The 144,179-nt window shown below is 38.8% G+C and overlaps 2 protein-coding genes across 2 annotated transcripts; both read left to right on the top strand.

The window, feature by feature from the left end:
- The first annotated feature begins 53,776 nt into the window (after positions 1-53,776).
- Positions 53,777-128,021, top strand: LOC111904675 (uncharacterized). Its single transcript, XM_052771031.1, has 5 exons — positions 53,777-54,215; positions 56,857-57,058; positions 127,035-127,045; positions 127,292-127,335; positions 127,986-128,021. Exons 1-5 carry the CDS (start codon positions 53,777-53,779, stop codon positions 128,019-128,021), a joined length of 732 nt encoding a protein of 243 aa, XP_052626991.1.
- Positions 128,022-129,788: 1,767 nt separating this feature from the next.
- Positions 129,789-135,048, top strand: LOC111904657 (probable LRR receptor-like serine/threonine-protein kinase At1g05700). The gene is made up of 13 exons (XM_023900397.3): positions 129,789-129,945; positions 130,027-130,573; positions 130,655-131,133; positions 131,239-131,377; positions 131,467-131,538; positions 131,643-131,714; positions 131,801-131,881; positions 131,975-132,144; positions 132,236-132,474; positions 133,664-133,790; positions 133,867-133,929; positions 134,022-134,211; positions 134,476-135,048. Exons 1-13 carry the CDS (start codon positions 129,873-129,875, stop codon positions 134,852-134,854), a joined length of 2,631 nt encoding a protein of 876 aa, XP_023756165.1. The 5' UTR covers positions 129,789-129,872; the 3' UTR covers positions 134,855-135,048.
- The last annotated feature ends 9,131 nt before the right edge of the window (positions 135,049-144,179 follow it).

Raw genomic sequence — 144,179 nt, 5'->3', positions numbered from 1 at the left:
TTTAAAGGCTGATTCATAGAGTTTGCTATATCATAATTGAATTTTGTCTACGATTCTGGAATCACAACGACCTAGAAAACAAGAAGAAATTTTCAAAAAAAAATTCGTGAGACGATATGATGTCACGAGAATCGAGAAATGGAGTAACATCATCTAAAGAATTATACATATGTTTTATGTCAAAATATCTTATAGAAAGTCAACTCCTGGCTTTTAATAATGTAGAAAAAGCTTATATGAGAAGTTGCATTTTTTTTCTTTCTTGCATTGCATCTCATACCCTCTCTCTCTCTCTCTCTCTCTCTCTCGTTTTCTTCCTCTCCATCCAAAGAGGAGGTTGTCGACCACCTTGGCTGTCCTCCACCTCCACCTCCTCTCCTTGGTGTAGCATCACTCCAAACACCCCCCTCAATTTGTTGTTTCTCCTTTTCTTCATTCTGATAGCAGCCGCCCATGAAAAATGAGCCATGAAGGGCTCGCCAGAGATACTTACTGCCACCCTTTACTTACCATTTTCATCTTCCCAAACCACCACCTGAATCACCTCCTTCCACCTTTCCTTCCCTCTTTCTTCTGTGAGTACAAGAATCAATGTGCATGGACAAGGTTTGAAAACTCAAACCTTGAGTTAATATTAAAGATCAGTGTCTACTCTTAATTGATGTTCCAGTCAAGTCTGGTAATACCAGTCGAGACTTGAAGTAAAGATTCAATAAAGTACACAAGTATTAAGTGAAGAAACTATGAGTATAATCAATGTAAAGACGATAAATGAACAAGAAGAATGTTGTGAAGGGTTTTGAATTGAGATAAAAGAGAGTTAAGAGGAATATTTACTATCTTTTGAGGAACAAGTGGTGTCATTCTTGTCATTAGAATCACTCCTTGTATAGGAAAACGAGGTACATCGTACAAACAACAAAACGTTCGTAGGACTAGATAATAAATAGCTTCTGATAACTGATTATCCAACTGATACAAAAGGCTAAGTCCTATGAAACGTTATGTCACATAAAAGACAAGAAATAATAAATGCGTAAACAAACTATCAATATATCATCTTTGCTTCATCTCGAAATGGTCTTCACTTCGTACTTTGTCTCTACTTTGGAACTTGTTGACTTCGGATCTGCAATACTTATGATTTCTAGAGGTTCACTTTCAGGTTCCATCAATCTCCCCTATGTGAACTTAGAAATCTAGTAAGCTAGTTGGCTTCTTCTTGAATAAACACATAGGCTCTGTACAACCAATCTTGGACTTTAAGATACCATTGAAGTTGACTTATAAACTTGGACTTTACATGTTTTGTTGTATCTGACTTAGCTGCATTTTGATGAACTTTTGAAGAGCTTTTGAGGGGACAAGATGCTTAAAGCCCAGAAGTTCTTGACCCTGGTGAGGGGACAAGATTCTTTCGTGAGGAGTACGTTCCCCTGGTGGAAAGGGAGCATTTGGCCCAGGAGTTCTTGACTCTCAAGCAGGGTACTGAGTCTGTTACTGTGATCACCAGGATGTTTGATGAGAGGGCGATGCTTTGCCCTAAGCATGTGTCTTCCGAGCAGGCACGAATGAGTCGATATTTGAGTATTTTGAGGAGATATATCCGCGAGTTCGTGGCGAACTCGATGTACCGGACATTTGGCGAGCTTCAGGCAAATGCCCGGAAGAGGGAGATTGAGCTAGAGACTCGGTCCAGGGAGGAGGCGGAGTCTCAGGCGAGGGATCGGCGACCGGCATAGTCCCAGCCGGCTGCCAAGCAGGCTAAGCCCACTAATTCGAGATCAGGGAACCAGAAGGGCCGCACTTGTGGCAAGAGTAACAAGATTCTTGAGGGGGTGTGCAGAGCAGGGTCTTGCTACAAGTGTGGCAAGGAGGGGCACATGGCCAAGGATTACCCTAAGGGGTTTGCAGTTTGTTTTCACTGGAACCAGACCGGACACCGAAAGGCCGAGTGTCCGCAGTTATGAGGGTCAGCTCAGGGAGCTTCTTAGGGATCTGTCCCCGCTGCTGTTTGAGCGACGGAGAGTCGGCCGGTGAAGGCCGAGGCGACGAAGGCTCGCGGGAGAGCCTTCCAGTTGACATCGGAGGAGGTCCGCGCAACACCCGATTTCGTGGCTGGTATGTATTCTTTACTCTGTTTATTTTGAGATTATGGTGTTATGCTTATGTTGTGATATGCGTAGGTACATTTCTTGTGTGTTCTGTACCTGCTTTGGTGTTATTTGACTCGGTTGCGAGTCGGTCTTTTGTGTCGTTAGCCTTTAGTCAACATATCAGTATTCGTCGTGAGGCGTTGAGTCGACCTTTTCGAGTTTCCATAGCTGACAAGAGAGTAGTGTATGCCACTAATGTGATTCGAGGATGTATACTCGAGATCTTCGACGTTGAGTATCCGATTGATTTGGTCCCGATTGCCATGGGAGATGTCTGTGTCATCGTGGGCATGGAAGGTTGAGCAGATTTGGAGCGGTTATCGACTGCGAGCGACAGCTGGTGACCATATGAGAGCCTAATAGGGGAGTCCTTACGGTTTATGGCGAGGGTACTCGTTTTGGGATGGCATTTTGTTCAGCCGCGAGAGCGAGGCAGAGTCTACAACAGGGCTGTAGTGGGTATGTGGCTTATGTGGTGGATACGAGGGTAGGTGCAGAGAGACCGAGGTCGGTCGATGAGGTCCCGATAGTGCGTGAGTTCCCGGATGTTTTCCCTGAGGAGTTGTCGGGTGTGCCTCCTGAGAGGCAAGTGGAGTTCCATATCGATTTGGTTCCCGGGGCAGCGCCTATCGCCAAGGCGCCCTATCTCCTTGCACCTCCAGAGATACAGGAGTTATCCTCGCAGCTTTAGGAGCTGCTAGGAAAGGGGTTTATAAGGCCGAGTAGCTCGTCGTGGGGAGCGCTGATCCTTTTTTTCAAGAAAAAGGATGGTTCATACCGGATTTGCATTGATTACCAGGAGTTGAACAAGCTGACGGTCAAGAACCGTTACCCCTTACCGAGGATTGACAATTTGTTCGATCAGTTGCAGGGAGCGTCTTGGTTCTCCAAGATTGATTTGAGGTCTGGATATCATTAGATGAGGTTGCGTGATGAGGATATCCAGAAGACAGCGTTCAGGACTCGTTACGGGCATTACGAGTTCGTGGTGATGCCTTTCGGGCTCACCAATGCACCGGCGGCGTTCATGGATCTCATGAACAGGGTGTGCAGGCTGATGTTGGATCGTTCGGTGATCGTGTTCATTGATGATATATTGGTGTATTCGAGTTTCCAGAGAGCAGCATGGGGAGCATTTGAGGAAGATCCTCGGAGTTCTGAGATCGGAGAGGTTTTACGCCAAATTCTCCAAGTGCGATTTCTGGTTACGGGAAGTCTAGTTTCTAGGACACCTTGTCAACCAGAATGGGATATTGGTCGATCCGGCCAAGATTGAGGCAGTGATAAGTTGGGAGGTGTCGAGACCCCCTTCGGAGATCAGTAGTTTCCTAGGGTTGGCCGGATATTATCGGAGATTCATCCAGGATTTCTCCAGGATTGTTGTTCCTCTCACCCGGCTGACCCAAAAGGGCGTGGCTTTTAGTTGGGGCCTGGAGCAGTAGGCCTCATTCAAGACACTTCACCGGAGATTCTGCGAAGCCCCAGTGTTCGCCCTTCCGGAGGGAATGGAGGACTTTGTGGTATATTGTGACGTCTCGATACCGGGACTGGGTGCAGTGCTGATGCAGAGAGGGCATGTGATAGCATACGTATCGAGGTAGATGAAGCCTCATGACACGAGGTATCCTACTCACGATCTGGAGTTGGGGGCTGTGGTGTTCACCCTCACGATCTGGCATAACTATTTGTAAGGGGTTGGTTGTACCATATACACAGACCACAAGAGCTTGAAGTATTTGATGGATCAGCCCAACCTGAACATGCATCAGAGGAGATGGTTGGACATGGTAAAGGATTATGAGTGTGAGATCCTGTACCACCCGGGCAAGGCTAACGCGGTAGCCGATGCCTTCAGTCGTAGGGCAAAGAGTGCCCCTTTGCGAGATGTTTGTATGAGGTTGACAGTGATGACTCTGGTGTTGGAAACCATTCGGGAGGCCCAGGTGGAGGGCATGAGACCGGAGAACCACAAGCGAGAGCGGGTGATTGGTCAGAGATCTGAGTTCATTGCCAATAGCTGGAGGCTTATGACCTTTTAGGTCCGGATTTGGGTTCCATTTGAGGGTGGGGCACGTGCCATTATGATGGAGGAGGCGCACAGGCCGAGGTTTTCGATCCATACCGGCGCCACTAAGATGTATTTGGACCCGAAAAGAGATTATTGGTGGCCCTGTATGAACAGGGATGTGGCGTGGTTTGTAGAGAGGTGCTTGAACTGTCGTAGGGTTAAGACCAAGTACCAGTGTCCACATGGCAAGTTGCAGCCGCTTGAGGTTCCCCAGTGGAAGTGGGAACAAATTTCGATGGATTTTATCACCAAATTGCCGAGGACTGCGAGAGGCGTCGATGCAATTTGGGTGATCGTCGACCGGCTGACAAACAACGCTCATTTTCTTGCTATCAGTGAGAGCTCTTCCGCGGAGAAGCTGGCGGGGGTGTATGTGAGGGACGTTGTATCATGGCATGGTGTGCCGATCTCGATTGTGTAAGATCGAGATGTGCGTTTCATTTCCAGGTTCTGGAAGAAGTTCCATGAGGAGTTGGGTACTAGGCTGCATTTTAGTACCGCTTACCACCCACAAACGGACAGACGGAGTGAGCGGACGGTTCAAACGCTCAAGGATATGCTTTCGGAATGTGTGTTGGACTTCGGAGGGAGTTGGGACATGTATCTGCCTTTGGCTGAGTTTTCCTATAACAACAGCCACCATTCGAGCATTGGTACGCCTCCCTTTGAGTTATTGTATGGGAGGAGGTGTTGGACTCCCATTTATTGGGGAGAGGTAGGGCAGCGAGTGATGGGCAACACTGAGATAGTGCTTCAGACGACAGAGCAGATACAGTAGGTTTGACAGAGATTGCTGACGGCCCAGAGTCACTAGAAGAGTTACGCGGACAGGCATCGATCCGAGCTCGATTTTCAGGTTAGAGATTTTGTACTCCTGAAAGTGTCTCCTTTGAAAGGAGTGATCCGATTCAGGAAAAGAGGCAAGTTGGCCCCCCGCTACATTGGACCGTTCAGGGTGATCATGAGGGTGGGCAGGGTAGCATATCGATTGGAGCTACCTGCGGAGTTGAGCCAGATTCATGATACCTTCCACTTGTCTCAGCTGAGGAAGTGTATAGCCGACGAGTCGGCAATGGTGCCATTGGAGGATATCCAGGTGGATGCGGGTCTGAATTATGTTGAGAGGCCGATCGCGATCTTGGACCGGAAGCTCAAGGTTCTGAGGAACAAGGAGGTGCCACTGGTTCAGGTCCAGTGGCAGCATCAAAAGGGGTCCGAGCTGACTTGGGAGCCGGAGTCAGAAATGCGGAAGCAGCATCCGGAGTTGTTTTCGGCATGACACTTCGAGGGCGAAGTTTGGTTCTAGTGAATGAGAATTGTAACATCCCGAAATTCAGGTAAAGCTATTTAACCCTTCCATTTTGTCAACTTGTCAAGATTGGTCCCTTGAGAGAGTTCTTGTAGCAAATGAGTACGCTGGGCGTACTGGGGAGTACGCTGCGCATACTCATGCGCTTATTTTGGACGCGGACTCGCCTGGCTACGCTGGGCGTACCCAGGGTTACGTTGGGCGTAACGGGTCCAAATGCAAACCCTAAATGTTTGGCTTGTGCACTATTTAAAGGATGCTAAGGCTCATTTCTCAGCCTCCATATCAGAGAGTGAAACCCTAAGAGAGAGCCTTCCATCGTTTTTATCTTGAGTGTGTGTGTGTGTTTTGGAGCTATAAGTGTCTTGGTGTGTTAGTGAAGAAGAAGGAGAAGCGCTTGTTGAGGCTAGGGCTTGAAGTGCGTGTTTGGATCTGAGATCTACAGAGAAAGGAGCTTCATCTAGAGGTATAAAGTTCAAAAATTTCCTCTTTATTTGGTTTGATGATTGCATGGACCATTTTTAGGGTTAAAAGTCCCAAAGGTGGAGACTTTATGAGTGTAATGTACTCCGTGGACCTAGATCTGTCCCATTTCAGTGAGATTTGTGTTATAGATCCATAAAGTTTCCATCTTGGTCGTTGTTATGAGGTCATGCTTGAGTTATGAGCTTTCTAGAGTTGGGAAATGAAATGTTATGGGAGTTAGTGACTTGTCCAGCCATGCAAAGGCTTAAAGTCACCAACTTTATGGATTAAGAGGCTTAGAAATGGTCAGATCTAGAAGTTGGATGTGGGTCTTAACTGTTTAAGACCTCAAGAGCTTAGAGTCTGAAACTGTGAGTTACGTGGGGCGTAATCCTAGTACGCGCGACATAAGGGGTCGTGCACCCCGTTTCTGTGAGGACGATGGGTACGCCCAACGTACATGTTTGGTACGCGCAGTGTAACCCGGGGAGTTCACTTTTATTGACTTTTAGGGCTTGGTCATGTTTAGGGTCTTTGAGCCATGAGAGGGGTAAAATGGTCTTTTACCTTTCTGAGGGAATAGTCTAGCCTTGAGAGATGTATTGATTTAGAGTGTTTATTTCATATGATTAGGCGGAGGCTAGACACGATTTTACAGAGTTCGATATTACCGAGTTACCCGAGGTGATTCTTCTCACTATACTTTACCTAGAGTGGTAATTAGAATTATGTGACAGAGTATTTTGTATGCTTTTGCATGATGTGATTTCTATGTGATTTATGCTATGTAAGTTACAAAGTTTTTAGAGTTAGGACTGGAAGGTCCACGAAGTTAGGGCCAGGGGGCCCACAGAGTTATGGGACTGGAGAGTCCCACTGAGACACATTGGCCAGAGGATCAAATAGAGTTATAGCCTCAAGTGGCTAATATGTGCTGTGTGTGGTATTTTGGGGAACTCAGTAAGCATTTATGCTTACGGTGTTGTGTTATGTGTCTTAGGTACCAGTGAGGATCGCGGGAAGGCGCCGGCTTGATCAGTACACACATGAGGAGTTTTACATTTTATGATCTTGGGATGTGATGTTATGAACTGATTATGTGATACAATGATATTTTTATAAAAATTATGAATGAAAGTGTGTTTTTTTGAAATGTGAAAAATTATTTGAAAATTTGGGCGTTACAGATGGATTTACAATGTGATCTCGGAGCATGAAAGTTCCGAGATGGATTGTCATAGGATACTTCTGAGGTGAAAATGAAAATACTTGTACATGATATAGAGTTCGAGGTTGCACATACTTAGACTAAATATTAGAGGTAAAAGGAAGGAAGATATTAGAGGAAATATTTAACTAGATTTTGAAGTTCCAAGACAAGAAGGAACTGATCTCGGACAGGGTAAGAAATGAAAGCACATTACCATTTATGACTTGAATTCTGAGCTGAACTTTAAGGCGCATTTTGGGATGAATTCTGAGGTGAGATCGATTAAAATACCAATGTGACTAAAACATCAAAAGATCGAGTAAACTGTAAAACTTAAACTAGATGGAGAGGTTAGATAAAAAAGACATGTAAACTGATCCTATTTGTTCCGAGAGGAACGATTCCGAGATGAATAATAATTTTGACTTCGGAACTGTTTCACATATTTTCATTCGGAGTCTTGCCTGATCAACAAATTTTTCTGAGGTTTGGATCTTTTCAGAGGTTTACATTTTTACTCCCGTCGGACCATTATTTGGGAGTTCATTTTTGCATTTCGGTTATCGACATTCCTTTGGTTCAACATTATGGTTCTTCAGCAGCGGGTTTATCATACATATTCTACAGTGTTTGTTCAGTTCGTCAATACATCACCAAATCTACTCATGACCAAAAATAATATCCTCGTTTTTACGGGTAGATGCTCACATTAAGGGGGAGCGTCCGATGTTCCATTATATCTGACATATTCTCTTTCCCGGTTTCATGATTGTTTTTTATCTTTATTGAATGATCGATCAAAAATAGGTGGAGAATCATGATCATACATTCTGATTTATTATTGGATTTTTGAGTTACAGAGATTTGAAGACATATATTGATTTAGTAGTGTGATGTTGCACTGATTTTTGATCTTCACAGATCGAATTTTTGGCACTACTAGATGTTCTTCGGATTATGATTATTTATGTTCAGACTCTACATTTTGGGATGTCTCATTTGTGTTTGCATCCGGATTAGATCTTATGATTTCTCGAGTTTGGATTTGCAATATTTTGAAGACGAATATTATTTTAGTGATGTGACGTGGAACTTATTTTTGATCTTCTGATCAATTTTTTGGCATTGCTAGACCATGTCTTCGGATTCACATTATTTATCATTCAGACTTTATTTTGGATGTTTCACATTTTTAGCATGTTATTCTTCAGAGATTATTTGGTGCATTATCACTCGAGTTTAGAATATTGAAGACAGTGTGTGATTCGACATTATGCTCTTTTATTCAACAGTCGAGGGGGAGACTATGAACATGATTGGTTTTTGGGGACCGATGACATTCGAAGATTGGGATTTCATATTTTTTTTTATTCAGAGTTGGCTCCTTTGTATGTTCTTTGATGATAGAGATTTCATTGCCAGATTTTGAGATCACGACAACTTCAGCCTTTCCGAGTCACTTCAACACCAGACCTACCGGACATGCCTGGGATGTTCTGCCTTTTATCACTTCTTTACCGTCACCATTTCCGAGCATTTAGGGGGAGATTGTTGGAGCATGAAAATTCTCTACAATGATGAGTGTTTATTAGGTTAGAATATTCCATTGTATGAGAGTATATTCCCTCCACTAGTATATAAAGTGGATGTGAGGGTCAATTATATGTATATGTTCACTATATAGACTTTAGAGAGAGAGAGAGAGAGAAAGAGTTTTGGGTGGGGATTCTCCCTATCCATAAGTGTTGTTCATGTAATATTTTGTACCTCTCTATCTATCCACTATAGTTTTACTCACATGTTCTTGTTCATATTATGTTCATATGATTATCTTCATGGTAACATCATCCCGCACCAATCCATTCGACAAAATGGGAACCTACATCTTCTTCTTGGATCGGCTGTGAAGACACCTCTCACTATAGGTGTCATTTTTCGAACAAAAAGAGGAGCTCCAACCCTCCTATTGTCGAAGAAAGCACCACCAGAAAAGAGCTTCAGCCCCTCCTTCTCCTTTCTTTTTTTCATCGACTGAACAACCTCAAACACCTTCCCTCTTGTTGTTGTGTTGCTCTGATCTACCCTTTCCCCTTGCTTCATGTTTTTTGTTATATTGGACAATATGAAACGGAGAGGAGCTATTAGAGCAGCCCCTCTTACTACTAAGGTCAACGACAACAGTCAACAATCGCCGCCTACGCCTTCCTCTTTCCTTCACCGAGCAACCCGTAGAATTCCTCCATTATAGATGATTGATGTTGTTTCTTTTCTTCTTTCGGGTTGCTGCTGGCGACAGGACATCTTAAATGAGAAGGGCTCACCGGAAATGGATGGTTGCCCTCTCCCGCTCCTTGCTTTTTCATTTTCGTTCATCTACTTTCGTTCGATCATGCCTTTCTCGATTAGGTGATGATGAAGACGTTTCTCCCACCATTTGTATAGATTGAGCAAAACAATCCCATCGTTTGTACTACTTAACCTAATAAACCCTTTGTCATTATTTTTAGACCAAAAGTAACCCCATTTGTTCAGGTTGTTACAAATCATCTACATTTGTTCAAGTGTTTACAAATCAGGCCCTATTGTTTAGATTATAACCAAAACAGCCCCTTTTAATTTAATTTATTATAAAAGCATTCCCTTTTGTTTAACTTGTTATAAAAGAGTTTAGGAAGTGTTTCAAAGTTCAAGTACGATTACTCTACAATTTTCACTTAAAGCTTCACCAAAATGAACCTATATCGATATCACGCACATAATGTGAGTTTCTACAACCCCACCTTTACATTTTTCATATTTGGGGGAGAATAAATGCATGTCTATTAAAGTTTTGATGATTTTCATGTTTTATACACAAAATAGAATCATACTTTATTATTGGTCAAAATTTTATGAAATAGCAATCTAAATTGTATGATTCATCAATAAATCATATAAGTTATAGTAGAATGTAGTAAATGATATAATTATACGTTGTTGTGATATATTAGTTAATATGAATAAAAATCACAAGATTTCAAGTACATTGTTATAAAGATATAAGTATACTTGATGAATCAGAAATTGAAAGCCTTGTTGTATATATGCATGAATATGTTGAAAAAGCATGAAAAGACACTAATCATATTACCAATCAGAAATTGAAAGCCTTGTTGTATATATGCATGAATATGTTGAAAAAGCATGAAAAGACATTAATCATATTACCAAATATGCTATTCAACATAATTATGTACAAAAGTAACGTATATTACCTTAATCGGTTGATCAACGAAGATTAAACAAATACATAATAATTAATTGAAAATATACCAAAAATCAATTACTATTAGTACGCTCTCGATCAACACATAGAAATGATTTTAAATAAACGATATATTTTATTTTTATAATTATTATAAAAATATAAATTACTTTTACTATAATATGAAATCTATCATATATGATAACTTAATTGATTCTTGAATTTTAAGATTCGTTACCTAATAAATTATATATCATATCATTTATGCAACTTATCGAATATTATGGGAATTGTTGGTTTCATCTTGGTTGAAACGTGGAAAACGTTATGAAAGCAGCCGTTACGTTGCCCAAATTCCATCATAATAGACAATAGAAATTTGAAAATCCTTTAAGTCTTACAAATCTCAAATACTAAATGACTTAAATCAAAATCGTTCATAAACGTCATAGAATTATAGGTATTCAATAATATTATAACGGAAAGTTTAGGATTAGGATGCCTACATACAGTGTTAGGATCCAACACACTCGAGTTTCCCTATATGAGCTACGTGTCTTCTAAAAGCTTTATGAGTTAGGATAATTTCCTAAGCTGAATGGGCTATGTTTCTAACCATACTAAGATTGTGTGTCTTAATCCCTGGTCCTCTGTGTTATAACCGTTAATCCGTATGAAACGTGGAACGTCAGGTATAGATCAGCAACACTGATCTATACGGGTTGACATCCCACCGACATGTTGTTAACTACAACCATCTCCTACCGAGACGAGTATGGCGTTGACGTTTTGACACTATTTACTCCACGACATTGATAGAGCGTTGATGTGGAACTTTTAGCATGCCCATGTTAGTGATGTGGAAATAGCACGTCTTTTTTTATGCTGGTGCAGAGGTGTTTGTCGCAGTTCGGTTATGAGCTTATATAGATCCTGGATTTGTCTTGTTACCGTATAGAATCGATATTGGGTTTATACGGGATTTTTGTTCACTTATGCTAGTTGACTGGACACGACTTACTAACTTACATTAAATAAGTGTATTTAAGTGGGAGGAGTTTGCCCCACTGTTTAAGTGTCGGTTCCTAAATTAACTCAAATAATACTTAATTATTACCAGGACACGATTTTAAAAAGTTTATAAATTCGAAACTTATGAGTTTTTCATATAAATTGTATTGATGTTTATACAAGGTTTCAAGAGTAAAGTTGACTATTTAATGTTTTCATAATATGACCATATTTTATATAAATTGGTATTAATACTCCTAATATAAAAAACATTTTGGTCATGGGAACCGTCAAAATTTAATATAAGTCTATTTTACTTATGTGTATTTTGTCAAATTTTGTATCTTTTTTATTTGAACAAATGATATTTATAAATGAGTCTAAATACAGTTTTATAACTCGTTTATCTTCATACTTTTGATAGAAAAATACGTATTTATAAAAGCTGAGTCAACGGATAAATTTTATAAAACACTTTTGGTTATAAAAGTACTTTGTGTCAAAACATGTACAACTCATCAACAATTTTGTTGACATATCTTAATGCATGTATTCTCAGGTTTATTAGCAAGTTGGAAGAATCTGCATAGAAGACTTTCCATTGTTTTACTACATCTTAGTAAACGTCGGTTATCAGGCGTGTGTCACGATTTAGCGATAGTTATTTTCATTGTAGTTTCTATTTCGGTAATAATAGAAGATTATATATTATGACGATGTATTGTTCATTGATGAGTGGTTGGTGACTAATTCTCTTAATCTAAAAAGACTCACCAAATGATTTAAGCTCGTTTCGGGTCTCAATGTGAACTTTACTAAAAGTAAAGTTTTTGGATTTTATATAGAAAATGTTGAATTAATTCGTATGGGTAGTCTTCTAAATTGGGAACCTGACTCGCTTCCCTTTACTTATCTGATGGTTCCGGATGGCGTTAATCTGATTTAAGTCGTCGTTGGGAAACGATTATTGAAGGTTAAACAAATGGAAGGCCCAAACACTTTCTTTTGGAGGTTGGTTAACTTTGGTTAAATAAGTCTTTGGTAGTTTTACTATTACTTTCTCAATCTTAAAGCTCCTAGAACATTATTAATAAATCAGTTTATAATTTGTGGGCACCACGGTTACGAAATTAATTAAACTTTAATAGTATAAACTGAAAGTATTAATCAATTATTTTAAATAAATTATTAATTAAGAGATCTTTTTTAATTATATAAAATTATAATCGTTGATTTAAATAAGTATGTTAGCTTGTAATCTATATAAATTTTATTTTAATTGTTATTCTAATTTTATTTAATTTAATGTAATTTGAGTGATAAATTTAAATTTTGAAATTTAAAATAGATAATCAATAGAATAACGTGTAACATGACATTATCTATGAGACCTAATACGATAAAGATTATCTATGAGACCTAATAAGATAGAGATATGACAAAAGAAGAATCAACTTCTTTTATTAGAATAGAGATTGGAAAGTACAAATAGAACTTCCTGTATAGATGATGACATTAATGAAAAGAGATTAGGTGGGTTAGTTAGAAAAACCATGATTGGTCCTAAAGGCCTAAAGATTATTGGTATTTGTTGTCTTAGCATTTCTAACTTAACCTCGTTGGCTAAGTGGCCATGGAAAATAAAAATTAATTCTCATGGCCTCTCGTCTTGAGTCACTTGGGAGAATCATAATATATACCCGGTATTTATTCAAGAGAAAATTAACATTGGGAAAAACATGTTGTTTTGAAAAGACAATTGGATAGGGGTTCACTTTAAAATATAAATTTCAGAAATTGTACATGCCTAAATTAGATAAAAATTCAAAATTCCTTGATTTGTGACAAAATTGCTATAACCCATAAGACCATATGATATATGAAAAAAACTTTCATCTTTTTAATATCACCTTAGTTTTTTCTCATTTTCATTTCTCTCACCAAATGACAGAAAAATGACCATCTTTGAGTTTTTTCACTATATTTTATTTTTTTATTTTTTCAAAAAAATATATTTTATACAAATATTATATTCATTCTCTAAGCAATTAAAAACCATGAATTTTGATATTTTTTTTATAATTTTTTTAGTAGGTGTATAATTTAATAAATATAAAAAAAAAATTATGACCAATTAGAGTAGGAGCGAGAGTGTGGGATAGGCTACCCTCACTCTTGTCGCGCACTCATCTTCCCCCACTCTCGGCATGGTGTTCCAAGATGAGGGAAAACTTCTTTCACTCTTTTCCCGCTTCATACCCACCAACCTAATGGTGAAATCTCTTCGTCTTAGTTGGAGTTGGAAACATTCTTTGTGGAGATGTGTCAGAGCGAATTAAATAATCTCATGGTTGCTCTTATGGTCATAATAGGTTCTCCAACTAAATAATCTCATGGTTGCTCTTATGGTCATAATAGGTTCTCCAACTTAGAAGACTCGTGGGATTGGACCGATATCTCGCAAGGAATTTTTACGGCTCGATCTTTTCAAATTTTAGTTGAAAATGCCTTAATTTTTTAGAACCGCTGCATATTCATATATTGAAAACTTCCTAGCAAGAAACTATAAAAAGTAACCATACAATGGTTTTAAGAGCCAAACATTCCAAAGTACATCGGAGTTGGAAGCTCCATTGATTAAGCACTATACAATCAAACATATAGTTCTTCTTCACCTGCAAATCATCAAAAAGCAAACAATTATACGTAGCCGTCAGATGAACCAACATGTAGTGAAAACAATCACTTCTAAACGCCGTTTCTTGGTAGAAGGGAGACGGCTATCATCTATCCATGATAGCAACTACTTGAGGGAAGGCAATACTGGAAACGCCAAATCACACTATCTCGCGACAAGTCTCCAAAAATCTAGTGAATGAAAATGCATTATTTGACTGCATCCGGACTATCTTTAGATGGAACAATTGGCTCCCGATTAAAGTCAATTGTTTCCTTTGGAGGATTCCTGCTAGCTACAAAATCTGGTCCGAGGGCTTCTGGTGGCTTCCACTCTTGTCCTTTCTATAAGAAAAGTGACAAAGTCGATGACAATATTTTCCGGACCTTGGTGGACATGTTGTCCCTTGAAGTCGAGTTCTTTGTAGCATTCGAAGGCTAATATCCTTGTTGAAGCAGTTTTTGGAATGGTGGTTTGGCTCGGTTAGAAACAACGGATCTCTTTTTGAAAAGCTTAACTGATGATATTAAATTTTGTTTATACTCTTGGATGAAACTTACATAGGTAAAAATTAATATGCGTAATCAAAGCATGTATCGTAACTGTTGTATTGCTAGCATTTGCTCTTTAATACATTTTTTCGCCCTTCTAAAGAAAAGATAATAGTATATAATTGGTTGATTATTTTTAAGGTTATATATCTGTTTGGAAATAAAATAAAACCAAAAAAGATAATAATATATCGTTGGTTGCTTATTAAAGTTATATACTTCGAAATAATATAAAACAACAACAGGTGTCATAACTTTTTTTCAAGAATATAAATACTCTTAAAAAACATTTGTAAATATGTTTTTTTTCTTATATTTAATCAAATATTTTTTTTATTGTTTGATTATTATTAAACTTTTCTGTTTTATTATGATTTTTTATATAGATTAATCTTTTTATCTATAATTGCTTAAATTCTTTGGCCCCTCTAGTTTGGTGGCTGTGAACCGCCCCATGTATATGTATATGTCACAAATTTTAGACAATAAAACTTTTGTTATTTCTCGACAAATTTGCCGATGAAATATTTTGTTGGTAAACTTGACAAATTGTAATGAAAAAATTACCCACAGTTTTTCAACGGATTTTTCCATCAAAATTCTGAATGCCGTTGTCCAACAGATTACTCACGTAATTGGCCTGTGGAAATTACCGGGTTTGAATTTCCAATAGTGGATATTGTTAAACGTCACCATTGAATAAAGAGGTACATGCATATAGACAATACAGTTTCTCCTATGCATGAATATACACATTAATTAATAATTAGTTACTTAGGCAAATAAGGTCTTTTTAGCCAACCCCATCCGATAAACAACGACAGTTTCTTTGTGGACATCATGATTGACCGTGTAACCTGCGAGGAACATTCTTTCCCCAAACGGTCTTTATTAAGACCTTTTTAAAAATCATGTATAATGGCGTTGACTAGCTTTACTCGAGGAATACTTCATACTGATTGGGCTACACCATAATTAAACTAGTTAATCAATATATCAATCATTGTTTAAGTTTATTAGATATATTCAACGCATTTAAAAAAATCAAATAATAAGGATTTGACTAGGTCCTATGTGTTATTATAGTGCTGGACTTGATGAAAAAATTATTTTTATAGAAACTTATAAGAACATTGGGTAGAGATAACATGTTATAATATCATTTTGATATATCTTACATGACACAACTCCCATTATGTTATAACAATCAATTGAGAAAATTGTCATAATGTCATTTATAACACCCACTAATTTTCATTTCATCATTTTTTTCGAGTTTTTTTTTTGGTTAAAACAAATATATTTTTATAAAACATAACAGTTAAATAAAAAATAATATTTAAAAACTAAAATAAACATAGCATTTAAATCAGACATAACATCTAAATTTGAAAAAAAAATTACAAGACCAAAAAAATACATAATTTATTCTTCCTAAACAACGTTGTTCATTATCATTACCGTCTAAGATATAATCCACTAAATCCTCTCGAAGTTGCCTGTGTTTATCTGCGTCTTAAATGTCAACGACTCTTTGTAAATATTTTGTTGTTCCTAGTTGAAATTGATTGTGTCTAGGCTTCGTTGGGATATAGTGTGTAATATTCCGCCATTTATCTTCTACTACCATGTTCTGTAGTATCATACATGCATAATGATATATCGCAGAGTTTTTTAGTCTAATTGCCGCGTCACATGTTTAATTATATGCCACTTCATCTTTAGAACTCCAAAAGCACGTTTCATATCCTTACGTGCTCCTTCTTGTCTTCCCTTGCTTTATCTCTTTCTTAAACCAGATGTCGGAATGCCTTCACGAATATGAAATATGCATGATATATTTCATCTATAAGGTAATATCCAAACTAGTATTCGTTTCCATTCACTATCAAATGAGCATCCGGTGCCTTTCCTAACAAAAGATCGTCAAATATTTGCGTCTAATCAAGAACCTTGACGTCATTGTTGGAACCCACAACTTCGAAAAAAGCGTGTTGAATCCATAAATATTGGGAAACAACAGCATCTAAAACTAACAAAGGCGATCTGTGATGACCACTTGCATATTGTCTTTTCCTTGTTACTGGATAATTTTTTCATTTCAAGTGTGTGTAGTTAATGCTTTCAATCATTTCAGAAAACCCATGTCTTTCTTCATGTGTTCCATAAAGTTCTTTCATATCAAGCAATTCCACAAATATACGTCTCCAAATGTTTTAATAACACCTTTTGACAATTTATAAAAACTTTTCCGTGCAGTTATTTTGGACAATCTCGTATAATAATCGTCCATGGTGTCGGGTGACTCCCTCATAGCCATCAAACGAATGGCCACATCAGATTTCTCTAACGTTGTGAATTCTCGCCTACCTCTAGCGTCATATCTCAATTAGAAAAATGTATACCTAAACATGTATTAATTATGTTTTAAAAATATAGTATATTTGTATTAAATTTAGTAAATTTGTATTTATTTTGTATAAAAATATAGTAAATATGTATTAAAATTAAAAAATGTCACTGACTTTTCAAGGCGTTGGCGATCCGTAGGAACACAATCCTACTCAAATGAAATCTTCTTTTGAAATACTTCAACCCATATACACAATTATCCATAACGTAATCGCGATACAGACATTCTTGTCCTTCCTCGCTATTTCTATTCGAGATCGTACGTCTTGTTAGGAGAGGGGTTGGGTCTGGTTATAGTAGTTTGTAACACTCCAAAATTTCCAACCAATTTAAACTTTTCGAAACAACCCAGTTTCGTTAAGTTATTACAAAAATGTTTTCAATACAATTATTACCAGAGTCTTCCCAGAACCATATCATAAAAACATAAACATGAGGAGCGGTACGATCACGCCTTTGCCTTGCCACGGTCTCTTGAAGTACCTGAAACATTTAAACCACAATTGTTAGCCCGAAAGCTTAGTGAGATACCCCCAAAATACCAACCACATATACCATACACATAACATGTCATATCATAACAGAACACAGAAGAGCCATGCACTTCAGGTAAACTGTGTGACTGGTCCGCCATACCGGGCCTTCAATCCACCAGGTCCACCCTCCGAGTCTAGCCATATACATCGAGTCTAGAGTGTGATTGGTCCGCCCGCACCGGGCCTTCAATCCACCTGGTCCACTCTCTGAGTCTACAATATGACTGGTCCGCCCGCACTGGGCTTTCAATCGGCCTGGTCCACTCTCCGAGCCTCGGCACGTCTGGTCTGCCCTCTTAGGGCCTACAGCCTATCCGGACCGCTCCCTGGGCCTTCCGGATAACCGGTCCGCCCTGGGTATGTTGGCCTATAGCACAAAGCAGGACTCGCCTCAACCCAACCCTAGTCTAACAACCATGTGCACATAAACATTCAGCCGTTTAACAATTCACATCCAATCAAACTGATCTAGCAGATCACATAATATAACATCATCCTAACCAGGATACCGACCTAACCAGTCACTAGCATAGCATCATCCTATATACCAGGATACCGACCTTAACCAGGTCTCTCACATATACCATCCTAACTACCAGGATGCAATCATAGCAAGGCAATAACATAACAACGATACCCAGATTACAATCTGATAAAGGGCCGGCCTTGGTGCCGTAGACCCTGTCAATATAGTGAGGATAACTCACCTCGCAACTGCCGACTGAATAGATAAGATGACGCTGCTCCAACCTCTGACACGAACTTCACCACTGATCAATCACCAAAACACTGAACTCAATAAATACCAAAATACCCCTGGAAGACAACAAGTCAACACAAAACCATCTCTACTCGCCGAGTCACCCCGCTGACTCGTCGAGTCCCTATGCTCTGAAACTCCCATAACACGACTCAACTCGACGAGTCACCCCAAGACTCGCCGAGTCCCACAACTCTGAGTCTAATCGCACTCAACTCACTGAGTCATCCCTTGACTCACCGATTCAAAGCTCAACCAGGAAAGGTTAACACCTCACGACCAGACTCGCCGAGTCCAACGCTATCTTTAATTAACTCGCCGAGTTGTTCATCCAACTCGTTGAGTTGCTGCCTAACTTCATGCAACTCGCCGAGTACACCCATGTGACTCGCCGAGTACCACTAGCTCTTAACCCATACAGAGGCTTTCCAAGCCATACAGGGTCTCCAATCCATAGATCTACTCTTATACAAGCCATCCATCATGTAAAGGGGCAAAATTTACTTGAATCGAAGGAGATCTAAGTATAATACACTCTAGGGCTAGGGTTTGGGACTAAAAGGATTCATCAACAACTCTTGAACAGGGACTTTATGCTCTTATGGATCATCACTACTCTAGATCTGAGGTAGCAACCTCAGATCCAACCTCTAAACTCAAGATAGCACTAGCTATACTCCCAAAATCTCGCAAATGATAGATCTAGATGGATAACAGCTCAAGCAACGAATCATTACCTCAAGAGAAAACTCCAACAGAAGAATAAGACAAAACCTTGTAAAGCCCCTTGCTCCAAGCCTCTTAATCTTCAAAGATTTCTTCAACAAACACTTCTTCATGATCCAAATGCTCTCTAATTCTCTCAAATGAATATTAGGGTTTCTGGACTTCAAGGGAAAGTAAAGAGGCTGGGGAGAGGGTATTATGTTCTTTATATAGGGCTCAACCCCCGGGATTAGGGTTTTCTCCACACAGCACCAACTCGCCGAGTCCAGCCACCGACTCGCCGAGTTCGCCACTTAACATGTGACCAGAATCGCGACCCTACTCGTCGAGTCTACCCATGGACTCGCCGAGTAGACTATCCACATTTTCACTTTGAACCCTGAACTTGCACTCCTGAACTCGATATGTTACAATTCTCCCCCACTTAAATTAGGCTTCATCCTCGAAGCCTGCGACAACACAACTCCAGAAACTACTCTCGCAATGCAGCACCTAGCATTAACCAAACCAGGTTCCTCAAAACACTACCACCGAAACCCAAAACCCAACTCTTCCCCTGCGGTGTCTGGACCACTGCCTCAAGTCGGCCACCGGCCTCATCCTCGGATAACCACACTTATCAACCAAGTACCACTCCATGATACTTCACTTGTTCCAGATCTCAACAATCACTCGACTCTTACGAGGTCGATATAACCCTGAACCACTGGAATCCCGACCCGATACCACACTGCAATCATTTTCCTCATCAGACATATCTTTCACTGAATTCACTGCTGAGACTTAAGCTGCTCCCTTTCTGAGTCCAACTATATCCCTTCCATGCTGACAGGATGACACTTCCTTCAGCTTTAGAGCGACTCCCATGAGTTCTCCTCTGCAATCAAACACACATGCTGAATTGGCTCTAGCATCCTCGGGTTGGGAAAACCCGACACACTAACGACACCTCCAAACATCCCCCAGGATGAATTACCACTACATGCATAATTTCTTGTTCACACCAAATTGGGAATCCAAGGCTCCAATCTTGCATCCCTTCCGAGCCTCTTTGGCTCTACACCTTCGGAACTCCTTCCGTGACCTCAGCAGACATCCCACCTGGATGTGTTTCCACACCACCGGCGCAAACACACTGCTCAATAACCATAATTGGAACACCTCAAACATACCTCCGCGCTACTGCTTTCACTTTCGTCAACTTACACTCCCTCTCGGAGCTACATACCTTTCCCTTTCCTTATCCAAGGAAATCTACTTGGCTGCCTTGTCACTACAACAAGTGCCACAGTGCTCACCCAACACTACACCATTCCCTTATAACATAACCGCCATCCCATGCACCACACATGCTCTGCATCTGCTCGCAAGGACTCTCGAGTCCATGCACTACCTTCCACTAATCATGATCAATACTCAGGGCTAGACCTTCTGATGCTATCACATCGCAACATACTCATTGCCTCTCCTCATACAGATCTATCAACACATGCAGAGTCTTCAGCATGATTGGACCGCCTTACCAGGCCTTCAGCCAATCTGGACCACTCTCAGAACCTTCAGCATGTCTGGACCACCCTCCAGGGCCTTCACCTGTCTGGACCGTCCTCCGAGCCTTCGGCCTGAATGGTACGCCCACCGGCCTTCAGTCTATCCAGACCGCTCAAGTAGCATTCATCATCCCGAATTATCCCTCCTGGAAAATTCTCCCATTCGTACCGTTCTAGCCCTCTAGGGGCTCCAAACTCTAACTCCATCATACATACTCAATCCTGGCCTGATCCTAGGCCTTCCACAACCAATCACCCTTTTTACGAAACCCTTGGTCTGTATCCCGCCCCATTTGCCTGTCACTTGCTCAAACTAGCCTATGCTCTTGGCTAATAGAACCGTTGCTGAATCCCAACAGCTAATCAACCTCTCATGCTTGACTATTTTCCGAAGAATTTTCCAATTCTCCCCACTTAGAGCACTGACTATCAACCACCGGTTGCCATAACCGACCTCCATTAACAACCCTACACAACACATATCAACCCTGATCATCTCGGACTTGAAAGAAGCCCGACCTCCAGTTAACCACTCCTCAGACTGTAGATGCTAGCCGACATTCAGACCAAAAGCCTGAATTCCCACTAATAATCCCCATGGATGATAACCAACGAAACTCCCAATACCAAAACCCTTAACCATACCATAACCCTCAAGGAATAAACGAATACAATACCCGAAAATCACACAACGAGACTAGCATATATACAATACTCCATAATAATCACAAGGTAACAAGATATCAAGAAGGAAACATACCCGCAGCTGCATCCGGCTCTGCCCTGACCTCCTCTGTTATAAGCTGAAAAGCACGCCCCTGAGCCCTCGGGGGCTCTGCTCCACCCTGACCTCCACCCGTAATCCTCAAAGTGGCCGGTGGTAGAGCCTGCACCGGTCCTGCAGCAAGTTGTGGACAGTTGGCCCTCATATGACCAACCTGATGACATTGACAACAAATCCTCATATCCTGAATTGGGTTTGACTGACGACAATCCCTTGCATAATGCCCCTCTTTCCCGCACTTGCGGCACGCACCACCGGACCTACAAACTCCAGTGTGACCCTTCCCGCATTTCCCACAAGTGCGGCTGCTCTGATCTCCCAACCTAGAATCAACGGTCTTGGACCTTTTCAGCGCTGGCTACGACTGCACTGGAGCCTGCCTCTGCTCTCTCAACTGTAACTCAATCTCCAACTCACGCCACCGAGCGGCCTCCTGCAACTCCAGCAGGGTCTCGCACCTCTGCGTAGACACGAACTGCCTGATATCCCTCTTGAACATACTCAGATATCGGTACATATGAGCCTGCTCCGAAGCAAACTCCGGGCAAAACATCGCCGTCTCAGTGAGCATCCTGGTGATCTCCGTCACTGACTCTGAATCCTGCTTCAGCTCCAGGAACTCCTGAGCCAACCTCTCTCTCTCAACTCGTGGAACATAACGGGTGCTAAACATCTCTCGGAACTGATCCCATGAAACTGCAGCCCTCTGCGCATCCGAAAATGACCCCATGGTCAATCTCCACTAATCCTTCTCCCCAAGCCTTAACAGGTTTAGAGCGCACCTCACTCTCTGATCAGCAGGGCATGAACACATGAAGAAACTGATGGGTTTTGGTCATAAGACATCCTATGTGCTCATACAAACCCTAATGCTTGGATGTAGGTTTCTCTATTGTACATGCTTTGAATCCAAGACTATAAACCCTTATTCTAGCATATGGAAATCAATATTAACATATAATTAGGTTTAAGATATTACCTTGATTGTTATGTAGCAATAACAATCCCAATTCCTCCTTTGAATTTACTTTGGAAGGCTTAGAGTCACAAGTGTCACTCCTCTAATGGTTCACAAACACCATAAGCAAGAGGATGAAGAGGAGAGAGGATGGAGGCTGCCCAAAACATGTTCTAACCCTAGAAGAAGTCTTAGCCACGTTTTTGGGTCATAAGGGTCTTATATACAGTAAGGCTATTAGGGTTATCTAACAAGGAAACCCTAATTTGGATGCTTAAGCTCTAAGCAACCCATGGAGCCCTTTCCTTAAGGCCTTGGACGATTTCATATGGGCTTCCCCCATAGAATTTGTCCACCTTATAATAAAAGGAAATCCATGGCCCAAATTGCAATTATCTTATAATTACAATTCCAGTCCCTTAAGTTTAATTAATCTCTTTTAGTCACAAAACTAATTACCAATTAATTATTGACTAATATTAATTAAACAATATGATTTCTCCTTTAATATATTATTCCCATAATATATTAATAAATCATATTTAATCCTTTCTCTCCATAATTCATCCTATAAGTTGCTTTGGTGAAGGCAACCCAAAAGGACCATGCACCATCGAGTCAAGTACATACCAAAATAGTTATGGACTTAGACACCAATCCAACAGTCTCCCACTTGGATAAGTCTAACAACTATTATGCGTATGACTTCGGATCCCGATCTGCAATCGTAGCTTTCCAAATCCGCTGTCAACTCTGATCCTATCAGATACGCGCGTCCTTAGATAAGGGATCATATATTCCTCCATTCTAGATATCATATGAGATGATTTCAAATCATTCTCTTTGTACTATATCTCGATTTCCGATTTATGACGACTGACTAATTGAACAAATCAAATTAGCCCTAGCCTGGCCGAGCATTTACGTTTGTCATCACTAAACCATCGAGGGGCCCAAAGATATTGCTTTTATCCTACTTTGAATAAAAGGAATGGATAAACTTTGATACAATGCTCGCTTGCACTCACGCACCGAATCACACACAACAATATGTTTTATAACACCAAGTTACTAGTGCGTTTACATATTATCAATGTGCAACCGATCCGCAAGATACAACTCACACATCTCGGTTTCAAGAATATAAGATGTTATCGTCTCACCAATCACTCGTGATACAATTCATGGAGTGATCGAAGTGAGCGTGGGTTTGATCCAATGCTCAAATTCATATTCATAAGCACTCATGAACGTTGCAGCAAACATTTGCTTATGTCTAATGCACTCATGAACTTATACATGTCACACCCCAAAACCAAGAACGGCGGAAACGTTCTGGGGCGGAGGACGTCATGTATAATATCAACAACAATGTAAAGTAGTAAACAAGCAACAACATCATCCATTGCATTAATAATATAATTATTATACAAATATGTTCTGTCAAATTTTCATAAACACTAAAGCATTAATCAAAATGAAAGATAAGTCTTGAACAAGATCCATCTTCCTTTCTCCTTGCATCGGTACCTGTCTATGATGACCTGAGGATACAAGTAATTTTGAAAGCGAGTATCAGCTTTGATGCTGGTGAGATCATAAGTATTTAGTGTCTTAATTTGTATGTAAGAATTTGAAAGTCTATGTATTGCAAGAATTTGTAAGTGTATAAGAATTGTAAGTATTTGTAAGTCTATGTATTGTAAGAATTTGTAAGTGTATATGAATTGTAAGTGTTTGAAAAACCCTAGAATTCCTATGATTCCTTCTAGTATATGAAGGTGTCTTCTACCAAGACCTAACTGTTCTGTGTGTGTGTGTCTCTTGTAAGAGTATGTATTTTTCCAAAGTATAACTATCATTAACCAAAAATATAGTTTGTACATTTATGTTTAAGTGAGGTTATCACTAAAAATATGTAATGGAAAAATTAACGTAGTACTAAAACGTAGCTCTAAAAGGACTACTACCGTACTAACTACCTTAAGCCGGATTTTAGGCTAAGGCACTATGTGATAAATTGCGCCATACTATCGACTAGTAACAACGACATAATGAATTGTCGTAATAAAGAAATGACGTTTGGCACCCGCAGACCTGCAGGTCCGGCTGTAGCTAGCAGCAAGGTGTAGGATTGTCAACCCAACATAGATCTATACGCAAACTCAACGCTCCCCCTTCAAGAGACTCTGGCCGCAACTCAAGTCATGAGGTTTTAAGTCATGCTCCGATTTAAATCACAGTAATTAACGTATTCTCGTATATGAAATATAACGAACTGTTCTAGCTGTAATGTACGTGCTCTCTACCTAGCAAGTATAGTAATGTAAGCGTTCTAGTATAGTTGTATATGTTCTCGTCCTAGTATAGTTGTATATTTCTCATCCTAGTATAGTTGTATATCTTCTCGTCCTAGTATAGTTGTATATGTAATGTACAGTAATGTTCTAGAAAGTATTCACTCATGAATGAACTGACTCATTGTATGATATCGCGCTCTAGTAATGGTTCTAGTATCTTCCTGAACTACCCATATGGTAGCTTACTAGTAATCTAAGTGGTACGTATGGACGTGGATGTATACCCTTGCTACCCAAGGGCATAGGATGAACTGGAAGGACCTTTTATGACTTTATATGTACACATAATATATAACTAATATTTAAACGACCTTCGGACGAGTATCCGATATCCCACCAGACCACATCTCAAGGCGCGAAAAGGAAATAGGGTGGATAGCCTTCCTAAGTCTTTTAAACATTTTTTATATAACTATACATATAGAGGCATGCAATTTATAATATAAAAGCATAAATAAGTTTGGTAAAACATTTGAAACATAAATATTAGTTTAAGGAAAGATCGACTTGATGTCAATCTATAAAACAATTTGAAGGCATAAGTTTGATAAAACAATATAAGTATAAGGAACATTTGTTTGAAACACAGTTGTAAATAAGTTTGAAATATGATAAACAGAGTAAGAGGTACAGTGTAATAAGGAGTTTAAAACATATAAAATGTTTATAAAAATCATTTGCAGGAAACTGTTTGGTAAAACGGCTAATGAGTAGCCAAATCTTTTGAATGCTGTATATATTAATCACATGTGATTGATGTAATAAGTAATATAATCCTACTTACTAATCACATGTGATTGACATAATAAGTAGCATGATTCTACTTGTATCCCCCCCATAAAACATTTAAAATAGTTTAAAACGTTAGTTAAGGGGTATGAACTCACCTGCAGTAGGTGATTGGAATTGAACGGACTGTTATCGTATGGAAGGATCGGACAAGTGCTTGGTGTCAAGTGGAGACTTAGACACACACAGTGATCCTAATTACATATGAAGACATATGTATATAAATAATTAGAGATTAAATCACTAATTATACAAGTATAAACATTTAAACGCGAGGATAACACTTTTGGTCAAGTGCTAGGAGGCTAATGGGTTGCAACAAAGGAGTGCAATGCCCCTAATGGAAGTTTAAGGTCAAAAGACCATATTCATTGGAGTTTACGGCCCAGGGGAGTAAGCTCCTGGCCGTAAACTCTCAACCAAGGCTTGGAATGGTACTTTGAATTACTACAACCTTAGTGGGAATTGTTTCAAGGCTATACAAGTGTTTGGGCACCACATTGACTCCTTTGGGGAGTTTACGGCCCAAAGACCCTTTTCCCTTGGAGTTTACGGCCGTAAACTCCCTTGGGAGGGTGATTATGTTGCTTTCAAGTCTCTATTACAACTAGGAACAATTCTAGGCTTTGATGCTTGGCTTTAAGAGGGTTTATGGCACTAAATGGTACCATTTTATGGAGTTTACGGCCTTGGAACCTTTTGGGCCGCAAACTCCCTCACACATGGGGTTCTAAATGTTTTAGCTAGTCCATAACCCATCTAGGTACATGCCCTAATTGTCTCTTGGCTTAAGGAAGGTGTTAGGATGTCCTTTGACCCCTTTAATGGTGTTTACGGCCCAATAGTTTGTCTTGGCCGTAAACTCCTTTTTCCTTGTGATTTCTTGTGTTTGCTAGACTATAAACACTTAAAGGTACTTGTCCTAATTAAATCTTAAGCCTTAGGAAGTGTTTGAAAGGATTTTGGCACTTAAACTTGGAGTTTACGGCCTAAGGAGCTTCTTGGCCGTAAACTCCTTTCTAGAAATGATTTCTAATGGTTTTGATGGCATAAATCATGAGTTTAAGGCTTCTAGGTTTTTGCTTTAAGGCCAAGGGAACATTAGGCACTCATTTGTGCTTTCGCTTGGAGTTTACGGCCCAAGAGATGTTCCTTGGCCGTAAACTCCTAAAACTAAATGGTTTTGATTTGTTTCTAGCCTCTAATGCTCATACATAAAGTCCTTAACTAGATGCCTAACACGGAAATGGCACTAGATGGCCTTTAGGCTTGATTTTGGAGTTTACTCCCCAAGAACGTTCTTGGGCGGTAAACTCCCGGATCTCATGTTTTTGACATGTAATCTATGTTAATAAGCTTAAAACAAGTAGTATAAAAACAACTAGAGAAGTATACTCACAATCTGGGATAAAAACCCGAAGATCCGTGAGAGAGAAATTGGCTTTTCTCTAATTGGAATTCAACTAATGAACCAATTTGGTTCAGAATTCTATTTATAGTCCTGAGATTTTTGGCAGAAAATATTTCTATTCATGGAATGGATTCTAATGATCTAGGGTAATGGTATTACAGTGTTGCACAAAATCCTAGTGCATCCACTCTCCCAATAACTCCTTAGGTGTAAAACCCTAAAAACTGCCAAACTTATTCCATAAGTCTGAATTTTCACTGTAACTGCTCTACTTCTATTGGATTGAAATGGTTTGATTAGAATGGCAATTTCGGGTTGTCATAATACACCTTTTCCTTCGATAGTTCATATGTGTGTCTAAACAATTAAGACTAATTGACAAACCTCACAATTCAAATTATGGAAAGGGATACCGTAACCATAATTGAATTCGAGAATGCAATTTTACAATCACTATCTTCTTAAAATCTTTCTTAGTGAAAGCATTTCCTCACAATCATTTTCATGAAGGAGGAAATCTTATGAAATTTAGATTTAAAGCGGTGTATTTGTTCCTATCCATGTGAATTTGTTAAAACCAAGGTTTACGACAAATTCAAACTCATATGGAACAAACTTTCTTAATCTTGATTTCTTGCCTTTTTGTAGCACAGCTACCCACCATGTCTTCCAAGTAGCTAAGCATCTCACCCTTTCCTATCAATGTACCTTTCATTGATTAAGGTGCTTTGCCTTTTATGCGTTCAAAATGAGAACTCATAGAACTCTCATGCATAATTAACTCGATTGGATTGGCACAGAAACAAAATAATGTCATTACGATAGGTTGTAAACCTCAACTCATGTGCTAGTGATGATCGATAAGGTTTATTTGATTTGTTCTTGAAACCTTTCAAGACCATTAAGACTCCCACTGACTCCTTGACATATAAGATTCTCTTTGTCAATAACCATTTCTTGACAAACAAATATTCAAGAGTTAGTGTAGCTTTTATCAAAACTCTTCATAAATTGGTCCTAGTTGGTCTTTGTCTTATCTAAGACATCACAACTTACCACATTTAATGAATGTTTTAAACCTTCTTAATACTTTTCACTCATTGTCACAATCTTAACTATAAGACTTGTTTTTGGAACGAAGTATGATAGACTTCTTGATTTACCATTTCTTCAATCCTCGATTCCTCCTCTTAAACATACAATTATACTAAGACTCACTTAGAGGATCAATTGAGATATGGTTCTTAATCATTAAGACCTATCATAAAGCATAAAAGCTACTCTCCCTTCTTCTTAGAATGGAGAAACTTTTATCTTTCTGCCTTCTTGATTCTTCTTATTTGTTTTGCTATTGATTTAAACCTTTTTAATCAATTCCTAATTACACTTAATCTTGTAAGTATAATCATTTTTACTAAACCTTTAGTAAATTATGACGAATATCTTTGTTACTCTTATGGTGAACTTGATCAATACACAACTTTGTGTACTCGATCTCCTAGTCCTTCACTTGACACTTTGTCAACGAATTAGTCTAATTTCCAAATATGAATTTCTCATTCATCATGCAACCAAGTTGCGTGATTCCAAATTTCTGTCCAATTGAAATTTGGGCGATGAGAAACTCTCCTTTATTTGGTAAATTCTTGACATTTCCATAAATAACATAACTAAGAATCATATCCATTCGTTGTAGAAATATGCAAACATCAATTTTCATAATGATTTCATTGTAAGGAAATTAACAAATAAATAAATAAATAAGTCAAACAAAAATTTATTTTATTTATAAAAGCAGCGGAAAAATTTGTCCTTACAATGCAAAATCCATTGAAAACTATGTAAAAAGAAAATTTCTAACAACTCTATCATAACTATCTAAGCTCAAAATCTAATCTTCAAGTCCATGCGATCGAGATCCATCTCTTGTGATTAGATTCATCTTGCTCTCTTATCAAGCTTCCTTTCTTTTCACCGATCCTACAAACACACTCAAATGCAATCTCATCACATCATGTATTAAGAATCAATGAATAGGAACTTAATGGAGTTAAATAGTGGATTCTTACCTAAAGTAGAGCCATACGTTCTGACTCTCCCATCTCTTAGATCTCTTAGGTAATTAGGGCAACTTCGTCTCCAATGCCCCTTCTCTTGGCAATAAAAGCAAATTGACTCTTTTGGAACAACACATGGAATTACTTCAGACATCGCCTTTCTCTTATGATCAAACTTTTCGATCATTGCAATTCTTTCGTTGCCATTGTCTATATCCATAAAGCTATTGAAGGCAGATTCCTCAATCAACTTTGCTTTTCTATTGCGCCAAACCATTACTGACTCAGCAGCAATAAGAATATAGGTGAGATCTATAAGGGTCACGTCGTGGTTCATCATATAGTACTCTCTTACGAACTCACTATATGAGTTGGGAAGTGACTGAAGAACCCAATCAACAGCCATTTCCTCACAGACAACGGATCCTAACATTCTTAACCTATCAATGTGTGACTTCATCCCTAGGACGTGTGCACACACCGACTTTCCTTCTTTATGTTTACTTGCCAAAAGGGATTGAGTGATCTTGAACTTTTCAAGCCTTTGAACTTGTGGGTTAGGGAGAATAATTGGAGGAGGAGGAGGAAGTGAAGCATGATCTCTTGTTCCTCGATCGAATCGTGGAATATCATCTTCATGTGGAATGCTTGTTCCACGGGATTTGAGAAGACCATAGTTGTCAAACTTTGACATCTACAATACGGGAGAAAACGAATTCAAGTTAGTTGATTGATTGAGTCCTTAGTAAATCACCCAAATGAGATACTAAGGCTAGGACCCAACACAATATTCTACAACTCGGGAGAGGGATGCCGTAACCCTAATTGCAGAATATTTGAAGGTAAGTGAATGACGATTCACTAATTTCCACCACGAAAAACGAAAAAAGAAATTTAAGTTTTAAATCTATGAAAACTCCTAGATCCTTTGAGATTCATTGAACTTTCAATGGCATGTTTAAATCTCGATATGCCCCTCTTGTTTGTGACTGGGATGCCGAGGATCACAAAGCGGGTGTGAATAACCATGCAAACTTACATGGTACCCTCACATGTTACAGTCACCTATTCGATGTGCCGGTAAACCACACACGCTCCACCGAACTATGACAAACATTGAGTCACCCTTTGCTACCTTTGCTTAGACCCATTTAGTGTGCCGGTTAACCACACACGCTCCACTAATGTCTTCGCAAGGGCACAAAGTGTAATTTCATGGAATTGCATCAATTAACTTTTGCCTAAGTAACTAAGATTGGGAATTTTATGAAAACATTTAGTTACTTTTATAATTCATTATACTTATAATGGAAGGTTTCGTCCTATCCTACCCGTTCGGCTAACGACCCTCCACTAGTCAAGAGTGCGGTGGGTAAGAGTGGATACCCATTCAATCGCCATTTTATAGGTAATTTCCTTAAACACCCCTTATAGACCAGCTTCGTGAATGAGGCCTACTAACGGTAAGACTGACTTTTACTCATACATATATATAATGTTAGACTTTTAATGTTATATATAGTATAGGGTGCCTTTTGTACTTTTAAAATATTAGGTGGTCTAATTTAACAATTATACTTTTAATTTAATTAAATTGTAGACCTAAACTTTTATGGATTTATTAAACCTCTTTTAATTATACACCTTAATTAATTAATAAAACCATAAGGTTGTGATTTGAACTATTTCAAAATTATACTAGAGTTTTAGAATTTAACATTCCAAATTAAACTTTTAATCAACTTTTAAATTCCAAAACTTGAGGGCAAGTTTTGAAACATTTGAACACATTAGGGTTTAGAATTTAAATATACATCAAAATTAAACCATTCAATCAAAATTTAAATTCCAAAACTTGAGGACAAGTTTTGAAACCTTTTTCAAAACATTAGGCTTTTAACTATTTAAATTTCAAAACAACAAAAACTTTGGGTTCAAATTTAAACTATAAAACCTAAAGGGAAAAATATGAAACATTTCATAACAACAATGATCAAATAACAAATAATTCAAATTAAGATTTAATCACATAATTATCCATATTTGATTTATTTAATGATTTCTTGCAAAACAATTTATCAATTTACTAAAAATAATTAATCAATTATCTTATAAGGAAACAATTATCTTATTAATTGATAAATATCTTCAATTAGATCAAAAATATAGTCAAATATATCATATAATCGGATTAATATTGATCTAAAATGATAAGGTAACTATCCATAAGCAAAAACAACAAGAAATCCCGAAGTACCCTCCATTGACGAGCTGACTCGGCGAGTCAGGCTTGGACTCGGCGAGTCTGCATGGACTCGGCGAGTTCAGCCATGGACTCGGCGAGTCCAGCCTCCAGAAACCCAAAAAACGAATTTTCCAGTTATACAATGCATCAATACAATTGAAACCAAGCTAGGCTTTGATACCACTGATGGGTTTTGGTCACAAGACATCCTATGTGCTCACACAAACCCTAATGCTTGGAGCTAGGTTTCTCTATTGTACATGCTTTGAATCCAAGACTATAAACCCTTATTCTAGCATATGGAAATCAATATTAACATATAATTAGGTTTAAGATATTACCTTGATTGTTATGTAGCAATAACAATCCTAATTCCTCCTTTGAATTTACTTTGGAAGGCTTAGAGTCACAAGTGTCACTGCTCTAATGGTTCACAAACACCAGAAGCAAGAGAATGAAGAGGAAAGAGTATGGAGGCTGCCCAAAACGTGTTCTAACCCTAGAAGAAGTCTTAGCCACGTTTTTGGGTCATAAGGGTCTTATATATAGTAAGGCTATTAGGGTTATCTAACAAGGAAACCCTAATTTGGATGCTTAAGCTCTAAGCAACCCATGGAGCCCTTTCCTTAAGGCCTTGGACGATTTCATATGGGCTTCCCCCATAGAATTCGTCCACCTTATAATAAAAGGCAATCCATGGCCCAAATTGCAATTATCTTATAATTACAATTCCAGTCCCTTAAGTTTAATTAATCTCTTTTAGTCACAAAACTAATTACCAATTATTTATTGACTGATATTAATTAAACAATATGATTTCTCCTTTAATATATTATTCCCATAATATATTAATAAATAATATTTAATCCTTTCTCTCCATAATTCATCCTATCAAGTTGCTTTGGTGAAGGCAACCCAAAAGGACCATGCACCATCGGGTCAAGTACATACCAAAATAGTTATGGACTTAGACACTAATCCAACAGAAACACCCCTCCATGTCTGACAACCATCTCATAGAAACAATCGGGTCTTGAACTCCATCGAAGGTAAGGGGCTTCGTATTATCGAAGTCCCGATACTGAAAACCTCTACCGGCTCCTCCCCCTGCCGCTGCTACAGCCGCTGTAGCCGCCACGGCAGCCGTCTCTGTAAGAGCTGCATAGCGCTCATCAAAATACTCGACCATGGCGGTCTTGATCGACCCAAACAGTTCCGGCAACTCGGCCCGGAACAATGCAACAACCTCATCATGCAGGATCTCACAAATCCTACCATCCAACTCGTTTGTGCTCATCTAACCAAAAACCTCGGGCGGTACTGACACCCTGACCGCCCTCTCCTGCTCCTGATCTTGATCCGGATCTGCTCCCAGCATGCCTCGTAACCATCATACTGAAAATACCGCAAAACATCAGACGCTCTCCCAGAACCCCGGGAACCAACTCCCAACCCCATCCTAGAGGTTGTGGCTTCCTTGATACGCGTATGGGTTCTGTGCTTTCAGTAGTACGAGCCCATACTACCTTCCACACCTACCCATATTTATAACAAGTATCACCATAACACCCTAGTGATGATCATACATAACAAGCACTCAACCCTCACTCCTAGAGGAACATTGGAAATCTCATACAGAAAGAAACCCTAGGCTAGCAGGCATCATAAATCAGGCAACTCTATCATGAAATTCCTGAAGATCCATAGCCTAGTACTAGCATGCTGTTCTACCATATCTCAAAAACAAATATCTTGTATGGTATTTTGGGGTTACTTACTGGCTCCGGCTGATCGTACCTCCGCGTCCTCTTTTGCTCATTTTGAAAACCATTTTAAATTCTCTTTTGAAAACTCTCCTTGATTTCAGATTGGATTCACACGAATGTTCCTCCAATTCACTCAAACCTGGCTCTAATACCAACTTGTAACACTCCAAAATTTCCAACCAATTTAAACTTTTCAAAACAACCCAGTTTCGTTAAGTTATTACAAAAAGGTTTTCAATACAATTATTATCAGATTCTTCCCAGAACCATATCATAAAATAATAAACATGAGGAGCGGTACGATCACGCCTTTGCCTTGCCATGGTCTCCAGTACCTGAAACATTTAAACCATAACTGTAAGCCCGAAAGCATAGTGAGATACCCCCAAAATATCAACCACATATACCATACACATAACATGTCATATCATAATAGAACACAAAAGATCCATGCACTTTGGGTCTACTGTGTGACTGGTCCGCTGTACCGGGCCTTCAGTCCACCAGGTCCACCCTCCGAGTCTAGCCATATACATCGAGTCTATAATGTGATTGGTCTGCCCGCATCGGGCCTTCAATCCACCTGGTTCACTCTCTGAGTCTACAGTATGAGTGGTCCACCCGCACTGGGCCTTTAGTTGCCTTGGTCCACTCTCCGAGCCTCGGCACATCTTTTCCGCCCTCTTGGGGCCTACAACCTATCCAGACCGCTCGCTGGGCCTTCGGGATAACCGGTCCACTCTCCAAGCCTCGACACCTCTTGTCCTCCCTCTTGGGGGCTACGGCCTACCCGCCTCAACCCAACCCCAGTCCAACAACCATGTGCGCATAAACATTCAGACGTATAACAATTCGCATCCAATCAAACCGATCTAACCGATCACTAGCATAGCATCATCCTATATACTAGGATACCGATCTTAACTAGGTCTCTAACATATACCATCCTAACTACCAGGATGCAATCATAACAAGGCAATAACATAACAACGATACCCAGATTACAATTTGATAAAGGGCCGGCCTTGGTGTCGTAGACCCTGTCGATATAGCGAGGATAACTCACCTCGCAACTGTCAACTGAAGAGATAAGATCACGCAGCTCCAACCTCTGACACGAACTTCACCACTGATCAATCACCAAAACATTGAACTTAATAAATACCAAAATACCCTTGGAAGACAACAGGTCAACACAAAACTATCTCTACTCGCCGAATCACCCTGCTGACTCGTCGAGTCCCTATGCTGTGAAACTCCCATAACACGACTCATCTCGCCGAGTCCCACAACTCTGAGTCTAATCGCACTCAACTCACTGATTCATCCCTTGGCTCACCAATTCACAGCTCAACCAGGAAAGGTTAGGACCTCACGACCAGACTCGCCGAGTCTAAGAACAGACTCGCCTAGTCCAAGGCTATCTTCAATCAACTCGCCGAGTTGTTCTTCCAACTCGTCGAGTTGCTGCCTAACTTCATGTGACTCGCCAAGTACCACTAGCTCTTAACCCATACGGAGGCTTTCTAAGCCATGCAGGGTCTCCAATCCATAGATCTACTCTTATACAAGCCATCCATCATGTAAAGTGGAAAACTTTACGTGAATCCAAGGAGATCTAAGCATAATACACTCTAGGGCTAGGGTTTGGGACTAAAAGGATTCATCAACAACTCTTGAACAGGGACTTTATGCTCTTATGGATCATCACTACTCTAGATATGGGGTAGCAACCTCAGATCCAACCTCCAAACTCTAGATAGCACTAGATATACTCCCAAAAATCCCACAAATGATAGATCTAGATGGATAACCACTCAAGCAACGAATCATTACCTCAAGAGAAGACTCCAACAGAAGAATAAGTCAAAACCTTGTAAAGCCCCTTGCTTCAAGCCTCTTAATCTTCAAGGATTTCTTCAACAAACACTTCTTCAAGATCCAAATGCTCTCTAATTCTCTTAAACGAATATTATGGTTTCTGGACTTCAAGGGAGTGTAAAGAGGCTGGGGAAAGGGTATTATGTTCTTTATATAGGGCTCAACCCCCGGGATTAGGGTTTTCTCCACACAACACCAATTCGCCGAGTCCAGCCATCGACTCACCGAGTTGGCCACTTAACACACGACCAGAATCGCGACCCTACTCGCCGAATCTACCCATGGACTCGCCGAGTAGACTATCCACATTTTCACTTTGAACCCTGAACTTGCACTCCTGAACTCGGGATGTTACATAGTTTGTTGGTGCAATATTGGTATAACATAGTGATGAATATATCGTTGCTGTAATCGTCGGATGAGTCAAAAGGATCCATAATTTTTTTTCAAAAGTTTTTAAATTGTAGAGAATACAGAAAAGATAAAGAGTTGTGTGAACTGAAAAGGGTAGATATAATGTAATTATAGGTAAAAAGAGTAATAATTATTACTTTTAAAAAATTTTAGTTACCTCAAGAGGTCACAATAATGTTCCAAAAGAATTTGTTCGATCAAATTACACATTTTATGGCATCCTCTTTACAACAAGAAGTAACAACAACGAGATGGGGGGTGTAGCCCTCGTTACGACGTTGTTATGGTCGTCACCTCACATATAACGCAAGCACAATGGTATTAGATTTATGGAAATGAAAAAAATGTATTAAGATTGTGGTTATCACTACAAACTAGGATAAAATTGATGAAAATCTTTTTGTTGTGCTTTTATTTTATTAAAAAAATAAGTTTAAAATTAGTAATATTAACTAGGGAAGAACCCCGCTTTGCGGGGTTGGACACGACAAAGAAATCGTAAAAACATGAAGATTACCAAATTACACTATCACCAATGGACACCTTGGTCTCTTTGTTTTCTTTAAAACAGACTTATTTTATCTTACACACTCATTCTCAATACATTCTTGTTAACAGGTCTGTGTGAATCTTCTTCCTCTTCCTCTTCCTTTTCGTCATCTCTTAGGGGCGTTGTTGACTTTTCCTACCTGGAAAAGAGTTGAGACTCTTGATATTTAATGCAACTGTACTTCAAGAAATAGATCTCATGATTCTTCTCATTGGAGATGCTGATCTTTTAGGCATTGATGATCTTTTAAGACCACGACTTCTTTCAGCATCCATTTGATCTTCCTCCTCCACACTTGAATCCTCATCTTCGATTGAGCTCAATTCAACATATTTATGCAACGACTCCCTGAAACATGTACATGTAGAAAATACTACATAGCTAACAAGAAACGTACTTATCAGATGATGAGATTACAAAATTTCTATCCCCTCTAGTTGAGAGATTTCTTTTCCAATGCTAAGTATGCCTCGCAAACCAATAATTTGTAAAAATCTAACAAATTAAAACAAACTAAAGTGAGAAGAAAGAGGTGAAAGCTTTTCAGAAGTTGAAAAATTGGAATTGAGATACATATAATAATATGGACCTTGTCAATGTGGCTATTGTAAGGATGGATAGACTTTCATTTTAGTAAAAGATAGACTTAAAATTATCATCAATGGCACCATTAGATGGATATAGACCAAATCCTTTGTTCCAATGGCTCTATTTGATGTTGCACCCACACAATTTCAAACTTTTTCATTTATAGTTATGCTTAACTCATTAAGCTCATTAAACAAAAGAGAAACGACCTTTTACTATAGAAAAGAATATTAGACTAATAGAGCACTTTAACCTTTAGCCATTTCAACATTTTTTTAAGAAAAAGGTTCTTAATGGGAATAGAGTACCGTGGGTAGCCTATCAAATTAATAGAACAAACATAAAAAAAACCTTTTTCACCATTTTTTTAAAGTTTCCTTTTTACATCTAGGAACAGGATCTTATAGGAACTTCATCTTGTAATCAAGAAGAGACGACCAATTGGGGCGGCCTAGCAACTAGCATCTATGCGTTCTCCAGGCCATTTCCTGCAGATATCCCACAACATAGATGATAAATCTAATTAACAAAGTAAAGGACCAAAATGAGTTTATAGAAAAATGAAACTTACAAAATATATCATATTTGACCATCCGTAAAATGATCGGTAACATCTGCATACCCCCTGGGACTGGCCTCTTTCCGTATATTATTGGTTGTTTGCATGACAAACATTTTTTGAATTAAATCAAATTAATGACATAAAACAAAAAATTAGATCAAATTTGACCCACAAACAGATTTGCTGAAAAGCCACCATAAACATTTTGAAGGATGTAATTTGGGTTATGCAAGGAATAATGAGGGGTAATAATGTCAGATAAGTGCAAAGTTCAAGGAATTGACTTGTATGTGTATATAAAAAGGCAGTTTAGTGTTAATTTAAACTTTTTGAAATGCTTTGCACTGTATTATTACAAATCATATAAGTCTTCTTTAAAATTTACAATACTTTAATATAAAACTTATTTTAGATCAATTATTATTTTTTTGAAGACAATTTATGTTGAGGGTATGGTATTATAGAGACGTTACCTTTATTGAAAAAAATTAAATCAATAAGAATGAGCCAAAAGTGAATGAATTAGATGACAAACATAGATGGATTCAACATTAACACACTGCAATCTGTTGATCTTGACACCAAAATTTCTCATGGAACCTAATTGAACTCCATCTCTGATTCATATAGCTTCTTGTAATCTATCACAAGGAGCATCAACATTTTACACGTTACAAATCCTCAATTTCAAGATTTAGAGGCATAATTTCATTCAATAGAGACTCTATGTCATCCTGCCACCATTGTTCATCCCTAATCGACCGGTGGCCCTTGTAAGTTCCTAAAAGAACAAAAAACACATAAAAGAAACTAACCTCCTTCCTCTGTAATATCATATGTCCAAACAGTGATATTGTCCCTTAGAATATGTTTGTGAAGTAGTTATTGTATGTTCAGTCTCATCATCCTTTGTCATAATTATGAATCCTCAAATTCCAATGGCTTCAAACTGCCCCCTGTCACATGATGCATACACAATTTAATTAGTCATACATATAAAATTGTCACAACTAGCACTTTAGCTAGGAAATTCTATTCTCGTGTAATCATTCAACTATTGTAAAACATATACTCTAAGTAAATATCACTAGGTGCTCATTTAAATGCACCTTTCATGTTCAACAAAGAGTCTGAAACCCCTAAGAATCCCGGTTTGAGTCCATATTGCACTAGGATTTCTTTATTGGGCCTAATGGACCAATAAGCATCCAATTCAACTATCTTGGGCTTGGAAACCCTATTTGGATTCTAAATGGACCCAATTCACAAATCCATAACATTTTTGACCATTTGGGCGTAGAATGATTCATTCTAACCCTAATGGGCCTTATTGGACCATAAGTAATCCAATTAACCCTAGTAAGCCATAAATCCATTCTTTTATTCTATTTGAGTCGTGAACCATCTAATGAGCCCCTAGGGCCGAAAAGTAATCATTTGGGCCTCATGATTTCGATTAAAGACAAGTAAAGGCCCAAACTACTCCACCCCTTCTCCTAGCGCAAAAATTCTCGGCCCATGAGTAAAAAAAAGGAAATGAAATGGGGGTTGACTTTGGTGGTGCCACCTCCATATTATTCACCATGTAACAACGCAATTGTCTCTCATATTTCCATGAAAAGTCATATCACCATCTCTATTCTTCTACTTACGGCGGAGAGGTAAAACACACACACACACACACACACTCTTTCAAACACTCTCCAAACACTCTCAAAGATCATCCTCCTTCCTCTAAGATCTCGAAAATTTTCTAGAGTTCTAAGGATCTTCATCAAGTATCTTCTTTCATCTTAACATGAAAAAAACTCCTTCTTACATAGCTTTATTCCATGATCACACCTTAGAAACTTCATAAGCTCGAAAACGACTTCAACGTGTTGCTAGGACCAAAAATCTCAACCTCTCTTCTTCAAAACCGAAACATCAAAGCAAAGGTGAGTTCATACCCCCTTGTTTTCAGTTTTCACATGATTTTTGGGGGAGAATGCAAGTAAAATGTGTAGATGTATGTTTTATATGCATGTCTTGTGTGATTTCTTAGTTTATTTTGTAAAAATGTGTTAGATCTTAACCAATCTCGACATTTTAAGTAACATTGAGTAAAGAACCATGAACTAAGACACTTTATACATCATATTATCAAGTCGAAAGTGATTATATGTTTAAGATATAAAAGTTTAAAACAAAAACCTTGTTAAGTGTGGAAATTGTCAAGAAAACAAAAGATAAGGGCAAAAGATGACATTTATCTTTTTATAGGGACCAAACAGGTCCTACTTGTATAAAAAGGTGGTTTTATGTTAAAAATACTTTCCAAAGGGCCAAAAATGTGAATTTGAGCTTAATGGGCCAAATATTTGGGCCTCACGGTTTTAGGCCCAAATTTACGTAAAAATGGAAGTTTTGGGATTAAAAATGCTATTTGACCAAAGTTTGAGTCATAAATGTAAATAAACCAAATTTAGGGATGAAAATGACATTTATCTCTAAATTGGACCGAAAAATGTAACTTTTATCAAAATTGGGCCGAAAGTGTCAATTTTTACAAACAAGAGGCTGAAAATGTAATTTTCTGCAAAACTGGGCCATAAATGTCAAAATATAAATTTTTGGATTAAATCTGTGAATTTTTAAACATTTGGGACAAAACTACAAATTTTTATAAATTATGGATTAAAGGGTTATCTTTAAAAAACTTTGGGCCTTAATTGAAAATTTGAGATATATTGGCCAAGAACGTAGTTTTTACAAAAAGGGGACTTTTTATATTCAATCCGTTAAAACTCGAACTAAAACGAACAACGAAGTAATAACAAAATGATGAAATACATCGATAACAATTTTATTGGGCCTAATATTCATGTTACATGGCCAATGGGCCTTAAGGGCCCATTTAAGTGTATATTGAGTCCAATATTTTCCATGACATGTTTATTGGGCCTTGCGACCCATTTACATGTTAATTTGGGCTTGAGCTATGGGTAACATGTTTGTTGGGCCTTGGTGGTCCACTTACATGCCTATTGGGCCCAAATTACCCTCTTACATGTTATTGGGCCTTTGTGGTGCATTTACATGCTAATTGGGCTTGGACTGAAATTCACATGCTTAGTAGATCGTAACTGTACCTTTGCATAATCATTGAACTTCGTATACTTATATATGTACCTTTTGAATATAAAAACATACAACATATACGTAAACATTAAACATAGTACAAAAGGTTGAGAATCTAGTGACACATGTCGGTTGGCACCTCTTAGTGTACAATCGTAGCCTGTAGTTATAACCAAAGTTTCCTGGAGGGAGAGCGGGAGTTTGTGTATATATCTATACGGGGTGACCCCCACGCCTTAATTGTTCGCTACAGCTAGACTAGGCCTAGGGCGACAAAACCTTAAGCAAATACCGGCATTTGAAAAAAAATGTCAAGACGGGCAACCTAGTCGTTATCATGCATGGTTATAACGGCTCATATAAAGATTTAATACCAATTTAACAATTCGGAGATTAACTCTTCGATTGTGTCAATACAAAACAACTTATCTAACGATACAAGAACCTCGACATTGTTATAAATCAGAAAATATCGGATTTTCCGGGGAAATATTAATATAAGATTATCACTTACTTAGAATACAAGAAATCTAAACTACATTCATATATGTTACAACTATGAAATTCCACATGCATTTATACTTGATTTTCACATCATTTTCAGACATTTTACATAAAATTTCAGATTTTCTGGGGAAATATTAATATACGATTATCACCAGTGTTGTAAAACTCACCGAGTTGGCCGAGTACTCGTCCGACTACTCGCTACTCGGCCCCTGACCGAGGCGAGTTACAAAATCCGAGTACTCCCCGATCGGCCCCTTATTGAAGCGAACAATGTTGTAAAACTCGGGCAACTCGGTTTTTATTATGTATAATATACTTAATGATTTATTATTTAACACACACATATATGATTATTACTTCATATATATCTTAAATTATCAATAATTATTCACGAAATGGGACCATTGTGTGTTGTTTTTTTTTTTTTTTTTTTTTTTTGTTGTTGTGTATTCACATGTATCTAATTTTGTTATATATTTCATTCAACTCATGGTTTTAACTTATGATTTTTACATATATAGTTTCCCTAAAAAAATTTATATAAATGACCGAATCCGAGTACTCCCCGAGTACTCCCGAGTAATTGCTACTCGGTAGTCGGCCGAGTAGGTACCGAGTAGCGATTTCTACAACCATGATTATCACTTACTTACAATACAAGAAATCTAAACTACATTCATATATGTTACAACTATGAAATTCACACATGCATTTATACTTGATTTTTACATCATTTTTAGACATTTTACAGAAAATATCGGATTTTCTGGGGAAATATTAATATATGATTATCATTTACTTACAATACAAGAAATCTGAACTACATTCATATATGCTACAACTATGAAATTCACACATGCATTTATACTTGATTTTCACATCATTTTACAGAAAATATCAGATTTTTTTGGTTTTTACGAAAGATACAAAGACTTTTATTCAAACAAACTTATGAACTCACCAACATTATATATGTTGACCATTTTCAAAATAACTTGTATTGTCAGGTAATCGTTAAGCAGGAAGATTTTCAAGTATGTATGGATTTATTTTGTGTGACATCACTTATCGTACAATTAATACTTTGAAATTATGTAATTTATAACAATGTACTTGATGTGAACAATGTTGGTTGTCATATGTAATGCTGGTGGTGAATGTGTTATGTTTCATGTATATTCATTATGATGATAATTCAATTGTTATTCACACGAGCCCCCGAACATTTCCGCCATTTGGTTCGGGGGTGTGACAGGTTGGTATCAGAGCAATGTTTATAGTGAACTAGCATATCTAATCATACATGATATGCAACTATAAGCACAATGGGACTAAATAACTCTGAACAAAATACAAATTTCACACTTATGTGTGCATATTAGGATAATAACCTAACAATATTTAATAAAAGATTCTGGAGGAAATTGAACACCATGATTAAACCTGGGCAGTTATGTAGTCATATTAGTGATAAATATAGCCTGATCAACTATATTTATTAAGAATATGACCAACATGTGTCCTGGAGTAGTTGTAGCGGGAAATGAATCCAAAAGCCTACCTCACTCTCCAATAACTCTAGGAACCCAAAACCTAAATAATTAAAAATATACTATAGGAATAATCAAAACATGACTTATTCATATGCCCTCATGAAGTCACCATGGACGACGCTTAACAAGGAGTCCATTTTTATCAAGCCCTAGTGGCTCATGGGATGCTTGAGGAGAATCCCGAGGAAGAACAAGGGGGAGCCCCTAGCATTGGGCCCGACGAGTACACTAATACAGACTATGAGTTTGATAGGAGTGACGAAGACATGGAGGAGGATGGGGACACAAATGAAGCCCCCAACGAACCTCCTACCGATGAGGCACACCAGGACCACCCTGCTCCACCAGAGAACCCCGTTGATGAGGATCGTTCTCTGGAAGCAGAGGTTGTCACACTTCAACATCAGCTATTTGCTATGGAGGCACGAGTCGTGCAAGCTGAGCAGGAAAAGGATGAGGTCATCAAAGAGATGACCGAGATGGATCAGTTATTATCACAACATTTTGGGATATGATTTCGTTACCAACATTAGGTACTTCTAAGTATAATCAGGACCAGTAGTATCTCTTAATAGTATTAGGTTTCCCTTATGTGTACTATGCTATGTACTATCGACTCTATTTTTAAGTGATCACACTACTCATAGGGTCATCATGCTGTCAGATTTTATACTACTCCATGTACCTGATGAGTTTTGGTCATAAGACATCCTATGTGCTCATACAAACCCTATTGCTTGGATCTAGGTTTCTCTATTGTACATGCTTTGAATCCAAGACTATAAACCCTAATTCTAGCATATGGAAATTGATATTAACATATAATTAGGTTTATGATACTACCTTGATTGTTATGTAGCAATAACAATCCCAATTCCTCCTTGAATTGACTTTGGAAGGCTTAGAGGCACAAGTGTCACTCCTCTAATGGCTTACAAACACCAAGATCAAATGGAGAAGGTATAAGGAGAGAGGAGAGGTATCAGAATTCGTTTCTAGGACCTCTTGGGAAGGCATGGATGAATTCATGAGCCTTGGGGGGTCTTTATATAGGTGTAGAGATTAGGGTTTTAGTCCTTATCCTTATCTAGTTGCTTGCCCACCAAGTAACCATAAGATAAGCCTTGAAAACCCTTATCCTAGTCGAATTCTAAGGCCTTATCACCTTAAATTCGTCCAACCTATTAATAAGATAATCCTTACCTTATTTTGTAACTATCACATAATTACAATTCAGCCCCTCTAGTTTAATTAATTACACTTGATCACAAAATTAATTCTTAATTAATTATTGACCAATATTAATTAAACAAATATGATTTCTCCTTTAATATATTATTCTTATAACATATTAATAAATCATAATAACCCCTCTCTCTATTTATTTCTCCAATCAAGTTGCTTTGGTGAAGGCAACCCAAAAGGACCATGCACCATCGGGTCAAGTACATACCAAAATAGTTATGGACTTAGACACTAATCCAACAGTCTCCCACTTGGATAAGTCTAACAACTATTCTGCGTATGACTTCAGATCCCGATCTGCAATCGTAGCTTTCCAAAGCCACTGTCAACTCTGATCATAACAAATACGCGTGTCCTTAGATAAGGGATCATATATTCCTCCATTCTAGATATCATATGAGATATGATTTCAAATCATTCTCTTTGTACTATATCTCGATTTCTGATTTATGACGACTGACTAATTGAACAAATCAAATTAGCCCTAGCCCGGCCGAGCATTTACGTTTGTCATCACTAAACCATCGAGGGGCCCAAAGATATCGCTTTTATCCTACTTTGAATAAAAGGAACGGATAAACTTTGATACAATGCTTGCTTGCACTCACTCACCGAATCACACACAACAATATGTTTTATAACACCAAGTTACTAGTGCGTTTACATATTATCAATGTGCAACCGATTTGCAGGATACAACTCACACATCTCGGTTTCAAGAATATAAGATGTTATTGTCTCACCAATCACTCGTGATACAATTCATGGAGTGATCCAAGTGTGCGTGGGTTTAATCCAATGCTCAAATTCATATTCATAAGCACTCATGAACATTGCAGCAAACATTTTCTTATTTCTAATGCTCTTTAGACAATCCACACACCAATTCACGACAGTCTTCATTCATATCTACTTCCAACATATGAACGACTGTGGCCCGTTTGAATAATTTGATTATTCGTAATAAACTCAATTATTCTGGAAGTCAAAACATGCAAATGTGAAACACAAGAATAATACTAATCCCATATAGCCTCAACCCTTTGAGCATAAATAAAACACCTTTTATTTATCTCCATATCGATTACTCATTATTTGTCATTTCGGTTAATCAACTTCTTACTTGAATTACAACACTTGTCCCATGCTCCTAGCATGCACACAATGTTTACCTATGGTTCTTACTTTGTGAAATAGATCACATTGAACACATTTCCAATCATTCTCATTTCACAACTCCAAATCCTTTTTCATAAGTGAAAGAATATCAAATTCTTGCTACTTATAGAATATGCTAGATTCTAACATTCTATGCAACTATCCTTTCGTAATGTCACTGCACCAAAGTCACAAAGACTATTGCCAATGATATTACAAAGCCCTGTATCGGAGATTGTTACAAGACAATTCATTAGACGTGATGTCTCTCACTCAAAGTACATTCTTTGAACAACCTTTTGCATAGAAGTTTCTAATCTAGTCATAGATTTCTCAATATTCAATTCCCAATATGGATACATTTCCATATTTTCAAATGACAACTCATTCTTAATAGAATCTTATCTATTCGTAATGATGTCAATATGGTCCATCCGGTATGGAAACATTTCCATAATTTTCCAATACTATACTTCCAACTACTCACAAGCGACCAATCCTTGTCGAACTTTGGATTGTCCTTTGATAGTTGTTTAATTATTTTAGCCAAAATCAATTCTCGTCTTTTTTTCCTCTAAATGCGCTAGACATTTGGAAAATTTTAGAATGGTCAAACATTAAAGCATTTGCAATCGATCCTATACCCGAAGCGTATGGGACACGACGCATAATGTTTTATTTGCTATGCTCTCAAAATTCAAATTATGAGGAGGAATGCCGTAATCATAATCGAAATTTTAAGAACACACTATATACCCTTGACTAAATTTATTAACATTTCTTAACCTAAACCTTTAGATTTGAAATGAAGCATAATATTCTCTCCCTTAATTATAGCAAAACAACTTTACAACCCTTACGACTTTGCAAGGTATAACTCTTGTTTTCTATAATTAATATTGCCAACTTGCAATACGTGCCTTAGTAATCATACAATCATAACATTTATGCTCCCACTATCATGATGATTATTATAAAACATAACACTTATGCTCCCACTAGCTTCGACATATATTCATAAATATCTTAACTTTCAGAAAAACAATGCTTATTGAATTTCTTAAGTTCATGTTTCTCATACTTAGTGCTTTTATAATCTTTTATCAAGGCTTCTTGAACTTATACACCTTTGCCTTCTATATTTCAAATGTGTGTCTAAATACTTAAGACTAATTGCCAAACCTCACAATTCAAATTATGGAAAGGGATACCGTAACCATAATCGAATTCGAGAATGCAATTTTAGAATCACTATCTTCTTAAAATCTCTCTTAGTGAAAGCATTTCCTCACAATCATTTTCATGAAGGAGGAAAACTTATGACACTTAGATTTAAACGGTGTATGTGTTCCTATCTATGTGAATTTGTTAAAACTAAAGTTTACGACAAATTCAAACTCATATGGACTAAACTTTCTTAAATCTTGATTTCTTGCCTTATGGTAGCACAGCTGCCCACCATGTCTTGCAAGTAGTTAAGCAGCTCACCCTTTCCTATCAATGTACCCTTCATTGATTAAGGTGCTTTGCCTTTTATGCGTTCAAAATGAGAACTCATAGAACTCACATGCATAATTAACTCGATTGGATTGGCACAAAAACAAAATAATGTCAACACGATAGGTTGTAAACCTCAACTCGTGTGCTAGTGATGATCAATAAGGTTTATTTGATTTGTTCTTGAAACCTTTCAAGACCATTAAGACTCCCACTTACTCCTTGACATATAAGATTCTCTTGTCAATAACCATTTCTTGACAAAAAAAATCCAAGAGTTAGTGTAGCTCATATCAAAATACTTCATAAATTGGTCCTAGTTGGTCTTTGTCTTATCCAGGACATCACAACTTTCCACATTTGATGAATGTTATAAACCTTACTTTTTCACTCGATGTCACAATCTTAACTTTAAGACTTGTTATTGGAACGAAGTATTATTGACTTATTGATTTAACCATTTCTTCAATTCTTGATTCCTCTTCTTAGACATACAATTGTACTAAGACTCATTTACAGGATCAATTGAGATATGGTTCTTAATCATTAAGACCTATCATAAAGCATAAAAGGTACTCTCCCATCTCTTAGAATGGAGAAACTTTTATCTTTCTGCCTACTTGATTCTTCTTATTCGTTCTGCTATTGATCTAAACCCTTTAATCAATTCAGAATTACACTTAATCTTGTAAGTATAATCATATTTACTAAACCTTTAGTAAATCATGAGGAATATCTTTGTTACTCTTATGGTAGACTTGATCAACACGCAACTTTGTGTATTCGATCTTCAAGTCCTTCACTTGACACTTTGTCAATGAATTAGTCTAATTTCCAAATATGAAATTTCTCATTCATCGTGCAACCAAGTTGCATGATTCCAAATTTCTGTCCAATTGAAACTTGGGCGATGAGAAACTCTCCTTATTTGGTAAATTCTCGACTTTCCATAAATAACATAATAAGAATCATATCCATTTGTTGTAGAAATATGCAAACACCAATTTTCATAACAATTTCATTGCAAGGAAATAAACAAATAAATAAATAAGTCAAAAGAAAATTTATTTTATTTATAAAAGCAGCGGAAAAATTTGTCCTTACAATGTAAAATCCATTGAAAACTATGTATTTCAAAAGAAAAATTTCTAACAACTCTATCATAACTATCTAAGCTCAAAATCTAATCTTCAAGTCCATGCGATCAAGATCCATTCCTTGTGATTAGATTCATCTTGCTCTTTTACCAAGCTTCCTTTCTTTTCACTGATCCTGTAAAACATTCAAATGCAATCTTATTACATTATGTATTAAGAATTAATGAATACGAACTTAATGGAGTTAGATAGTGCATTTTACCTGAAGCGCAACCATACTCTTTGACTCTCCCATCTTCTGGACTCTTCAGGCTCTTTGGGCAGACTTGTATCCAACGCCCTTTCTTTTGGCAGTAAACGCAGTTCGGTTCTCCTAGAACATCTTCGGAAGCATGGTCGGTTGAGTTTTCCAACAAATACGCTCCATTGCTTCGCCAAATCATTTCTGATTCAGTAGCAATGAGCATGTAAGTTAGGTCAATGAGGTTGTCGTCATGATCCATCATATAATACTTTCTTTTGAACTCATTATATGATTTAGGAAGTGACTGCAAAACCCAATTTACAGCCAACTCATCTGGGAATGACACACCCAACATTATCAACCTATCAATGTGTGATTTCATTCCTAGAACGTGGGCACACACGGGTTTACCATCTTCATGTTTCATTTCCAATAGGGCCTTAGTGATATTGAACCTTTCAATTCTTCGATCTTGTGGGTTGGGAAGAACAATAGGAGGAGGAGGAGGAAGTGAAGCATGATTTCTCATTCCTCGATTGAATCGTGGAATGCTTGTTCCACGGGATTTGGGAAGACCATAGTTGACGAACTTTGACATCTACAAAACGGGAGAAAAACAAATTCAAGTTAGTTGATTGATTGAGTCCTTAGTAAATCACCCAAATGAGATACTAAGGCTAGGACCCAACACAATATTCTACAACTCGGGAGAGGGATGCTGTAACCCTAATTGCAAAATATTTGAAGGTAAGTGAATGACGATTCACTAATTTCCACCATGAAAAACGAAAAGGAAAATTAAGTTTTAAATCTATGAAAACTCCTAGATCCTTTGAGATTCATTGAACTTTCAATGGCATGTTTAAATCTTGATATGCCCCTCTTGTTTGTGAATGGGATGCCGAGGAACACAAAGCGGGTGTGAATAACCATGCAAACTTACATGGTGCCCTCACATGTTACAGTCACCTATTCGATGTGCCGATAAACCACACACGCTCCACCAAACTATGACAAACATTGAGTCACCCTTTGCTACCTTTGCTTAGAACCATTTAGTGTGCCGGTTAACCACACACGCTCCACTAACGTCTTCGCAAGGGCACAAAGTGTAATTTCATGGAATTGCATCAATTCACTTTTGCCTAAGTAACTAAGATTGGGAATTTTATGAAAACATTTAGTTACTTTTATACTTCATTATACTTATAATGGAAGGTTTCGTCCTATCCTACCCGTTCGGCTAACGACCCTCCACTAGTCAAGAGTGCGGTGGGTAAGAGTGGATACCCATTCAATCGCCATTTTATAGGCAATTTCCTTAAACACCCCTTATGGACCAGCTTCGTGAATGAGGCCTACTAACGGTAAGACTGACTTTTACTCATACATATATATAATGTTAGACTTTTAATGTTATATATAGTATAGGGTGTATTTTATACTTTCAAAATACTAGGTGGTCTAATTTAACAATTATACTTTTAATTCAATTAAATTGTAAACCTAAACTTTTATGGATTTATTAAACTTCTTTTAATTAGACACCTTAGTTAATTAATAAAACCATAACGATGTGATTTGAACTTTTTTTTAAACAGTACTAGAGTTTTAGAATTTAACATTCCTAATTAAACTTTTAATTAACTTTTAAATTCCAAAACTTGAGGGCAAGTTTTGAAACATCTCAACACATTAGGGTTTAGAATTTAAATATACATCAAAATTAAACCATTTAATCAAAATTTAAATTCCAGAACTTGAGGGCAAGTTTTGAAACCTTTTCCAAAACATTAGGGTTTTAACTATTTAAATTTCAAAACAACAAAACTTTTGGGTTCAAATTTAAACTATAAAACTTATGGGGAAAATATTAAACTTTTTATAACAACAAGGATCAAATATCAAATAATCTAAATTAACAATTAATCACATAATTATCCATATTTGATTTATTTAATGATTTCTTGCAAAACAATTTATCAATTTAGTCAAAATAATCAAACAATTATCACATAAGGAAACAATTATCTTATTAATTGATGAATATCTTCAATTAGATCAATAATATAGTCAAATATATCATAAAATTGGATTTATATTGATCTAATATGATAAGGTAACTATCCATAAGCAAAAACAGCAAGAAATCGCGAAGATATCCCCATCTGACGAGTTGACTCGTCGAGTCTGCATGGACTCGGCGAGTTCATCTATGGACTCGGCGAGTCCAGCCTCCAGAACATCAAAAATCGATTTTTTTGAACATGTAATGCATCAATAGAATTGAAACCAGTTTAGGCTCTGATACCACTGATGGGTTTTGGTCATAAGACATCCTATGTGCTCATACAAACCCTATTGCTTGGATCTAGGTTTCTCTATTGTACATGCTTTGAATCCAAGACTATAAACCCTAATTCTAGCATATGGAAATCGATATTAACATATAATTAGGTTTATGATATTACCTTGATTATAATGTAGCAATAACAATCCCAATTCCTCCTTGAATTGACTTTGGAAGGCTTAGAGTCACAAGTGTCACTCCTCTAATGGCTTACAAACACCAAGAGCAAATGGAGAAGGTATAAGGAGAGAGGAGAGGTATAAGAATTTGTTTCTAGGACCTCTTGGGAAGGCATGGACGAATTCATGAGCCTTGGGGGGGTCTTTATATAGGTGTAGAGATTAGGGTTTTAGTCCTTATCCTTATCTAGTTGCTTGCCCACCAAGTAACCATAAGATAAGCCTTGAAAACCCTTATCCTAGTCGAATTCTAAGGCCTTATCACCTTAAATTCGTCCAACCTATTAATAAGATAATCCTTACCTTATTTTGTAACTATCAGATAATTACAATTCAGCCCCTCTAGTTTAATTAATTACACTTGATCATAAAATTAATTCTTAATTAATTATTGACCAATATTAATTAAACAAATATGATTTCTCTTTAATATATTATTCTTATAACATATTAATAAATCATAATAACCTCTCTCTCTATTTATTTCTCCAATCAAGTTGCTTTGGTGAAGGCAACCCAAAAGGACAATGCACCATCGGGTCAGGTACATACCAAAATAGTTATGGACTTAGACACTAATCCAACAGTACCGTATGCCTTTTGGCAAATTTTCATGTATCAAAATAGTTAGTATTAACAAAAAATGCTTTATGTTTTGTCATGATGTTGTCATCTGCTATGTGTTTTATTTCTTGTTTTACGTAAATACGCGAAATTACTTAAATACACACTCGATACACCTAGCCTAGGCATTCCAAACTCACAAAACAATAGGCACTCAACATCTTTCCGTTCCATGACAGAAAGATGCCTCAAAGGCCCAACTACGGAAACAACACAACACCAATCCCGCTAGAAATAAAGTCGGTAGCATTCTAGGTAGCAGTGTCCGTTGCGGTCACTGCAGCACTTGCACAGATTCGCAATGGAAACAAAAGAGAAGGCAACAGACATGGAACCGGAAGCACAAATCAAGAACAAACCACGGAGCCGCACGACCATGCATCTACAAGGACTTCACCAACACCAAACATCGAACCTTTAATGGGACAGGCGGCGTAATAGCCCTAAAGCAATGGATCGAGAAAGTAGAATCCGTTTTTGAAATCTGCGAGTGTCCGAATGAGGGTAAGGTCAAGTTCGCAGCCTGCACATTCATTGATAAAGCCCTCTCCTGGTGGAATGGCTACGTAGAGGCCATGACACTCTTGGTGGGGAACGTGATGCCCTGGGAAGAGCTGAAGGAGATGATGTTGGTAGAATACTGTCCTAGAGGTGAGATTCAGAAGATGGAACAAGAGTTGTGGAACTTCACAGTTCAAAACTCCAATATCGATGCATATATATCTAGGTTTAGTGAGCTATCTATTTTGTGTCCCAGAATGATCACCTCAGAAGGGAAAAAGATTGAGAGGTTTATCTGGGGATTGACTGCACCTATCCAAGGGAATGTCATTGTGGCAAACCCTAAGACGTTTGATAGCGCCAAGAGACTGGCCAAGAAACTGTATGATCATGGCAATAAGAAGGGTGCCAAAACAATGGAAGCAGAGGTTAAGAAGGAAAAAGAGAGAAATAAAGGGAGAAACGACAAGAGAAACGGAAAACAAAACTCGGAATCATCTAAGAAGCAACAAATTGTGACTGTCCATGCTGCAACTCAAGCTACCACCACACCACACGCTCCAGCCTCATCCATGCTAAATGCTCCAAAGCAGTACTCAGGAAATCTCCCCAAGTGTAACAAATGCAACTTCTACCATCATGGGGAATGCAGAGAGATGATTTGCACATGGTGCAACCGGAAGGGCCACACAACAAAGTATAATAGGACTCAGCTTCAACAAAACCAAATGCTAAACAACAACAACAACATCAACAATAACAACAACACCAATGTTGGGGCCAGTTATACCTATTACGGATGTGGGAAAACCGGGCATTTCAAGCAAAATTGCCCCAATGCAAACGATCAGGGGGCAGAAGCGGCAGGGAGAGTGCTGACAATAGGTCAGGGTGAACTAGTGCAGGACCCAGCAGTTGTCACCGGTACTTGCTAACAACTCTTATGCATGCATATTATTTGATAGTGGGGTGGAGCGAAGCTTCGTTAGTAATAAATTCAAGTACTTGCTAAATCAACAACCCCGTAATCTCAACGAAGCCTTCACGGTGGAAATGACTAATGGGAAAACTGAAACCACCAAAGATATCTATATATGATGCACGTTAACAATAAACAACCACTATTTTCAAATAAATTTGATGTTAGTAAATATTACGAGTTTTGATGTGATCATCGAAATGGATTGGTTAAGCCCACATCATGTCGATATTATGTGTCACGAGAATGCCGTTTGCCTTCATCTTTCTAATCACGAAACCCTAATAATCTATGGACATAAACCCGGCGCAAACCTTCGACTTATCTCATTTATCAAGGCACAAAAGTGTCTACAAAAGAAAAACTATGCATTCCTTGCTCATGTGGTGGATAAAACCGAAGAGGAAACAAGCATTCGAAGCATTCTAATAGCATGTGACTTCCCGGATGTGTTTCCAGAGGAACTTCTAGGAATACCCCCAGAACAACAAATCGAATTCCGAATCGACCTAATATGTGGAGCTACTCCAATTGCCAAATCACCCTATAGGTTGGCTCCAATCGCCAAATCACCCTATATGTTGGCTCCTGTTGAGATGCAAGAATTGTCAAACCAACTAAGTGAACTCTTGAATAAAGGATTCATAAGACCAAGCTTCTCTCCATGGGGAGCTCCAGTTCTTTTTGTTAAAAAGAAAGACGGATCCTTCAGGATGTACATTGACTATAAGGAATTAAATAAGCTCACCATCAAAAACTGATACCCACTCCCACGAATCGATGATCTATTTGACCAACTTCAAACGGCTAGTTACTTTTCAAAGATAGATCCGAGATCCGGTTATCATCAACTCAACTTCCGAGATGAGGACTTTCCTAAGACTGTCTTTCGAACTCGTTACGGTCATTATGAATTCGTTGTGATGCCTTTCGGTCTAACAAATGCCCCCACTGCATTTATTGACCTCATGAATCAAGTCTTCGCCCATTCCTTGACAAATTCATGATCGTTTTCATCGATGATATCCTCGTATACTCTCGAAGCAAAGAAGAGCATAGTCATCATCTCCGATAGACCTTAGAGACCCTTTGAGCAGAAAATTTGTATGCGAAGCTCTCCAAGTGCGAGTTTTGGCTCCGCAGTTTAAATTTCTTAGGACATGTAGTCAACAAGGAAGGAATCCATGTAGATCCCTCTAAAGTCATGGCCATTGAAGGTTGGGGAATTACGACAACGCCAACAGAAATTCGCCAATTTTTGGGTCTAGCAGGGTACTACCGAAGATTCATTTAGGACTTTTCCAAGATAGCCAAACCCCTCACCACATTGACAAAAAAAGGCGTATCCTTCAACTGGATCGGGAAGCAAGAAATTGCCTTCCAAACCTTGAAGCCAGCTCTCTATAGTGCTCCAGTGCTATCCTTATCGTTGGGAACCGAAGACTTCATAGTTTACAATGATGCTTCGAATCAATGTTTTGGTTGTGTCCTTATGCAACGCGGAAAGATAATTGCTTATGCATCCAGACAACTGAAAACACATGAAGTAAATTATACCACGCATGATCTCGAACTGGGGGCGGTGGTCTTCGCCTTAAATATTTGGAGGCACTACCTATATGGTACCAAGTTCACACCACAAGAGCCTGCAGTACATTCTAAATCAAGAGGAACTAAAAATGAGGCAACGAAGATGGGTCAAGCTGTTAAATTATTATGAGTGTGAGATCAAATACCATCCAGGAAAGGCTAACGTGGTAACTAATGCCCTATGCCGAAAGGAGTATTCAAGTGGTCGTATGAAGGCCCTATCAATCACCATCCAATCGCATCTAGCCTCACAGATCAAGGAAGCCCAATTGGATGCATTGAAGCCGAAGAATGTCGCTAGTGAATCACTACATGGAATGGAGAAGGAGCTAGAAGTTAAAGACGACGGAACTCACTACTTCATGAATAGAATCTGGCTTCCGAAAGTTAGCGGATTCATAGAAGTAATCATGCATGAATCCCACAAGACGCAATATTCTATTCATCTGGGGTCAGATAAGATGTATTTGGATATCGAGCAACAATATTGCTGGCCTAACATGAAGGCAGAGATAACCACTTTCGTAGGCAAGTGTCTTACTTGCGCCAAGGTGAAAGTGGAATACCAAAATCCCTCGGTACTACTGCAACTACCAGTTATACCCGAGTGGAAATGGGAAAAGATTATTATGGACTTCGTGACCAAATTGCCAAAGATAGCCGATGGATTGGACGCTGTCTGGGTAATCGTCAATAGATTAAGAACATCCATCCATTTTGTAACAACGTAAATTTTCAAACAATTTTTCATTTTTCAACAACCAAATTTATATTTTAAACTTTCTCAAAACATATGTTCCACAGTAGTTATCAAAATAATACATATCCCAAGATCACAAATAAAATCTCCTGACTGTGTGTATGGATCACGCCGATGCCTTCCTGCGATTGTCGCTAGTACCTGAAACACATAACACCATTGATAGTTTCATTTTATTTACTTCTTTTTATAGTTTATTTTATCATATTTCATCCATAATCTAGTTAATTTTCATGCATATTTTCCTTTTTGTTATTTTATGACTATTTCGGGCACTTTCTAGTTTCGTGAGCTTTATTGCAGATTTCATGGAGACTAGTAGAGCGGGAATGTTCGGGACGTATGGAAAGCGATGGGAATTGGTGGAAAACAAGGATCTTAGCCTTGATGGGTGGTGGAGATGATGCATGGAGCGAGCTTGATGATTATTTGAAGGCTTGGAGAGAAATAAACATTTAAATTTGCAAGATGCGGGAGTGTATTCAAGCATGCATAGATTATTAATCGGGCGAGTTTACGAGCTATGAATCATTTGGAGAAGCCAAATTGGGCTTAAATTGAAGAAAACTTGAAGAAAAATGGGCTAGGAGCTGATTGGGATCGCACTGGGCCAAGTGGGCTAAGCTATGGAGGCCTAAAACCTCAAAGATGCTACATTCAGGGACCACCCGCGCAACAGCACGCGGGTCGCGCAACCTCCTGCAGGGGCAGTTTCGGAAATTCTTCTTTTGAGCTATTTGAGGAAGGTTGGTGCCCATCTTTTGGAGACTCTTGGACATCCGATTTTTGGAGATTCTCTCTGGAGTTTTGAAGACTTTTGAAGGCCAAGAACACTTGAAGAACATCATATTTTTACCTCTTGATTCTTGCTTAATGTTTGGTACAATTTTCTCTAACTTTGTTTCTTTGTGTTTACCCATGCTTGGCTAAACTAATCTTGGTTGACTTTTGGTTAATCCTTTGAACTTTTGTTGAATATTGAAGAATCCATGAGCATGTTCTTAAATCTTTATGGGAATGTTTTGTGTTTTAACATCTTATCACTACTTGTATGTTTTAGTTCATGAGTTTAAATGTGTTTGTGGTGATTAGTTGGCTAATTTCTTGATTAAGTAAAGGATCCTCAAATTAGCAAGCAACAAATGATTTTTGTGTTGTTTTTGCTTCACACAATCATAAAAACATTTCCTCCAACATGGTGGTGAAAGCATTTGACCCCTCTTGGAATTAGTGACTTTGACTAAGGAAATTGTTATGAGCTTCTCTAGCCATTTCAACAATTAAGAAAAGTCTAGGTAATCTCAAGCTCCTTGGATTACTATAGCCAAATTAAGGATTTAAATCAAAGTATTGCACCATTGGATTCTAATGATATGTTCATCAAATGTCAAAGTGAGGAAACTTTAAGTCAACCATCTCTCCCTTATTGATTTTACATCAAACTCTTATTTTTGTTGCATTTGTCTATTTAAATCATAGTTAATTCTAGTTTGTTTCAAGTATTTCAAAACACCAAAACCCCCCATTTTATTTTTATTATCATTTTACAAGTATTTTTACAAAGAGATTTTTCATAGAGTTATAAATTGAACCAATCTCCGTGGATTCGATCCCTTTACCACTATACACCATTTTAGTGTGTAATATTTAGGGTTATTATTTGTGTTGGCCTCGACAACCACCAAATTTTTGGCGCCGTTGCCGGGGATTTGTTTTGATTTAATCAGTTTGTTTCTCTATGCCTACATCTCATTGTGCAGGTACTCTAATTTAAAACCCCGAAATTAAAAAAAAAGTATGATTTGGAAATGAACACTCCTTTCACCGAAGACCAACTTTCTGAGCTAGCTCAGTTAGTTATGATGATTGAAAGTAACCAAAGTGTGCAGCCCACACCTCTTCTTTGTGATTTTTGCGCCCAAAATGGACATCATTCCGACATGTGTCCATATTTACAAGGAGAATGGGAAGAAGTGCAAGAGAAAGGAAGCTACTACCGGTCAAACCAATGGAGTTATGATCAACCTCAACATGATCAATGGTGGGACAACCACCAAGTTTGGGGAAATAACCATTACCAAAACCCATACCAAACATGGGGAAATAACCAATACCAACCAACTCCACTGTTCCAAGAACCCTATCCTTATCCTCCTCAACAAACTGAAACTCCAAGCATGTCCTTAGAGGACATTGTGAAAAGCATTGCCACTTCTACCCAAATTTTCCAGGAAACAACTCAAGCTAGCCTCAAAAGCTTAGAGCAACAAATAACACAAATTTCTCAATCATTGATTATAGTGGAATCTCAACACAAATTACCATCTGAAGAGAGCCCATGTCATAACGCATGTTGCATTCCTTTGAAAGATGAGAAAAATTTTGATGGCCCAAGAGTGTTATATGAAGAAGAGGAAGAAGAAGTAGAAGTGAAAGAGGTTGTTAAAGAAGAAGAAGAAATTGAAAAGGCTGACAATGAAACTATAGAGGAAGTGATATGGGTTAATGAAAGAGAGGTTGAGCCACCCACTACCATTGAGAAACTAACTCCATTGGTAGACCAACCACAAGAGCCAGAAGCGATAAATTTGTCGGACTTTTCAAAGGATACGTATCACAAGAAAGAAGACGCCCAACCGGTCTCCTACTCAAAAACCATGTCCAAGAGTTTAGAAAAGAAGGAAGAGTTGGTCACCTTAATGAACAAGTACAAGAAAGAATATGGTTGGATGATTGCTATTATCAAAGGTCTGAGTCCGGTATGGTTCTCCCGTAAAAACAAAGTCAAATACAAGAAAAGAGTCCCAATGGAGGTGTGGAAATTAAAAAATGTAGACATGGGGCAAATTTGCAAGGTTAATGGACATCGATTGAAGCCATTCAATGAAGGTTTTGATTCAAATGTCCAAGATGTCGTCCATTTGGACGCCCCAAAGTGTTAAAGTGAAGTTTGGAGGCGTCTCGCCAAAGACGTTAAAGAATGGCATTTTTGGAAAGCATTGTGCTTTCGTGTTTTTAATTTGAATAAATGAGTTTTGAAGATGTTTTTGGGATTCAAAAGAGTTGTGTTTGAAGAAATCAAGAGTTTCTAGGTGTTTGGGGCCTTCCAAATCAAGAACGGGTGAAAAACGAAGAAAAATGAAGCGAAAATGAAGATCAGCATCAGCGGGTTGCGCGACTCGCGTGCTGTTGCGCGGGTGGGTTGCTCGGCCAGGTGTGATGAAGCGACATTGGTCCAAGACTTAACTGCAAGGTTTGCGCGACCCGCGTGGGGACTTGCGCGACCCGCGCACTGTGCTGGGCAATTTGGGCTATTTTTGGCTATTATTTGACCATGTGTTGACCAAAGGTTTTAATGAGTTGACCTTTTGACTTTTCTTGACCAACATTGACCGAAATTGACCCTTTTTGACCCATAGATTAAAATGTTCAGCTTCTCTTCTTCTTCATTTAATCATCTTGATCTCCCACTCCATTCCTCTCATATAACCTTCCAGCAACCACCTTGCCGGAAAATTCAAGCTTGTCGAAATTCTACCGGTCGTAATTTCACGAAATCACCGCCACAGACATCTCCTATCATCCAATCCTCCGATTTAGGTCATTTTTGCCCTTACCTTAAGCATTGAGGACAATGCTTGTTCTTAAGCTTGGGGTGGGGCATTTCATTTTCCTTTTATTTTTTCATGCTTTTTTAATTAGGTTGCATAACATTTTAGTTTTAAGCTAATTTTCATTAATTTTTTTTAAATCCAAAAAGATTTTATTTTCTTCTTTTCTACTTTTATATTTTTGCATAACATTTCGCTTAGGGCATTAGCATTCATGCATTTTTGTTGTATGTTTATTCTCACCTCCTTGGATGCCATGGAACAGGTTCGTAGTTATTGTATCATTATTGGTCCAGGATCTTGTTGCTATCTCACCCATCGAACCAAGACCACGAGCTGCAGTTTGGGATTTCATACTTGGGATCAGATGCTGGTAGCTTAAAGGGGTAAGTGATCATGGCCAGGTAGTTTTCATGAAAAATTATGCATACATACTAATGACTGTAGGATATACTATAGCAATAGATGTCTTAGCCTTGCGGTCACTACCGCCGAGAGGATCACACTTGATCATGTTTGAACCGTTAGGATGAAGCACTAGTGCTTGTCCCCGAGTAGAATCCATATCCGGTTTCTTTACATGACCATATCTTTTTGCGATTTTCTTAGGATTTTAGAGAAGTCTTTTAGTCCGCATGTGGACATTTTCATTATTTTTGAAAAAAAAAATCACAAATTTGAAGAGGAGCTTACATTATATCTTTATGCTCCACACATGGTCATTTTCTCGCTTAGACCATTCGGATTATATTACTACCCTTTCGGTTCCACTTACACACTTTAGGAACCAAATTTTGATTCAAAGGGTTGTTATTACATTACCTTCAAGTATAACAAAAAAAAAACAAAAACAAAAAAAAAGCGGCAGGCAAATTCCCAGTGGCAGAAATCTGAGAAGGGTGACCGGTTCAATTATTGAACTAAATCTTCCAACATTTTGGTCACCCGGCGTTTGATATTCATTTATTTAGGTATGTTTTATTGTATATAGATCGAGTTGTTTTTCACAAATTGGTGATGTTAGGGAGACTGTCGAGTCGGATACTACGGGAGGTTTGGGCCAACACCAAGTGAACCGATTCCTACAACGGTGCCCGAGCGATTAAACCTAGTTACACATGAGAGAAACCGGCAAACGTAAGATCAGAGTGTACACTTAATGAAGAGCTCCACCCGAGCCCATCCAACTGCTTTCTCCCTACTACAGACTTTCTTCATTGTATGCATGGTCCATTGAGGCTGCGACTGCTCATCCCTCCTTACTCACCTAAAGGAGTTATCCTGGCTGTGGTTTATGGTCCCTTTGTCATCGGATGAAAAAGTAATGAGATAATAGCAAGATCAGTTCTGACCATGTTGACTAACGGTGATCAAGTTCTGCGATTCTATCCATTCTTTTTATTTTCCTTAGGATAGTTCATCCCGAGTTCATTTTAGTCTTGTCTTACTTGAGGACAAGTAAGGTTTAAGCTTGGGGTGATTTGATAGTTTCATTTTATTTACTTCTTTTTATAGTTTATTTTATCATATTTCATCCATAATCTAGTTAATTTTCATGCATATTTTCCTTTTTGTTATTTTATGACTATTTCGGGCACTTTCTAGTTTCGTGAGCTTTATTGCAGATTTCATGGAGACTAGTAGAGCGGGAATGTTCGGGACGTATGGAAAGCGATGGGAATTGGTGGAAAACAAGGATCTTAGCCTTGATGGGTGGTGGAGATGATGCATGGAGCGAGCTTGATGATTATTTGAAGGCTTGGAGAGAAATAAACATTTAAATTTGCAAGATACGGGAGTGTATTCAAGCATGCATAGATTATTAATCGGGCGAGTTTACGAGCTATGAATCATTTGGAGAAGCCAAATTGGGCTTAAATTGAAGAAAACTTGAAGAAAAATGGGCTAGGAGCTGATTGGGATCGCACTGGGCCAAGTGGGCTAAGCTATGGAGGCCTAAAACCTCAAAGATGCTACATTCAGGGACCACCCGCGCAACAGCACGCGGGTCGCGCAACCTCCTGCAGGGGCAGTTTCGGAAATTCTTCTTTTGAGCTATTTGAGGAAGGTTGGTGCCCATCTTTTGGAGACTCTTGGACATCCGATTTTTGGAGATTCTCTCTGGAGTTTTGAAGACTTTTGAAGGCCAAGAACACTTGAAGAACATCATATTTTTACCTCTTGATTCTTGCTTAATGTTTGGTACAATTTTCTCTAACTTTGTTTCTTTGTGTTTAGCCATGCTTGGCTAAACTAATCTTGGTTGACTTTTGGTTAATCCTTTGAACTTTTGTTGAATGTTGAAGAATCCATGAACATGTTCTTAAATCTTTATGGGAATGTTTTGTGTTTTAACATCTTATCACTACTTGTATGTTTTAGTTCATGAGTTTAAATGTGTTTGTGGTGATTAGTTGGCTAATTTCTTGATTAAGTAAAGGATCCTCAAATTAGCAAGCAACAAATGATTTTTGTGTTGTTTTTGCTTCACACAATCATAAAAACATTTCCTCCAACATGGTGGTGAAAGCATTTGACCCCTCTTGGAATTAGTGACTTTGACTAAGGAAATTGTTATGAGCTTCTCTAGCCATTTCAACAATTAAGAAAAGTCTAGGTAATCTCAAGCTCCTTGGATTACTATAGCCAAATTAAGGATTTAAATCAAAGTATTGCACCATTGGATTCTAATGATATGTTCATCAAATGTCAAAGTGAGGAAACTTTAAGTCAACCATCTCTCCCTTATTGATTTTACATCAAACTCTTATTTTTGTTGCATTTGTCTATTTAAATCATAGTTAATTCTAGTTTGTTTCAAGTATTTCAAAACACCAAAACCCCCCATTTTATTTTTATTATCATTTTACAAGTATTTTTACAAAGAGATTTTTCATAGAGTTATAAATTGAACCAATCTCCGTGGATTCGATCCCTTTACCACTATACACTATTTTAGTGTGTAATATTTAGGGTTATTATTTGTGTTGGCCTCGACAACCACCAACCATAATTGTAAGCATAAAAGCTTAGTGAGTTCCCCAAAATACCACTTACACACATACGCCTTTCCAGGCCATACTTTACACGACCTTCCAGTCCATGTGTATCAGGGGAATTCCGTCCCAGTCCCAGTAGACCTTCCGGTCCTACTCATATTGACCTTCCGAGCCATGACTCCCTGACCTTCGGGTCCACGTCATAATGCCTTCTGGCCCATATCATCCATAGCATACATATCACATACATAACGCATACAAAACATGCAACACATAGCATACAATATATGCATCTCATAGCATACAAGACCTTCCGGTCGCACATAAGTACCTTTCCGGGTATAGTACAGTGAGAAGACTCACTTCGGATATCTCGATAAATCTCGAACTCGGGAATCCTGCACTAACCTCCACCTAATCATATAAGGTGGTATCTCTAATCAGCATAACTTTCAAAATCAGCATAAATCTCTTCCTAAGATCTCTCAGGAGGTTAAAAGACCATTTTTGCCACTCTAATGGCGCAAGGGTCCAAACTTTGACCTAAACCCTAAAAGTCAGCAAAAGTCAACCTTCTGGCGTACGCGGTGCGTACCAGATCTGTACGTTGAGCGTACCCGGCGGCTTCAAAGAATTGGGGTACGCAGCCCCTTATGCTGCACGTATTGGGAGTACGCCCAGCGTAACTCCCAGCTTTCTCCTCCTTTTCATTTTGGTCTTAATCGGTTAAGCCACACGTCCAAATCATAGATCTGACCACTTCTAAGTCTCTTAATGCATAAAGTTGGTGACTTTAAGCCTTTGCATGGCTGAAAGAGTCACAAACACCCAAACCATTCCATAAAAAATACTTTTGGGCTCCTACTTCTAGCATGAATCCAAAGTAACAACGAAGATAGGATTTTTATGGATCAACTACCCTCAAAATACTAAAATGGGACAGATCTAGGTCCTTGGAACCCTTTTTGCTCATAAAGTCTCCACCTTTGGGACTTAACCCTAGAAATGACTCATGAACACCAAATCAATTATCAAGGGAAAGTTTTGATCTTTTTACCTCTAAATGAAACTCCTTTCTCTGTAGATCTCAGATCCAAGTCTTGATTCCAAGTCTTGATCTCCACAAGCACTTCTCCTTCTTATTCTCTAAAACAAAAAAGCAAAACAGCTCAACTCCCACACTCACTAGCTTTAGGACGTAGGAACACTCTCTTAGGGTTGATCTCTGTGACAATGGAGGCTGAGGATAAGACTATAGCATCCCATTTATAGTGTACAAAAATTAATTAGGGTTTTGAGTCTGGGCCGATTACGCCTAGCGTAGCCCAATGTACGCCCAGCGTACTCCATCGAGTCCACGTCCAAATAAAGTGCATGAGTAGGCGCATTGTACTCTTCAGTACGCCCAGCGTACTCATTTGCTTCATTATTCCTCTTAAGAGCTAAATGCGACATCTTGGAAAAGAATAAGGGTTTGAGAGCTTACCTGAAATTTCGGGATGTTGCACATTTCCTGCCAATAAAAGAATTCTACAAGATAGCAGACTCACTTCAAGATTCTGGCAATCTCTTCAGAAGGCAATGGGAATGTAGCTAGATATGAGCACTGCCTACCACCCACAGACGGATGGTCAGAGTGAGCGCACCATCCAGACACTCGAGGATATGCTCCAAGCTTGCGTGATTGACTTCAGCAAGTCATGGGATACCCACTTTCCTCTGATCGAATTCTCTTATAACAATAGTTATCACACGAGCATCAAGGTTGCTGCCTTCGAGGCACTCTATGGTCGAAAATGCAAATCGCCCCTATGTTAGGCCGGGGTGGATGACACTCAACTAGCAAAAGGGAAATCGCCAGCCAGTGCTCTTACAGGACCCGAAATCATCCGTGAGACGACCAAAAAGATGTCCAAATCAAAGTTCGACTTCAAGCATCGCGAGACCGACAGAAGACTTATGCTGACAAGTGGCGAAAGCCATTAGAATTTCAAGTCGGGGATGAGTGTGTTGTTAAAGGTCTCTCCTTGGAAGGGAATGATTCACTTTGGTAAATGAGGAAAATTGAACCCGCGATACATTGGACCGTTGAAGATTCTTGCCTGGATTGGTCCAGTGGCTTACAAGTTGCAGCTACCTGCTGAGCTCAGCAACGTACACCCGATGTTCCATGTCTCGAATCTGAAAAAGTGTCTATAAGATGAGACCCTTGACGTCCCTTTGGAAGAGATTGAGTTAAACAAGAATCTAGTGTTCGTCAAAGAACCAGTCGAGATTATGGATAGGGAAGTGAAGCGTACAAAGCAAAGTCGCATTCCGATTGTGAAGGTTCGATGGAGCGTAAACGTGGACCGGAATTCACGTGGGAACGTGAAGACCAAATGAAACAAAAGTACCCTCACTTATTCTTTCGTTCACAATCCTACTTTTCAAAAGAATTTCGGGACGAAATTCCGTCTAACGGGGGGATGATGTCACAACTAGCATTTTAGCTAGGAAATTTTGTTCTTGTGTAATCATTCAACTATTGTAAACCATATACTCTAAGTAAATATCACTAAGTGCTCATTTAAATTCACCTTTCAAGTTCAACAAAGAGTCTGAAAACCCTAAGAATCCCGGTTTGAGTCCATATTGGACTAGGATTTCCTTATTGGGCCTAATGGACCAATAGGCATCCAATTCAACTATTTTGGGCTAGGAAACCCTATTTGGATTCTCAATGGACGCAATTCACAAATCTATAACATTTTGGACCATTTGGGCCTATAATGTTTCATTCTAACCCTAATGGGCCTTATTGGGCCATAACTAATCCAATTAACCCTAGTAAGCCATAAATCCATTCTTTTATTCTATTTTGGCTGTGAACCATCTAATGAGCCCATTGGGCCGAAAAGTAATCATTTAGGCCTCATGATTTCGAGTAAATACAAGTAAAGGCCCAAACTACTCCACCCCTTCTCCTAGCCCAAAAATTATTGGCACATGAGTAAAAAAAAGGAAATGAAATGGGGGTTGACTTTGGTGGTGCCACCTCCATATTATTCACCATGTAACAAAGCAATTGTCTCTCATATTTCCATGCAAATTCAAATCACCATCTCTATTCTTCTACTTACGGCGGAGAGGTAACACACACACACACACTCTTTCAAACACTCTCAAAGATCATCCTCCTTCCTCCAAGATCTCGAAAATTTGCTAGAGTTCTAAGGATCTTCATCAAGTATTTCTAATCTTTGCTAAGTTATTGTCAAACACAAGTATCTTCTTTCGTCTTAACATGAAAAAAAACTCCTTCTTACATAGCTTTATTCCATGATCACACCTTAGAAACTTCATAAGCTCGAAAACGACTTCAAGGTGTTGCTAGGACCAAAAATCTCTACATCTCTTCTTCAAAACCGAAACATCAAAGCAAAGGTGAGTTCATACCCGCTTGTTTTCAGTTTTCACATGATTTTTGGGGGAGAATGCAAGTAAAATGTGTAGATCTATGTGTTATATGCATGTCTTGTGTGATTTCTTAGTTTATTTTGTAAAAGTGTGTTAGATCTTAACAAATCTCGACATTTTAAGTAACATTGAGTAAAGAACCATGAACTAAGACACTTTATACATCATATTATCAAGTCAAAAGTGATTATATGTTTAAGATATAAAAGTTTAAAACAAAAACCTTGTTAAGTGTGGAAATTGTCAAGAAAACAAAAGATAAGGGCAAAAGATGACATTTATATTTTTATAGGGACCAAACGGGTCCTACTTGTATAAAAAGGGGGTTTTATGTTAAAAATACTTTCCAAAGGGGCAAAAGTGTAAATTTGAGCTTAATGGGCCAAATATTTGGGCCTCACGGTTTTAGGCCCAAATTTGCGTAAAAATGGAAGTTTTGGGATTAAAAATGCTATTTGACCAAAGTTTTAGTCATAAATGTAATTAAACCAAATTTAGGGATGAAAATGACATTTATCTCTAAATTGGACCCAAAAATGTAACTTTTATCAAAATTGGGCCGAAAGTGTCAATTTTTACAAACAAGAGGCTGAAAATGTAATTTTCTGCAAAACTGGGCCATAAATGTCAAAATATAAATTTTTGGATTAAATCTGTGAATTTCTAAACATTTGGGACGAAACTACAAATTTTTATAAATTATGGATTAAAGGGTTATCTTTAGAAAACTTTGGGCCTTAATTGAAAATTTGAGATATATTGGCCAAGAACGTAGTGTTTACAAAAAGGGGACTTTTTATATTCAATCTGGTAAAACTCGAACTAAAACGAACAACGAAGTAATAACAAATGGAAGAAATAGATCGATAAGAATTTTACATGGCCAATGGGCCTTACGGCCCCATTTAAGTGTATATTGAGTCCAATATTTTCCATGACATGTTTATTGGGCCTTGCGACCCATTTACATGTTAATTTGGGCCTAAGTTATAGGTCACAGTGCACTTACATGCCTATTGGTCCCAAATTACCCTCTTACAAGTTATTGTGCCTTTATGGTCCATTTACATGCTAATTGGGCTTGGACTGAAATTCACATGCATAGTACATCGTAACTATACATTTGCATAATCATTGAACTTCGTATACTTCTATATGTACATTCTGAATATGAAAACATACAAAATACTTGTAAATGTTAAACATAGTACCAAAGGTTGAGAATCTAGTGAGACATGTCGATTGGCACCTCTGAGTGTACAAATCGTAGCCTGTAGTTATAACTAGAGTTTCCTGGAGGGAGAGCGAGATTTTGTGTATAGATATATACGGGGTGACCCCCCACGCTTTAGTTGTTCGCTACAGCTAGACTATGCCAGTATAGGGCGACAAAACCTTGAGCAAATACCGGCATTTGGAAAAAAAATGGACGGGCAACCTAGTAATTATCTTGCATGGTTATAACGGCTCATATAGAGATTTAATACAAATTTAACAATTCGGAGATTAATTCTTTGATTGTGTCAATACAAAACAACTTATCTAACGATACAAGAACCTCAACATTGTTATAAATCAGAAAAAATCGGATTTTCTGTGGAAATATTTGTATACGATTATCACTTACTTACAATACAAGAAATCTGAACTACATTCATATATGTTACAACTATGAAATTCACACATGCATTTATACTTGATTTTCACATCATTTTAAGACATTTTACAGAAAATATCGGATTTTCTAGATTTTTACGAAAGATACAAAGACTCTTATTCAAACATACTTATGAACTCACCAACATTATACATGTTGATCGTTTTCAAAATAACTTGTATTCTCAGGTAATCGTTAAGCAGGAAGATTTTCTAGTATGTATGGATTTATTTTGTGTAACATCACTCATCGTACAATTAATACTTTGAATTTATGTAATTGATAACAATGTACTTGATGTGAACAATGTTGGTTGCTATATGTAATGTTGATGGTGAATGTGTTATGTTTCATGTATATTCATTGTGATGATAATTCAATTGTTAGTCACACGAGCCCCCGAACATTTCCGCCGTCTGGTTAGGGGGTGTGACAAAAATCTAATTACTCATGTATATACGTATCATTTGTAGAGAAGTGGGTGCCCAATAATAAAGGATTGAATTATAAACTTAAAGCGTATAACAAAAATACACCATACGAAAATATAGGTTGAAGATGCATAAAAGGAATCATACCTTGATGCAGATGATACATCATTATCATTTCCACCTTTATTCAATGAGAAATAAAAAACATGACATAAGGTCATATTTGTTTATGTATCAATCAAGCTGAAAACATATGCAAGTGAAGTTTATAAATTTTACATCTTAATCTACGAAAAATTCAACTAATCTGATTTTGTTTCCGGTTGCAGCCGATGAATCTAAGAAACATTGACGTCCCACCCTACATATATCAACAATAAACACTACTAAGCAATATATATATATATATATATATATATATATATATATATATATATATATATATATGTTTATCTTTCATTTATCCATTTCCTTTGACCTAATAGAACCAAAATTAAAGTTTGAATGAAACTTTGAATACCCTAATTTGGATATATGATTAGCAGTATCGCAAATATAAAAAGGAGATGAAGTTGAATACTTAGGGAACTATCCCTCTGATTGAAATAAGTCACAGGAAAGAGTATCTGAAGTCCCAATGCATGATATAGATGCACCAACGTCTCCTGAGAACGGATTTTGCGCTATGTTCTTCTCGAGGCATCAAACTTACGTGAATGGGTATACAAAGTAAGTGGAAGTACCAAATGGATTTCTATAAGTGGATTTTTCAAGCAACGTCAATCGATTGGCTCTACTTCCCTTTCCTTCCGATCGATTGACCACTACCATCGATGTTTTCAATCGATTGCTCATATGGAGGGCTTCACCGTAGAAGATGGTAGAGGGAACCCAAGCGGGATGCATTACGTGTTGAAGAATAAGCAGACGAATATGATTTTGACGGCGAGAGTGGGCATGACCAAAGGCAACAGAGGACGGTGGAATGGACACGTAAATGTTGGGAAAGAGTTTTTGAAGAAAACGTATGAAGGGAATCCACAGGACAGCTGGGGCGATGGATTGGTGGATCGGTTGAGAGAAGGATCAGAAAGGATAGAAAGTTGTTGGATGAGATAGGCGGTGGGGGTAGATGATTTGTTGGACCAATGTAACAGGAAGTAATGGGATGTGGGAGCATACACTGACACATAGTTCTACAACTGGCACCAAACATTAACAAAAAAAAAAGAGAAACAAATTATGGTCGCAATGGAGAAGATAATGGACGGCAGTTGGCCATCATCTGCAGTGTCGATTTATAATTGGTAGCAGTGGGAGGTGGGAGATGAACATCTAAAAGGTAGCAATGATATATTATAGAACATAACACGTATCAGTTGGTGTTTCTCACAAAAGAAAACCCAAAAAAGAAAAAAAAAGACCACCAACAAAAGAAAACTCAAAACATAAAAAAAAAACTCACTAATAATAGTAAAGTACTGTTCACTGAGGAGTTAAAAATTAGTATATTATATAATAAAGTAAGTAATAAAAATATAATTATTAAATAATAAAATCAATAATGATTACGTTATAATAAAGTAAGGGTATAAAAATGAGTCAAATGATTATCAAATGATAATGATGAAAAAAATCAAGCTAGAATGATGTATGATAGGATAGGTTGATGTATATATAATACGACCCTTATAAAAATAATGTAATTTCTTGATAATAACAAGTTGATCCACGAATATGTGAACTCTTCATGTACATTTTGTATATTAAATACTTGTATCATCGTATATGGTTGTGCCACCTATGGTTTCATTCTTTATTTTTCTGATTTTTAGGCAAAATTCATGCAGATTACTTCTAAATTTCAGAGTATATGATTAAAAAACTATATATAAGATTACTTAAAACATTGTTTTGTGAAAACATCTTTTTCGTTGAAAACATCTTCTTTGTCCATGAGAGAGAATTCCCGTATCCTTAATTGTGAAAAAGGAGCTAATTTTTTAAATGGTTTAAATATATTAGGCTAATGGGCCGCGAAACCGTAGGTGAGCCACGGAATCGCGGTCCATTTGATAAACCCGCAAACGAGTTATCGAGTCAAACAACAACGAAATTGCCATTGCGTTGATGAAATTGTAGTTGAGTTGACTCATCTATGGTTTCTTTGGTTATTTTCGGATAAATGCTAATTTTTTACTAAATCATTAAGAGATTAACTTATTTTTTAACTTTTTTTTTTTTTAATATTGTTACTCGGTATGCTCCACCCAATTATAAAATAATAACATACGAAGTTGACTACGGACATTTCTCGATTCTTTTTATGGTCAATCCTGCATCATTTGATTATACCGTTGGAAAAAAAGGTTTCATTTTATACCAACTAGGAAAAGACCCGTGCTTTGCACGAGTCATTCTTTTTAGAAAAAAAAAATGAAAGGTAGAAGAATATTTTTGACGGAAATTCCAAATAATAAAAAAAAATAAAGGATAGAAGAATACGGTTGACGAAAATGATAAAGAATAAAGAAAAATGGTTGTAAAGAAGTAAAAGTGAAAGTTTAGTGGCCAAAATATCAATAAGTAAAAATAAAGTGGTAAAATTATATAAATGAAAAGTTTGTTGAAACTTTAGTGGCAAAATTATAAAGAAGTAAAACAAAATGGTCAAATTATGAAGATGAGAAGTTTCAACACTAAAATGTAGAAAAGATGTGGCGAAAGTCAGAAATAGAAAAGAATACTGTTCTTTTTGTCCACGTGCTTTAATATATATATATATATATATATATATATACATATATATATATATATATATATATATATATATATATATATATATATATATATATATATATATATATATGTAACGCCTGTGTTTCGGGCTTGCCATTTGTAGCAATGAAATAGTCTAGGTTAACCTCTGTAACCCGTTTTGAAATAATAAGATTGTATTATTTGAGTATTGTGTGTTTTGTGCTTAATTGCTTAATTATGTGGTTTGATTAATTAAGAATAAAAATAAGCGTCAAAATTTAAGTGTAAAATAAACTTAATATATTTGGTTAATGTTGTAGTAGTTGAAACGAGGTTTCCGAATATATATAGAACGCCCAAATCTGACTTCGTATGAGGAAGTTATGATTTATCGAAGTTCCGGCTTAGCGATATACAGCCTGTTTTACTCGATTTGAGATCGAGCGGTTGTTAGCCGAAGCAATCTAAATGAGAATCGAAGATCTCATTGTTGGTATTGAAACGATAAAAAGTTAGGCGAGAACGGACGTCAAACGAAGAAGTTATGAATTTATAACGAAAGTTTCTGTCCCGGCCTATTAAAAATAATTAATAAAAATAAAGTCAAAATTAGCTGACGGAGTCTAAACGAAAGTCGTAGAGCATGGTCTCACCTTTCTGTGGATATAAAGAACGTCGAAAACGGAGTTCGTATGATGAAGTTATGAATTTCCGAAGTTTATTAATCATTTTGTATTTATTTTTAATTCAAAATTCGGAAGCATTATCCGAAGGAGTCACCGATCTGATCCGAGGTACGCCCCGCGTACTCGAGTACGCCCCGCGTACTCCGAGGGATGTCGACACTCGCACTCGAGCACTTCGGATACGTAAGCAATGACGTTTTGGGCAGTACGCCCCGCGTAACGCAGTACGCCCCGCGTACTCCGAGGCTCCAGCCTCCTATAAATAGGATGCGAGGGTTCCGGGTATTTTTGCCAATTCCCTCTCGTTTTCGTGTCGAAGCTCTGTGCAAAAACCCCCGAAGCTACCCCGAAGTCCCGGTATCATACTCTAGCCCCGAGGCAAGTCCCGAGATCCCGAAGATCCCGAAAAGTGCGGTTCCCGAGTCGAAGCTCTGCCCGCGAGAAGTTCGATTTTCGAGAAGATCTTCCAGATCTGCTGTGGATTACTACTTCTATAAGCTGTAGTGCTGTCCGATCATCTTCTGATCAAGTGAGTGTGTAGTTATTTCTTCTAATACAATAATACGAAGTATTTTATATAAAAATACGTGCTATGTGTATATATTTGGTTGTGTTATGTGTGAATGAGTATTCACTCTCTTCTATCTTATAGATCTGCTTATTTCTTTATGAGATATGTGTTATTTGTGTGTGTGCCTCATCTGTTATGTGATATATGTGTTGATTAAAGCATGCTATACAGGTTTTCTTTAAACTATGTATACAAATGTATATTTTTATCTACTAATATGTTGGGTAGAACATGGGTAGACAGTTGGTGTGTAATAAACAGATGAGAGGCCTCGTTGTTGTTTGATTGAGTCATCTAGCGGAGTTTAGATGACGACCACTGGCTATTCTAGACAGTCTTGTGGAAACATTAGCAGGTTCGCCACCTGTAGGTGTTAATGAACTTGGGTGTTCATTCGCTGTACTCCATCCCCCTCATGGTTGCCTTATTTGACTTATATTGCTGAGGTACCCCCGAAGCATGTGTTGTCACCCCGATGAAATATTCTTAGACTAGGTCCCTTATGTTAGTTGTTTTAGGGACATTAAAGTGAGAATAACGGGAATGGGTAATTGGGTTATTGTTGGTTGGTGAAAATTAAATATGATATTTATTGTGGGTTGAAAACCCTATATGCTCACCAGGCTCCCAAGCCTGACCCACTCAGTTTTAAATTGTATTACAGGTAGTGGCGGAAGGGCATGAGATGGATGAACCATCAAGTTGTTTTGTTTACAAGTCTGCATATGTTTATATTTGTTATATGACTTGTAATGTATTCGTTTATGCTTATTGGTCTGTATCGGAACATGACACCCCGAGTTTTGATTATAATGAAAATACATTTCTTTTATGAAATGCTTCGGTAAACAATGTTTTATCATGTTTTGTTTTTGGGAACAAATTCCGCAACTCTTTCAAATCAAAAGGATTTACTCTGAAAATATTTAAAAGCATAAATGAAAATCGGTCTTTTCTGGCCGAGATTTTGGGGATGTCACAGTTGGTATCAGAGCATTAGTTTAAGCGAACTAGGAATTTGTAGGATTTCTAGACTTAAACTTAGAATGCTAAGTGAAGTTTTGAGATGTGTGTCTGTTGTGACTTAGACACGAGCACTAGTTTATTTTAGGAAAGTTGCCTAAAATGCTTTATGTGCTAAATGTTATATGTTGCCATATATGATATTATTTGTTCGGATCTATGGTCTGTTGCCGACCGGATCTAGAAACCTTATGTGTGTAGGATTCTAAGCGTACGTCTACGATATTAGAACTAGCATGTAAACGTTTCGGAGTGATAAGGATGATTTGAATATCTATCATGATTGAGGATCTAATTTCACCTTATTCGGTGTAGATCAAAATGGTGAGAACAAGAAGTGGAGTTGGAAATGCTGACGAAAACAGGAATCAACCACCAGTGATTGAGTCAATACCTGTCGTAGCAGCAGCACCTGAGCCAATAACCATGGCTGGTGTGCAATTGATGATTCAGACGATGTTGGATCGTCAGATGGATGAAACTAGACGGTTGCTTCAACAAAATCGTGAAGAACTGTCGATTCGTGTGGAAGAGCCTGAACTGAATGAAGGGCACTCGGAAGGTGGAAACTTCAGTGGGTCTGTTGGTCCAGCCAACCCACCGATAGTTAGGCAAGATAACCATGATGGAATGGGATGCAAGTACAAGGACCTTTTTGACTTGTAAACCATCGACCTTCAATGGAAAGGAGGATCCGATTGGGGTTATGGATTGGATCTCCGAAATGGAGTTAGCCTTTATGACATGTGGCTGTAGAGGCAAGTTGCAGACTATCTATGCCGTGCGACAATTCCGAGGTGGAGCCGTTCGTTGGTGGAACACTCTAGGGAAGACCTTAAGCCCTAGCGAGCCACTGCAATTGTCATGGGCAGAGTTCTTGGTGCAGTTCAAGCGCAAGTTCTGCTCGGCTCAAAATCTGTTGGAGTTGGAGAACAAGTTTCTGACATTGACGAAGGGTAGCATGTCAGTTGATGAATACACCAATAACTTCACCGATAAGATGGAGTTTGCCTTGCGTATCGTTCCAGACGAGCTGACAAAGGTGGATCGGTATGCGAAGGGACTTCCATGGGAGTACGAGGTGCCGGTACGTCAGGCACTTACTCTAGAGGCAGCTATCTGGGCTGCCAAGTCTGTGGAGAACATGATAAAGGGAAGAACCACCGACAAGGTTGAGGTTGGTGAGAAAAGGAAGTTTGAAGGAACATCTGGTTCCAGTAAGAAGAGTAAATTTTCGAAATTTGATTCGAAAAAGTTTGGAGGAAAAGGAGGCGAAGCGAAGTGGTGTGATAAGTGTAGGAAAAAGCACTTTGGGAAATGTAGCGAGGATGTAACCTGCTACAAGTGTGGAAAGGTTGGACATTTTGCCAATGAATGTCCGAACAACAAAATGATGTGTTTTGGGTGTAATGAAGAGGGGCATATTTTGAAAGACTGTCCGAAGAAGAAGGAGGCAGCTAGGCCCAACATTCCACCAAAGCCGAAGGCGAGAGCCTTCCAGATGACACTTGAGGCTGCGAAAGATGAAGCTGATGTCGCTTCAGGTACCTTTCTCGTAAACGAATTACCTGCTCATATATTGTTTGATTCTGGAGCCAACTACTCCTTTATTTCGCATGAGTTTGGTAGAAAGCTAGCTTTGCCTGTTGATAGACTAAATAATGCTTTATTAGTCGAAGTAGCTAGTGGCAAGTTTGTACCTGTTAGCCATCGTATGAAAAGCATCTTAATTGATCTGAATGGGAATAAGTTTCTCGAGGCGTTATTGCCTATCGAACTTAATGGTTTCGACATCGTGTTGGGAATGGATTGGCTTAGCGCCAATGATGCCGAAACTTTGTGCAAGAAGAAGATAGTTAAAGTAAACCCGCCTGGGAAAGATTCGTTTATGGTGTATGGGGACAAACGCAGAGTGAATTCTGGAATCATTTCTCTAATGAAAGCCAGAAAGTGTTTGACCAAGGGATGTACATCATATTTAGCATTCGTGATTGATGCTAAGAAAGAAAAGAAGGTGATGCAGAGTATTCCAGTGGTGTGTGATTATCCGGAAGTATTTCCCGAGGATCTTCCTGGATTACCACCTGATAGACAAGTGGAGTTCAGAATAGACTTGTTACCAGGAACCACGCCAATAGCAAAAGCACCTTATCGATTAGCACCGACGGAGATGAAGGAGCTGATGATGCAACTTCAGGAGTTATTGGACAAAGGTTTCATTAGACCTAGTTCATCGCCCTGGGGAGCTCCGGTGTTATTTGTAAAGAAGAAAGATGGAAGTATGAGAATGTGCATCGATTACAGAGAGCTGAACAAGGCAACAATAAAGAATAGATATCCGTTGCCGAGGATTGATGACCTGTTTGATCAATTGCAAGGTTCGAGCTATTTCTCGAAAATCGATCTTAGGTCAGGATATCATCAGCTGAAAGTAAGAGAGCAAGATATCGAGAAGACTGCATTCAGAACTAGATATGGACACTACGAGTTCTTGGTTATGTCGTTTGGACTAACCAATGCTCCAGCAGCGTTCATGGATTTGATGAATAGGGTTTGTAATCCTTTCCTTGATAAATCCGTGATAGTGTTCATAGACGACATTCTGATCTACTCGAAAAGCCAGGAGGAGCATGGCAGACACTTGCGAGAAGTGTTAGAAGTTTTGAAGAAGGAGAAGCTTTATGCAAAGTTCTCCAAATGTGATTTTTGGATTTGTGAGGTCCAATTCTTGGGTTACGTGGTCAACCAAGAAGGGATAATGGTTGATCCAGCGAAGATCGAAGCTGTGATGAAGTGGGAACAACCGAAAAGTCCCACGGAGATTCGAAGCGTTTTAGGATTAGCCGGATATTACCGAAGGTTTATCCAAGGTTTTTCTTCGATTGCTACTCCATTAACAGCTTTGACCCACAAAGGAGCTACTTATGCTTGGAGTGAGAAGCATAAAGAAGCATTCGAGAAGTTAAAGAAGAAGCTATGCGAGGCACCGATACTTTCTCTACCCGATGGAGTCGAAGACTTCGCTGTTTATAGCGATGCGTCTGGTGTTGGATTGGGTTGTGTTTTGACCCAAAGAGAAAAGGTGATAGCATATGCGTCTCGACAGTTGAAAGAGCATGAAAAGAATTACCCGACTCATGATTTGGAGTTGGCAGCGGTAGTTTTCGCTCTGAAAATATGGAGGCATTACCTCTATGGCACGAAGTGCAAACTTTTCACTGATCATAAGAGTCTCCAATACCTCTTTAATCAGAAAGAATTGAATATGAGGCAACAACGCTGGCTAGAATTACTTAAAGACTACGACTGCGAGATACTTTACCACCCCGGTAAAGCTAATGTTGTTGCTGATGCTCTCAGTCGGAAAGTCAATCTTGAAAGGAAGAGGCCAAGAGCGTTGAAAATTGAAGTTGTCTCGACCATTGTGGAAAGTATAAAGAAAGCTCAAGAGGAAGCTTCTGAGAAAAATGACCGAAAGGAGGAACGTTTGGGTAAAACGTTGGTGTTTGGTACTAACGGTCATGGACTGAAGGTATTCCAAGATCGTATTTGGGTACCTAAGTCAGGAGGAATTAGGGATCTTCTGATGGAAGAAGCTCACAAGACCATGTACTCGATTCATCCGGGTAGCACTAAAATGTATAGGGACCTAAAACCCTACTACTGGTGGCCGACGATGAAGCTTGATGTTGCAAAGTATGTGGCCGAGTGTGTGACTTGTGCGAGAGTCAAGACACAACATCAGAAACCTTACGGGAGTTTAGAACCTTTGCCTGTGCCTATGGGTAAGTGGGAAGACATTGCTATGGATTTTGTCACTAAACTGCCCAGAACAAAGAATGGTCACGATATGATTTGGGTGGTCGTTGATCGATTCACTAAGAGTGTGCATTTCATAGCGGCCAGGGAGAAATGGTCTATGGAAAAGCTTGCGAATTCTTACGTGAAGGAAATTGTGAGGCTTCACGGTGTTCCGTTAACGATTGTATCGGATCGTGATAGCCGTTTCACCTCAAGGTTTTGGAAAAGTCTACAAGAGGAAATGGGTACCAAGTTATGTTTAAGCACAGCTTACCATCCGCAGACTGATGGTCAGAGTGAAAGAACAATACAAACACTTGAAGATATGCTGAGAGCATGTACCTTGGAATTCCTAGGTAATTGGGATGAACATTTACCGTTGGTAGAATTTTCCTATAATAATAGTTTTCACTCGAGCATTAAGATGGCACCGTACCAAGCTTTGTATGGACAGAAGTGTCGTACGCCGTCTTGTTGGCTTGAGGCTGGGGAAAAGCAGTTTATGGGACCGGAGTTGGTTCATCAAACTGCTGAAAAGTTGAAAATAATTAGGGAAAGAATGTTAGCAGCTCAAGATCGTCAAAAGAGCTATGCTGACAAGAAGCGAAGACCGATGACTTTTGAGGTTGGAGATTCGGTTTTGCTTAAAGTCTCTCCGTGGAAGGGACTTATAAGATTTGGTAAAAGGGGAAAGTTGAGTCCAAGGTTTATTGGACCGTTTAGAGTCCTTCAGAGGATTGGGAATCAAGCTTACAAGCTCGAATTACCCGAAGAACTGAATGGAATTCACAACACCTTTCATGTGTGTTATTTGAGGAAGTTCACGGGAGAAGTTCCCGATATAATTCCAATTTTTGAATTGAGAATTGATGAGAACAAAAGGTTGATTGAAGAACCAGAGGCAATTGTTGACCGAAAGACTAAGAAGTTGCGACGCAAAATGGTTGGGTTAGTGCTTGTCCGATGGAAACACACGAATGGGCCGAATCTCACCTGGGAGACGGAGAGTGACATGTTGAGTCGCTATCCGCATTTGTTTGTTGATGTGTGATTCCGGGGACGGAATCATTCTAAGGTGGAGAGAATTGTAACGCCTGTGTTTCGGGCTTGCCATTTGTAGCAATGAAATAGTCTAGGTTAACCTCTGTAACCCGTTTTGAAATAATAAGATTGTATTATTTGAGTATTGTGTGTTTTGTGCTTAATTGCTTAATTATGTGGTTTGATTAATTAAGAATAAAAATAAGCGTCAAAATTTAAGTGTAAAATAAACTTAATATATTTGGTTAATGTTGTAGTAGTTGAAACGAGGTTTCCGAATATATATAGAACGCCCAAATCTGACTTCGTATGAGGAAGTTATGATTTATCGAAGTTCCGGCTTAGCGATATACAGCCTGTTTTACTCGATTTGAGATCGAGCGGTTGTTAGCCGAAGCAATCTAAATGAGAATCGAAGATCTCATTGTTGGTATTGAAACGATAAAAAGTTAGGCGAGAACGGACGTCAAACGAAGAAGTTATGAATTTATAACGAAAGTTTCTGTCCCGGCCTATTAAAAATAATTAATAAAAATAAAGTCAAAATTAGCTGACGGAGTCTAAACGAAAGTCGTAGAGCATGGTCTCACCTTTCCGTGGATATAAAGAACGTCGAAAACGGAGTTCGTATGATGAAGTTATGAATTTCCGAAGTTTATTAATCATTTTGTATTTATTTTTAATTCAAAATTCGGAAGCATTATCCGAAGGAGTCACCGATCTGATCCGAGGTACGCCCCGCGTACTCGAGTACGCCCCGCGTACTCCGAGGGATGTCGACACTCGCACTCGAGCACTTCGGATACGTAAGCAATGACGTTTTGGGCAGTACGCCCCGCGTAACGCAGTACGCCCCGCGTACTCCGAGGCTCCAGCCTCCTATAAATAGGATGCGAGGGTTCCGGGTATTTTTGCCAATTCCCTCTCGTTTTCGTGTCGAAGCTCTGTGCAAAAACCCCCGAAGCTACCCCGAAGTCCCGGTATCATACTCTAGCCCCGAGGCAAGTCCCGAGATCCCGAAGATCCCGAAAAGTGCGGTTCCCGAGTCGAAGCTCTGCCCGCGAGAAGTTCGATTTTCGAGAAGATCTTCCAGATCTGCTGTGGATTACTACTTCTATAAGCTGTAGTGCTGTCCGATCATCTTCTGATCAAGTGAGTGTGTAGTTATTTCTTCTAATACAATAATACGAAGTATTTTATATAAAAATACGTGCTATGTGTATATATTTGGTTGTGTTATGTGTGAATGAGTATTCACTCTCTTCTATCTTATAGATCTGCTTATTTCTTTATGAGATATGTGTTATTTGTGTGTGTGCCTCATCTGTTATGTGATATATGTGTTGATTAAAGCATGCTATACAGGTTTTCTTTAAACTATGTATACAAATGTATATTTTTATCTACTAATATGTTGGGTAGAACATGGGTAGACAGTTGGTGTGTAATAAACAGATGAGAGGCCTCATTATTGTTTGATTGAGTCATCTAGCGGAGTTTAGATGACGACCACTGGCTATTCTAGACAGTCTTGTGGAAACATTAGCAGGTTCGCCACCTGTAGGTGTTAATGAACTTGGGTGTTCATTCGCTGTACTCCATCCCCCTCATGGTTGCCTTATTTGACTTATATTGCTGAGGTACCCCCGAAGCATGTGTTGTCACCCCGATGAAATATTCTTAGACTAGGTCCCTTATGTTAGTTGTTTTAGGGACATTAAAGTGAGAATAACGGGAATGGGTAATTGGGTTATTGTTGGTTGGTGAAAATTAAATATGATATTTATTGTGGGTTGAAAACCCTATATGCTCACCAGGCTCCCAAGCCTGACCCACTCAGTTTTAAATTGTATTACAGGTAGTGGCGGAAGGGCATGAGATGGATGAACCATCAAGTTGTTTTGTTTACAAGTCTGCATATGTTTATATTTGTTATATGACTTGTAATGTATTCGTTTATGCTTATTGGTCTGTATCGGAACATGACACCCCGAGTTTTGATTATAATGAAAATACATTTCTTTTATGAAATGCTTCGGTAAACAATGTTTTATCATGTTTTGTTTTTGGGAACAAATTCCGCAACTCTTTCAAATCAAAAGGATTTACTCTGAAAATATTTAAAAGCATAAATGAAAATCGGTCTTTTCTGGCCGAGATTTTGGGGATGTCACAATATATATATATATATATATATATATATATATATATATATATATATATATATATATATATAATGAGTTTTGTTCATACCAATGACTTTCGTTACCTATAAATACATACTTACATACTATTATCTTTAATTTTATTCACAAATTTTCTCTCTATTTCATAATATTTCAATAATAATAAAAAAAGGATTCGTTTGATGATGGTGATGACGATGATAATCTCTATGATATACAAGTATTGCACGAACGTGCTACTACAACCAAATTTAGCTCCTTTATTAACCAGATATGTGGCGTTAAACAGAGATCGCAAAGAAAGGCACATACGTCTATTTCACAATTTGTTTGCGGATGATTTTGTCTACTAGCCATCTGATTTAAAAAGAAAGTTTCTTTTTGTGGAAAATGTTTTTGTTCAGATAGCCAAAGCCTTGGAAAACAGGTATTGTTTCTTTAGAATATAGTTTTTATATAATTTAAATTTATCGTTTTACGTGTTAAATACATGTAACATCCCAAAATAGTGATAAAAAATTTTATTTTTTATTTAAAAAACAGCAATAGTTTCATTCACTAAATATCACAAAGACAAACACCAAGTACAATATCAAAATATCAGAGTAAAAATATCAAAAGCACGGAAATCATGAGGGGAGGATGTTGTTCCATCACGTCGGACCCTTCCCTTTTGAACCGGAAGTACCTGAAACCATAGAAATAAATTGTAAGCACAAGACATAGTGAGTATCCCCAAAGTAACACATACCAAACAAACAACTGGCCTAGCCCTGGGGCGTGTTCCATCCAAATACACATAAATGGGCCCAAACTTAGGGTTTCTTCCAAACCATCATATACTCATTGGCCCAACCTTGGGGTCTATTTCAACCCAAATCATACCAAAATATAAGAGTCACATAACAACTCAGTGGGACGATATTGGTACCTTTGACCAACAAGCACAGGGAGAAAACTCACCTCTCACTAAAGATAACAGAATCATACACTCAAGCTCCTACTATCAGGGCTCCCCACATCAATCAAAATCCAAAACAACCCTAATTAAAATCAGGGTTTAATACGTAATTAATGGTCCAAACCATATTTATTTTACCAAGGGCAAAAGACCATGTTGCCCTTTCCAAGAATGACCCAAAATACAAGTTCCAAAATCCCTAACAACCTAAAGCCCAAAAAATGGCCCAAGTGGGTTTTCTATTAGTACGTCGAGTGTACTACTTAGTATGCCCATCGTACAACCTCTACATGGAAGGTTTACGGGGCAGCAACCCAGTACGCCCAAAGCGGATCTGCTGGGTTATCCTATGACGATATCCTCTTAACTAAGAGGAGTCCTTCTTCTACCTGATGTCTAATAAAGTGATATTTTCTGTCAATATGTCGAGATCTACCATGATCCCTCGGTTCCTTGGTCAAGGAAACTGCTCCTTCATTATCACAGAAAATTTCCATAGGCTCCTTTATGGCAGGTACAACTCCAAGGTCTTCAATGAAGTTCTTCAACCATATCGACTCCTTTGACGCTTCACTCGCTTCAATGTACTATGATTCGCACGTTGAATCAGCTAAGGTTTCTTGCTTGGAACTTTTCCAAGTCACTGCTCCTCCATTAAGAGTAAAGACCCAGCCCGACTATGAACGGTAGTTGTCCCTGTCGATCTGGAAACTGGCATCACTATACCCTTGCACCTTTAAGTCATCACTCCCTCCGAGGACTAGAAACCATTCCTTGGTCCTCCGAAGGTACTTAAGGATATTCTTGACTGCGGTCCAATGTGCTCTGCCAGGGTTCCCTTGATATCTACCGACCATGCTCAAAGCAAAGGCCACATCAGGGTGAGTACAAATCATAAGATACATGATTGAGCCAACTGCGGAAGCGTAAGGTAATCGGGTCATCTCTGCTATCTCGGCTTCGGTACTCGGACTTTGAGTCTTACTCAACTTGGCATTACTTTGTATCGGTAATTCTCCCTTCTTCGAGTTTTCCATACTATAACGTTTTAGCACCTTGTCCAAGTAAGTATTCTGACTAAGTCCTATTAGTCTCTTACTTTGCTCTCTCACTATCCTTATTCCCAAAATATAGGAAGCGTCTCCGAGGTCCTTCATAGCGAAGCACTTCCTGAGCCAGGACTTAACCTCCTGCAGAGTTGGGATGTCATTTCCTATGAGTAGTATGTCATCGACATACAAAAAGAGGAAGCTAACTATACTCTCACTGGCCTTGAAATACACACATGATTCATCTTCTCTTCGTACAAATCCAAACTGTTTGACTTTCTCATCGAAGCATAGATTCCATCTGCGAGATGTTTGCTTAAGTCCATAAATGGACTTCTCAAGCTTTCACACTCTATTGGGATGCTTCGTATCGACAAAACCCTCTGGCTGAGCCATGTAAACATCCTTAGCCAACTTCCCATTGAGGAAAGCGGTTTTGACATCCATTTGCCATATTTCATAATCATGAAATGCAGAAATGGCTAGCATCATCCTAATAGACTTTATTTTAGCAACTGGTGAGAAGGTCTCATCATAGTCAACTCCGGGAGTTTGAGTAAAGCCCTTCGCAACCAATCGTGCCTTATACATGTGCACATTCCCATCCATGTCGGTCTTCTTCTTGAAGATCCACTTGCATCCAATCGTCTTATGTCCGGGCACATGGTCAAACAAATTCCAAACTTGGTTGTCATACATGGACTGAATCTCGTTGTCCATCGTCTCTTTACATTTTGCAGACTCTGGGCCTGCCATGGCTTCCTTATAGCTGTTAGGTTCATCTAGATTTACTAGTGTACTATCACTAATATACATGTCCACTTCAGTAGTAATATGAAAACCATACAACTGGGGTTGAACTCTAACTCTTTCGGAATGTCTAAGAGGCAAGGAATTGTCAATTGGTTCAACCAGAGTTTCCTCCTCGGGTTGATCGCCAGCGTTAGAGGTTCCTTCACCATTCGACTCTAGAATCTCTTCAAGATCAATTTGCCTCCCACTGTCTCCTTGGATTATGAGTTCTCGCGCTCAGAAAACCCCTATCCTCGCAACGAAGACAACATTGTCACTCGATCTATAGAAGAGATACCCAAAGGATTTCTGCGCGTAGCCGATGAAAATACATCGCCCACTACGACGTTCGAGCTTGTCGTGAGTGTCTCATCTTACGAAAGCCTCGCAACCCCAAACCTTGATATGTGCCAACGCGGGAGCTTGCCCTGTCCACATCTCGCGAGGTGTTTTGGAAACCTTCTTTGTAGGGACTAAGTTAAGGATATGGGCGGTAGTCTCTAAGGCATACCCCCAGAATGAGATAGGTAGTGAAGCACGACTGTCACACCCCAAAACCAAGAACAGCGGAAACGTTCAGGGGTGGAGGACATCATGTGAAGTATCATAATAGTGTAAAGTAGTAAACAAGCAACAACATCATCCATTGCATTAAAAGTAAAGTTTTAATACATGTGTGTTCTTTCATTGTAATAAGACACCAAAATATGTAATCAAAATAAAAGATGAGTCTTGCCTGTGCTCCGTCTTCTCAAAACCTGGTCATCGTACCTGTCTACTAGTGACCTGAGAATACAAGTTATTTTGAAAGCGTAGATCAGCATAAAGCTGGTGAATTCATAAGTATTTAAGTGTCATTACTCTGTTTTGGAAAGTTGTTATGAATGACATGTAAAGTTTTGCCTGAAACATTTGATATAAGTGTGAAAACCCTAGAAAATCCCATATTTCCTACTAGTTTAAAAGTAGTCTTCTACCAAGACCCAAATGTTTTGAGAGTAGTCTTCTACCAAGACTTGAATGTTTTGAAAGTAGTATTCTACCAAGACTTGAATGTTTTGCTGTAAGAAAGATGGTTTTTCCCCTGTATGACTACTATTAACAATATATACTCTACCTCATCGTTTATGTGAACATATCACAAAATAAAAGTAATAGGGAAAGTATAGCCATATATAAGTATTATCCTTTTGTATTAGGATAAACACGACATCGCGACTGCCGAAAAGTATTAACCTTGAACCTCCGTAGATGTTCATTTTCCTCTATAGCTAACAGCAGGTCGTAGGAATGGTTAGTCCCGTAAAGGTACCCCTAGTATAAGTATTAATTGTAGGCATCCGTAGATGTTCATTACCCCTGTTGCTAACAGGTGGGTGCCGGAATGGTTAGTCCCGTAAAGTATCCTTTTGTACTAGGGTAGACAGAACTAATCTACACGTAAAGTATGTAATAGTATCTCATCGTATAGTATCTAGGTACAAGTATCCATGTAAAAGGATCCATGTAAGTATATCTCTTCATATAGCATTTAGTATAGACTCATGAATGAACTGACTCTGGTGTGATTCCTTGTAATAGGAATAATGTTTTGTATCCCCTAAACTATCCCTATAATAGTTTATTGGAATGTATTTGTGGTCCAAGAAGGTTTATACACCCTTGCTACTCAAGAGTGTGGGAACTGACTGAAGAATGAAAGTTGTCATATCAATACATATATATATATATATATATATATATATATATATATATGAACATAAGTGTATAGATATAGATTTGACTAAGGACATGAAAGAGGTTTTGTAAAACATTTGAGAGTTTTGAACAATAAATAACAATGACTTGATGTCATTTTATAAAGATTTTAAAAGTAATTAATTTGATAACAAACATTTTAAGACAGAAAACAATTTCATGTGTCACATTTTGAAGCATGTGAAATCAGTTGGATGAAAACACATTTATGAATTACATATGATTGATTCTATAGCATGTTGTTTTCTACCTGTATTCCCCCCCCCCCATTAAAGCATTTAAAATCATTTAAAACATTGATTAAGGGGTATGAACTCACCTGTAGATGGTGGTTTGGATGAACTGAAAGATGTAGGATTGCTAAGTGTCAAGTGAAGACTTGTACACACTCAAAGATCCTAGTTAACATATAATAACACATATATGTATCCAATTAGTCTTTAAACAACTAACTGACAATGTTAAGACATCCTAGAACATGCTAAACAGCTTATATAAGTGTTATAAGTCCTAAGGATTGCATCTAAGTTGTTGTAGCACAAAGCTATTGGGTTTAGGGTTCCAAAGAACCCCTTCCTTGAGTTTACTCCCCAAGGACCATAACACAATGATTTTACGGTCGTAAACCCTGGAGTTTATGGCCGTAATCTCCTAAGATCTTGATCCTTTGATGGTTTGAATCCTTACATGTCCCTTAGAAGTGTTTCTACTTGATGGATTAGTCCTTGGAAGAGATTAGGGCACCCTTTACCTCCTTTGAGGAGTTCACGGCCCTAAGACCAATCCCCTTAGGGTTTGCGGCTGTAATTTCTCATGGACATGGTATTTTTGTGCTTTCAAGTCCTATACACATTAAGGTATGAGTCTAGACTAGTTTCACAAGGAAAGGAAGGGACTAGGGCACACTTTTGGCCTTTAAAGAAGGGTTTACGGTCCAAGGTGTTCTTGGCCCGTAAACTCTTTGATCTTGATGTTTCCTTGTGATTTCTTAATGTTAAGACACATTATAAGCCCTATTATACTCTTAGATAGCAGCACTTACGATTTGGGATGAAAAGCTGAAGATCCTTGAGAGAGAATCGAGTTTTTCACTAATTGGAAATGGAACGAATGAATAAATATGGCTAAGGACCATATATATACCCCTTGGGGTTTTGAACGACAAACTCCATGTTTGGGTCGTAAATTCCAATTTCTTAGAGTATGAAATATTATTGTTGCAAAATAAACCATAGGACATCCCCTCTCCTGGCATCTCCTAAAGTGTTAATCACAGAATACTCAAACTTATCCCAAATAGTCTGAAAATTAACAGTAACTGTTCTGACTTCTATTGACTTGGTATGTTGTACAGAATGGAAATTTCGGGTTGTCACAACGACTCATCATGGAATGAACCATGTCCAATAGGGTTCGATTATGCCTCTCGGCCACACCGTTCAACTGTGGTGTCCTAGGTGGCGTCAATTGCGAAACTATTCCGCATTCCTTGAGATAGTCGTGGAATTCAAGACTTAGGTACTCTCCTCCTCGATCGGATCGAAGCATCTTGTTTTCCTGCCCAATTGATTCTCCACTTCTTGTTTAAACTCTTTGAACTTTTCAAAGGTTTCTAACTTGTGATTGATTAAGTAAATGTACCCATATCTACTATAATCATCGGTGAAAGTCACATGGAAGCGGTTCACGTCCCTTGTGGTGGATCTAAAGGGCCCACACACATCGGTGTGTATGAGATCCAACAAACCCTCACCCCTCTCACAAGTTCCAGTGAAAGGTGACTTGGTCATCTTTCCAAATAAACAAGACTCGCACACGTCATCGTCCCTAAGTTCGAATGACTCCAACACTCCATCCTTTTGGAGTTGGGCTATGCGTTTCTTGTTTACATGTCCAAGAAGACAATGCCACAAGCATGCTTTATCCATACTATTGGAAGAATCCACACATAATACATCATTCCCTAGGTTATCTACAACCATAAAAGTTTCATAAATTCCATTACAAGGCAATGCTTCAAAATACAAAACACCATTTAGATAAGCATAAATCGAACCATTCTCATTATTAAACGAATATCTAAATCCTTGTCTAAACAAACCATGAAATGAAATGATGTTTCTTGCGATATCTGGAGAATAGAAACAATTATTTAAATCTCAACCTAATCCATTACTAAGCGCTAGAGAATACACTCCAATCTTTGTGACAGGCGACGATCTTCTGTTCCCCATGATTAGATTTATTCTTCCACACTCCACATCCCTATCTCTTCTTAGTCCCTGCAATTCAGAACATATGTGAAAACCACATCCTGTATCAAGAACCCAAGAAATAGCATGTGATGAATCATTAGATTTAATTGTGTAAATACCTGTGAAGGACGACTTGATCTTCCCATCCTTGATGGCTTGCAGATATTCCAGACAGCTTCTCTTCCAATGCCCTATTTTGTGGCAGTGGTGGCACTCTGCCTCCTTTGGGTTTGAGTTGGGCTTGGCAGAACCAACTATGGTTCCACTAGAGGAGGTACCATCTTGGGGCTTTCCCTTGTGGTGACTCTTTGAAGGAGCCTTCCTCTTCTTGCCCTTCCCTTGCCTAATGGCGAAAACAGGAGCAGCGGGTGGAGTGGGAGTTAATGAAACAGATTTGTCCTTGAGGTTGCCCTCAGCAGTCCTAAGGAGCCCTTGGAGTTTTCTTAGGGTGACCTCTTCTTTGTTCATGTGGTAGGTCATCCTAAATTTGTTGTACCACGAGGGAAAGGAGTGAAGAATGATGTCGATTGCCAAATCTTCCCTAAAGTTAAAATTTAACTTGCGAAGACGGTCAACATACCTCTGCATCTTTTTCAAATGCGAGGTTAGGGATTCTCCACTACCCATCTTAGCGGTGATCATGTTGGCGATGATCTCATAGTGCTCTTGCCTTGCGCTTTGGTGGTACCTCTCCAGCAAATCTTGGTGCATTTCGTACGGATACATGTCCTCATAGGACTTTTGCAGTTCAAGGTTCATTGTGGCTAGCATGATTCAATGAACTTTCGTTGCATCACGCTCATGGGTCTCAAAGACGGCCATTTCTTCGGGAATAGCGATTTCCGGATTGATCTTTTCAAGCTTCTCGTCAAGGACATATTCTTTGTCCTCGTAGCAAGAAATCATGTGAATGTATCTTATCCATTCGTTGAAATTCGATCTGCCAAATGTCACCTTTTGACATAGGCTCATTAGCGAGAATGAACCAGCAGCAACGTTGTTGGAATTTGCGTTAGACATCTGCAAATAGAAAGGAACAAAGTTTGATTAGAAATGAATCCCTAATTAAACACCCAAAATGAGAAATTAGGGCTAGGATACAACAACATTATTTACATATTAAAAAAGGGATGTCGTAATCCAACATGCAAATAATTTGGAGGTAAGTGAATGACGATTCACTAGTTCTTCACCATGAAAAACATAAAAGGGTTAGGTTTTCAATGTATTGAGAATTCCTAGATTCCTTTTGTGATTCATTGAACTTTTCAATGGCATGTTTAAATCTCGATATGTCCCTATCGTTTGTGATTGGGATGCCAAAGATCACAAAGCGGGTGTGAATAACCATGCAAATGTACATGGCGCCCTTATTCTTACAGTCACCTATTCGATGTGCCGATTAACCACACACGCTCCATCGAACTATGACAAACAATGAGTCACCCTTTGCCACCTTCGCTTAGAACCAATTAGTGTGTCGGTTAACCACACACGCTCCACTAACTTCTTAGCAAGGGTGCAAAGTGTAATTTTATGGGATTGCATCAATTCACTTTTGCCTAAAGTAACTAGGATTGGGAATTTTGTAAAAATGTTTAGTTGCTTTATATAGATTCATTATACTTATTAATGAAGAGAGGATTGCCCTATCCTACCCGTTCGGCTAGCGACCCTCCACCAATCAAGGAAGCGGTGGGTAAGAGTGGATACCCATTAAATGGCCATTTTATAGGCCATAACCTTATACCCCCTTATAGATTGGCTTCGTGAATGAGGCCTACTAACGGTAAGACTAGCATTTTAGTTATATATATATATATATATATATATATATATATATATATATATATATATATATATATATATATATATATATATATATATATATATATATATATATTAATCTTGTAATAATATAATAGTATAGGGTGTATTTTAAACATTTTAAAATACTAGGGTTTTAATTTCAACTTAAAATTTTCGAAATTTATAACCTTTAAATTAAAATTTTAAATATTAAAACTCTTGATTTAATAATTATCTAAATTAAACAATTAATTTGAATTGCTAAATCATAAAGGATTATCTTAAATTAAACAATTAATTTTATCCTAATCCCTTAAATCCCTCTAGATTTCAAAAAACATGGGATGGGATAATTCAAAATCTTTAATTACTATATTTAACCATTAAAAGATAATTACAAGATATGATATTATCCAAATCCCTAAAATTTAGGATCTTATCTTGGAGAGGAGGCATATTTCGAAAAACCTAGGGTTTGCAAACGGGGGTCCTACCTCGCCCCAACAGACCGGGGTCCTACACTTCCACCCATACAACAGCTCGAAAGGCGGGTCGCCAATACTGGAATGATAGCTATTATTGTAGACGAACTCTGCAAGCGGTAGGTAGGAAACCCAACTCCCACCGAAATCAATGACGCACGCCCTCAACATATCCTCGAGGGTCTGAATGGTCCGCTCACTCTGCCCATCGGTCTGCGAATGGAACGCCATGCTAAAATGCAGCCACATACCCAGTTCCTCATGGAATTTCTGCCAAAAACGGGAAGTAAACCTGACATCTCGATCGTAAACGATAGAAACTGCAACCCTATGGCGAGAGGCAATCTCGCGGACGTACAGGTTGGCCAACTTCTCTGCCGACGAACTCTCCCATATAGCTAGGAAATGGGAACTCTTGGTCAATCGATCCACGATGACCCATATAGCATCGAGCCCCCTTTCGTCTTCGGCAACTTCATGATGAAATCCATCGCGATCCGTTCCTATTTCCACATGGGAATCTCCAGAGGCTGCAGCTTACCATGCGGCCTCTGATGCTCGGCCTTGACCATCCTACAGGTCAAGCACCTCTCAACAAGCCAAGCGATATCTCGCTTCATGCCAGGCCACAAACAGCTCAAAATCAAATCACGGTATATCTTGGTGGCTCCCGGGTGAACAGAAAAATGAGACTTATGAGCCTCCTCCATCACTGTCTGCCAGACCCATCCGGACATCGGAACCCAAACCCGACCGTAACGGTTCAACAATCCGCGACTATCTTGCACAAACCGGACGCTTTTGCCCTTAATCCTCTCCAACTTCTAGTTCTCTGGTCTCATACCTTCAATCTAAGCGTCCCTAACAAAACCCACCAGCGAGGAATCCACCGCTATCCTCATACACTTGGCTGGGGTCGAGGACCCAGCTGGCTTGCGGCTCACAGCATCCACAACCACGTTCGCTTTACCAGTATGGTAAAGGATCTCGTAATCATATTCCTTGACCACATCCAGCCACCTGTGCTGCCTCATGTTCAGGTTCGGCTGATCCATGATGTGCCTCAAACTCTTGTGATCCGTGTAAATAGTACATCGGACCCCATATAGATAATGCCTCCAAATCTTGAGGGCAAAAACCACCGCTCCCAACTCAAGTTCGTGCGTAGGGTATCTGGTCTTATGCGGCTTCAGCTGCCGCGATGCGTAGGCTACCACCCGTCCTCTCTGCATGAGGACTGCCCCCAAACTGGTGATGGATGCATCACAAAATACCACAAAATCCTCCACTCCCTCGGGGAGTGTCAATACTGACGCCTCGCATAAACACTACCGGAGAGTCTCAAATGCCCTCTGCTGCTCAGGGCCCCACAGGAAATCCATCCCCTTCCTCGTTAGGCGAGTGAGGGGTACAACAATCTTGGAGAAATCACGAAGGAATCTTCGATAATACCCTACCAAACCCAAGAAACTCCTGATGTCAGAGGGAGATTTCGGGGTCTCCCACTGCATAACCGCCTCCACCTTGGCCGGATCGACCAAAATACCTTGCTAGTTAACGAGGTGTCCGAGGAACTGGACCTCTCGTAACCAAAACTCGCATTTCGAGAACTTGGCATACAACCGTTCTTGCCTCAGAACCTCCAGCAGCTCCCTGAGATGCTCCTCATGCTGCTCTCGAGTTTTGGAGTACACCAAGATATCATCTATAAACACAATGAACGAGCGATCGAGCATCGGTCTGCATACCCGGTTCATCAGGTCCATGAACACTGCTGGCAAGTTGGTGAGCACAAACGACATCACCACGAACTCGTAATGACCATAACGAGTCTGAAATGTGGTCTTCTCCACGTCTTCCTCCCTCAACCTGACCTGGTGATATCCTGATCTCAAATCAATCTTGGAAAACCAAGATGCACTCTACAATTGATCGAAAAGATCGTCTATCCTCGGGAGCGGATAACAGTTCTTCACCGTTAACTTGTTCAACTCCCTATAGTCAATGCACATCCTGTGCAAACCGTCCTTCTTCCTGACGAAAAGGATCGGTGCTCCCCAGGGTGAACTACTCGGACGAATAAACTGCTTGCCCTACAGCTCCTGCAACTGAGATGACAGCTCCTGCATCTCAGGCGGTGCCAGTCGGTATGGTGCCTTGGCGGTAGGGGCCGCATATGGCACTAAGTCGATCCTGAACTCGACCTGCCTCTCCAGAGGCACTCCGGGTAACTCCTCCAGAAACACATCAGCAAATTCCCTCACCACCGGGACCTCAGAATCTGCGAGCTGCTCTCTAACCCGCGTATCTACCACATACAGCAAATAATCGGCACACCCGTGCTAAATATACTGCTGAACTCTGGCTGCTGAACAAAACCCTGATCCCAACCAGGTGCGCTCACCGTATACTACAAGTTCTCTCCCACTTGGGGTTCGAACCACCACCCGTTGTCCCTCACAGTCGATCATGGCGCCAAAACGGCTAAGCCAATCCATCCCTGCTATCACGCATACAACCCACATAGGGATAGGAACCAAATCTATCGGGAAGGACACCCCAAAAATCTCTAACTCGCATCCCCAGTAGACCGAAGAAGCAGAAACCCCATGCTCATTGGCAATCGAAACTCGCAATGGATACTCAAGACCATCTATCGACACATTGAACCCTCTAGAGAAGGACTGAGATACAAACAACCGACTCGCCCCCGAGTCAAATAATACTAGAGTGGGCAAAGAATTTACTAAAAACGTACCTAATCACAGGTACAATCAAATAATACCAGCGACCACTCGTGTGTCCATCACATAGGCTACAAACCCACTGCAGCCCTGCTGCAAACTTTGTCTCGCCCTTGAAGTCGAACAAAATGCTGACCCACATCGGGTTCCCTCGCCGTACACCGTAAGTACTCCCCCACTAGGGTCTCATATCATTACTAACTGACGCCCGCAGTCAATAACAGCTCCAAATCGGCTCAACCAATCCATGCCCACTATAACACATGCATCCCACATCGCAATCGGGACAAGATCTATCGGGAACTCCACACCGAAGATCTCAAGGATACATCCTCGAATCACATCCGTAGCATATACCGCTCGCTCGTTAGCTATAGAAACTTGTAGAGGTCGACTCAATGCCTCTCGTCGGATACTAATGTGCTGACTAAAAGCCAAGGAAACAAATGACCAACTCACTCCTGAGTCACATAACACCAAAACAGGTACAAAATTCACAAGAAAAGTACCTACGCATATCATCATATAAGCACAATATCTCAACTCAAAATAAATAAATAAGAATACATACCAGCCACAACATCGGGCGCTACGCAGACCTCCTCCGCCGTCAATTGGAAAGCTCTCACACGAGCCTTCGGTGCCTCAGCCTTCATTGGCCGAACCTCGGTAACCCTAGCAGCAGGCGCATATCCCTATGCTGACCCTTGATGCAACTACGGACACTCGGCCTTCCTATGGCCAGTCTGGTTGTAATGAAAGCAAACCATGAATCCCTTGGGGCAATCCTTGGAGATATGCCCCTCCTTGCCACATTTGTAGCAAGCACTCGATCGACATACCCCTTCATGTCCCTTGCCGCACTTCCCGCAAGTGAGGCCCTTTTGGCCTCCAGTCCTCAAATCAGCGGACTTGGTCTGCTTGGCTGCCGGCTGAGACTGAGCCAGCCGCCGATCCATCCTCTGTGACTCGGCCTCCTCCCTGGCCTGAGTCTCCAACTCAATCTCCCTCTTCCGGGCATTTGCCTGGAGCTCAGCAAATGTCCAGTACGTTGAGTTCGATACAAACTCCCGAATGTCTCTCCTCAGAACGACCAAATACCGGCTCATACATGCCTGCTCAGTAGCACCTGCTCAGGGAAGAACATCGCCCTCTCATCAAACTTCCTCGTAATCACAGTGACCGAATCAGTACCCTGCTTGAGGGTCAAGAACTCCTGAACCAATAGTTCCCTCTCCACCGGGGGAACATACTCATCTCTGAACATGGTGGTCAACCTCTCCCAGGTCACCTTTGAAATCTCTGCAACTGAAAAGCTTGCCGTCACGAACTTCCACCAGTCCTTCGCTCCCAAGCGAAGCTGGTTCAACGCGAACTGAACCCTCAGATGCTCTGGACATGAACACGTATAGAAGCATCCCTCAATATCAGCAATCGATCTCATCGCAGCGATCGGATCCTGCGTCCCATCAAACTCAGGTGGCTTCGTGTTGCTGAACTCCTGAAACAACAACGAGTCACCTCCCTGAGGCCTGGCAGCAGCCACAACTGCGGTAGCTGCAGCAGCAGCAGCCTTAGTCACCACGGCGTACCGGTCGTCGAAAGTCTCAATCAATGTGGTATTGATAGACCCAAACATATCCGGAATCTCGGCCCTAATAGTCGTCGCCACCTCATTGTGGATCATCTGACAAAGCTCCTCGTCACTCACACCGCTCGCCTCAGATATGTGGCGTGTCCCAACCATGATGTCTCTGAAATATAACATAATAATATCAAAGACTCGTTCAAGCATGCTCGCACTCGATAACTTCACCCTACTTGTTCCTTAGTACCCAAAGGATTCGTACTTAGAGTGTGCACTGCTCCGGTGTCTTCGGTAGTATGGGCCCTTATACTACCGTCAACACCGCATCAATATTCACCCTAAGTCCTCCTCCATGGATCCCAGATAACAAGTACTCTATATCTCAATGGCATAGGCTACCCTTCGGTAGACCTCTTATCAGCCCCTCACTGTTACCTACTCGCTCTCAAGCATCACATAGCAGTATAATCCTTCCTAGGCTAAGGCATCACAAAATCAGGCCACTCTAGTCCTAATATGAATACCTAGCCAACTCTAGCATGCATAACATAACATATCATATCTCATAACACATAACGTAAGGGCATTTTAGGGATTCACCGTTCGGGCGTTGCCTGACTGTACACACTGCTCCGCTCTGGTTGTCTCAAAACCTCTTGCTCTTTTTAAAAAAAATTATTTTATCATTTGAAAATTTTCTCAAATCCTCACTGTGAGTTCAGATACACCCGAAGGTGCATCCGAGTCTCTCAAACCAAGTCTCTGATACCAACTTGTAACGATGTAATTTTCAAAACAAAATTTTCATTTTTCAACAACCAATTTTTCATATATAAAGCATTCTCAAAAGTATTCCACAATAGTTATCAATTCAAAACATATCCCAAGATCACAAATCAAATCTTCTCTCTGTGTGTACGGGTCACGCCGATGCCTTACCACGGTCCTCGCTAGTACCTGAAACACATAACACAACAACTGTAAGCATAAACGCTTAGTAAGCTACCCAAATACCACTTACACACATACGCCTTTCCAGGCCATACTCTACACGACCTTCCGGTCCATGTGTCTCAGGGGACTTCCGTCCCAGTCCCAGTAGACCTTCCGGTCCTACTCATACCGACCTTCCGGTCCCTGACTCCCTGATCTTCCGGTCCATGTCATAATGCCTTCCGGCCCATATCATACATACCATACATATCACATACATAACGAAATAAGAACATGCAACGCATAACATACAGTACATGCATCTCATAGCATACAAGACCTTCTGGTCACACATAGGTACCTTTCCGGGTACAGTATAATGAGAAGACTCACCTCGCTGGATGTCGGATAATCACTCGTGCTTGATTCCTCGACCTATCGTACTCCTATAACATAAATACATCTCTAATTAATACTTCCCTGGCTTAGTTTGACTAACACTATTAAGTCAACACTAGTCAACCCTGGTCAACGCTTGGTCAACGGTCAACCTTTGACCCGACTCGTCGAGTCTTGCATGGACTCGTCGCAAGACTCGACGAGTCCGTACATGAACTCAAGTCCTTTGAATCCTTTCCGACTCACCGAGTCACTCACCGGACTCGGCGAGTCATCCACTGACCTGAGTCACGGGACAACCCGCTATGACTCGTCGAGTCTGCTCATGGACTCGGCGAGTTCATTTCATGCACATCCTTAAACAACCTTCTTAGGCCAAATCTATTCCTCTAATCCTTAGATCTAACCTTCCCAAGTTCAATAATCATGTAAAGTATCTATCTTGATGCACATGCAACATCCATATGACCATATATGATGATTTAGCCCCAAATACCATAACCAAAGGTCATAACATCCATTGCTCTTCATAAAGCTTGGTGAATAAGGCTCTCTGGACCTCTATGGATCCAGATCCAAAGCCTCATCACCAGAAAGAGACTATTTGGACCTCAAATCAACTTAGTAAAGGGAACAAGAATCCCTAAATCCATTTATTCATCGTAAGACAGAAGAAGGGTCGAATTTATACCTCAAATGTGATGATCTTAGCTTCAAATCCACAGAATAGCAACCTCCTTTGCTTCCTCTTGGCTAGGACCTCCTTCTTCTTGCTAAACAACACCACAAAGGTCAAGAATGGCTTCCCTTCTCTCTCAAAATGCTCAAGCACTCTAGGGTTTCTCTCTATGGACTGGTAGCCACAAATGAAGGCCATAAGGGCCTTTAAATAGGTCCCAAACCCGAGAAATTAGGGTTTCTTTCGTCAGCTCTAACTCAGCGAGTCACTCCCTTGACTTGCCGAGTCCCCTCATTAACCACGTCATCCAGTCGCGACCAGACTCGACGAGTCTAAGCACCAACTCGTCAAGTCACCTTACATAATTAAATAAATACAACATAAATCAATATACCTGGGAAACTCGGTGTTACACTGCCACTGCACCTTCATCAGCTCAACCCTCTTATTCCTCAACTCCTTTGTCTTTTTATCGAGAATAGCTACTGGTCTCTCGATGTAATTCAAGTTGTCATCAACCTGAATGTCCTCTAGAGGCACAACCGCTGAGTCATCCACTAAGCACTTTCGTAGCTGAGCCTTGACCACCTTGACCACCCAAGCTATAAGCCTGAAAGGACCGATGTACATACGGCCCAGCTTGCCCCGCTTCCTGAATCGGATAACACCTTTCCAAGGTGACACCTTCAGGAGGACCATATCGCCCAATTGAAACTTAAAGTTTGAACGTCGCTTGTCGGCGTAACTCTTCTGCCAAGTTTGAGCAGTCTGGAATTTGCTCCGGACCTGGTGGATCCTCTCTGTAGTCTTGAGTACTACCTCAGTACTGCACATGACTCTCTGACCAAACTCGCCCTAACAGATTGGGTTCCTACACTTCCTCCCGTAGAGCATCTCGAAGGGAGGTCGTTCTACGCTTGCGTGGTAGCTATTGTTATACGAAAATTTCACTAATGGAAGATACGTATCCTAACTACTACCGAAATTCAAAAAACATGCACATAGTATGCTCTCGAGAGTCTGAATCATCCTCTCACTCTGTCCATCCGTATGGGGTGGAAAGCGGTGTTGAAGTGGAGATGAGTACCCATCTCATCGTGAAAATGCTTCCAAAATCTAGAAGTAAAATGGACATCTCGGTCTGACACCACCGAGATAGGCACTCCATGTCGTGCCACTATCACATGCACGTAAATCTCGGCCATCTTCTCGGCCAATACGGTCTCCTAGATCAGAATAAAATGAGCACTATTGGTCAACCGATCCACGATGACCCATATCGAATCTACTCCATGTGCAGTCTTGGGATGTTTCGTGATGAAGTGCATGGTGATATCCTCCCATTTCCACATGGGAATATCTAATTTATGCATCTTGCCATGAGGCCTCTGGTGCTCTTCCTTGACATTCCTGTTGGTCAAGCATGTCTCAACGTACAAGACTACATCTCGTTTCACGCAGGGCCACCAGTAATCAGGGCAAAGGTCCCGATACATCTTCGTCGCCCCGGGATGGATGGAGAACCTCGGCTTATGGGCATCATCCATCAGAATCTGCCATACTCTGCCCCAGTATGGCACCCAAACCCTCCCATACAGGCTCATCAACCCACGACTGTAATAATCAAATGAGGCCACCTAGCTGATGATCCGTTCTCACTTTTGGCGCTCCGGCTTCAATCCCTCGACATACGCCTCTCTGATCTGCTCCAACAATGGAGTAATCACGGTCATCCTCATAGAGATGTCTCGAATCAGAGAAGCTACCAACTTGCGGATCATGGCGTTGGCCACCACATTGGCCTTGCTCGGGTGATAGAGGATGTCACAGTCGTAATCCTTCACCACGTCTAACCACCAATGCTGCCTCATGTTTAGGTTCGGCTAATCCAAGTGGTACCTTAAACTCTTGTGGTATGTGTAAATGGTACAAAAGACCCCATAGATGTAATTCCACCAAATCTTGAGGGCGAAAACCACAGCCCCAACTCTAAATCGTGTGTTAGGTAGTTATCCTTGTGAGGATTCAACTGCCTCGATGCGTAAGCTATTAGGTGACCCCGCTGCATTAATACCGCTTCAATGCCTGTGATCGAAGCATCACAGTAAACCACGAAGTCGTCGACTCCCTCTGGAAAAGTCAAGATCGGTGCCTCACATAGTCGTTGTCTGAGAGTCTCAAAGGTTGCCTGTTGCTCAGGCCCCGAGCGGAAGGTCACCGACTTCTTGGCCAGTCGGTTCAATGGAACAGCGATCTTGGAGAAGTCTTGAATAAGTCTCCGCTAATAACCCGCTAGACCTAGGAAACTCTGAATATCAGTTGGAGACCTTGAAATCTCCCACTGCATCACGACCTCTATCTTGGTCAGATCGACCAGAATTCCCTTCTGGTTGACAAGGTGCTCAAAAAATTGCACCTCGCGCAACTAGAACTCACACTTTGAGAACTTTGCAAAAAGTCTCTCCCTCCTCAGAGTCTCCAGCTTAGGTGCTCCCCATGCTGCACCCGAGTCTTGGAGTAGACCAAGATATCATCGATGAAGACTATCACGGACCGATCCAACATCGGTCTGCACACGTGGTTCATGAGATCCATGAATGCGGCTGGAGCATTAGTGAGCCCAAAAGGCATCACCACAAACTCATATTGACTATAGCGATTCCTAAAAGCTGTCTTTTGCACATCCTCGTCGTCGACTCATATCTGGTGATAACGCGATCGCAGATCAATCTTGGAGAACCAAGATGCGCCCTGTATATGGTTAAACAAACCATCAATCCTCGGGAGGGAATAATAGTTTTTCAATGTTAAATTATTTACCTCTCGGTAGTCTATGCACATCCGATGTGATCCGTCCTTCTTCTTTACAAACAGGATCGGGGCTCCCCATGGCGAACTACTCAATCTGATAAATCGCTTGTCTAGTAGCCCCTGCAGCTGCGTAGACAACTCCTACATCTCGAGAGGAGCCAACTAATATGGTGTCTTGGCTATCGGAGATGCACCAGGGACTAGGTCAATCCTAAACTCAACCTGTCTCTTCAGAGGTACCCTGGGTAAATCCACTGGGAATATGTCCGGGTACTCTCACACTACCGGTATGTCATCAACTGTCGCCTTACCCTTATCTTGGGTATCCATGACGTAGGCGACATGACCCGTGCAACCCTGCTGAAGGTAGCGCCTCACTCTGCTGCTGAGCATAGAGTCAATCCATCTAGCAGCCTCTCACCCTAAATCACCAACGCTCCCCCACTAGGAGTCCGAACCCTCACTAGCTGCTGCTCTCATTCGATCACTGCCCCATTGGGACTTAACCAATCCATGTCAACTTTAACCTTATTCCCTCGTAGGGGAATAAGGACTAGATCCACAAAAAACTGCTAATCAAATAACTGCAGTGTACATCCTCAGTGAACTCTCGCAACCCTAACGGTCCTGTCATCCATAACTTGTGTTGTGGGCTAAAGGCTCCATGGATTATCAAGTTGGGCTACGACCCATAGGATGCTCTATGGATTCTCCATGGTGGTTTAAACCCATGGGTCATGGAAATGAAAAGCCATGTTACATTAGGGTTTACATGGTGTAACCCTAAACGTAACACACTATATAAAGAACATGATATCCACCAAAATCGGCTACACTAAGAAAAGAAGAGGGCTAGGCCAATTTTGAAGTGTTCTACATTCTCTCAAAGTTATTCCAAACCACTTGGTGTTGTGTGAAACATTTGAGGCATCACACTTGGGGTGCTAGGCTCTCAATGTTTTCAAGGAATCAAATCAACTACAAGGTATGTAATTCTAGCCATCTCTTATGTTAAAAGTTCCCCATGTATGCTAGATAGGATTATGAACCTTGGAAATCAAATTTTGCATGTATTTTAGACAAATATAGATCCAAGGTTTTCTAGGGTTGCATGTAAACTTAGGAGTGTTAGAATGCTCATAACCCATCAGTGGTATCAGAGCCTAGGCTTGTTTGTTGATACTTGATGCAAAATAGTGTAAAAATCGAATTTTTAAGCTGTTAGCACAGGGGACTCACCGAGTCCATGGAGGGACTCGACGAATCCAAGCGAAACTTCAACCAACTCGGCGAGTCAGTTCTTGCACTCGACGAGTTGGTCATGCAGAGTGCAGTTTTACAATTTTTGCTGCTGGAAATGGACTAGAAACATTACCCTAAACTGTTTTGGTGTTTTAAAACTTGTTTTAGATGGTGAATGGTTGTTCTAATCAATTTACAATGACTAATATAAAAATTACATGATTATATGTGTTCATATGTTCTTGAAATTTTGATATGAATATTCATGTTCTTATGTGTTCTTGATAGATCATAGGAATTACTTGTTTAATGCTTAATTCATGATCTTTATGTGTTTTAATGGAGTCCATAACTTGTCGTCAAGTTATGGATAACCAAAAGTCAATTTGTATTAAATCCATTAAAAGAACACATAAATTACAAAAATGAAGAGTCTTCATTTTAATAACTCATAAGTTATAAATTAAAGAGTTTTTAAAAGTTACAAAGCTTGCCCTCAAGTTTTGGAACATGTAAAGTTATCTTAATAAACTTTAGTTCCAACCCCTAGATTTTTAAAAGATAAAAATCAACTCTTATACATTATAATATTATAAGTTAATATATATATATATATATATATATATATATATATATATATATATATATATATATATATGTATAAGATCAAGTCGTCTTACCGTTAGTAGGCCTCATTCACGAAGCTGGTCTATAAGGGGGTATAAGGTTGCTGCCTATAAAATGGCGGCTTAATGGGTGTCCACTCTCACCCACCGCTTCCTTGATCGGTGGAGGGTCGTTAGCCGAACGGGTAAGACAAGGACTTATAAAATTCTCATTAAAAGTATGATGATTATTATAAATGTTTTTATTAAATTACCAATCTTAGTTACTTTAGGAAAATGTGAATAAGGTGCTAATCCATGAAATTACACTTTACACTTTGTTCAAGTCGTTAATGGAGCATGTGTGGTTAACTGACACACTAACTTGGACTTAACAAGGTAGGTAAAGGGTGACTTAAGGTTTATCATACGTCAGTGGAGCGCGTGTGGTTAACCGGCACATCGATTGAGTGATAAACATTAAGGGAACCAACTGATTTGCATGGTTACTTCACACCTCGTATTGTGATCCTCGGTTTCCCAGTCACAAAACTTGGAGGGCACACTCGAGATTGAAACATGCCTTTGAAAAGTTCATTGAATCTCAAAAGAATCTAGGAATTTCTAAGAACCAATTAAAACCTAATATTTATATTTCGTTTTTCATGGTGGAAATTGGTGAATCGGCATTCGCCTACCTTTCAAATATGTTTATAGTTTAGATTACGACATCCCTCTTCTAAGTTATTGTATATTGTGATTGGATCCTAGCCTTAATATTATATTTGGGTGTTTTATTAAGGACTATCTTTATGTATAAACTAAACTTGATCTCTTTTTTTTTCAGATGTCTTCCAACGACACTGCTTCTGGCTCAAACCCTACTGGATCCTTTTCCCTCATGAACCTATGTGGGAGGGTCATCTTCGATGGTTCCAACTTTATGGATTGCATCCGGAACATCAGGATGGTGACTTGCTACGAGGACAAGGAATATGTCCTCGATAAGGAGCTAAAGGAGATCGATGAGTCCACTACTACTCCCTAGGAGATTGTTGACTTCCGGACTCATGAAAGAGATGCCACCAAAGTGGCATGCATCATGATGGCCACCATGATAGTTGAACTCCAGAAGTCCTATGAGGACTACTACCCTTTTGAGATGCACGAAGATATGATGAAAAGATACCATCAGAGTGCTCATCAAGAGCGGTATGAAATAATCTCCTCCATGATAACAACCAAGATGAAGGATGGAGAATCCGTCACAAGCCATATGCAGAAAATGCAAAGGTATGTTGATCGTTTGCTGAAGCTTAATGTGAACTTCCCTGAGGAGCTAGCAATAGATATCATTTTGTACTCCTTACCCTCGTGTTATGATCAATTTCTCATGACATACCACATGAATAAGGAAGAATTCACACTCAGCAAACTTCAAGGACTCTTAAAGATCGCATAAACAGGTCTTAAAGGTAAGTCAGTTGTTACCACTCCTACTCCTACTCCAAACTCTGCCCCTATCCTGGCAATCGGGAAAGGTAGAGGGAAGAAGAGGAAGAGCCTTTTGAAGGGTACCAAGGGTAAAACCCTTCATAGCTCTTCTTCAAGTGGAACCAAGAAAGGTTTCGTCACTCCTTATTCTGACCCAAAAGAGGTTGAATGCTTCTATTTCCATGAAAAGTCGCATTGGAAGCGGAACTGCCTAAAGTACCAGCAAGATGTGAAGGATGGGAAAGTCAAACCCAACCATGTAGGTATTTACACTATTCTATCTAATAACACACCCTATTCTAACTCTTAGGTCCTTGATACCGGTTGTGGTATTCATATCTGTTCTGATTTGCAGGGACTAAGAAGAAGTGAGAATGTGGAGCATGGAAAGATAAACTTGATCATGAGGAATATGAAAGCTTCACCTGTCACCAAGATTGGAGTTTATTCTTTGTTGCCAAGTAGTGGGTTTACTTTATATTTGAAGAAATGTTGTTATTCGCCAGAAATGGCAAGAAATATTATTTCCTTTCATGCTTTGTACAAACAAGGGTTACCTTTTCTTTTGATAATGAAATTGGTGCAATAAATGCTTTCTTTAATAATGTTCTTTATTATAAAGCATTACCTTGCGATAGTATGTATGAAGTTGTGTCTGTTGTAGATAACCTAGGAAATAATGTTTTGTGTATTGATTCTTATAGTAATAATAACTTGGATAAAGCATCATTATGGCATTGTTGTCTTGGACATGTGAGCAAGAAATACATAGGCCAGCTCCAAAAGGATGGAGTCTTGGAGTCATTTGACCTAAAGTCAGATGATAGTTGTGAATCATGCTTACTTAAAAAAATAACAAAGTCACCCTTCACTGGTTCTTGTGCTAGGGGTGAAGGTTTGTTGAATCTGGTACACATAAATGTGTGTGGACCCTTCAAATCTGCCACAAGGGACAATAATCATTCTTATTTGACTTTTACTGATGATTATAGTAGATATGAATATGTCTATTTAATCAAGCATAAGTCAGAGACTTTTGAAAGGTTTAAAGAGTTTAAACATGAAGTCGAGAATCAATTGTGCAAGAACATTTAGTGAGTATCTTAATACAGAGTTCCTCGACTATCTTAAGGAATGTGGGATTATCTCACAATTGACACCTCCCAAGACACCATAGCTTAATGGTGTGGCTGAGAGACGCAATCGAACCATGTTGGATATGCTTCGTTCCATGATGAGTCGAGCTTCGCTATCAATCTCATTTTGGGGGTATTCCTAAGAGATTGCCGCCCATATCCTTAATCTAGTCCCTACAAAGAAAGTTGCGAAAACTCCACATGAGATGTGGACTGGTAGAGTTCCCAAACTAGAGCACATCAAGATTTGGGGTTGCAAGGTTTTCGTGAGGCACGAGACTCATGATAAGATCAAACCTCAAACTGAGAGGTGTATTTTCATCAGCTACCCACAGAAATCCTTTGGTGAGCTCTTCTACAGACCTAGTGAGAATGTGGTCTTTGAAGCAAGGAGGGGTGTCTTGAGAGAGAGAGAGAGAGAGAGAGTTTATAAGCCAAGGAAACAGTAAGAGGCAAATTGACCTTGAAGAAATTCTAGAGTCAAATGGTGAAGGAACTTCAAACCCTAGCACTCAACCTGAGGAGGAAACTCCTGTTGAGCGAATTGACGAGTCTGTACCTCTGAGGCGTTCCATAAGGATTAGGAATGCACCTGAGCACTACTATGGTTTCCATATTACTGCGGAAGGTAAGACACTTATCAGTGATCAGGCATTGGTAATTCTGGATGAACCTAACAGCTACACAGAAGCCATGGCAGGCCCCGAGTCTACTAAATGGAAAGAGGCAATGGACAGTGAGATACAGTCCATTTATGACAATCAAGTTTGGAACTTATTTGAAAATGTACCAGGTCGTAAAATTGTTGGGTGCAAATGGATCTTCAAGAAGAAGACCGACATGGATGGTAATGTACACACATATAAGGCGCGACTAGTTGCAAAGTGCTTTTCTCAAACTCCGGGAGTTGATTCTGATGAGACCTTTTCACCAGTAGCAAAGATTAACTCCACTAGGGTCCTGTTAGCCATCGCTGCATTTCATGATTATGAAATATGGAAAATGGATGTCAAAACCGCCTTCCTTAATGGAAGTTTGGATGATGATGTTTACATGAGTCAGCTAGAGGGTTTTGTCAGTACAAAATACCCTAATAGAGTGTGTAAGCTTGAAAAATCCATCTATGGATTGAAACAAGAACCTTGTAGATGGAATCTTTGTTTCGATGAGAACGTCAAAGAGTTTGGCTTTTCGAGGAGTGAAGATGAATCTTATGTATATGTCAAGGCTAATGGGAATATATTTAGCTTTTTGGTACTATATGTGTAACGCCTGTGTTTCCGGGCTTGCCACTTTTAGCAATGTAATAGTCTAGGTTAACCTTTGTAACCTGTTTTGAAATAATAAGATTGTATTATTTGAGTATTATGTGTTTTGGTGCTTAATTGCTTAATTATGTGGTTTGATTAATTAAGAATAAAAATAAGCGTCAAAATTTAAGTGTAAAATAAACTTAATATCTTTGAATAATGTTGTAGTAGTTGAATCGAGGTTTCCGAATATATATAGAACGCCCAAATCTGACTTCGTATGAGGAAGTTATGATTTATCGAAGTTTCGGCTTAGCGGTATGCAGCCTGTTTTACTCGATTTGAGATCGAGGGGTTTTTAGCCGAAGCAATCTAAATGAGAATCGAAGATCTCATTGTTGGTATCGAAGCGATAAAAAGTTAGGCGAGAACGGACGTCAAACGAAGAAGTTATGAATTTATAACAAAGTTTTTCTGTCACGGCTTATTAAAAATAAATAATAAAAATAAAGTCAAAATTAGCCGACGAAGTCTAAACGAAAGTTGTAGAGCGTAGTCTCACCTTTCCGTGGATATAAAGAACATCGAAAACGGAGTTCGTATGGAGAAGATATGAATTTCCGAAGTTTATTAATTATTTTGTATTTATTTTTAATCTTTAATTCCGGCATTATCCGAAAGGGAGTCAGCAGTCCGATCCGAGGTACGCCCCGCGTACTCTGAAGAGTGTCGACACTTCGGATGACGCATGCAGTGAGGACTTCGGAGACTAGTACGCCCCGCGTACAGGCGTACGCCCCGCGTACTCCGAGGCTCCAGCCTCCTATAAATAGGATGCGAGGGCAGCCGACCCAATTGCCAATTTCCTCTCTTCTCTCTCCCGTTTTGCATCGTTTTGCGTGCCAGAAGTATCCCGAAGCCCCGGTATTATTCTCGAGCCCCGAGGCAAGTCCCGAGATCCTGAAGATCCCGAGAAGTGCGGTTCCCGAGCCGAAGCTCTGCCTGCGAGAAGTTCGATTTTTGAAGAGATCTTCCAGATCTGCTAAGGATTACTACTTTTGCAAGTCGTAGTGTTGTCTGATCATCTTCTAATCAAGTGAGTGTGTAGTTACTTCCTTGTAACACATAAATATTAAGTATTTTCTATAAAATATGTGATATGTGTATAATATAAAGTTGTTTATATGTGTGAGTGTATACTACCTTTCATAAACACGATAATAATACAAATATGGTTCGAGTGTATTAAGTATATTGTTGTTTATATGTATGAGTGTGTATTCATTTTCTTCTAACTCATAGATATGATTTATTCTCTATGAAATACGTGTTATGTGTGTGTGCCTCATCTGTTATGTGGAATATGTATTGATTAAAGCATGTTATACAGTTTTTTATCCATGTATAAAAATGTATATTTTTATCTACTAATATGTTGGGTAGAACATCGGCAGATAGTTGGTGTGTAATAAACAGATGAGAGGCCTCGTTGTTGTTTGATTTAGTCATCTAGCGGAGTTTAGATGACGACCACATACTTTTCTAGATAGTCTTGTGGAAACATTAGCAGGTTTGCCACCTGTAGGTGTTAGTGAACTTGGGTGTTCATTCGCTATACTCCATCCCCCTCATGGTTGCCTTATTTGACTTATATATGGCTGAGGTACCCCCGAAGCATGTGTTGTCGCCCCGATGAAATATTCTTAGACTAGGTCCCTTATGTTAGTTGCCTTAGGGACATAAAGTGAGAATAACGGGAATGGGTAATTGGGTTATTGTTGGTTGGTAAAAAAATTAGATATGATTATTTATTGTGGGTTGAAAACCCTATATGCTCACCAGGCTCCCAAGCCTGACCCACTCAGTTTTATTTGTATTACAGGAAGTGGCGCAAGGGCATGAGATGGATGAACCATCAGTTGTTTTGTTTACAAGTCTGTATGTGTATATATTTGTTGAATGACTTGTAATGTTATCGTTTATGCTTATTGGTCTGTATCGGAACATGACACCCCGAGTTTTGATTATAATGAAAATACATTTCTTTTATGAAATGCTTTGGTAAACATTGTTTTATCATGTTTTTTTTTTGGAACAAATTCCGCAACTCTTTCAAATCAAAAGGATTTACTCTGAAAATATTTTAAAAGCATAAATGAAAATCGGTCTTTTCTGGCCGAGATTTTGGGGATGTCACAGTTGGTATCAGAGCATTAGTTTAAGCAAACTAGGAATTTGTAGGATTTTTAGACTTAAACTTAGAATGCTAAGTGAAATTTTGAGATGTGTGTCTGTTGTGTTTTAGACACGAGCACTAGCTTATTTTAGCAAAGTTGTCTAAAATGCTTTATGTGCTAAATGTTATATGTTGCCATATACGATATTATTTGTTCGGATCTATGGTCTATTGCCGACCGGATCTAGAAACCTTATGTGTGTAGGATTCTAAGCGTACGTCTACGATATTAGAACTAGCATGTAAACGTTTCGGAGTGATAAGGATGATTTGAATATCTATCGTGATTGAGCATCTAATTTCACCTTATTCGGTGTGTAGATCAAAATGGTGAGAACAAGAAGTGGAGTTGGAAATGCTGATGAAAACAGGAATCAACCACCAGTGATTGAACAAATACCTGTCGTAGCAGCAGCACCTGAGCCAATAACTATGGCTGGTGTGCAAATGATGATTCAGGCGATGTTGGATCGTCAGATGGATGAAACTACACGGTTGCTTCAACAGAATCGTGAAGAACTGTCAATTCGTGTGGAAGAGCCTGAATTAAATGAAGGGCACTCGGAAGGTGGAAACTTCAGTGGGTCTGTTGGTCCAGCCAACCCACCGATAGTTAGGCAAGATAACCATGATGGAAGGAATAATGGAATGGGATGCAAGTACAAGGACTTTCTAACTTGCAAACCATCGACCTTCAATGGAAAGGAGGATCCAATTGGGGTTATGGATTGGATCTCCCAAATGGAGCTAGCCTTCATGACTTGTGGCTGCAGAGGCAAGTTGCAGGCTATCTATGCAGTGCGTCAATTCCGAGGTGGAGCCGTTCGTTGGTGGAACACTGTAGGGAAGACTTTGAGCCCTAATGAGCCACTGCAATTATCATGGGCAGAGTTCTTGGTGCAGTTCAAGCGCAAGTTCCGCTCGGCTCAAAATCTGTTGGAACTAGAGAACAAGTTTCTGACATTGACGAAAGGCAGCATGTCAGTTGATGAATACACCAATAACTTCACCGATAAGATGGAGTTTTCTTTGCGCATCGTTCCAGACAAGCTGACAAAGGTGGACCGGTATGCGAAGGGACTCCCATGCGAGTACGAGGCGCTAGTACGTCAGGCACTTACTCTAGAGGCAGCTATCTGGGTTGCCAATTCTGTTGAGAACATGATTAAGGGGAGAACCACGGACAAGGTTGAGGTTGGTGAGAAAAAGAAGTTTGAGGGAACATCTGGTTCCGGTAAGAAAAGCAAATTTTCGAAATCTGATTCGAAAAAGTTTGGAGGAAAAGGAGGCGAAGCGAAGTGGTGTGATAAGTGTAAGAAAAAGCACTTTGGGAAATGTAGCGAGGATGTAACCTGCTACAAGTGTGGAAAGGTTGGACATTTTGCCAATGAATGTCCGAACAACAAAAGGATGTGTTTTGGGTGCAATGAAGAGTGGCATATTTTGAAAGACTGTCCGAAGAAGAAGGAGGCAGCTAGGCCCAACAATCCACCAAAGCCGAAGGCGAGAGCCTTCCAGATGACACTTGAGGCTGTGAAAGATGAAGCTGATGTCGCTTCAGGTACCTTTCTCGTAAACGAATTACCTGCTCAAATTTTGTTTGATTCTGGAGCCAACTACTCCTTTATTTCGCATGAGTTTGGTAGAAAGCTAGCTTTGCTTGTTGATAGACTAGATAATGCTTTATTAGTCGAAGTAGCTAGTGGCAAGTTTGTACCTGTTAGCCATCATATGAAAGACATCTTAATTGATCTTAATGGGAATAAGTGTTGGATAAGGTGTCTAAGTCCATAACTTATTTGGTATATACTTGACCTGACCGGCATGGTCCATTTGGGGTGCATCTCATCCAAACTATTTATGGATAATTTTATGAGAGTTATACACATATGTTTATTAATATATTATAAGTTATAATATATTAATATGAAGTTATGTTATTTAATTAGTCTTAGTCTTAAATTAATTATGAATTAATTTAGAGATTAAAAGGAAGACTAATTAGATTATGGGCTATTGGTTTTATATGGTGTGGGCTAACACTCATTTGTTAATGGGCTAGGCTTGGATGGAAGTCCATGGATGATCCATGGAGCTTTTAACCCATGGATCCTTGGAAAGGAAAGGTCATGGGTTATTAGGGTTTCACCCTAACCATGCACACTATATAAGCATGCTTATGGAGCATGAAATGGCAACTAGTGAACTAGTGTGTGTGAGCTTGTGTGTGGCCGAAATATACAAGTGTGTATACTCTCTTAAAGTTTTCCAAGAGTTTGTGGTGTTTTGTGATTCCATTTGAGGCATTCACACTATTGGTGCTTGGCCCTCAAACTCCTTAAGAACCAAACTCATCAAAAAGGTATGTAATCTCTTCTAACTCTTTTATGTTGAAATGTTCCCCATGCCATGTTAGATAGGTTATAAACCTTGGAAAATTATTATTTTGCATGTATTTAGACAAACATAGATCCAAGGTTTATTAGGGTTGCATGCACACTTAGGAAGTGTTAGATTGCTCAAAACCCAACAGTGGTATCAGAGCCTAGGGTTGCTTGTTTGATACTTGATGCAAAATAGTTGAAAAAGTCGAAAAACTTGCTGTCTGACTGATGAACTCGCCGAGTCCATGGGGGGACTCGCCGAGTCCATGTGTATCTTTAACCTACTCGCCGAGTAGGTTCATGCACTCGATGAGTAGGAGCGACAGAGTGCAGATTTTCGATTTTTGCTGCTGGAAATGGACTAGAAACATTACCCTAAACTGTTTTGGTGTTTTAAAACTTGTTTTAGTTGGTGTAATGGTTGTTCTAATCCATTTACAATAGCATATATCAAAATTCCATGATTTTATGTGTTCATATAGTTCTTGAAATTTTGATGATCATGTTCATGTTCTTATGAATTTAGAAGATGATAGGAATTATTTGCTGAATTATTTAGAATTAATTCTTGATCATTTATGTGTTTTAATGGAATCCATAATTTGTCCTCAAGTTATGGATTTCCAAAGGTCACTTTCTTTAACACACACATTTAAACACATAAGTTACATGAAAGTGAAGAGTCTTCATTTTTATGAACCTTTAATTCATAAGTTATGAAATGAAAAGTTTTGGATAGTTACAAAACTTGTCCTCAAGTTTTGGAATTTGTAAACTTTCACACACTTTAATAAACTTTAATTCCAACCCTTAGAGTTTTAATAGTTAAAATTCAACCCTTATACTATTTATAACATTAATGGTTAATTATTATATATATGTATAAGAATAAGTCGTTCTACCGTTAGTAGGCCTCATTCACAAAGCCAGTCTATAAGGTGGGTATAAGGTTGTTGCCTATAAAATGGTGACTTAATGGGTGTCCATTCTCACCCACCGCTTGCTTGACTGGTGGAGGGTCGTTAGCCGAACGGGTAGGACAATGACTTTAAATCCTCATTAAAAGTATAATGATTATTATAAAGTAACTAAACCTTTTAATTCCCAATCTTAGTTATTTTAGGAAAAATGTGAACATGGTGCTAGTCCATGGAATTCACACTTTGTACCTTACCAAGTCGTTGGTGGAGCGTGTGTGGTTAACCGACACACTAACTTGGACTAGTAAGGACCACGAAGGGTGACTTAATGTTTGTCATAGATCAATGGAGCGTGTGTGGTTAACCAGCACATTGATTGGGTGATAATATTAAGGGTACCAAGTGAATTAGCATGGTTATTCACACCTTGTTTTGTGATCCTCGGCATCCCAGTCACAAAACTTAAAGGGCACAATCGAGAATGAAACATGCCATTGAAAAGTTCAATGAATCTCAAAAGAATCTAGGAATTTCAAATCCAATTAAAACCTAATAATACATTTTGTTTTTCATGGTGGAAATTGGTGAATCGTCATTCACCTACCTTTCAAATATATTACTACTTAGATTACGGCATCCCTCTTCTAAGTATAATATATTGTGATTGGGTCCTAGCCTTAATATTACATTTGGGTGTCTTATTAAGGATCCTATATATCTAATCTAAACTTGCTTTCTTCTTTCAGATGTCTTCCAACACTAATGCTTCAGGCTCTAACCCAACTAGTTCTTTCTCTCTCATGAATCTATGTGGGAGGGTCATCTTTGATGGTTCCAACTTCATGGATTGTATTAGGAACATCAGTATGGTTACTCGTTATGAGGACAAGGAATATGTCCTCGATAAGGAGTTAAAAGAGATTGATGAGTCTACTGCTACTCCTAAGGAGATCGCTGAATTCAGGACTCATGAGAGAGATGCTACTAAGGTGGCATGTATCATGATGGCCACGATGACAGCCGAGCTCCAAAAGTCTTATGAAGATTATTACCCTTTTGAGATGCACCAAGACCTGATGGAAAGGTACCATCAGAGTGCTCGTCAGGAGCGGTATGAAATAATCTCCTCCATAATAACTACCCGCATGAAGGACGGTGATTCCGTCACGGCCCACATGCAAAAGATGAAAAGGTATGTGGACCGTTTGCTGAAGCTGAATGTGAACATCCCTGAGGAGTTGGCAATTGACATCATTTTGCACTCCTTACCTTCTTGTTATGACCAATTTCGTATGACATATCATATGAACAAGGAGGAAGTTACCCTCAGCAAGCTTCAAGGACTCTTAAAGACCGCAAAATCCAGTCTTAAGGGCAAGGAGGTTGTTACCTCTCCTACATCTACTCCAACATCTACCCCTGTTTTAGCTATCGGGCAAGGCAAAGGGAAAAAGACGAAGCACCCTTCGAAGGGTACCAAGGGAAAGTCTCTTGAAGGCTCCTCATCGAAGACCAAGAGCGGTTCTGTCACTCCTTCTGCCATTCCCAAGGATGCTGAATGCTTTTATTGCCATGAAAAGGCACACTGGAAGCGAAACTGCCCTAAGTACTTGCATGATTTAAAGGATGGGAAAGTGAAACCCACCCATGCAGGTACTTACACTATATTGTCTAATTACTCAACACATTCTAACTCTTGGGTGCTTGATACAGGATGTGGTATTCACATATGTTCTGACATGCAGGGCCTAAGAAGAAGTGAGGATGTGGAGCACGGGAAGATAAACTTGATCATGGGGAATAGGAAGGCTTCACCTGTTTCCAAGATTGGAGTTTATACTTTGTTTCTTAATAATGGGTTAAAATTAGATTTGAATAAATGTGTGTACTCGTCTGAAATGGCGAGGAATATTATTTCTTTTCATGCTTTGTACAAACAAGGTTTTACTTTTTCGTTTGATAATGAATGTGGTGGTATTAATGCTTTCTATAAAAATGTGTTTTAAAGCGTTACCTTGTGATGGTGTGTATGAAACTGTGTCAATTGTAGACAACTTAGGAAATAATGTGTTGTATATTGATTCTTCTACTAGCCTAGATAAAGCATCATTGTGGCATTGTCGTCTTGGACATGTAAGCAAGAAACGCATAGGCCAACTCCAAAAGAGTGGAGTCTTGGAGTCATTCGACCTTAAATCGGATGATAGTTGTGAATCTTGTCTACTTGGAAAGATGACAAAATCACCCTTCACTGGAACTTGTGAGAGGGGTGAGGGTTTGTTAGACCTAATACATACTGATGTATGTGGGCCATTCAAAACTGCCACAAGGGATGCTAATCGGTATTATGTGACTTTTATTGATGATTTTAGTAGATACGGGTATGTCTACTTAATTAAACATAAGTCAGAAACCTTTGAAAGGTTTAAGGAATTCAAACAGGAAGTAGAAAATCAATTGGGCAAGAACATTAAGATGCTTCGATCCGATCGAGGTGGTGAGTATCTTAGTACCGAGTTCCTTGACTATCTTAAGGAGTGTGGGATTGTCTCACAATTGACTCCTCCCAGGACACCACAGCTGAATGGCGTGGCTGAGAGGCGTAATCGGACCTTGTTGGATATGGTTCGCTCTATGATGAGTTGAGTTTCGCTACCAATCTCTTTTTGGGGGCATGCCTTAGAGACTACCGCGAATATCCTTAATTTAGTCCCTACAAAGAAGGCTACCAAAACACCTCATGAGATGTGGACTGGGAAGGTTCCTAATTTAAACCACATCAAGATTTGGGGTTGTGAGGCTTTCGTGAGGCGTGAGACTCATGATAAGCTCGAACCCCGAAGTGAAAGGTGTATTTTCATCGGCTACCCACAGAAATCCTTCGGTTACCTCTTTTACAGATCCAGTGAGAATGTGGTCTTTGTAGCAAGAAGAGGGGTCTTTGGTGAGAGAGAATTTATAAGCCAAGGAGACAGTGGGAGGCAAATTGATCTTGAAGAAATTCAAGAAGCAATTGGTGAAGGAACCTCAGACACTAGCAATCAACCTGAGGAGGAAACTTCTGTTGAGCAAGCTGACATGTCTGTACCTCCGAGGCGTTCCACACGGGTTAGGAACACACCTTCGTTTTATTATGGCTTTCATATTACTACGGAAGGTGACACGTTTATCAGTGATAGTACACTGGTAAACTTGGACGAACCTAGCAGTGTTAAGGAAGCCATGGCAGGCCCGGAGTCTGCTAAATGGAAGGAGGCTATGGACCGCGAGATACAGTCAATTTATGACAATCAAGTTTGGAACTTGGTTGATAATGTACCAGGCCGTAAAACAGTCGGGTGCAAATGGATCTTCAAGAAGAAGACCGGCATGGAAGGAAAAGTGCAAACTTATAAAGCTCGACTGGTTGCAAAGGGTTTTACTCAGACTCAGGGTATTGATTATGATGAAACCTTCTCGCCGGTAGCAAAGATTAAGTCTATTAGGGTTATGTTAGCCATTGCTGCATTTCATGATTATGAAATATGGCAAATGGATGTCAAAACCGCTTTCCTTAACGGAAAGTTGGCTGAGGATGTGTACATGAATAAGCCAGAGGGTTTTATCAGTGCAGAGTACCCTAATAGAGTATGCAAGATTGAGAAATCCATCTATGGATTAAAACAAGCATCTCGTAGCTGGAATCTTTATTTTGATGAGAAGGTAAAAGAGTTTGGCTTCTCGAGAAGCGAAGATGAGTCTTGCGTGTATGTCAGAGCTAGTGGGAGTATAGTTAGCTTCTTGGTACTATATGTGGATGACATACTACTTATAGGAAATGACATCCCAACCTTGCAGGAGTTTAAGTCCTGGCTTGGGAAGTGCTTTGCTATGAAGGACCTAGGGGAGGCTGCCTATATCCTAGGGATAAGGATATTAAGAGAAAGGAGTAAAAGACTAATTGGACTTAGTCAGAGTATCTACTTGGATAAGGTGTTGAAAAGGTTCAACATGGAGAATTCCAAGAAAGGAGATTTACCGATCCAAAGCAATACCAAACTGAGTAAGACTCAGAGTCCGAGTACAGAGGCAGAGATAGCTGAGATGAGCCAATTACCGTATGCTTCCGCTGTTGGCTTGATCATGTATGCTATGACTTGTACCCGCCCTGATGTGGCATTTGCTTTGAGCATGGTCAGCAGGTATCAGGGAAACCCTGGCAAGGCTCATTGGACCGCGGTAAAGAACATTCTCAAGTACCTGCGGAGGACTAAGGATTGGGTCCTTACTGTCACAACTGAAAATTTTGAGCCATGTAATCTATACATTCAAGTTAATGTGAATCAAAAACTTCAATCAAATACATCATACAAGTACTACAAGTAGTCATCAAACAATTGGAAAACCCTAGAAGTTCTTGTTAAGTCTATTTTGGACTAGAACTTCCTTATTGGATCCAAATGGACCAATAAGCTTCCAATTAGACTATCATGGGCTTAGAACCCTAATTGGGCTCTATTTGGACCCACACTAATTTATTTCAATATTATGGGCCATATTGGGCCTAGAATGAAATAAATTGAAAGCTTTGATCCATAATTGACCTAATTTGACCCTAACAAGTTATAAAAAATCACCTTTATATTTATTTGGACCAAAAATCACTCAACTTAACCATGAGAATTGGGCTTAAGCATTTAAGCCCCAAATTTTTCTTTTCCCTTCCAAAATCTCGGCCCAAGGCCCAAATCCAAGAAAGAGTTGACTATTTGCTTGCCACCTCACTATTACCCATAGGACTTCCATGCATTATTTCCCATTCTTCCATGCAAATCACTTCAAGATCACATCTCTTCTTCTCTCCTCTCTCATTCTCGGCCGAGAGCAACACCACATACACACAAAACACTCACAAACTCTCTCTAAAATTCACTCAAGACTTCTTCCTCTTCTCCATCCAAAATCTCGAAAATTAGGAAGCATTCAAGGAAGTTCTTCCACAAAATCATCATCTAAGGTAAGATTTTGCTTGGATCTATGACTTGTATTCCTTATTTATCAAAAATCTCTTCCTAATCCATGCAAAAATCATGATCTTGCACTCTAGAAACCCCATAAACTCGAAAAGTTCATCAAGGAGTGCAAAGGCCAAAAATCACTTCATTTCTTCCAATCTTTCTTCAAAAACCGAATCAACACCCAAGGTGAGCTTCATACCCCCTATTTTCTGTTTTTATGAGTTTTGTGGGGGGGGGGGGGGGGGAATACAAGTGAAAGTGTAGATCTATATGTGTTTTGTATGCCTTGTATGATTTCCATGCTTATATGTATGCTTTTGTGTGTTAAAATGTTGGATCTAGCCATAAAACCCCTCAAAACCGAGATATATCTTGTGTGAAATGATTTTAGCTTCAAATATACTTCTACATACAAAGTGTTTCAAGAAAAATGGCTAAGTGGTTTAGTAACAATTTTCTTTGGATTAAAAATACAAATTTTGGGCCTAAAATGTGAAAAATACAAAATTAAGGGTCTAAATTGGCATATCACGAATTCTGCTGGATGAAGTGTGCCAAAACAGTTTCCATAAATCAATTTCTGGAAATATACTCATTTAGGGGATTAAAAACATAAATTCCAAGCTTAAGGGGCTAAAAATGACATTTTTGGCCCAATGAGGCCCATTATGCGAATTTTTCTGTTTTGGAGGGCCAAAACTGTGATTTTCTGTAAAACAGTGGACTATAAGTGTTCCAAATCCTTTTCAAAGGTTTAAAATGCTTTTTAAATTTAAAAAGGACCAAAGTTGCAAAAATTTTCCAATTTGGGCCAAAATTGTCAAAGTTGCGAAAAGAAGGGATTAAAACCGAGAAAACTGCATTTTCAGGGACTTAAACTGTTTTCTATGAAAAATATGCTGAAAAATATTAATTTCAATAATTTTTGGTGTTAAAATGTCAAGAAAATTAATTTAAGGACCAAACCAGGAAATATTAAATAAAAGGGGTGAAAATGTAAATTTTACAAATAATGAGGGGCTGAAAACAGAAATATTTCAAGGCTAATTCAATATACACAATTTGATTAAATAATAGCATCGCAACTATCGACGAAATACAACACATTACAATACCAAAAGTCGTTGTTAAACGAATTGGCTCGGTCTCGAGCCAATAGAAATCTACAACTACTAACTCTACGACACTACGGTTCATATAAATAACGTTTGGGAACTTAGCTTACATACGACTGTGCACAGACGTCTACGCACCATCTTCGGGCCCCAAAAGTGTAAAATCTTGCTTGTTGGGCCTAGCTAGCCCAATGACCTGATCTTAAGGCCCGAAGACGCATATTTTCTACAAAGTGTTGAGTTTCACCGACTCGGCACAACGTAGAGGGACTTTCAATGGCTTGTATACCACTGGTCCCCAAGGGTCCTTGGTATTGCTAGAAAAGTCTGCATATTTTACGAAGCGGGTCAGGGACCCCTCGCACGCATATTATCCCCAACCGATTAGTAGAGTCATCGAGGCCTTCGTGTCCTCTTACTCTTCGGATGTGGGACGACACATAGTCAGGGCGGCTGGATAACGTGATTTGTACGAACGACGCCTTCGGGATCGTTAGTATGGCTATGAATTGGGCGTTTGTGTAATGCGGGTTCGTAGTAAATAATCATGCTCAAAAATAATCCAACGTCGCTTGGGAATGACACTCCTATCCTTGTAATGGTTTCAACGCAACTTAACGGTTTTTCAAAGGATTAGGAAAACATCGGGTTTTCCTAGGTTTTTCAAACATATCGGATTCGAAACGCATATAATTTTTAATAAACAATTTTCACAAGTATAGAAACAAACAGGCATACCTATGGATCTCCACAAACATTTTCGAAAGTTTTTCATTTCAGAAAATATCGGATTTTCTGGTGGTTTTCAAACAATACAAACATTGGATTTCAAACATTACTTATGAACTCACCAACATTTCATATGTTGACGTTTTTCAAAATACTTGTATTCTCAGGGAACCAGTGAATCAAGGGAAATCATATTCAGTGACGGTTGCAGTTTATTTTTGTATGAATTGAACAAATTAATTTTTGGGAATGTAATGTTTAACCAATGTATTTCATGTAAACACTACTGGTTGTACTGTATTGATGAATGGTGACGAATGTTGTTATGTTTCATATATATTCAATGTCATGGTATACAATTGAGTCACGACAGCCCCCGGACGTTTCCGCCGTATGGTTCGGGGGTGTGACACTTACCCTTGGTGGGAGTGATGACTTGAGAGTATTAGGGTATAGTGATGCTAGTTTTCAGACTGATAGGGATAATTTCTGCTCTCAGTCGGGCTGGATCTTTACCTTAAATGGAGGGGCAATTTCTTGGAAGAGTTCCAAGCAGGAGACGGTGGCTGATTCGACTTGTGAATCAGAGTATATAGCAGTGAGTGAAGCAGCGAAGGAGGCGATATGGCTGAAGAACTTCATCGGAGACCTTGGAGTTGTACCAGCTATTAAGGAACCTATGGAGATTTTCTGTGACAACAATAGTGCGGTTGCCTTAGCCAAGGAACCAAGAGATCATGGCAGATCCCGACACATTGACAGAAAATATCACTTCATAAGACACAAGATTGAAGAAGGACTCCTCGTGGCAAGGAGGATATCGTCGGATGAGAATCCTACAGATCCCCTCACGAAGGGACTGACGAGGGTTAAGCATTTTCAGCATGCGAGGCGCATCGGGCTGAGGGACGATATTAGTTTTACAGATTAGATAGTTTTCCTGAAACTTGTAAAATGTAATCGACGTTTGATGATGAATAAAATTTGTGATTTATTTATGTGTAAAGTGTTACTGTCATTGTCAATTATTTACTATTGTTTCAGTTTTGCATGTTTTAACTTCCAGAATAATTAATTTATTCAAACCTCCACAATCGATCATACGTCGGAAGTAGGTATGAATCAAGATTGTCATGAATTGGGTTTGTAGATGGCTAAAGTTGTTTAGACATGGCAATGGTTCTTGCAACATTCATGAGTACTCATAAGTTATGAGTATTGGTATAAACCCACGCTCACTTGTATCACTTCATGGAATTTATCTCGAGTGATCGTGAGACGATAGTATCATATAAATCTTCAAACCTAGAGATATGAGTTGTTACCTATGAGTTGGTTGTGCATTGATTGCACGTAAACGCATCAGTAACTTGATGTTATAAAACGTGCTTTTGTGTACAATTCAACAAGTAGTAGAACAAGCATATCAGTCGAAGTTTATCTGTTCCTTCTAGAAATAGAAGCGATATCTGGGCCCCTCGATGATTTTGTGTTGACCCATGTATCGGGCCCGGTCAGAACTAAACTGATGTGTTCAGCGAAGTTTTTTTTTTTGCCAAACAAATCGGAAATCGAGAAACAACTGCCAGACAATAAGCAAGACATAGTTTCATGTGTTTGTCCGGCTGATATCATGAGAGCAGAGGATTATATGATCACTTGTCTTAAAATGGCGCTTCATAGTTCGACGGAGTTTTCGAGAGCGACGATTGCTGGTTGGTTCCTGAAGTTATATAGGCAAATAAGTTATTAGACTTATCCAAGTGGGAGTCTGTTGGATAAGGTGTCTAAGTCCATAACTTATTTGGTATATACTTGACCCGACCGGCATGGTCCATTTGGGTTGCATCTCATCCAAACTATTTATGGATAATTTTATGAGAGTTATACACATATGTTTATTAATATATTATAAGTTATAATATATTAATATGAAGTTATGTTATTTAATTAGTCTTATTCTTAAATTAATTATGAATTAATTTAGAGATTAAAAGGAAGACTAATTAGATTATGGGCTATTGGTTTTATATGGTGTGGGCTAACACTCATTTGTTAATGGGCTAGGCTTGGATGGAAGTCCATGGATGATCCATGGAGCTTTTAACCCATGGATCCTTGGAAAGGAAAGGTCATGGGTTATTAGGGTTTCACCCTAACCATGCACACTATATAAGCATGCTTATGGAGCATGAAATGGCAACTAGTGAACTAGTGTGTGTGAGCTTGTGTGTAGCCGAAATATACAAGTGTGTATACTCTCTTAAAGTTTTCCAAGAGTTTGTGGTGTTTGTGATTCCATTTGAGGCATTCACACTATTGGTGCTTGGCCCTCAAACTCCTTAAGAACCAAACTCATCAAAAAGGTATGTAATCTCTTCTAACTCTTTTATGTTGAAATGTTCCCCATGCCATGTTAGATAGGTTATAAACCTTGGAAAATTATTATTTTGCATGTATTTAGACAAACATAGATCCAAGGTTTATTAGGGTTGCATGCACACTTAGGAAGTGTTAGATTGCTCAAAACCCAACAATAAGTTCCACGAGGAATTATTTCCCATCGATCTTAATGGTTTCGACATCGTGTTGGGAATGGATTGGCTTAGCGCCAATGATGCCGAAATTTTATGCAAGAAGAAGATAGTTAAAGTAAACCCGCCTGGTAAAGATTCGTTTATGGTGTATGGGGACAAACGCAGAGTAAATTCTGGAATCATTTCTCTAATGAAAGCCAAGAAGTGTTTGACCAAGGGATGTACATCATATTTAGCATTCGTGATCGATGCTAAGAAGGAAAAGAAGGTGATGCAGAGTATTCCAGTGGTGTGTGATTATCCGGAAGTATTTCCTGAGGATCTTCCTGGATTACCACCTGATAGACAAGTGGAGTTCAGAATAGACTTGTTACCAGGAACCACGCCAATAGCAAAAGCACCTTATCGATTAGCACCGACGGAGATGAAGGAGCTAATGATGCAGCTTTAGGAGTTATTGGACAAAGGTCTCATTAGACCTAGTTCATCGCCCTGGGGAGCTCCGGTGTTATTTGTGAAGAAGAAAGATGGAAGTATGAGAATGTGCATCGACTACAGAGAGCTGAACAAGGCAACAATAAAGAATAGATACCCGTTGCCGAGGATTGATGACCTGTTTGATCAATTGCAAGGTTCAAGCTATTTCTCGAAGATCGATCTAAGGTCAGGATATCATCAGCTGAAAGTAAGAGAGCAAGATATCGAGAAGACTGCATTCAGAACTAGATATGGACACTACGAGTTCTTGGTTCTGTCGTTTGGACTAACCAATGCTCCGGTAGCATTCATGGATTTAATGAATAGGGTTTGTAATCCTTTCCTTGATAAATCCGTGATAGTGTTCATAGACGACATTCTGATTTACTCGAAAAGCCAGGAGGAGCATGGCAGACACTTGCGAGAAGTGTTGGAAGTTCTGAAGAAGGAGAAGTTGTATGCAAAGTTCTCCAAATGTGATTTTTGGATTCGTGAAGTCCAATTCTTGGGTCACGTGGTCAACCAAGAAGGGATAATGGTTGATCCAGCGAAGATCGAAGCTGTGATGAAGTCGGAACAACCAAAAAGTCCTACGGAGATTCGAAGCTTTTTAGGATTAGCCAGATATTACCGCAGGTTTATCCAAGGCTTTTCTTCAATTGCTACTCCGTTAACAGCTTTGACCCACAAAGGAGCTACTTATGCTTGGAGTGATAAGCATAAAGAAGCATTCAAGAAGTTAAAGAAGAAGCTATGCGAGGCACCGATACTTTCTCTACCCGATGGAGTTGAAGACTTCGCCGTTTATAGCGATGCGTCTGGGGTTGGATTGGGTTGTGTTTTGACCCAAAGAGAAAAGGTGATAGCATATGCGTCTCGACAGCTGAAAGAGCATGAAAAGAATTACCCGACTCATGATTTGGAGTTGGCAGCGGTAGTTTTCGCTCTGAAAATATGGAGGCATTACCTCTATGGCACAAAGTGCAAACTTTTTACTGATCATAAGAGTCTCCAATATCTCTTTAATTAGAAGGAATTGAATATGAGGCAACGACGCTGGCTAGAATTACTTAAAGACTACGACTGTGAGATACTTTACCACCCCGGTAAAGCTAATGTTGTTGCTGATGCTCTCAGTCGGAAAGTCAATCTTGAAAGGAAAAGGCCAAGAGCGTTGAGAATTGAAGTTGTCTCGACCATTGTGGAAAGTATAAAGAAAGCTCAAGAGGAAGCTTCTGAGAAAAATGACCGAAAGGAGGAACGTTTGGGTAAAACGTTGGTGTTTGGTACTAACGGTCATGGACTGAAGGTATTCCAAGATCATATTTGGGTACCTAAGTCAGGATGAATTAGGGATCTTCTGATGGAAGAAGCTCACAAAATCATGTACTCAATTCATCCGGGTAGCACTAAAATGTATAGGGACCTGAAACCCTACTACTGGTGGCCGACGATGAAGCTTGATGTTGCAAAGTATGTGGTCGAGTGTGTGACTTGTGCGAGAGTCAAGACACAACATTAGAAACCATACGGGAGTTTAGAACCATTGCCTGCGCCTATGGGTAAGTGGGAAGACATTGCTATGGATTTTGTCACTAAACTGCCCAGAACAAAGAATGGTCACGACATGATTTAGGTGGTCGTTGATCGATTCACTAAGAGTGCACATTTCATAGCAGCCAAGGAGAAATGGTCTATGGAAAAGCTTGCGAATTCTTACGTGAAGGAAATTGTGAGGCTTCACGGTGTTCCGTTAACGATTGTATCGGATCGTGATAGCCATTTCACCTCGAGGTTTTGGAAAAGTCTACAAGAGGAAATGGGTACCAAGTTATGTTTAAGCACAACTTACCATCCGCAGACTGATGGTCAGAGTGAATGAACAATACAAACACTTGAAGATATGCTGAGAGCGTGTACCTTGGAATTCCTAGGTAATTGGGATGAACATTTACCTTTGGTAGAATTTTCCTATAATAATAGTTTTCAATCGAGCATTAAGATGGCACCTTATCAAGCTTTAAATGGACGGAAGTGTCGTACGCCGTCTTTTTGGCTTGAGGTGGGGAAAAGCAGTTTATGGGACCGGAGATGGTTCATCAGACTGCTGAAAAGTTGAAAATAATTAGGGAAAGAATGTTAGCGGCTCAGGATCGTCAAAAGAGCTATGCTGACAAGAAGCGAAGACCGATGACTTTTGAGGTTGGAGATTCGGTTTTGCTTAAAGTCTCGCCGTGGAAGGGACTTATAAGATTTGGTAAAAGGGGAAAGTTGAGTCCAAGGTTTATTGGACCGTTTAAAGTTCCTCAGAGGATTGGGAACCAAGCTTACAAGCTCGAATTACCCAAAGAACTGAATGGAATTCACAACACTTTTCATGTGTGTTATTTGAGGAAGTTCACGGGAGAAGTTCCCGATATAATTCCAATTTCTGAGTTGAGAATTGATGAGAACAAAAGGTTGATTGAAGAACCAGAGGCAATTGTTGACCGAAAGACTAAGAAGTTGCGACGCAAAATGGTTGGGTTAGTTCTTGTCCGATGGAAACACACGAATGGGCCGAATCTCACCTGGGAGACGGAGGGTGACATGTTGAGTCGCTATCCGCATTTGTTTTTTGATGTGTGATTCCGGGGACGGAATCATTCTAAGGTGGAGAGAATTTTAACGCCTGTGTTTCCTGGCTTGCCACTTTTAGCAATGTAATAGTCTAGGTTAACCTTTGTAACCCATTTTGAAATAATAAGATTGTATTATTTGAGTATTATGTGTTTTGGTGCTTAATTGCTTAATTATGTGCTTTGATTAATTAAGAATAAAAATAAGCGTCAAATATTAAGTGTAAAATAAACTTAATATCTTTGAATAATGTTGTAGTAGTTGAATCGAGGTTTCCGAATATATATAGAACGCCCAAATCTGACTTCGTATGAGGAAGTTATCATTTATCGAAGTTTCGGCTTAGCGGTATGCAGCCTGTTTTACTCGATTTGAGATCGAGGGGTTTTTAGCAGAACCAATCTAAATGAGAATCGAAGATCTCATTGTTGGTATCGAAGCGATAAAAAGTTAGGCGAGAACGGACGTCAAACGAAGAAGTTATGAATTTATAACGAAGTTTTTCTGTCGCGGCCTATTAAAAATAAATTCAAAATTAGCTGACGAAGTCTAAACGAAAGTTGTAGAGCATAGTCTCACCTTTCCATGGATATAAAGAACATTGAAAACGGAGTTCGTATGGAGAAGATATGAATTTCCGAAGTTTATTAATTATTTTGTATTTATTTTTAATCTTTAATTCCGGCATTATCCGAAGGGGAGTCAGCAGTCCAATCTGAGGTACGCCCCGCGTACTCCGAAGAGTGTCGACACTTCGGATGACGCATGCAGTGACGACTTCGGAGACCAGTACGCCCCGCGTACTCCGAGGCTCCAGCCTCCTATAAATAGGATGCGAGGGCAGCCGACCGAATTGCCAATTTCCTTTCTTCTCTCTCCCGTTTTGCATCGTTTTGCGTGCCAGAAATATCCCGAAGCCCTGGTATTATTCTCGAGCCCCGAGGCAAGTCCCGAGATCCCGAAGATCCCGAGAAGTGCGGTTCCCGAGCCGAAGCTCTGCCCGCGAGAAGTTCGATTTTTGAAGAGATCTTCCAGATCTGCAAAGGATTACTACTTTTGCAAGTCGTAGTGCTGTCCGATCATCTTCTGATCAAGTGATTGCGTAGTTACTTCCTTCTAACACATAAATATTAAGTATTTTCTATAAAATACGTGCTATGGGTATAATATAAAGTTGTTTATATGTGTGAGTGTATACTACCTTTCATAAACACGATAATAATACAAGTATGGTTCGAGTGTATTAAGTATATTATTGTTTATATGTGTGAGTGTGTATTCACTTTCTTCTAACTCATAGATATGATTTATTCTCTATGAAATACGTGTTATGTGTGTGTGTGCCTCATCTGTTATATGGAATATGTATTGATTAAAGCATGCTATACAGTTTTTTATCCATGTATAAAAATGTATATTTTTATCTACTAATATGTTGGGTAGAACATGGGTAGATAGTTGGTGTGTAATAAACAGATGAGAGGCCTCGTTGTTGTTTGATTTAGTCATCTAGCGGAGTTTAGATGACGACCACATACTTTTCTAGATAGTCTTGTGGAAACATTAGCAGGTTCGCCACCTGTAGGTGTTAGTGAACTTGGGTGTTCATTCGCTGTACTCCATCCCCATCATGGTTGCCTTATTTGACTTATATTGATGAGGTACCCCCGAAGCATGTGTTGTCGCCCCGATGAAATATTCTTAGACTAGGTCCCTTATGTTAGTTGTCTTAGGGACATAAAGTGAGAATAACGGGAATGGGTAAATGGGTTATTGTGGGTTGGTAAAAAAATTAAATATGATTATTTATTGTGGGTTGAAAACCCTATATGCTCTCCAGGCTCCCAAGCCTAACCCACTCAGTTTTATTTGTATTACAGGAAGTGGCGCAAGGGCATGAGATGGATGAACCATCAGTTGTTTTGTTTACAAGTCTGTATATGTACATATTTGTTAAATGACTTGTAATGTTATCGTTTATGCTTATTGGTCTGTATCGGAACATGACACCCCGAGTTTTGATTATAATGAAAATACATTTCATTTATGAAATGCTTTGGTAAACATTGTTTTATCATGTTTTGTTTTTGGGAACAAATTCCGCAACTCTTTCAAATCAAAAGGATTTACTCTGAAAATATTTTAAAATCATAAATGAAAATCGGTCTTTTCTGGCCGAGATTTTGGGGATGTCACAATATGTGGATGACATACTACTCATAGGAAATGACATCCCAACCTTGCAGGAAGTGAAGTCCTAGCTTGGGAAGTGTTTCTCTATGAAAGACCTAGGAGAAGTTGCATATATTCTAGGGATAAGGATTCTGAGAGACCGGAGTAAAAGACTAATTGGACTTAGTCTGAGTCCCTACTTGGATAGGGTGCTGAAGAGGTTCAACATGCAAGATTCCAAGAAAGGAGAGTTACCCATCCAGAGTAACGCCAGACTAAGTACGACTCAGAGCCCGAGTACCGAGGCTAAGATAGCAGAAATGAATTGAGTACCTTATTCTTTCGCAGTAGGCTCGATCATGTATGATACGACTTGTACTCGTCTTGATGTAGCCTTTGCCTTGAGCATGGTTAGCAGATATCAGGGGAACCCTGGCAAGGCTCACTGGATTGCGGTAAAGAATATCCTCACGTACTTGAGGAGGACAAAGGACTGGGTCCTTACCCTCGGTGGGAGTGATGACTTGAGAGTTATACGGTATAGTGATGCTAGCTTTCAAACTAATAGGGATAATTTCCGCTCTCAGTCAGACTGGGTCTTTGCTTTAAACAGAGGAGCAATCACTTGGAAGAGTTCCAAGCAGGAGACAGTGGCTGATTCAACCTGCGAATCAGAGTATATAGTAGCAAGCGAGGCAACAAAGGAGGCGATATGGCTGAAGAACTTCATTGGAGACATTGGAGTTGTACCAGCTATAAAGGAGCCAATGGAAATTTTATGTGATAGTGAAAGTGCAATTGCCTTAGCCAGGAACCAAGGGATCACGGGAGATCCAAACACATCGATAGAAAATACCATTTCATCAATCATCGAATAGAAAAAGGACTCCTCATGGCAAAGAGGGTATCATCAGATGAGAACCCAGCAGATCCCCTCACGAAGGGACTGAGTCGGGTTAAGCATCTCCAGCATGCTCAGAGCATAGGGCTGAAGGATGATATTAGTTTTAGTAGTTAGATAATTTTGAAATTTGTAAAGTGTAATTGACATTTGATGATGAATAAAAGTTGTGTTTATTTATGAGTAAAGTGTTGCTATCTTTTTTCAATCGTTTACTATATTTCTTTTGTATGTTTTGACTTCCAGAATAATTATGTTTGGTATATCATATTATTCGAATTCTCCACAGTAGGTCATATGTTGGAAGTAGGTATGAATCAAGACTGTCATGAGTTGGTTGCAGAGGTCTAAGTTGTTGGACATGGCTACAACACTCATGAGTGCTCAAAAGTCCTGAGCATTGGATTCAACCCACGCTTACTGGTATCACTTCATGGAATTTATCTCGAGTGATCGTGAGATGGTAATATCATATAAGTCTTCAAACCTAGAGATATGACCTGTTGCCTATGAATTGGTTATGCATTGATCGTACGAAACCGCATTGGTAAATTGATGTTATAAAACGTAGTTTTGTGTGTGATTCAACAAGTAGTAGAACAAGCATATGAGTCAAAGTTTATCTGTTCCTTCTTGGATTAGAAGCAATATATGGGCCCCTCGATGATTTTGTTTTGACCCATGTACCATGCCCGGTCAGAACTAAATTGATGTGTTCGATTAAGTTCTTTGTCAAACAAATCGGAAATCGGGAAACAAACTGTTGGACAATAAGTAAAACATTTTTCCATGTATTTTTCTGGCAGATATCTAGAACAGAGGATTATATGATCACTTATCTTAAATGACGTAACATCATTTTCCCAGTTCCGAGAGACATTGAAAGAGCTACGATTGCTGATCGCTTCCTGAAGTCATACATGCAGTTATAATTATTAGACTTATCCAATTGGGAGACTATTTGATAAGGTGTCTAAGTCCATAACTATATTTGGTATGTACTTGACCCGACCCGACATAGTCCATTTGGGTTGCATGGCATCATGCATTTGGATAAAATAAAATGAGAGAAATAACACTTATCGTTTATTAATATATTATAAGTTCTAATATATTAATAATATTATTTAACTAGTATTGATCAAGAGTTAATTTAGAATTAATTAAGTGATCAAAAGATGATAATTAAATACATGGGTTGATTATGTAAATCATCCATAACTTGTATAGTTGGCTAAAGGCTCCATGGATTATCAAGTTGGGCTAAGACCCATAGGATGCTCCATGGATGATCCATGGAGGTTTAAACCCATGGGTCATGGAAATGAAGAGCCATGTTACATTAGGGTTTACATGGTGTAACCCTAAATGTAGCACACTATATAAAGAACATGATATCCACCAAAGTCGACTACACTAAGAAAAGAAGAGTGCTAGGCCAATCTTGAAGTGTTCTACATTCTCTCAAAGTTATTCCAAAGCACTAGGTTTTGTGTGAAACATTTGAGGCATCATACTTCGAGTGCCAGGCTCTCAAGGTTTTCAAGGAATCAAATAAACTACAAGGTATGTAATTCTAGCCATATTTTATGTTAAAAGTTCCCCATGTATGCTAGATAGGATTATGAACCTTGGAAATCAAATTTTGCATGTATTTTAGACAAACATAGATCCAAGGTTTTCTAGGGTTGCATGCACATTTAGGAGATTTAGAATGATAATAACCCATCACATTTTACCCCTGGTTAAATTCAACATTATGGGTTGACCAACTCACCGAGTCGACCTATCAACTCACCGAGTTCTTTAACTCAACAGTCCTGAAATCGTGACCCAACTCGCAGAGTCGTCCCCCCAAGTCATTGAGTTCTATCGTGCTACTCATAGTCGCAATTTAGCAAATCAACTCGTCGAGTTCTACCATAATCAGAAACAGGACAACATGACTCAACCCGTCGAGTTCCTCAATGGACTCGACGAGTTCCCTTGTCTGCTTGGGCCATCTTAATGGGTTAAGCCCTTACTCTTCAGATCTAAGCTTCTTATCCCTCATTCACACTGAGAGCGTCCTTTTAAGGGTAAAGTTTCCAAGTTTACCCATTAATACCTCTACTTCATGGGTTTAGCTCAACCCTAACCATTTAGGACTTAGATTGTCAGTCCACTAGCCATCCATACACCAAACTAATACATACTAACATAGATTTGTACCCAAAACATTCCATGAACACGTAAAGCTTCTGCCTTTTTACTCCATGCATGGCTTTTTGGGCTTAAAAGGCCAAAATTACACTCTATGGCTTGCATGGGGACTCCCATGGCATAAAGTTTGCACCTTTATTCCATAATAGCCCTTCAAGGTCCTAGATCTGGAAGAATGCCCACTTGGGTCGTCCATTCTTCACATTCTAACATACTTGGACCAAAACCCTCATAAAGATGAAAAGAAGAGATCAAAGAAATCATTGAGCAAGGTTGGGACTTGCTTACCCGAAAATGTAGCAAATGATGTGTAGTTTCTGCATCTACTCTCTCCCTCTTAAGCCCCCTAGCTTTCTCTTCTTCCACAAGCTTCAAAAACACACAAAGATCACTCAAAATGGCTCACAACCTCAAGCAAAGCACTAGGGTTTCGTGGATTAGGGTTTGGGACTTGGAGGCTATAAATGAAGCTGAGGGGTGGGGATTAAGATGCTTAAATTAGGGTTTCACTCTAGCAGACCTACTCGCCGAGTTGAGGGCTCTCAACTCGTCGAGTAGACTGCTTAAAACCCTATGTCCAATCTTGTTTCCACTCGATGAGTCTGGGGCTCCCAACTCGTCGAGTAGCTCTACAAAACTAAATAAATTATGATTAAATGCGTACGAGGAATCAGACGTTAAACCCGAAGTACACATTTGTACCTTGCCGAGGGGAACAATTTATAATTCCTGATACATCTAGTATTATTACAGTCGCAAGGTAAGTGGTTGGAGTTGAAACAGAATGTTTGGAGGCTTGAAACTTGTAAAGTGGTTGGACAAGATGAACTTAATCTCCAATAGTGCAATGATAACTATCAGGTTAGAAACATTTCATTTTAGTATGCTCTAGATCAAAACAAATAATGAAAGCGACCAATATTTTGTTGTTGTAATAATGTTAATTTTGAAACAATGCTTTTAGCTTGTATTGGCTTAAGGAGATGATCACTTTTTCATATATTAAACAATGCTTGTTGAGATGGGCTATTTTTCATGGCTGCCTAAAAGTTCTTATAAGGTATTTGTTGCTTTGTTTGTTTGTAGGTGTAGTGAAGGTGAGTAATGCATTGCAATTTATTTTACTCTACAAGTATTTTTTTAGGAACTGAAATTGGTATGTTAGGTATCGAAACCAATTTATTTATTACTTCTTTTAATCATTCATAGTTACTGGATATAGATATTTAGGTCCATTGTCATTTGGGACTTGCTTAGATATATATAAATTGGATTACTTTTATAAGAGTTATATGACTGGAAATCTCAATATAACCAAACGTTTGGATTTGTTTTCATTGTAGGTGCATCAGGAAGTAAAACTCCAGAAATATTGGCCAAATTGCAGGTATAATTATAATTTGCTATAATTTTATCTTGCCTACCATACATACACAAATTTTCTGTAGTATCGTGCATGGTGCAATCGCTAATTAAATACATATATTAGAGCAATTACAAATCCTTTCATTAATTTCACATTATATAGCATCCCACTTATGCCCACTTTTTCAATCTGAAAAATATTACCACTAGTAACTTCAAGTTCAAAAGCATTTATGACGTCTATGGTTCTAGGAAGCAACTGGAAGTGCTATTAGTCAAACAAGGTTGTGTACGTCCTAGGTGAAAACTTTGGTTATGACACCTATTAAGTCTCAGTCGGTTGGATACATAAATCCTTCCATTTGACATTTGTAAGTTTACTCTTTTGTTATCATATTTTGTATATATTTTACTTATTTCAACATTTCAATTCTTTATAAAACGGAGAAAACTTAGAAAAGATGACGACATTGATACAATTAGGAAGTGAGTCAAGTTTTTTTGGGAATCCAGTCTCCCTATGATCCAAAGTCTCCCTATTATCTAATATTACAACTTTAAGATTAATGTCTAAAAGGTAATATTATCACCTTTTTTTTTCATAAAAGAGTCGATGCTTGATATTTGAGGGTCAAATGTGTAACTTTCTAACTATTTCTTAACTTGCTCTAGATTGATGCTGCTAAGCCTGTTGCAGAAGTTTTTTAACCAGTTAAGGCCCTTTTCATCCTATTTGTTGAATATGTAAAACAAGTTATGTCCGGTATTTACTAAAATATTCATATATGTGTTGTAGGCTACTGCCTGGTATTATATCAATTATCATAACATCTTCTGGTGTTTAAATAAGTAAATAATATGGAAGAGAAACAACTTGAGCTCCATTTAGGCCATGTTTAACTAAAACCCATATACTGTATCATATCATCTTGAAGTTACACCGTGTTTCACTCCAAATTGTAACGAAATATTCCAAAGTTTTATTAATCAAACAGCATGGTTGAAAATAATTAAGATAATGATGGTCAACCACTATAAGAAGCTTGACTTGAAGAACTTAACCCCATTGGAAAGAATTTTAAACCATCATTGACGCCAGCTCAGTTTTAGGACCACTGTGTAGCGTACAAGAAGGATTGAGAAGGAAAATTGCCCCACCCACTTGCTAACAAAACTAGAAACTCTAAATTATTGTATATGATATAAATAATAGAAATTAATAGATAAGTTGTTGAAGATATTATTTAGTGATGTTTTTAGTCGCGGCAAATTTTGACATATATAAAGATTTAATAAATCAAGGCACATTGAATTACTTACGTTTAAGGTATGAAAACTATTTAAAGTTATAATGATCAGGCAATCAAATATTATTATATGTGATAAATTTTGATTATTAAAAATAATAATAAATAAGATAACCACAAAAGACATTCCAATATATCATTATATCGTTTATATTTTAAATTTAAGATATAAAAATTTATTTTCTATCGATTATAATATACCTTTTACATATTATTTATCGATGAGTTTTAAAATGAACTAGTAATTCGCCCACCGTACGATGTAGCGTCAATCCGATATGTTTTGTAAATTAATTTTTACGATTGTATTTATAAAAGTTAGGTATCGTTGTGTTTGTGGGTAGATAAATATACATGGTTGATACTACTAACTAAACTCTCGGTGGTTCAAATAAATACGAAAGTTTAGAAAGTCAATAGTGTAAAATTAACATTTTATAAAGTTTAAAGCCCAGAGATCAAAATGATATTTTACAAAGTTTAGGGTAAATGTATATGTTACCGAGTTATACACAAAACTTTAAAAAATGGAGGGGATGAAAATGAAATTTTAAAAAGTTTAAAGTTGAAAGACTAAAAATAATATTTTTTTTAAAGTTAAAAGGGCTTTAAGATAAAAGTGTGAAACACTCTTCATTAGAATTTAGAACAAAAGTTGATTTCATTTTCATATGTAATACCAATAATTGCTGTTAATAAAATCCAATCAAAATATAAATACTCCCTCGGTCCCTATTATTAATAATCCATGTTTTATATTTTGTTTTTTTTTTAAATAATAGTCTAATCCTAAAAATAGATATTTTTTTATCAAAATACCTCTCAATTTATTAGTTAAACTATTATGAAATTAAATGCAATTATAATGAAATTAAATGTAACAAAGGAACTAAATACAACTATAATGGAATTAAATGCAACAAATAGGTAAAACTGTCATATCTTATAATAAAGTTAGTGTTAATTAATAATTTACTTTTGGGACAGAGGAGTGTCAATATAGTAATTTATAGTAATCTAATAGATAGTAAATTTTGTCTTAGTAGGGTTATCTATTTTTTGAATTTGGTTCTAAATTGATTATATGACACTGTAATAGTTAAATGATTAGAAATAGTTCAATCGACCAAAAACTAAACCTCAAAAGTCTCAAAAGTCAATTTGCACACCCAAGCGCCTCAAAAGTCAATTGGCATCTTGCATGTATAATTAAGGTGTTACCATAACTTCAAAGTAGTGTCTTGGTATAGAAATGAATTTCCAATCTCTTGTTACAATATTAGTTCTTCTTGGAGTATTTGTTGATGCCCAGAATGATCAATCAGGTACGAAAGCATTATTTCTCTAAATACTAATTAATTAATTATATAACCTCTTGATCAACCTCTTTTCCCCTCCCATTGCAGGCTTCATTAGCATAGACTGTGGGATTGCCAAAGGGTCAACATACACCGATCAAGTAACAGGCATAAACTACATATCCGATGCTGAATTCAGAGACACTGGCGAAATCCATAGCATAATGCCCGCATATAACTCGTTAGACATTTATAAACATGCTACCACCCTCACAAGTTTTCCACAAAACACAAGAAACTGCTACACCCTAAAACCAACACAAGGAAAGGGTAACAGGTATCTCATAAGGACAAGCTTTATGTATGGGAATTATGACTTGAAGGGCCAACTTCCAGAATTCGATGTCTATCTTGGACCTGATTACTGGGATACCATGAAATTCAATTCGTCATCTCAACCAAAAACAATGGAGATCATACATGTCTCATCAACAGATTACATTCATCTTTGTCTAGTAAATATAGGTCGTGGGACTCCTTTCATATCAGCGATAGAACTACGGCTTGTAGCAGGCGACATGTATAAAGAAACCGATTTTGGATCATTATACCTTTATGCACGCGCAAATTTTGGAACTACGCTTGGAACAGTCAGGTCAACTTTATACAATGTTTTCTAAAAAAAGAAACTAATTTTTACAAAGTACTAAATTTGTTTTTTTGTTTCACGGCTTAGGTATAACGATGACAAGTATGATCGTGTATGGAGTCCAATTAATTTGTTTGATAGTACTTTTTTATACACTCGGGAACAAGTATCGGTAGGGTTATCGAACGTCTTTGACCCACCATCAGAGGTTATGAGTTCTGCTGCAACGCCAAGAAACCCTAATGATCCATTTAAAATAGAGTGGGATCCTTTTAATACCAACGATAAATTTTTCATTTACATGCACTTTGCTGAAGTTGAATTACTGAAAAGAAACCAGACAAGAGAATTCAACATTTATCTGAATGGGAACTTATCGTATGGACCTTTCTCTCCCATATATCTGAACACAGCCAGTATTTATAGCACAGCGCCTGAAACGATAGCACCAAGATATACACTCACAATAAATAAAACAAAAAATTCAACCCTTCCACCCATCATCAACGCTCTTGAGCTTTATGTATTAAAGCAGCTCACACAAAGGCAAACAGATCACCATGATGGTACGTCTACAATCTTTCCTAGCTATTATTTACAATAATGATCAATATTACTTGACGCAACTCATGTTGGTTTCTCTTTTTGATTACAATCGATATTTCTATTAGTTGTTGCAATAGGGAGCATTAAATCTTATTACAGAATAACTAGAAATTGGCAAGGAGATCCATGTGCACCACAGGAATTTGTTTGGGATGGTGTCAGATGCAGCTACAATGATACGGAGATGTCTAGGATCACATTCTTGTATGCATACAATTTCATGACCCTTGAAAGTTATGGTTTTAATTTCCTTTCTTGAAATTATTTATATACCGTTTAATAATCTGAATCAGGAACTTGTCTACAAGTGGAATTAAAGGAAAAATAGATCATGGATTTTCTTACCTCACAATGATAGAAACCTTGTAAGTCAAACACTCATTTCAGCAAGATGTACTAAACTAAAGTATTTACGAAAGTTAATTAATTCCAAAAACTGTATGTGCCATTTTCTTTATTCCTATTTCAGGGATTTGTCCAACAATAACTTGACAGGAACTGTGCCTGATTTTCTCTCTGGAATGAAATTCTTGAAAGTCCTGTAAGTTATCTACCCCTCGAACTAGCATGCATCGGAAATCTTGTTGCTTGGAATAATAAATTAATGTTAGTTAACGTTTGTTATAGCAATTTAAGAGGAAACAATTTCATTGGGCCGATTCCAGAGGAGCTTCTAGCAAAATCAAACAACGGATCATTGTCAATAAGGTTTGTTACTAATTTCTTGACACGTATGTGTGATTGGAAATTTTATACTATTAATCATTGCTTCATAATTTAACACTTATGCCTCAAAATCAGTTTCGATGGTCAGAGTACAGATGAAGAGGCAAGTTCTTGTGTGATGAATCGTTGCAAAAACAAGAAGGATAAAAAATTCATTGTTCCAGTAATAGCAACGGTTGCTTCTCTCTTTGTGATCCTGGCTGCAATCACCACCATATGGATAATTAATAAACAAAAAGCTCATGGTATGAATTATGATCGAGAAAAACTTCAATTTCATTTAATAATCTATATTTTTAATTAAAAATCATGCACACGTGCACAAAATATGCACAGGTTCAATTCGTCAAAGTAATTTGCATACGAACAAAAGCAAAACAAGCAGCGATGGGTTGGAGATAAAAAGACAAAAGTTCACATACTCAGAGGTACAGAGCATTACTGACAACTTCAAAGTTGTTATTGGGAAAGGAGGATTTGGAGAAGTTTATCATGGTTATATCGGTGATGTTCAAGTTGCTGTTAAGATGCTTTCTGCATCATTTCAACAAGGGGACAAAGAATTTCAAGCCGAGGTAATGTTCCCTTCGTGCAGTGGGGCCCACACATATATATCGTTGGATCAAACTACATGGAAAACATTGCTTCTTTACATGAAAAAACACATACATTTTGTTAATCATAGCAATAACAAAGTTTACAACACATTTCACACGCGGCATTTTATAGCAACCATCAAAATGGTTGGTGATTAACCACCTATAACTGCCACTAATAACTACCATTCATAAGTTACCAAATTAGCCTTATAATTCCTATGTCTTGCTTAACTTGCAAGACGCCCCATAAGCTAGACTTTAACAATAAATTAAAACAAATAGTAGGGAACTTTCAAATTAAAAAAATAAGTTAGAGACCAAACGTGCAAATTATCTTAAACCATTGGGACCATTCGTGTAGTTTACTCGATTATATTATATAATCATGCCGATGTAAAGTTCTCGAAGAGGTCGCAAACTCCTTCTCAAAGATTGGTGTGAAATAGGTGGTTGTTCATGTATCGCCTAAGATTATATCTTCATTAATTCTCCAGGAATTTGCACTATTGGAGCAACAGTTTATTGCCTCTTCCCGTAAACACTTGTTATAAGTTGGTTTTATTCTAACATTTAATTGTTCTTCACAATCTCCCCTATTTCTTTATCAATATTACATTATTAATCAGGTTTCATGATAATATCCTTCAAATCATCAAAATCGTTGTCCATAATGTCCGGACTTAAGAGCCCACAATCACCGACATCAACATCAAATTTCAACTTTTCCAAGATCTTTTCAAAAAATTCATCAATCCAAGAATCACTATGGAGAGTATCATCCATAGTGTTCCAACCAACAACTTGTTTTTAGAACTTGTTTTTAGTCATAACAAGCAACTCCTTGAACTTTCATGCGTCTTCTCCTTGATTTTTCTAATCTTGAATAACTTTGCTACAGGCTCTCTTGAATCGCATGATCCATCTTGAATAACTCGTTTTTAATTAGTCATAACAACACACTCCTGGATCAGTGGCGGATGCAACCACTTTTAGTAACTTGATTGTAGGACCATATTTGCTTCACAAAAAATATACTCTTTGTCAATCATATCAATAACAACACACACACAAACACACATCATATGCTTAAAATGAAAAATCAACACCAACAAAATTTGTGCAGTGAAAATTACATGGAAATTTAACAAATTCTCTATATGTACAGGCCAATCTTCTCATGAGTGTTCATCATAAAAACTTGACTACGCTGGTTGGGTATTGCAATGAAGGCAACCACAAGGGAATTATCTACGATTACATTGCTAATGGGAACTTAGAAAATCATATATTCGGTATTTGTTATTAATGACATTTCATCTTTAATTTATATGTTTACACATCTTAATATTTGAAATATGGCTTGAGCAGATACAAGTTTAAGTGTCTTAAATTGGGAAAAAAGACTACGAATAGCATGTGATGTTGCATGTGGTCAGTAACCAAATCATTAAAATCTACTTAATTTCATTTAATTTTAGCGTCTATAATCACAACGATTATTAACCACATGGGTTTTGTTTTAGGTCTAGAGTATCTTCATCATGGTTGCACGCCGCCTATAGTCCATAGAGATGTTAAGTGTACAAACATCTTATTGAACGAAAAGTTTCATGCGAAACTAGCAGACTTCGGGTTATCCAGAGCTTTTCCTACAGAAGGTGCTACACATATTTCAACTTTAGTTGCTGGCACTCCTGGGTACCTTGACCCTGAGTAAGTAATTTTTCCGAATCTTATCTATAATAAATCATATTTATATTGAAATTCAAAAAAAAAAAATTAAAAAACGGACGCCTTGAACCCATCATAACTCACATCTTGAAGGTACTTATTGCATTTGGCGAGAGAACAAGCCCCGATATTTTTTTTCTTTTTTAAATATAACTTAATTGTGTGACTGGTGTACTGGTTTCCTCAAGTTTTATGTTTTCCTTGGATCTTTTGCTTAAATGCAATATGAATGAATCTGGCTTTCAGGTATCAGTCGTCATACAGATTGACTGAGAAAAGTGACGTTTATAGTTTTGGGGTTGTGCTTCTGGTGATAATTACAGGACGACCAGCTATAGCCAGATATGATAATGACAACAAACACATAAGTCGATGGGTTAATTTAAAGCTTTCAGATGGGAATGTAAAAAGCTTGGTTGATCCTAGGTTACAAGGAGAATTTGACATCAACTCAGCAGGGAAGGCAGTAGAATTGGCAATGACTTGTGTTGATGACATGCCCAACAGACGACCGACCATGAAGGAAGTGGTCATGGGTTTAAGTGATTGTTTGGTAACTCTTCAGGACGCCAAAACAGAAATTTTGACAGGAATCGTATCTCTTACTTTGGAGAATGCAACTTGACCCAAATCTTAGATGTTGAATTAAACGCACATTTGTTATGTACAATAATTCTTTAAAGATCATTTGTAACTGATATATATTAGCTCAAGATAATAAAAGTATCAAAATATATAGGGTTTATCAGACTTGTGAAAGGAACAAAAGTGATCAAATGATCAATCACCGGGTATTACCAAAAAGATTCAAGTTTTCTATTATGCTGTAATAAATAGGTAGTCAACAGTTGATGCAAATTGAATCTCATCTGAAAAGTAACACCTTGGGCTTACAACTCAATGTCTGGATATAGAAATTTGCAGATATCTTCTATGACAATACAATAATACTAAACAAAGCTATAGTAGAGAGAGAAAGAGAGAGAGAGAGTGAGATGTAGACCCATAGTAGAAATGCACTCCCAATTCATGTAAGCATTTTATCGAAAAACTATTGTGCACATGCTATTGAGTGGGGGAGAATATGACGGGTAGTCCCTAAATGCTGAAAGGATAGATCGAACCAAAGGAGGGAAGAAATGCCACATGCAAGATTAAAAACGATGAAAAATATTTAAAGTTCTTTCAATTTCACGAATCATTCAAATAAGGAGGACCTTTGATGTGTTGGAGCTTCGAATCAATGAAGTAAGAGTTGTTCTTATATGATCAAAGTTGTTGAAGATGTTCAGAGTTCATCCCTTCCTTTCCTACAGAGGAGGAGCGCATTGAGAGATTTCTCGTAGTTGATGTAGGGGACTTAGACGTTTGTGTCTGTATTCGAACTTTCGACCTCGTTTTTGTTGGAACTTTGCAGGGTCAACAAAGTCTTTTAACCTGGCAAGAAACAAGGGACAAATAATACTGAATTGTACAGGGGACAAAAGCTTGTTAACGACAGGAAGGGTAAAACTGGAAAGCTACTTTCACTAGTCTTCACAGTGTATCAGAGATGAAGTAAGATAAGACAAGCAATTTACAGGGGCAGAAAAACTGCTCTACTTTATTCAATAGGCAATTACTAAGAGGTGGTACCTCATTCACCAGATAAAAACAAGCTATTTAAACTAAAAGATATGCTACAAAGTAGCAACTGACTCCACTCAAACTTGAGACTCGGACCCTCATGGCCTACATGGCCTTGAATTATTCAAAGCAAAAACTGAATTAAATAAACGTACAAAAACAATAAACTTTCTGAATTAAATACAATATTTTCCCCCTTAATTCAGAAATATCAAACCTTTTTAACTCCAATTAGGTTCTTCATTTCCTCATGTTTTGCCTTCGCCATTGCCTTTGTCAGAACATCAGCTTTCTGCCTTTTGGTACACACATAGTGAACTGTGACTTCTCCTTTTTCCACACAATCTCTTATGAAATGATACCTTATATCTATATGTTTACTACACCCATGAAAAGCTGGATTTCTCATCAAATCCAGAGCTGATTGATTGTCAACATATAGAGTAACAGGTGGAACCTTTTGTTTTGCAACTTCAGTCAGTAGTCGCCTTAACCAGATCCCTTGACAGGTTGCCATGGTGGCAGCTATAAACTCAACTTCACAGGATGATAGTGCAACCACCCGTTGTTTCTGTGATGCCCAAGTAATCAGATTCTCATTCATGTAGAAAGCCATTCCACCTGTACTTTTCATGTCTTCTACATCTCCAGCTAGGTCACTATCTGAGTACCCCACAATCTTCAGTTCATCTTCACTTCTAGTATACGACAGGCCATGATCTAAAGTTCCCTTCACATACCTTAGAATACCCTTCACTGCTTGTAGGTGCTGTGTTTTTGGTTTCTCCATAAATCTGCTTACTACCCCACTGCAAAAGTAATATCAGGTCGGGTGTGGGTTAGATATCTTAAGCCTCCTACCAAACTTCTGTATTCTGTAGGGTTCACCAATTCTCCATATTCTTCTTTTATCAGCTTTAATTTATGCTCTAAGGGACTCTTTGTGGGATTGCAATTCTCCATTCTTGTTTTCTTTAGGATGCTTCTTGCTTATGCCTCTTGCTTCAGTGTGATTCCAGACTCTGTTTGATTCACTTCGATCCCCAAGTAGTAAGATAGGAGTCCGAGATCGCTCATCTCGAATTTTGCTTGCATATCCTTCTTGAATCTTTGGATGTTTTCAGCACAGCTTCCGGTTACTAGCAAGTCATCCACATAGACTCCGATGATCAGCACATCATCACCCTCTTTCTTTGTGTAAACGGAATACTCTTGGACACACCTCACGAATCCTAAACTCTTCAAGTGTTTATCTAAACAAGCATTCCACGCCCTCGGGGCTTGTTTTAGACCATACAGAGCTTTAGAGAGTTTGTATACCTTGTTAATTTCAGCTTTTCTCTCGAAACCTTCAGGCTGGGATACGAACACCTCTTCTTCTAGGGTTCCATTTAGGAATGCTGACTTGACATCTAGATGATGAACTCTCCAACCTTTGGAACCTGCGAGTGCCAAGATCACGCGAACTGTCTCGATCCTAGCAACTGGGGCAAAGACCTCATCGTAGTCAATTCCCTGTCTCTGAACGTATCCTTTCGCTACGATCCTCGCTTTGTGTTTAACGATTCTTCCACTTGGATCACGTTTCACTTTGAATACCCACTTCAGACCAATCGCCTTTCTATTCGGTGGAAGATCAACTAATTTCCACGTCTCGTTCTTCTCGATTGACGCTAATTCGGTCTTCATAGCGTCGATCCACTCCCTTTTCTTGCTAGCTTCTGTGTACGGGACTGGTTCATCATCATTTCGGATCATCATTAGTTCTTCAATCGGCTCCATCTCTTCTGTTTCTTCGTATATATCCGTGAGAAGTCTATAACGTAAAGGAGGAGTACTGTCGTTGGTGGAGCTAGAGGTTGTAATTGGGGATGCGATCGGAGTATTTGGGGAATTAGGTGCTTCCGGTGTACCCGCTGGAGCTATAGAGATGCTCTGTGGGCTTTCTTGTGAATCCAACGGAGAGTTAATGGGCCCAGAGTTTTCAGCCCAGCTGCTATTACTATCCGATGACCCATTTCCTTGTGATGGTGTCGTAGGTTCCGGCTCATCTTCATCAACATAGGATTCGTTGAAATCGAATCCTTCAACAGTGAAAATCATCCCTGGCATTTCTTTGATCTTCGACTCCTTTTTCCAATCCCAAATTTGTTGTTCTTCAAATATAACATCTCTGCTTACATACATCTTGCCGGATTCTGGGTCTAACAACCGATACGCTTTCGATCCTTTTTCAACCCCGAGATGAACTAGCTTCATGCTTCTGTCATCGAGTTTCTTCAGATGATTTTTAGCGACTTTCATGTATGCTGTGCATCCAAATACTCTAAGGTGGTCGATATTTGGCTTCCTCCCAGTCCACAGCTCGTATGGAGTTGAGTTTTTCAGAGCTTTTGTGTGAGCTCTGTTCAGCACATAAACAGAGTGACTTACAGCTTCACCCCATAACACATCAGGCATCTCCATAGTCTTTAGATTGCATCTCACCATTTCAAGTACAGTCCTATTTCTTCTCTGCACTACTCCGTTCTGCTGTGGGGAGTATGGTGAAGTGTAGTGTTTTTCAAGCCCCGTTTCTTTGCAATAATTGGAGAATTGGTTTGACAAGAATTCTCCACCCCGATCCGTTCTGAACACCTTCAGCTTTTCTCCAGTCTCATTTTCTACCAGGCTCCTGAAGTTCTTAAATACAGGTAGAGCTTCATCTTTGGTTTTTAGCAGAAAAGACCCACATGACCCTGCTAAAGTCATCTACAAGCAACATGAAGTATCTGTTTCCAGATGGTGTAGGAGGTGATACTGGCCCACATAAATATCCATGGATTAACTCCAATCTCTTCGTTGCTCTGTAATTTGATTGAGAGGGAAAAGGATTTCTTACTTTTTTTCCCATGAGACACCCTTCGCATGGCTATGTTGGAATGCTCAGAGTAGGCATCCCTTCGATCATCTTTTTATCGGACATGTTTTTCAGGGAATTGAAGTTGATATGGCCCATTCTCTTATGCCACAGCCAAGTAGAATGAGTTTGCTGTATTGAGAGACACATTGATCTAACTTCTTCCAACTCTATTGTGTAGAGCCGATTTGATGCCCTCCTTACTTTCATTAACAGCTCTCCCTTTGCATCATGTACCCACAGGAATGGATCCTTGATCTTGATTTCATCACCTCCCTCTGCAAGTTGTCCCAGACTTATGATATTACTGCATAAATCTGGGATATAATAGACTTCACTGAGCTTCCTCATTTCACCATTCTTGCACTGAAACACAATTGAGCCCTTTCCTTCAATCTTTACTCTGGTTTCATTACCGAATTTCACAAATCCATGGACTGATTCATCTATCTCTTGAAATTTATCCTTATCCCCGGTCATGTGATTACTTGCACCCGAATCGAGATACCATTTTCTTGATTTCTTTATTTCATCTTTACTTCTTCTTAACTCCGGGGTTATTTTTTCTTCATTCAGAAACACCTCTCCATTTTCGAATGCAGCTAAGAGGAGTGCTGGTTCATTTTCATTACAATTCTGAACAAGGTTGTTCTCGTGGTTTCTTTCGCGTCTTGGATTTTGGCATTCAGCGGCATAATGACCATACTCGTGGCAATTGTAACATTGTGCCTTGCTCTTATCTTGGCTATTGTAGGTACCTCGTCCTCCATCTTTCTGGTAGTGTGACCCACCTCTGCCACGACCACCACGTCCACCGCCATTCCTTCCTCATCCTCTGCCTCTTCCACGAGATCCACTCGAACCACCACGACTCGACTTTGATTTCGAGTCATTCTCCTTCTTTTTGTTTCTCTCTGACCACTCTTGGTGCGTCAGAAGAAGTCTTTGTTCGTCACTTTCACCATGCCCCTTCATTCGCTCTTCATGAGCTTTCAGTCTTCCAATCACCTCCTCCACTGTCATACTATCGAGATCACCAAATTGCTCCAAGGTGGAAGCAATTTGAAGGAATTTGCTTGGGACAGCCCTCGGCAGTTTCTTCACCACGTAGGGTTCCTCCACCGTGTCCCCCAATGCACACATGGTACTGACAAGATTGCTCACCTTCACCGAGAGTTCATCTATTCCTTCAGTTTCCTTCATGTTGAGCGATTCAAACTCTGTCTTCAAGGTTTGAATTCGAGCAGTCTTGACTCTTTCTTCCCCCAAGAACTGTGTCTTCAATGCCTCCCAAGCTTCCTTTGACATTTTCTTCTCTGCTAATCCAAGAAGCAGATCTTCAGGTATACTTTGATAAATGGCTGCCAGTGCCATTTTATCCTTCTTTACTTCAACTACTGTGTTTGCTGTGCGAGGCTCAACAGCATCCCAAACACCTTGAGCTTGCATGAACACCCTCATCTTAATTGCCCACGCAGCATAGTTTGATCTTGACAGCATCGGATAATGAAGAGTAACTTGACCTTCTCTTTCACCATTTCCGTTAGTTATCTCTTCACGAGGTTGTACCTTCATAAACTACCAGATTCGCTCTGATACCAAGTGTTGGAACTTTGCAGGGTCAACAAAGTCTTTTAACCTGGCAAGAAACAAGGGACAAATAATACTGAATTGTACAGGGGACAAAAGCTTGTTAACGACAGGAAGGGTAAAACTGGAAAGCTACTTTCACTAGTCTTCACAGTGTATCAGAGATGAAGTAAGATAAGACAAGCAATTTACAGGGGCAGAAAAACTGCTCTACTTTATTCAATAGGCAATTACTAAGAGGTGGTACCTCATTCACCAGATAAAAACAAGCTATTTAAACTAAAAGATATGCTACAAAGTAGCAACTGACTCCACTCAAACTTGAGACTCGGACCCTCATGGCCTACATGGCCTTGAATTATTCAAAGCAAAAACTGAATTAAATAAACGTACAAAAACAATAAACTTTCTGAATTAAATACAATAGTTTTAACCATTTCGAAAATTTCATAGCGAGAGAACAAGCCCCGACGTTCAAGGTCGTCGAGCTCATTGAACATGGGCTCGAACTTGTATTGTAGTATGCCTGTCACCATTACTATGTCGGAGAAAGTGAAAAACAGTCTGTGAAGGATTTTCGCTAGTTGGGTTATCGACGACACTGGTGTTGGTTTCTTTCCCCCTTCTTCCTCGTACTTGTAACTTTTTGATTAGTGCACAATTGGCCCCTAATTAAACTGAATATCAATCTGGTCCTCATATATATTTCCATTTGTCGACGATGATTTTATCAAGTATAGCCTAGCCCCAATGATTCTATGATAAATTTCCCGATGATTATTATTTTATATGGTTATTATTGGTTTATTATATTCTAGTTTTAACATTAAATGAATAGCATTATTATTTATAAAACTTCAAAAACTAATTACTTTTGAGTTGACGAAAGATCAAATGACGAATGTTAATTTGTAAGATTCTAACAGAAATAAAATGCAGGGAAAATTATTCTTGGCAATTAAGGGACAAACACACATGGTAATCAAGCTACAAATGCAGTTGCGATTATTTTTCATCGTTAAGTCACCAATGCAACGACTATTATTTTTTTGGTCATCTCCAACTCATCTCCATTTTCCCCCTAAAAATAATAATTAATGGGGTAAATAGTATTTTATTTCTAATCATACTCTATTTTTTACCCCAAAAAATATATTTCTAATATATTTTATTTTTCCAACTTACATCACTACAAGGAAAAAGATAATTAGCAGCAACAAAAGTCATCAGTAAAAGGTCCAATTGTCGTCGGTAATAGTAATAGCGGCGACACGTCGCCGATGATAAATCGTCGCTACTGGTTCGTCGCTATTGATCAAAATTTCGCCGCTAATGACCTAGTCGCTGGTAAAGAGTGCCGTCACCGGTAATGATATTGTCACCGGTAATAATGACGTCGTTGGTAATAGTGCTGTCGGTAATAACTATTTTCATTTTTTAATTTTTTTTATTCAACGATTTTGGTTGCAAGTAATAATGTAGTCGGTAATTACATAACAACATTCGATTAAACATCAAAAATAATAGTGTTGACACTAATTACAAAACGAACATCCGATTAAATATCAAAAGTAATAGTGTTGCCAGTAATCACACGCACATCCGATTAAATATAAAAAGTAATAATGTCGCTGGTAATAGTGTCGTCGGTAATTAAGGAAAACAACCAAAAATTTTAAAATCTAACAAGTAGCAAAACATGAAAACAAGTTTAATATGCAAATAAAACTCATCTCTACATACCATCATCTTCATTTCTATCGTTTCCTCGATTATTTTGGGATTGAAAAAACGAATAAAGTTCATCCCTACATACCGGGTCATTGAGCGTTGCACGAAGATTTTCCAACTACATAATTAATATCAACATATATAAACTTATAAGTTAAATTATCAAACATAAACAAAAACTATCAAAGTACATTGCTATTTTTAAATTAAGACAAAAAGCCAAAGTACATTGCTATTTCTTGCACTTAGGACAAAAACTTAATTATCAAAATTTTTAGCAAATAATCACCACAAACCAAAATTACCAAATCAACATGCATTTTATGATGCTAAAGTAGATTGCTATTTTTAAACTAAGACAAAAAAAATGTCTTTCGGCTCTCCTACGTGATCATATGTTATATCCCTATCATATTCCATGCTAATCGGTTTGCCCTGATTCCATAAGATCGCTCTTTCAAGCTTTATATTTTTGGCTTTGCCTCGAACTTTCCTACATGTACATTGCTCAACTACAAATGTAATTAAAAATTATTAGAAACGGTATTTAATTTAAAATAACTGAATAAAAATAGAAAATAAAAATTCATAATAAGACTTATGGTCCTGCTCGTGATGACCAACATCTCTACCACCTGGGAGAGATGGCTTGTAACATCCTGTTTAATTAATAAATAAATAGATAAACTTTGATGAACAAATAGTCCGAATAAATTCATATAATTTAGGGGATTATTGGTTTTGGGGAGTCAAATGTTATATATTGGAGTATCCAGGATTTATTTTGTAAAGATTTTTAGAAGTCGGGGTTTAAATGTAAGTCTTCGGTTAGTTTCGTAAATATATTAAAGGCAGGAACTAATTGGCAAATTATTGAGACTCAAACTGAAGAGATTTTAGAAGCTTAGGGGCTGTTTGGTAATATTAGACTTTAATTGTAAAGGATTTTAGAGGGCAGGGTTGAAAATGTAAATTATCGGCTATCATTGAAAGAAATATTATGGGAAGGACTATGGTTGTCATTATGGAAAGCTTTTAATGGAAGCGAGCATTTAGGGAATCAGTAACTCTAACCCTAAAGGTCTTTGAATCAGCCACCAACCCCCCACCTTATCTCTCCCATTTACGGCCGCACACTTCACGACCCCATCGCCGATCATCGCCTTCTTATTTGCTGAAGCCGAAGAACAGCCACCTTTATGCCACCTTGCTCCAGTCATCGATGTCTTGAAGCAACCACGAGTCTGCTGCTGCTGCTATCTCCGGTTATACGCCACCTCAAGTCGCCGTCGAAGCAGCCGAGGCAACTGAAGTCCGATGTCGGGCGGGTGTTGCTGCCGTTCCTAGCCATCAACGGTGTCACTAGCTTGAGCCATCAGCCGCCAGCGTTGTCACAACTAGAAATTTTGTGTCTTGTAACTACAACAATGTAGTAAAATTATGAATCAAAGTCTTAAGAGCATGTATGATGCTTACTTTATGACAACAAAAATTTGCAATCAAATACAGCATACAAGCATTACAAAATACTCAACAAGCAATCGGGAACCCAAGAAGTTCTTATTTAGGTCCATTTTGGTCTAGGACTACCTTATTGGGCCCAATGGACCAATAAGCTCCCAATTTGACCATCTTGGACTTAGAACTCTTAAATGGGCTCTAATTGGACCCACTTTCATTTATTTCAACATTTTGGGCCATATTGAGCCTAGAATGAAATGAATTAAATATTATGAACTATTATGGACCATAATTAACCTAATCTAGCCTAATAAAGCATAAAAATCACACTTATATTTTATAGGGCTAAAAATCACCCAACCTAAATATAACATGGGCTTAAGGACAAAAAGCCCAAAAATCCCCTCACTCCCCTCTCCATTCTCGGCCCGAGCCCACAAAGAAGGAGGGTTGACTTTGTTGGGTGACACCTCACTTTTGCACATAGGATTTCCATGCAACACACATATCTCCATGCAACTATCTTGTCAAACCTCTCTCTCCTCCCCTCTCTTCTTGTTCTCGGCCGAGAGCTCCCACACACACACACACTTCAACCACTTTTTTTTTTTTTATCAAACTCTCTCAAGGAACACCCTCACCT

The sequence above is a fragment of the Lactuca sativa genome, chromosome 4 (assembly GCF_002870075.4).
Source record: "Lactuca sativa cultivar Salinas chromosome 4, Lsat_Salinas_v11, whole genome shotgun sequence".
Taxonomy (NCBI): domain Eukaryota; kingdom Viridiplantae; phylum Streptophyta; class Magnoliopsida; order Asterales; family Asteraceae; genus Lactuca; species Lactuca sativa.
This window is presented reverse-complemented; position numbering and strand designations above follow the sequence as displayed.

What these genes read in the sequence shown, in the direction of transcription:
- LOC111904657 (XM_023900397.3), top strand. Translation starts at nt 129,873, where the DNA reads ATGAATTTCCAATCTCTTGTTACAATATTAGTTCTTCTTGGAGTATTT. An exon ending in ACTACGCTTGGAACAGTCAG is followed by an intron (nt 130,574 to 130,654) that starts GTCAACTTTATA and finishes TTCACGGCTTAG; the next exon opens with GTATAACGATGACAAGTATG. An exon ending in CTCACAATGATAGAAACCTT is followed by an intron (nt 131,539 to 131,642) that starts GTAAGTCAAACA and finishes TTCCTATTTCAG; the next exon opens with GGATTTGTCCAACAATAACT.
- LOC111904675 (XM_052771031.1), top strand. Translation starts at nt 53,777, where the DNA reads ATGAGGCAACGAAGATGGGTCAAGCTGTTAAATTATTATGAGTGTGAG. An exon ending in AGAGATAACCACTTTCGTAG is followed by an intron (nt 54,216 to 56,856) that starts GCAAGTGTCTTA and finishes TGTTATATGAAG; the next exon opens with AAGAGGAAGAAGAAGTAGAA. An exon ending in AAATATTGGCCAAATTGCAG is followed by an intron (nt 127,336 to 127,985) that starts GTATAATTATAA and finishes AACTTGCTCTAG; the next exon opens with ATTGATGCTGCTAAGCCTGT.